The 144,179-nt window shown below is 42.4% G+C and overlaps 1 protein-coding gene across 1 annotated transcript; it reads left to right on the forward strand.

Moving 5' to 3' along the window:
* Positions 1-8,048: 8,048 nt before the first annotated feature.
* Positions 8,049-115,538, forward strand: LOC309371864 (uncharacterized protein). Its single transcript, XM_081914959.1, has 2 exons — positions 8,049-8,949; positions 115,314-115,538. Exon 1 carries the CDS (start codon positions 8,112-8,114, stop codon positions 8,835-8,837), a length of 726 nt encoding a protein of 241 aa, XP_081771085.1. The 5' UTR covers positions 8,049-8,111; the 3' UTR covers positions 8,838-8,949; positions 115,314-115,538.
* Positions 115,539-144,179: the final 28,641 nt, after the last annotated feature.

Genomic DNA, 144,179 nt, shown 5'->3' on the forward strand with positions numbered 1-144,179 from the left:
TGGACCACTTATAAACGCCATCTCCAACTCCTCAAAAGAGTCCACCAACAGTGTCTACAAAAAAAATTGCACATCACTTGGAAGACAGGTGAACTAATGCCAGTGTACTGGAAGAAGCAACGATCACCAGTGTTGAAACCACGATTCTTCAACATCTATTTTGTTGGACTGGTCATGTTGTGTGGGTGCCAGATCGTCTTCCAAAGCAACTACTCTATTCTGAAGTTAAAAATGGTAAGTGTAATGTTGGTGGTCAACAAAAGAGATTTAAAGACTCTCTCAAGGCAAATCTAAAAAAACATGTAGTATAAACACCGACAACTGGGAAACACTGGTCTGTGAGCACTCCAGTTGGAGAACAGCCTTTACCAAAGATGTCATGGGTTTTGAATACACTCGAACTCAGGATGAAAGGGAGAGACACGCTAAGAGGAAGGCATGCTTGGCAAACCCTCACCATAATCAACTCCCACTTGGAAACCTACGTCCCCACTGTGGAAGGATGTATGGATCCAGAATTGGCCTCCACAGTCACTTACGGACTCACTGTTAAGACTGTGTTTATGGAAGACAATCTTACTCAGCTACGAGGGATCGCCAAAGAAGAAGAAGATGACAAAGATTTGCAGCAGCCCTCAAAGTTTCCAGGGAGGGGAGTTTCTTAGCACTACTGGGAGATGCCAGGAATTGAATCTGGCAACCTTCTGCATGTTCTACCATCACCAGTCAGTTATAGCCCTTCCCCAATGGCAAGGACTACACCTCTATCACAATAAAAAAAGTAAATGACTAATACCCTAATTTGCAGTGTAGAAGTTAAAAAGCAAGAAAATAAAACATTCTGAAAGTATTTTTCTAAGGAGCTTCAAAATGGATGCTTTCAAAACTACCAAACTTAGGTCCTTTCGTTTCCTGACACCAATGTGTTTTTTTAAAAACAATCAGCATGGATATTCTTGGATCAAAGTATAAGCAATTCCATGTGCATTTGAGCTGCAGCCATGAATTCCTGTTTGTTTTGCCTCAGAAGGATGAATACAGAAGCAGTAGACAAAATGGGGATTCATTACCACAGTGAGGGAGAAATTATCTTCTTAAAGGATCTAATTGGCCTTCACAATGAGCCCTTTCTGAAGACTTTTTCCAGGAAGGGGGGGGGGCAGCAACAAGCAGCCAGAGGCACTTTTATTTTTAACCATTTATAGCTTTACTTGAATACATTCTCCACCCCATGTTTCAGCTTGAAGAAGCAACAGCAGCAGCCAAAATGCTTGGGATGAAGGCAGGAAAGCATTGCTTACCGTGTCCAGAAAATGGCCTTTTGATGAAGAGGAGACGAAAATGGAATAAATAAAGGGATTCTATGTACTCTGCAATGTTTCAAAGAGAGAAATAGGGCTGTGCTTGTGCAATTACAGTATTCCCCATCTCTCACAAAGGGTCCAGCTGTCTTTTTCCATCTCGCACATATACACATGCAAACAGAGGTGATATACACCCCATTCATTTAAAGCACGCCACCCCCCAATAGTCCTGGAAACTGTAGTTTTCCCTTTGCAGAGCTAAAATTCCCAGCACACTTCAACTGTGGGATTCTTGTTTGTTTGTGTTTTAAATGCAAGGTGTGTTTGCAACCATAGGCATGCATATATGTGGCACCTACACACATTATTACACATTGCTGAAGGTTCTTCTCCACTTGATGTATTTATCCTGAAATAGCCTTTACTGTACTGATATCAAAGCACAGTGCGTTGGCTAATTGACTACAACAAATTACTTTCTTTCTTTTTAGAAAACTTACACATGCTTAAAAGAAAGTGTGAAGGAAACATCATCATGGTTAGCGGCTCTGAACTCTTTTCAGGAAGCATTGCCCGTGGACAAAATGATAGACACATTTTGTGTACACAACAACTAAACCAGTGCCCTTTGCTGGCAAGTGATATATAATGGGCAAATTAATATGCACAACCTTCTGCAACTACTTGGAGACTAATTTATGTTTAACCTAATAAATTAGAATATGGAAAAGAGTAATAGTAGCCCATGGTTCACATTGATACACAACCCATGCTGACAATTCCCATTTACATCTTGTGGGTGATAAGGAAAGAGTAAATCTAGTAGGGTGTGCTTGGCATTTTTATGTAAACGCTAGTGCTGTGTTTACCCAATTTCTGAGAGCTGGCACATTCTTTTTTGTCAGTTAAAACTGAAGACATGCTTTACTCCCACTTCCAAAACAGTTTGCTTTTCGAATACACACACATCACCTGCCCTCTCTTGACTAGAGTGCCTCCATTTTCCAACGCAATTCCTAACACAATCCCAATACAATCCCAACACAATCCAGTGATCAGCCTGAGGGTCAGCATTGGTTATCCAGGGACTGAAGTTACCATATCCTTCAACCATCCCTATTTGAGCAGAACTTCCCGGAATTACAGAAGCCATCCCAGCTTCTGATTGGATCTTGGAATGTCCCATCTTTTGGTCCAGCACTCTGGCATGAGTCAGCGGGCTTGCGCCAGAGCACAGGGCCAAAAGATGCTTGTTGGTTTGTCTCACGCTCTTGCACAAATCAGCTAACTCACACCAGAGTGCCAGACGAAAAAACAAGCATCTTTTGGTCTTGCACACATCAGCTGGCTCCTGCAAGAGCTTGGGACCAAAAAAAGCATCCTAATTTTCATCAGTGGAATGTTGGAGGGTATGAGTTACTTCCCTGAAAAGGCTGTCTGCTGCAGTATAGTGACTTACCACATTGGGGGGAGAGTCTGTGCACAGGCACAGCAGCTCCTGAGAATCAGGGACTCATGCAGAGATTCAACAGTGTTGAGTCCTTTGACTGATTCTGCTGCATGTCTGTACGACTTAGTGCTGCAAACTCATTGAATGGGGGGGAAAATGCATAAATAATTATTTTTCCTACCCCTGGCAGAGGCATGAATTTTCCACAAGGAATTTAAATTTATTTTCTCAATGCATGCACGTATGATGACACCATGCTCAGAACAACATTTGGAAATTAGTTTTCTATGGGGAAGGAACATGGGAAGGTGCCTTGCTCCTAGTCAGACCGGTAGTCCATATATCTTAGTAAAGTTTGCATTGTGCCAGGGAATGCTCTGAATCAGAGGACTGGGGAATGCAATCTCAGGCAGATCAGCTCCTCTTTGAAGAGGAGTTGGAGGGGGAAGAATCACCTCGCCTTGGTCTCCAGCAGTTTCAGAAACAGGGAGAGACACAAGACACCGAGCAGCTTAGAGAGGAGTTGCCTAGCTATGAGATAATGGAAAGAGAAACAGAAGGGAGGTATAGCCAGCAGAGACATCATTATAGAGTGTGGGAAACCCTCCCTCCCCAAGAACTATGAGGTCTGACCGTATTAGAGAACAAAGAATGCAGAGAGGAGGAGGAGGAACTTCCTGTTTGCGCCCAGGATGTTGCGAGCGACAGAAGGGGATGGATTTAGAGTAGCCAACTGCTCTCCTTGTGGAGGAATGCGGATTGTTGCTTGCAACCTGATGACTGAATAAAAAGGTCTATAAAATATAAAGTGCTCGTTAATTCTGGTCTTTGAATTTCTGAAGGGAGGGGGAGAGTCTCCACACCTGACACCTGATTAGCAAGATGCCAGATTGTAAAAGCAGAATCTCTGCCATGGCCTGAAAGTCAATCCTTTGTAAATTGATAGACCATATAGAATCACAGAATTGTAGAGGTGGAAGGGACCGTGGTGGTCCTCTAGTCATCACCACCATCATCAAACCTTTTATTGGCATCACATACAAACATCCATAGCAAATCAATACAGAATTCCCACCTTCCCAGTGACACAAAACATTTGTCAAATGAAAGAGGCAAAATATTACATCTCTAGGTCTCCAGGGAGATCAGACATTTGCAATGTGTTTTGACATAAAAAAAACCAGATAAAGATATTTAGCCACTAACTTGATGAGCTCCTGATTATTTCCCAATAATAGAAAATGTATGACCTCTAACTCTGGTTTCCATTTGGGGATGCAGAGTAGATCTAAGAACTGCTGGCGGAGATCAACATATAGTTTACATTTAAGAACCATATGTGTAAGAGTTTCCACCTGATGGTCTTCACGTGGGCAAATTCTTTCTCCTTCTACCATTCCTGAGAACCTTCCCCATAGGAGGTTTGAAGGGTTTGAATTAAACAAGGCCAGCGAAAATGCCCTTCTTTCTTGAGGATTAAGCAAAAATTCAAGATAATTGTGGTTAATTTTGTTATGTAGTGTAGTTTCACCCTGGGCCAACAGGGGGATACTGTATATAGTTTTCACTCAGGTCTGTAGATAGTTTTCACTCAGGTCCGCAGCAGTTATTTTAGGCGGGAACTCTGGGCTGTGGTTGTTACAATGTTGACAGCCGGCTGCCTATAAAAGCAGGCCGGCTGAGCTGTTTGCAGTTAGTTCTATTCCAGCTTACAAAATAAAGAGCTACTTGAAGAAATCGCTGTGCCGGCTGCTATGTCAACCCACAACCTAATACTGGCGACGAGGATGGGATGGATGGACATCAGAGCACAGCCAGATGCGGCCAGCCTCTGAACTGAGCTGAATCACTGAGCTGAATCACAGAGCGAAATCACTGAGCGAAATCACTGGGCAGAACCAATTCAGAGCTGACTGTTCTGGCTAGAGCACTGTGTTCCATCCATCGCCCTTCACGCCGGCATCGGAATCATGGCTTCACTTGTGCCTCTACTGCCGTTTGTGCCAGCCTCTGAATCATGGGACTCCTACCTCGCTCGGTTCGACTGCTACCTCCAAGCCAACGAGCTGACAGCAGTATCAAAGGATCGGAAGCGGGGCCTATTCCTCAGCCTCTGTGGGCCTGAGGTGTTTGAGACGGCCCGAGCATTGGTTGCGCCTGAAGCAGTCCAGGCAACACCATGGGACACGATCCAAGAGAAGCTCCGCAACCACTATGCACCAAAGCCGTCCAAGATTGCTGCCCGCCATGCGTTCTACCACCGGAACCAGGCAGAGGGGGAGTCAATCAACAACTACACCACCGCCCTGCGACAGGCTGCAATGCACTGTGAGTTCCGAGACTTAGACGATGCCCTGATGGATCGAATCGTCTGTGGGGTCCGGGACATCCATCTGCAACGGCGTCTCCTAGCCAAGCCAGACCTCACACTACAGAAAGCCATTGAGGAGGCTGTGGCCTCAGAAGCTGCTGAACGCTCCGCCCAGGAGTTCCGCAAGTCCAGCAGCCCATGTCTTGCTAGGAAGACAGTTCCAGTGCATCATGAAGAGGCCAGCAGTGATGAGGCATCCTCCAGTGAAGACGATGACGTGCACCAGACAAAGCGGGAGCGCAGGAAGTTCCAACAGAAGTCCAAGGGCCAACCAGAATGTGCCGGCTGCAGAGGCAACCATTCCCGTGCCAAGTGTCGATTCAGAGACGCCATCTGTAGGAAGTGTTCCAGAAGGGGCCACATCGCTAAGGTCTGCCGATCGGCTCCGTCTGACACCCCCCCTTCATCGACTCGCAAGTCCAAGTCTTCACTCCAGTCTGCCAAGGAAAGTTGTTTCGCTCTCACCAACTGCCGCTGCCCGTCTGGAACCACAATTGGCCAAACCGACTCGCCTACGCGACGCAAGCTGAACGTCACGGTGCTCATTGAAGGAGCTCCATGTGACATGGAGATCGACACCGGGTCTGCCCTGTCCATCGTGTCATGGAGCACCATCAAAAGACTGGTACCCAGAGTGTCCAAGAGGCAACTCAACTCCCACCGCGTACACCTGAGAGGCTACCAGGGAAACGACATTCCCGTGGTAGGCGTTGGCCGGTTCCGGATCGCCTTCAAGGACTTTTCGGGCCTGCTCCGGTTGGTGGTGGTCGAAGGTCAGCGGCCAAGCCTCCTAGGGCTAGACTGGTTTGATGCCCTCGGCCTGGAAGTCACCGGCATCAACTGCATCTCTAACGCAGAGACTGAGGGTCTGGTCAAAGACTTTGCCGAGGTTTTTGACGGCACCTTGGGGCAATATACAGGTACGCCCATCTCCTTTAGCCTTGATCCACAAGTCGCCCCCATCAAGCTAAAGCCACGCCGGGTTCCCTTTGCTCTCAAGGCTAAGGTGGACGAACAACTGGACAAACTGATTGCCCAAGGAGTTTTGGAGCCGGTTGACCACGCCAAGTGGGAAACCCCCATCGTCACGCCTGTCAAGCCAGATGGGTCGGTGAGAATCTGCGCTGACTACAAGTGCACGATCAACAAGGCACTTCAGCAGCACGCTTATCCGGTTCCTGTTGTCCAACACCTGCTGCATTCCCTGGGTGAGGGTAAGGTCTTCGCTAAGCTGGACCTTGCCCAAGCATATCAACAACTGCCAGTTGATGATGCCACTGCTGAAGCACAGACGATCGTCACCCACCGGGGGGCATTCCGTTGCCGCCGGTTGCAGTTCGGGGTGAGTGTGGCTCCTGGAATCTTCCAAAGCCTTATGGAGCGTCTCCTGCAAGGGCTTCCGGGCGTGGTACCATATTTTGATGACGTCTTGGTGTCTGCAGACTCACACCAGCAGCTGTTCGAGCGCCTCCGTGCCGTGCTGACCAGGTTCCAAGAGGCCGGGCTCAAGGTAAAGAGGGAGAAGTGCCAGATCGCCGTTCCACAGGTAGAGTTCCTGGGCTATCTTATCGATGCCTCCGGCCTTCACCCAACCACATCCAAGATCCGCGCTATCCAGCAGGCCCCCACCCCAAAGAACAAAACGGAGTTGCAGGCATTCCTGGGGCTGCTGAACTTTTATAACATGTTCCTGCCCCACAAAGCCACAGTGGCTGAGCCTCTTCACCGACTCCTTAGCACTAAGACGCCTTGGGCCTGGGGTCATCGGGAGACGGCGGCCTTCAACGCGGTCAAGGGTCTCCTTTCTTCAGACAGTGTGCTGGTACAGTACAGTGAATCCAGGCCGCTGGTCCTTGCCTGCAACGCCTCACCTTTTGGCATCGGTGCTGTCCTTAGTCACCGTTTTCCAGATGGAAGAGAAGCACCGCTCGCCTACTTTTCCAGGACACTATCTCCGACGGAACGGAATTACAGCCAGCTCGACAAGGAGGCATTGGCACTTGTGGCTGGAGTGAAGAGGTTCCATGAATACCTCTATGGCAGGACTTTTGACCTCATCACTGACCACAAACCACTCCTGGGCCTCCTCGCCGGTGATCGTCCAACTCCACCGGTCCTCTCGCCACGCATGCTGCGATGGACTGTTTTCCTGGCTGCCTACCACTACCGGCTCATCCATCGCCCGGGGAAATCGATGGGCCATGCCGACGCCCTCAGCCGTTGCCCTCTTCCAGCATTTGTGGAAGACCCGGCTCCAGCTTCATCGCTCCTTCTGATTGAGGATCTTCCGGCAGCGCCTGTATCAGCTACCACTGTGGCCTCCGCGTCTGCCCAGGATCGCACCATCAGCCGGGTGCTCAACTGGGTGTGGAGGGGGTGGCCACAAGGGCCTTTTGCATCAGAGTTCCAGCCCTTCGCAACCAGACAACATGAACTCTCAGCTCATCGCGGCTGTCTGCTGTGGGGAGACCGTGTCGTGATTCCCCAGGGACTCCGTCAGCGCGTCCTGGAGGCTCTGCACGTTGGCCACCCAGGAATTGTCAAAATGAAGGCATTGGCTCGGTGTTACGTCTGGTGGCCTAATATGGACGATGCCATCACTGCCTGGGTGTCCGCCTGTCAAGCGTGCCAAGAGTCGAGGCCTGCACCACCGGCAGCTAAGGGACACACCTGGGAGACGCCAAAGACACCCTGGTCGAGGGTGCACATCGATCTGGCTGGCCCCTTTCACGGCCGGACCTTTATGGTAGTGGTGGACGCCTATTCCAAATGGCTGGAGGTCGCCCTGATGCCCTCCACCACTACCGAAGCTGTCATCCGGGTGCTGCGAGGCCTGTTTGCAACGCATGGGTGTCCTGATGTCCTTGTCTCTGACAACGGACCGCAGTTCACGTCAGGCACCTTGGAGCGGTATCTTTTGGGACTGGGCATCCGCCATGCCCTAACGGCACCCTTTCATCCATCCAGCAACGGGCAAGCGGAAAGAATGGTGCGCTCGGCAAAAGAGGCACTGGCGCGCCTGGACCGGGGAGACTGGCATGAGCGGGTTGCCGAATACTTGTTCGTGCAACACATCACCCCTCATGCGGCCACAGGGAGGAGTCCTGCTGAACTGCTTATGGGCCGCCGCCTCAGGTCACCGCTCGACCGGCTACACCCGGACTTTGCCGTGGCTGAACCCCCAGGCTGTGCCAACGCGCCACGGTCATTTGTCCCAGGAAACCAGGTCTTTGCCCGGAACTATGTGGGGGACATTCCTTGGGTGCCAGCCACAGTAGTGGGAGTCACTGGACCTCGCTCGTACCAGGTGGCACTCGAAGATGGACGCTTGTGGCGACGGCACATAGACCAGCTTAGGCGCAGGGTTGGGAACTTGGACACTACCGAGGTGCCCCCAACTGCGCTTGCAGCTCCAGAAGAGACACGTACAGATGGCGAGGCCCCACCTACACCTCCCTCGCAAACTGCCAGCGTGGAGCCGAACCAAGCCGCTTCAGAACAGACTCAGACCACTCCACTTGCGGAGGCTCCACCCACAGCAGCGGATCCAGGGGAGTTGGTTCCAACGCCACCTAGGGTCGCACCACAGCCTCAGCAAGAACTGTGTGGCCCTCCAGACTTGGCTACCAGTCCCCGGCGGTCTGGCAGAGTTTCCAAGCGCCCAACTTATTTAAAGGACTATGTTGTTGGACATGTATCACTGTTGGTCTAAGTATGGGAAATGTAACCGATATGCTTTTGTGCCTAATTGAACCATTACGCGTAGTGCTGTATATAAGGAAACCATTACGATTGTAACTAACACCTTATCTCGGTGGGGAGGGGTGTTATGTAGTGTAGTTTCACCCTGGGCCAACAGGGGGATACTGTATATAGTTTTCACTATATTATAAACAAACTATTAAATTTCATATGCCCAAGAAAGTTGAAAGTTAAGAGGGGAACATGTTTTCTCTGCTGCTGCTGTTAGTTCCTGGTGTTCAATGTCCCACAACAATGTCCCATAGTTTTTATTATAGCCTTGGCAGATGTTGACATTGATTGCAAAAATTCCACTGACAGCCCAAGTTGCTGTACCTCTAGTCCAACCACCTGCAATACAGGAATCTTTTGCCCAGTGTGGGGCTCAAACCCATGACCTTGAGATTAAGAGTCTCATGCTCTACCAGCTGAAAAGCATTTCTGGATTGCAGCACTTCAGACTGCAAGCAGGGAGAGCACGTGTTTAAGAGCAGATGTTCAAGTGGGGAGAGCACATGTGGAGGAGGGGAGCTGCAGGAAGTGGCACTGTGGTATAAACCACTGAACCTCTTGGGCTTGCTGATCAGAAGGTTGGCGGTTCTAATCCGTGTGATAGTGTGAGCTCTCATTGCTCTGTCCCAGCACCTGCCAACCTAGCAATTCGAAAGCATGCCAGTGCAAGTAGATAAATAGGTACTGCTGTAGCAGGAAGGTAAATGGCATTCCCATGTGCTCTGGTTTCTATCACGGTGTTCTGTTGCATCAGAAGTGGTTTAGTCCTGCATGCCACAGGACCTGGAAAGCTGTCTGTGGACAAACACAGGCTCCCTTGGCCTGAAAGCGAGATGAGCGCCACAACCGTATAGTCCTCTTTGACTGGACTTAACTGTCCAGGGGTCCTTTTTTATTTTTTACTTTTACTTTGCTAATCTAGAAACCTCCTGTAGTCCTTTGCTGCACACTGAAAATAGGCCTGTGGAGGAGTGGTGGCAATGCTCATTAATTTAGCATTCCTGAATTCCCTAGCCCTTTTTACATTGAACAAAGCTGTACACGCAGAATGTTCTGTGCAAGTGTTCTAAAGAAGGGGAAAAGATTGGTAGTAGAGCTTGCTACTCTCTGACCCATCATAGATGTCCATTCTGCATGCATCATCTGAACAAGTTTTGAGTTTTCTGTGTGTAAGTTTATGGTTTTGTTCTGTTAATGGGATGCATTCAAATCATGTAGCCTTCCACCTGTACTTTGAAGTACTCTCATCCAGGAACAGTTTTATCACATCATCCGGTATTAAATCAGTTTAGCATATTTTAAATTCCACTCCAGTCAACTGGCTTCAGTTTTTAAAAGGCCCTAACTCATGTCAGGTACCAGCTGAAACTATCACAAAATGAGTTTCTCCACATCAAACAGCCAGTTCATTTCTTTTTTGGAAAACAAAGTCATTTGCAAAAATTATCACCTGGCGAGAGTTCAGAGTTTCAGTTTATAGTCTAATACTTGTTTCCATCACTGCAACGGTGAAAGCTGGGTGTCTTTCTCTTATACTTACCAGTTCAAGCCATTTGTTACTTGGCAGCATCTCAAATGTAGATGGTCAACCTACAGACTGAGTGTCCCAAGTAGCAAAGGCCACAGAATTTTGTGGTGTTTCCTCTTCAGTGGCAGAAAGGCCCATTAGCATGGATGCTATGGCATGGAAGGAACACACACATGCACGTAACAGAGAAAATAACAGCAAAAATAAAGCACCTTCAAAACTAAATCTTGAACCCCCCCCCAAAAAAACAACCAACAACTCCTAAACAAATGATTGTCAAAAGGTGTGACACACCACGCTAGTATGGCAGGAAAAATGGAAATTGTGTTGGAAAGATTTGGGGACAATCAAATAAACATTTAAACATTTCACTGTCTGTGGTGTGGTGTGGTGTGTATCAGTTTGTTTATTTATTTACAGAATATGGAAAGATCTTTTCAAAATGAAATCAAGAACATCAAGTGATACTGAGGGCAAACCTAGTTGTCATCCAGAATCACCATTTGAACAGAGTACAGTGGAACCTTGGTTCTCAAACGGCTTAGTTATCAAACAAATAGGCTCCCAGATGCCTTAAGTGTTCCAGTTTTCCAATGTTTTTCGGAAGCCAAACATCCGACGCGGCTTCCGCTTGAGTGCAGGAAGATCCTGCAGCCAATTGGAAGCCGCACCTTGGTTGTTGAACATTTCGCACATTGAACAGACTTCCGGAACAGATTACATTCAAGATCCAAGGTACCACTGTACTAGAGAAGACTCATTTATAACTTTGGGAATGATCATGTTCCTATGTAGTTGCAAACTTTCTGGATGCCCCATGATCATTCTTTAAAGCAGTTGTGGTCTGTGTTATAAATCAAGCACTGCCGGGACTTGTTTCTTTTTTGTTTTCCAATGTATTTCTTATGAATAAATTATTTGGTATGGTGTGAGCAAATTTTTATTCTGAAAGTGTGGTCCAGGGGAAAAAGTTTGAGAACCACTGCCCCAAACAATACCCCACTCAATATGTGTACACACACACACACACACACACACACACAGTGTCCCCTTGAATTCATTCATCAGATATCCACAATTTCCACTGATTCCTAGGGGAACATTTCTAATCTGGGATTTTTCCAATCTCTCTTTTTCAATGGTTTCTTCCTGAAATAGGTGCAACCAGCCAGCTAAAGAGAGACAAAGGAAAAACTGGTTTGTCTGATCTCTCCTGCTCTCTGATTCATCCAGTCTCCCTCCTTCCCAGCATGGTTCCCCTTAAATGGCTGATGCTGACTAGAAAGCACAAAAACAAGCAAGGAAGTGGGCTGATTCTGCATGTTCAGATATCTGAATCTGCAGAATGTATAGTGAGGTTTGGGCAGAATTCTTTACATTTAGATAAGTGAATTTTCATATAGGGAGAGGGCAGATAGTGGGACCTGCCTATGGAAGTGCAGACTGTTGCTACTGTACATGAAATTAATTTCATATCCTCATGTGAAAAGAAGCAACGATCTTAAGTGCTAAAAAAAATGGGGGAAAAAACAAGCAAGCAAACATCCCAAATTAACTTTGGTCTACAAACAGATTTGGCAAAAGCCTTCCAGCTGAACTGGAACCAATCTATTGCTCTTAACAGTGGAATACACTTCTTTTAAACATCTTTCATCAGAAATAAATTGAAATGAACCATTTCAACCACCGTAAAAAGCCCTCCCAGGTGCTTGATTAGCAATTAAGGCCCAAGTATCAGCTGCCCATCATCACTAGGCAGCTGTGAACAATTACACTTTTAAAATAGTCTGAAGTGAAATCACATTGCAGGGCAAACACATTAGACAGCCATTAACACACTTGCTCCGTGTAAACATAATAAGGATGCCTCGATTAGCATATTTACAGGGTATTACAGCACTTCTTTCCATCAGTCAGATCCCTGGAGAATCTAATAGGTAGCCAAACACAATCAATCGTGCAACAGCATGGGCAAAATGGGGTTAATTTGATTCCCAAATCCTTGCCACCATGTTTTTAATGCTTGGAACTAACAAGGCTGAGCAATTTTCAGAAAAGAAACGAAATCCAATGGGAACAGATTCCTAGATGTGTAATTCCTCTTCTTATTCCTTAAGGCTTATTCTTATGACGCCACTTCATCCCGGTGTTTTAAGGTGCACAATCCCCATGTGCATTCGGCCCCAGACACACTGACCAGATGTCTGGAAGCTGTGGCTGGATGGTTACGTGGGAGCTGGTTGAAGTTAAATCCTTCGAAGACAGAGGTCCTCTGGCTGGGGCGGGACGATATGGGATTGAGGGGGCAACTCCCATCTCTTGCAGGGGTGCAATTAGTGCCAGCACCGTCCGTTAAGAGTTTGGGTGTAATCTTCGATACCTACCTCTCCATGGAGGCGCAGATTACAGCTATAACAAAGGCGGCATTTTTTCATCTCCGCCAAGCTAAGCAGTTGGCCCCTTATCTCTCTCGCCCTGACCTAGCCACTGTGATCCATGCAACGGTCACCTCCAGACTGGATTATTGTAACTCGCTCTACGTGGAGCTGCCCTTGAGATGGACCCAGAAACTCCAGCGGGTGCAGAATGCCGCGGCGAGACTCCTTATGGGGTCTTCGCTGCGAGATCACATTCATCCGGTACTATACCAGCTGCACTGGCTCCCGGTGGAGTACAGGATCAGATTTAAGGTGCTGGTTTTAACCTTTAAAGCCCTATACGGCCTAGGACCCTCGTACCTACGGGACCGCCTCTCCTGGTATACCCACAGAGAAACCTACGGTCTGCAAATAATAACATCCTCAAGGTCCCAGGCCTCAGAGAGGTTAGGCTGGCCTCAACTAGAGCCAGGGCCTTCTCGGCTGCGGCTCCAATCTGGTGGAATGCTCTGTCACAAGAGACTAGGGCCCTGCGGGACCTGACATCTTTCCGCAGGGCCTGTTCCACCAGGCCTTTGGTCAGGGTGCAGCCTGACTCCCTCCTCTGGCAACCTGCACAGAATTTTGCTTAATTGGTTGCCATCAATTTGATTTTAATTAATTTTTATAATGAAATATTTTTAGAATGTGTGATTATTTGACTGTTTGATTATTTGATTGTTGTTAGCCGCCCTGAGCCCGGCTTCGGCTGGGGAGGGCGGGATATAAATAAAATTATTATTATTATTATTATTATTATTATTATTATTATTATTATTAAGGTCGGGGTGGAGAAACTCTATCCCACGGGCCAAGCTGGACTGCCACATCTCCCCACTCAGCCCACAAAGACATTTTTTTCCTGAAAGTACACCCGCCTCATGTCATATGTGATTTCAGGTGTGGGCAGGAAGATACATAATTACAGAAAATTATGTGTGGGGAGGTCAAACCTGCTTGGCTTGGGTTCACCAGCTGGTTTCTGCTGGGAACTGGTTGATATGTCCCAGCCTTGCACAATGCAGCATTTAATCTGCCACATACACCTCAGCCAATATATAGGGAGTTCAATCTGGTTGGGTTCAGGTTCACTAGCCAGTTTTCAATGAGTTGCTTTTAGGGTATTTCCACTATTTTCTGTAAACTTTGCAGTTCCTCCCAGGTTTGCTGATGAGCGTGGATGGTCTCACTTGGGCTACACAAAGACCCACACTCACCTCTGAGCTTCGAGGGACTTCAGAGGTGTTTGCCTGTACTAATCTTATACCTGGGTCTTGCCTTGACATGTCTGCCTATGCTAATCTTGTACCAAGGACTTACCTCGGCATGTTTGCCAAGGTTGAACTAGTGTAACCCCTGTCTACCCCTCCCCTTTTGTGACATGTCAGTGATGTAGCAATGATGTGGCAATGATGCTGCACAAACTGTATTCTGGGATATGGTGGGAAAGTTTTAAAAGTCCTTGTCACCCCATCCTCAGGGTTCAAATTCCTCTTTGAACCTGTTGTGCAATATACTTTGGTCTACAGCTATTTGCTCCAGTTGGTGGCTGGACTCCTTTTATTCCGCAGGGACCTGCGGGCTTTGCCCAACAAGCTGGGTGACTGAGCAGCCTCACACCTAGATTTTTCCGTAACAGAATACATAAGAATATAATGTTCTATCTGTAATATTACTTTTGATCTATTCACTGTAAATTAAGCTGGCTACAACAGAGCATCTGCACCAATATAACAGAGCATCCACACTATTACGTGGAAGTCATGATCCAAAAATCTGCTTCCATGAATGTAAAGCTTTTCTATTTACATGTGAGATGCTTGCTTATCTGTGCTGATTTCCCTCTCTACACTGTATTGCCCATCACTCTTGACGGTCACCTGTTTCACAGGTCTATCTTTTGGGGGGGCTCAAGATGTTAGAGCAGAAAAGGATTCAGCATTCGCTGAACATTCTTCTTAGTTTCCTAGTCTTCTAGGAGCTGACCATGGTCCTGAAGTGATTGACTCCCAATGTGGCCCCCAATTAGCAAAGTACAGTGGTACCTCGGATTAAGAACTTAATTCGTTCTGGAGATCCATTCTTAATCTGAAACTGTTCTTAACCTGAGGTACCACTTTAGCTAATGGGGCTTCCTGCTGCTGCCATGCTGCCACTGTGGAATTTCTGTTCTCATCCTGAAGCAAAGTTCTTAACCCGAGGTAGTATTTCTGGGTTAGTGGAGTCTGTAACCTGAAGCGTTTGTAACCCGAGGTACCACTGTACTGTGGACTCCGTTTTTCAAAAGCCAAGCCATGGACCCCTTTCTTTTGAAAACTTTGATAGCTCTATGGTAGTTTTTGTTATGTGAATGGTGCCATGGACCCCCTGGATGGGTTACACAGACCCCCACAGGTCCATGGATCACCAATTGGGAACCACTGGACTGAAGAGGTCCTGATGCGTACAACCTTCTATTGCGATCAATTTGATTTTAAGGTATTGAGTTTGAGTTCATTGGGCAGCTGAATTCGATCAATATTTGTGTTTTGACCATAACTGACTTGCAACAATATTTGTAGATTGATCGAAAGTCATTTCTTCTCTGCACTGAAACAAAACATCAAATTTGTTAGTGTGAATCCATGCAGTTATGAGGAATTATCTGAGGAGGGAGAAGAACAAAACATATATGGCGAAGAAAGTATGCCTCTTGTATGATGGCATGCTGTCGCCTGGGCTCCTGGCAGTGGTATTATTGCCATGTACTGCAATGGAGGGGGGTGGAGAGTAGCAATAGTGAGGTCAAGGTAGTTTGCCCTGGTAGAGCTAATACTATGCTGATCATCCTAAAATGATCAACATAGTATTAGCTCTACATGAGAAAACTGCAAACTCTAAAGAACCATCACCAATAGACCTACAAGTTTTTAAATTAACAAATTAGCATATGTAATGTAGGACATATAGCAGCTGTCAATTGCTGTGTTAACATACGTGCTGAAAGGAAGTCTTGAAACGTCAAATAGATAGGTAGAAGGCCTTATCCATGTTACACAGATGTAGAGCATGTTCATGTTCTTCTTTGGCGATCATTTGTAGCGGAGTAAGATTGTCTTCAATGAAGATGGTTTTAACAGTGAGTCCGTAAGTGACTGTGGAGGCAAATTCTGGATCCACATGTCCTTCCACAGTGGGGATGTAGGTTTCCGGGCAGTTGTTGATCACGGTGAGGGTTTGCCAAATGTGCTTTCCTCTTAGCGCGTTTCTTCCTTTCAATCTGAGTTTGAGCATCTTCAAAGTCCATGACACCTTTGGTAAAGGCTGTTCTCCAACTGGAGAGTCTTTAAACCTCTTTTGTTGACCACCAGCATTATGCTTTCCGTTTTTAAGTTTGGAATAAAGTAGTCGCTTCACAAGATTATAATCAGGCATCCACACAACATGACCAGTCTGGTCCAACTAAGTGGATGTTGAAGAATACCAATGAAGAAGTCAATGTTGTACAGACCATAGCAAGGACCTATTTTAACCCTATCCTTGATGTTGGGTCTTCTGTTTCAACACACGTGCATTGAATTGTTGTATGGATGTCTGTTGACCCTAATTGTGAGCCTTAAATATTACTGGACAAAAGTTATGTGCCTTGTCTCTTTCCTTGGGTTGTAAAGTAAATTTTTAATAAAAACTATTTATAAATAAATAAACAAATAAATGATCAAATGTTACTGGACAGCAATTCCCATGACCACTGACCATTGACCATGCTGGCTAAGTAAGTTGGGAGCTGGAGTTCAGCTACTTCTGAAAGGCCCACAGATTTTCCATCTCTGATACTCAGGTAGAAATGGAAGGATCTGTCAGTTTCGGTTTTGTCAGTTTCTCATTTTTTTCAATCTTAAATTCAGTTCTCTACTTTTTAAGCATTGAATAAAAAAAACCTCATAAAAGTTCTTCAGCATTTTAGTGCAACTTTCTTGTAATGAACACATTTTGTTAAGTGGTTTTACACATTTTTGAATGCAATTTCTCCTAATTTAATGCATTTTTGCATATTTTCACCAATATAGTTATTTTATGAGCATTTACCTCTAATATACGTGTGTTTTTTTGTAAAAATCGGTTGGAAACCTGCATTGTGAAGTTCAGGTAAGTACAACTTTTTAAAGATAGCAGTGTTTCTGTTGTCATATTGCTCTGGAAAGTGTGAATTTGATAGGTGCAGCTATCAATGTGAACTGAATTGAATTCCTCCATCCCTACAGGAAAACAGCCATGTTCAACATACCATTGTTAAAAAGGGGGAAAGAAAAGAAGATCTGATGTCGGTGGTAAGTCTATAAAGGTGACCCTGCTCTGTTCTGTACTTGTATATGCCTCACACATGAGGAATGTGTACATGGGGCTAGAGAGGCAGATAGATAGATAGGTCTTCCTTTCCTTCACAAACAATCTTTTGACAGTTTTATGTTGGTCAAGTAATTGTGGGTTGAATTATGGGTTGCCTTTGTCAATGTATATTTGCATGCCTTGTTTCAACATGTGCTGAATGCGCGGAGCTCAGTCTAGATATATGTGCACACTATCAGCACAATCCTATGCATATTTATCAAGGAGTAAATCATACCGTGTTCAGTGAAGCTTCCTTCCAGATCAGTACACAGAATTTCAGCCAATGGCTGTTTAGCCGCGTGACTTGACCATTGTCCCCTGCCTTTATGGAAGTTGTACAAATATCCACCTGAAGTTTCTTGCACCTATCCTCTCTCTTCAAAGGACAGTGGTACCTTGGGTTAAGTACTTAATTCGTTCCAGAGGTCCGTTCGTTTATAACCTGAAGCTGTTCTTAACCTGAAGCACCACTTTAGCTAATGGGGCCTCCTGCTGCTGCCACGCCGCCAGAGCACGATTTCTGTTCTGATCCTGAAGCAAAGTTCTTAACCTGAAGCACTATTTCTGAGTTAGCGAAGTCTGTAACCTGAAGCGTATGTAACCTGAAGCGTATGTAACCCGAGGTACCACTGTATAATAATGATTGTACTGAATTGCTTTTTGGCTGTGAATTTGGAATACATACAAGGATTTTGCCATTACTAAGAAGCGCTGTGGTCTAAACCACTGAGCCTCTTGGGCTTGCCAATCGGAAGGTTGGTGGTTCGAATCCCCATAATGAAGTGAGCTCCCATTGCTCTGTCCCAGCTCCTAACAACCTAGCAGTTCGAAAGCATGCCAAAAAGTGCAAGTACATTAATAGGTACCGCTGTGGTGGAAAGGTAAACAGTGTTTCTGTGCGCTGCTCTGGTTTCGGTGTTCCATTGCACCAGAAGCGGCTTAGTCATGCTGGCCACATGTCTCAGGAAAACTGTCTGTGGACAAACGCCAGCTCCCTCAACCTGTAAAGTGAGATGAGCAACGGAACTTAGCTGTCAGGGGTCCTTTAGGTAAAGGTAAAGTGACCCCTGACCATTAGGTCCAGTCGTGACCGACTCTGGGGTTGCAACACTCATCTCGCTTTGTTGGCTGAGGGAGTTGGCGTACAGCTTCCAGGTCATGTGGCCAGCATGACTAAGCCACTTCTGGCAAACCAGATCAGCACATGGAAACGCCATTTACCTTCCCACCGGAGCGGTACCCTATTTATCTACTTGCACTTTGAAGTGCTTTTGAACTGCTAGGTTGGCATGAGCAGGGACCAAGCAACGGGAGCTCACCCCATCGCGGGGATTCGAACGACTGACCTTCTGATCATCAAGTCCTAGGCTCTGTGGTTTAACCCACAGCACCACCCTTACCTTTATGAAGCAAGCAACGTAATGGTATTAGAAAAACAGTACTAACAGATTCAAATGGCATGGTATCCAGACAACTTTTTAAAGAAACGTACAGCACTAAATCATAAGAAGTGTTTTATATGCAACTGGAAATATTTGGATACTGCTGAGAGTTGTTCTTAATTTAATATCAATAAAATACAGTACTTGTGACAGTAAGATTTCTGAAATCCCCAAGCTTCATTCTCTTGAATGTATTAAATCCTCATTAAACTACTTTGGCAGTGTAGGAAGGTCCTTAAAGTGGATGCAAATGAAATGGCATATGTAATTGCTGCAGGAGTGTTAAGGGGGCTTATGGCAAATGAGAAGCCCATGGTTTAAGCTAAATGTAAGAGTGGATTGCCGAGCTATCTTATAAAGAGCACCTGCTTCAGACCGAATCAAAGCTCTTTAAGTACAACTAAGTTTGCAGAGACTTGTCTTCCTTCCCCCCTGCTAATTAATGCAATTAATCTGACTTGCCAAAATAAGAAACACACCCATATTTCCAACCAACCACACATCCCCACTAGAAATGGAGTGTCAGATTTCATCCTGACACCTGCGGGGAGGGTCAAAACAATTCTGTTCCAAGGAAAGTGTTGTTTGTGACGATGGCTGACCTGCAACTTCTACAAAACCCCTGTCCAAAACTCAAGATCCTGCATATGAGAGGTGGAAAGCTAGGAGAGAACATTTCAAATGGCCTGCTTGGTCAGGCAACTTCTCTTTGACTCCAAGTTAAAACTACGGTCCTTTACTTTGCCTTGCCCCAACAGCTAATTAATTAATTAATTAATTAATTGCCTTCTATACAATTGTCACAAGGCAATACACAATAAAAACTGCAAATAAATAAATAAACTCCTTTAAAAGAACACCAGATACGTTAAAAATATGAGAAAGCAGATATGGCTGGGAAAGCTAGAGAAATGCCTTCAGTTGTAAAGTCCAGATTGTGGGCTCCCGTCATATATCGACGGGAAGGCTATTCTGCAATATTCTTAAATGCACTTAAATATGCATCATTATCTCCTGATGATGATGATGATAATAATAATAATAATAATAATACTTTTTTATTTGTACCTGCCCATGGGGGACCAGTGAGGCTGTGATAGTCCAAAGGTGCCTTCTGTCTCGCCTCCTCTTGAGTGCTCCCTGATCTCAAGAATCATCATGAAAAATTTGGTTATGTTTTCTTAAGAAGTGTCTCAATACATAGGGATCAGCAAGACTCTCTCTCTCTAATTGTCAGTTTGCATTTCTTAGTGCAGAAAGTATTGATCTGGTGTGTAGAGATCTTTCCTATTCTAATTAATTCAGGAGGGTTCGGGAAGCTTCTCTGTGTGAAAGAAACAAGCAGAAGGTTCCTGATGTTTGGGTTATTCCTTCAGAGAAGCTGAGACAGCTGGCTTAAACTGGCTCTGTTATCTCTTCTTCAGGGTCATGCTGACTATAATAAGAGGCCAGAAGGAGCCTAGGTTTCACTTTCACTTTCTGTCTCTCTTTCCTTCTGGTGTGGTGTCCTGTATGCTTAGTGTTAAGGTTTAGACTTATTATAGGTTATTGTAAGTTTAAGTTAAGTCTGCTGCAACTGGATTTCTTAAGGACAGTGCCAATCCTGAATGTACAGTGGTACCTCGGGTTAAGTACTTAATTCGTTCTGGAGGTCCATTCTTAAACTGAAACTGTTCTTAACTTGAGGTACCACTTTAGCTAATGGGGCCTCCTGCTGCTGCCATGCCGCCGGAGCACGATTTCTGTTCTTAACCTGAAGCAGTATTTCTGGCTTAGCGGAGTCTGTAACCTGAAGCGTATGTAACCTGAAGCGTATATAACCCGAGGTACCACTGTATTAGATTTGTGGCCATTATGCTTGTTATGTATTGAAGTTCTCACCCTGGGCCAGCAGGGGGATACTGTTGATAGTTATGCAAATAAGGGATCGAAAGTGACGCTCAGTGATTGGATAGTTTTAGAAAGTTGCTACAGTTACATTGTTCTGGAGCTCTATATAAGCAGGCTGACTGAGCTCCTCAGTTCAGTTCTGATCTGGCCTTTGAATAAACAAGAGCTGTTTGAAGAATCGCTGTGTCGTCTGATATGTTTGCCCACAACTTAACAATGCTCATTTGCCTTCAGTAGCAGTAAAGCTCTGCTGGGTGAGATATAATTGCCTCTGGTCTATTTTGGGGGGAATCCTGCAACATGTTTAAGTTTTTACTCTGCTAACTATACATTGGAGTTCTGCTCTGGATCAATGAGTAGAATTTCCACGACAATAATGCCAGTGCCTGCCGAGGCAGATTATTTTTTCTAGTGCTGTGAAATCCTTCTCTGGTGGCTCTGAGTGCTGTGGTGATGAAGAGGCAATTTTGGAGCCATACTGACAGCCCCCGATGGCTCGGCTGCATGAGCCCTTTGCCAAGGTCTTCTCTTTTTATCCCTCATGATATTCCATTCTTCGTTTTTCTCATACTAAGGAGTCGCAGGAACAAAGAATGAGCCTTGAAAAATCTGACGCCTCCAGCTGTTTCAGAAGGAAGGCTTAAGAAATGCCACGTCCTGACATTCCTTCTCCTTATACATATTATTAGACACTGTCCTTTTTATAATGTGTTGGGAAAATAATATCTTGGACAAATTTTAGGGGGAAATGGGGAAAGGTTTGACTGTGAGTTTTTAATTTAACTATAGGGTGGAGTCCACCCAGTGGATAACAGAAATATGCAACTGTGAAGACTGCAGGTTTTATATCTGCTGCAACAGATGAGAGGAGAAAATTATTGAGAGAGATTACAGTTGTGCTGTCAGGGAGATCCAGAATTTTCTGTTAGCTTTCTGCTTTTATTCATGTTGGATTTTTCCTGCTTTTATTCATTTAGATTTCACATAACTTTATTCAACTGACATAGCTTAATTTTAGCTAATTTATTTCATTTCATTTTAATATTTGTTTAAAAAGGGACAACGTTTCCATTTAATGTGGCATGCGATCTGTAGCGAAATCTGACATTTTACACTTGTGCGTGTTGTAGTTTTATTTGGGTGTGGGTTAAGCTCTCTTGATGTTTTAAACATTTGTTTTGGTGATGTCCTGATGACTAGATACACATATTTCATGCAGGTGGTGAGGAAGACAGCATCTTTCTCAACCAAATGTTATTTCATGAAGACTTTCCCACTCTAACTGGATGTAATTAATTTCCACACAATCATCCAAAAGTTAAAACCTACAACACTGTTTAGCTCTGAAGTTTACATCCTGTTAATCCAAAGTGTCCTGACACCATAATTATCTGGAGCTGTTGTAGCATATCCTGCTACAACATTTTACATGTCACCTAGTTTCAGGAAATTATCCTATTATTGTTTTTATATGTACAAAATATGTTTCATCCATGCACAAGAGATGTTCTTCATTTTTTAATCAACAGGAATACAATAAATTGATGATAATGCAATAATTAAAAAGATGTGAGTACAGGTTTAGAGTAACCTGAAACTAACAAAAGGATTCCCACCTCTATTTCATTCATAACAAAAAGATGTTCTCAGTTGTGATAAACATGCATAGTTTCAGTTTGAACAGCTAATGTTATCTGTCTCACTCACCTGTGTGACCTTGCTCTGAATAGATAGAAGAACATCATAATAACTATATTGTGAATGTTTCAAATCACACTTTATCTGCTAGGAAGTCACGCTTGAGAGCAAATTGCAAAATGGGCTCTGCGATCCAACAATGTAAAACTCTATCTTTTTCAGATCTGAATTCCAGACCTTCAATTTCTCGTTGACAAATATGACATGTCTTGACACTTGTTGGGACATGTGAGCAGCCTTCTGCTTGCCCTACCTTGAAAATGAATGGGGTCCTCTTGATCATCCCAAGTAAAAATCCAAACCCTTGAGGAGGGGTTTCAAAGTTCAAAAGACTGTCTTCAAAGTCTACTCTGATCTCCCTGCCTTCAAAGCCTACTCTGATAACCTATGCCTTCAAAGTCTGATGTTTCCTAGTTGCTCCAGGGGGTTGTGTGGATGAGAGTGGATCCAATGGTCAAAAACATGGTTTCTGCACATGCTGTAGAGGAAAGTGAGGGGCAGATGGGACTTGTCAAGGTAGGCCATCTAGGAGAAGGAAAACTGATCTTACACCTCCACTGTTTTCCAGGCTATCTTTGGGAAAAGAAAATGCTAAGGAGTAAACCTTATAAAAATTGAGAGTGGAGTTCCTAAGACAGTTGGACGATGCCTTGTATACCTCCTTCCAGAAGTTCCTACAGCCAAGCTGGTGCCAAACATATCTCTCTGCTTTCCTCTGGATCACATCAGCAAGGTTGAGAGAAAGGTATTGCTGTCTGGGCATCCCAGGACTTCCATACACACCGTCTAGGCTTGTGTCCTGAGCAAGTCACTTCTGTGCTGCTAACACAATGGTTTGACTTCACTGTCTCTCCAGACAAATGGATGCCAACACATAAGCTGATTATTTGCATTTTCTTCTGATCAGAGATGTGCAAATATATCCCATCCCTCTGAAAATCTGAATTGACTTTTAAAGATTCTTTTAATTCTCTCTGAAATATTTCCATATTTTTCCCCTGACCAGGACCCTCAAATCTCATATTGGCAAAATAGAGTTGCATCTTTACTTATGGGGTACAAATGTAGAGACCCTTAAGTGCTGGAACCCACTTTGAGCATAACCCAGCGAAAGCTGATTTTTCAGCCTGAGCATGTGTTTGTTAACTGCCCTTGAAGTTGTGTATGAATTCTTCCTATTGCATGCTGCAAGTCTATATTTTTACCCCCTTGTTTATTACTTTTTTGACCTGGCTTCCATACAACAATGTTATCTGGTCTACAGCAGTCTCACCAGAAGAGTTTCCTTTCCACTCGAGATGATCTTGATTTTGATTTATGTTACTCTCTTCCATTCCTAGTGATGGGGAAAATTAGCATAGCCAAGATGGATCTTTTCTCAGCATGAGCTACCTTGTTTCATACCCATACATTATCATCCTGTCTGTCATTATGAACTCTTTTTTTTAATTTGTCCTTGGCACAACATTTTGTAGGCATTGGAAACAACCTAGGGGGATGTATGTCTCAAATAAGAAAGGAACACAGTCCGATTGCATTTTAGTAGCATTTTAATAATTTGTTGTTGTTTAGTCGTTTAGTCATGTCCAGCTCTTCGTGACCCCATGGATCAGAGCACGCCAGGCACTCCTGTCTTCCACTGCCTCCTGCAGCTTGGTCAAACTCATGTTAGTAGCTTCGAGAACACTGTCCAGCCATCTCTTCCTCGGTCGTCCCCTTCTCCTTGTGCCCTCAATCTTTCCCAACATTTTCCAGGGAGTCTTTGCTTCTCATGAGGTGGCCAAAGTATTGGAGCCTCAGCTTCATGATCTGTCCATCCAGTGAGCACTCAGGGCTGATTTCCTTCAGAATGGATAGGTTTGATCTTCTTGCAGTCCATGGGACTCTCAAGAGTCTCCTCCAGCACCATAATTCAAAAGCATCAATTCTTCGGCGATCAGCCTTTTTTATGGTCCAGCTCTCACTTCCATACATCACTACTGGGAAAACCATAGCTTTAACTATACGGACCTTTGTCAGCAAGGTGATGTCTCCACTTTTTAAGATGCTGTCTAGGTTTGCCATCGCCTTTCTCCCAAGGAGCAGGTGTCTTTTAATTTCGTGACTGCTGTCACCATCTGCAGTGATCATGGAGCCTAAGAAAGTAAAATCTCTCACTGCCTCCATTTGTTTCCCTTCTATTTGCCAGGGGGTGATGGGACCAGTGGCCATGATCTTCGGTTTTTTGATGTTGAGCTTCAGACCATATTTTGTGTTCTCCTCTTCCACCATCATTAAGATGTTCTTTAATTCCTCCTCACTTTTTGCCATCAAAGTTTGGTATATGTTAGTATCATAGTTGGGTTATTAGATTTGTGGGTGGATTGTCATAACGCGAAACTGGTTCATGGGGGGGGGGAAGGTTGCTGATGTGTTCTCACCATCTGTTTGATGATTTAATGAACCAAGAATAGAATTGCTAAGTTCCATAGAAGCCATAGCTTCCATGATCTCAATGGTAATATAAAACAACATTCAAAACCCATGTTAATGCTGATCATGACAGAAATCTAGTATTTCATGCTACTAGACAAGAGATGGAAGGAAGGAGAAGTACCAACAAAAGAAGAATGGCAGATGAAACTGATGGCGTTATGCGGAGATGGCGAAACTGATGGGGAAGATCCGAAACCAGGAAGATCAAGTATTTTCTAAAGACTGGAGTAAATTTGTAATTTATCTAAAAGACTATTGTAAACAGTTAAAATCTTTGTCAGGGATGTAATGTCACTTGTAATGTGGAATTATTTATGATAATTAATCTAAATCAATTTAATCTTAAACATGGAACCTAGGGAGGGAGGGAGGTCCGATGGTTCAAAAGAACCTTGTATTTTAATGTTTGAAATGTTTTATATGTAAAAAAATATAAAAAATTCCATATTTAAAAAGAAATATAGCATTTTGTTTAGCATCACCATTGTGCTAAAAGTGGGACAGAGCTCAGATGAGGCATAGTCATTGCTCAGAAGTCATTCAAACTAAGTTCTGCTCTGCAGAAACAGTGAAATATGTGATTAAGCGAATTGCATATATGGATGCTCCTTCTTCCCATATATCCGGGGTGGGGAACTTCAGGCCCTGGGGTGAAATGTGGCCCTTCAGTTTTTGCTATCTTGTCCTCAGAACTCTCCCCAGCCCATAGCCCTCACCAGCCTTGTTCAGTCCTCCTGATGAGTGCTTTTGCCTGGCTGAAATGTGTCCTTGAATGCTGATAACACCTCTTGCCTTTCTGGATGGAGCAATATCGTTCTGGGTGTAGAAACCACTGGGTTTTGCATGACTGGAAAGCAGGGGCACCATCTGGGGGGCAGGGGGCTGAGGGGCCCCCCATTTTTCAAAGAAGGGTGCTGGACCCCCTCAATATTCTGTGGCAAATGTGCTCACACTACAGAAGCTTGTTCATAAGGGAATATAGCTCGTGGGCCCCACCCCTGCCATGTTAAAAAAATGCACCCTGGGAGAATTTTTTGGCAGCTTGAATTCTGCCTTCATGTTCCATGCTGTGTTAAAGTGGTATGCAAGCAGTACCACGGAGAGCAAAGAGTTAATATTTGGAGCAGGGACCTTCTGTCTCCCCAGGGAAGTATGGGCTGAAGAACCCTAGTTCTTATTGTTGCTGTTCAGATGATTATTTGTAGCAGGGGTCAGCAAACTTTTTCAGCAGGGGGCTAGTCTCATGTCCCTCAGACCTTGTGGGGGGGCAAGACTATATTTTTTTGGGGGGGAGAGAATGAATTCCTATGCCCCACAAATAACCCAGAGATGCATTTTAAATAAAAGTACACATTCTACTCATGTAAAAACACTCTAATTCTCAGGCCAGATTTAGGAGGCAATTGGGCTGGATCCGGCCCCCGGGCCTTAGTTTGCCTACCCATGATTTGTATGTACAGCTCACGCACAGAGCTAACGTGTTTTTCAGTGGCCTCATCAGTATGGATGTGGCATAATACAACGATCAGTAGCTGCTGTTTCCCTGTGTCAATGCGAGGGACAATTGTATCAGTTACGTAATATTCACATAACCCGAATAGGGACATGTGTGCTCTCTTCCTGAGACATTTGGATGGAAGCACTGCTGAAAATAAAATGAAATGAAAGCATTGCATCCAAAACTGGGAGGGAAGGTGAGGAAAGCTGCTTTGGACAAAAAAATGGCTGCTATTGGACAGCAACTACCTCAGAATGAAGAGGTCAAAGAATGATTTACAACCCTGACGCCTACCACTGTGTTCAAGTTGACACAGAAAAAAAAGTTGTGAGTAGTATTGTTTTGTGTAGGGTTGTGTGTGTGTGTGTGTGCTTTAATGCCCACGGGAAACCATGTCACTGTGTCACCACAGATCAACTATGTTGGGAATTTTTATAATGCCTCTGAGGCAAAGTGTTGTCTCCCGTATGATCTGAGTACTCCGAAAGATAAATTCTTGGCAGAGAAATATGACCTACATGCCTACAGGCTAGTTATATTCCAACCAAGTCCCATTTGAGATGGAGAACTGAAAAAATGAATTGACAAGCTCACCAACCAAGGCCTCTTGTCTGATTGCTACCAGCACTGCATTAATCTGCATGCTCAGTCAGGGAATGGATTTGGAGAATCACTTGGGAGAAAATTTTCAACCAAGTAGATTCAACACAATGTGAATAAGAGAGTTTCTGCTCCTCTCTTGTATATACCTTCCTGTCCAATAAGAGGGGGCAAAAGAGCCCTTCCTTCTGGTGAAGCAATTGTTGGAGAGACCTGTGGCTATACAACGGTACCTCAGGTTAAGTACTTAATTCGTTCTGGAGGTCCGTACTTAACCTGAAGCACCACTTTAGCTAATGGGGCCTCCTGCTGCTGCCGTGCCGCCGGAGCACGATTTCTGTTCTCAACCTGAAGCAAAGTTCTTAACCTGAAGCACTATTTCTGGGTTAGCAAAGTCTGTAACCTGAAGCGTATGTAACCCGAGGTACCACTGTACAGAGCAGGGCTTTCTCGCACACTGTCTATGCTACTCATTGCTTCAGAAGGCTAACCAGACAGCATCTATTCTTATTTTCTAACCACATTCGATTTTTGAAAAAAGTATTTCCCCCCATGAAATGGAGCAGTTTTATTATAATCTCTCATTTTTTTCTAACTGTCTGTATCTTCTGGGGTCCAGCACCTTTTACCTCGATGTGGTTTACAACTTACCTTTGCACTTTTATTTTTGAACCCGGTCCGTGTGTTTATTTGTTTTGAAGATTTATACCTTCCTTTTCAATCAAATGATCCCAAAACACACAATCTAAACTACATAGAACCCAGCAGCCCAAGAAACTTTATCCTTAATCCCTCATCCCCTTAATCTCTGCAGACTGCAGTCTTGTGGAAACTAGCAGTTCTTAGGAGGGGGTCGAAATCCACCTTCACCCTTCTGCCTATCCTTCAATAGATTATTTCTCCGACTTTACAGAGAACTGAAAACAAGACATTGCAGGTGGCATCCATAGAAGGCGGGATTCCCTTTGCGTGTGCAAAATATAATTCTGGATGGAGATGGCAGTGTAGGGAATGAAGTCTTTTTCTTTTGGGACTGCTAAAGTAAGATGGGATATTCATTTTATAGAGAGCTGTTGAGCTGGCATGACAACATTCCGTGTGCTCTGTCAGTGTCATGTGCTAACTGATTTATGCTTTATTGCTGAACATAGGGGAGAAAATGCACCATTGTATTATATAGGTTGATTTTATCTGTTGCTTACATTTTTATACTGCCTTTCTGCCAGTGTAACTTATAATGAAAAGTACTGGAATAAACAAATGCTACAAGAAATATTCTCAGACAAACTTCAATTGCTGATGGCATGAGCTCTCTCTCTTGACTGGTCTTAATAGTCAATAATAGTGAGCAAGATTTGGGATTCCCCACCCACCAATGTGCGTTTATATAAGTCCCCCCCCCCACTGCTGTCGCCATCCCCACATTCTTGGTTGAAAAATAAACCTGTTCAACTTTTGCTGGCAAAGAGCAAGGTAGCTAAGGAAAATCCAAACACATGGAAATGATACATCAGTTTTGGTAGTATGTCCATTTTCATACCCTCCAAAATTTCTCTGATGAAAATAGGTATGGTATGTCCTGTTCCATAACAACAATAATAGTAATAAGAATAAATTTTATTATTTATACCCTGCCCATCTAACTGGGTTGCCCCAGCTGCTTTGGGCAGCTTCCAACATAATAAAACATTAAACATTTTAAAAACTTGCCTACACTGGGCTGCCTTTAGATGTGTTCTAAAGGTTGTATGGTTACTTAACTCCTTGGCTCAGGGGTCACATAACTCCATACTCGCCAACATTTCTCCCATGAAAATTGGGGCATCCAACCAAACCCTCCAACATTTCTCCAACAGAAATAGAGACATCCTAAGGAAAAGTAGGACATTCTGGGATCAAATCAGAAACTGGGACAGCTTTGTGGGTCTGCATATTGGCTGGGGATATGGGCTGGGCTGCCTGCTATACTTACGTCTCACAGAGCACCCCCATATCCCATTTACCCTGATGTGCCCCAGTCCCCCCCCCCGGCTGAGGGACTGGGAGGGGTACACACCCAAGGCCTAAGCCAAGTTCTTCCTACATTCAGAAGTTTAATAAAGTTGTGGCCTAATTTTAATTCCACAACACATTCTTTATTCCTTCCTTATGATCCCTGGGGGCTGGGGCTGTCACGGCCTGGTCACGCAATGGAAATATTCATTTTATTCTAGCAGCAAACATCACTATTCATCAAGTTCCAAACTGGTGGGATGTTTCCATCCTCTGGTGAAAGATTGCATTGTACAAACCCCAGTCAACACTGCACATTTAATAAAACCCAAGCATATTAGAAGGAAGTGGAAGCTAGAGACCTTCTCCTTAACATCTAGTTTTCTGCGTGTGTGATTTTTTTGTGTGTGTGTGCTAGAGAGCTTGAGTCATGTATGTGGCCAAAGTGAGACTGAACCTTTTAGAATGTCATCAACAGGACTGCACTGAGACTCTTTAATATTATTTAAGGCTAGCTGTCTAAACTTGCTGCAAAAAACCCACAATCATTTTCTCCTGTTGTTTACAACTCATTTTACTGCAAATCAATATCATCTATTAAGATGTTAATAATCATGGATGTTTCCTCCCCCTTCTGTCTTTTTGCATATCTATCTATTTGAATGATAATTATCAAAAAATGTATAGTTAACAGAAGATGCCCGGGGGTGCATGATTTCTTCAGTGGTAATTTCTTTTCCTTTTTTCCCAGGACAAATGGGAATAGGATTTCCTAGGTCTGCATAAAATATAAATGAATTGCAATACTGTTATAAATAACAGAATTCTCAGAGGCCTCTCAACAAATTGCCTACAAAAAGCAATTCTTTGCAGCCAGTAAATTAGTAATATATGCTTATCTCCTGCTGTTTGTTTATTGGGCTACTAAGGTATTTTTAAAATGCCTTGGACAAGGGCATCTGAAAGCTCCCTTATTATTTGTGCAAAAAGTTTGGGAAGATATTGATAGAAAAAGGTTAAACTTACCTAGGCTTATGGCTTTTTTTTCCAGCTGGAAGTCAATGGAGCTCAGTTCCGGCTCCTCTCAGGTGGGTGCTATTGCCATTCTAAGAGAACAAGGGAGGCATTCATGTTGAGTTCGGGCGCCTCTTTTTCTAGAAAAATAGCACTGCCCAAGCTGTATTTGGATTTCACAATAAACCATGGTTTATACTAATGGTAATTAGCTTCAGGTTTGCATACATGCCCCTCCAGCACAGCTGCGAGGAGATTGGATACTTTTGCTTCCATTTTAGGTCACCCACATTTTTGTACCAAGTCTGAATCCTACACTGTGGTTACTTAACTTTAACCATGGTTGTTGAAACAAGCTGGCTTCATAAACCAAGTTTGGAATCTGGCATGTTTCTAACAAGCCATAGTTAAGATTAACAGCAGGTTTCGGCAATATAACAAGCTGCTAAAACTTATGAATTACTTGTGGCTATTCCAAAGGAGGAGTATGTGAGCTCAGGGGGAAATAGTTTATCTCATATCATCCAAACACAACTCCAGACACCATGTAATTTGATTGGGGTACAACAAAGGACAGACTTGCACACCTTGAATGTGTCTCATTCTTTTCTGACATTCATTCACACTTTCATCAGATATTTTTTCATTCCATTGCAATTGGTTTATACTGAAGAAGTTTTTCTTCCATTTCATCACCCACTGATATGAAAATATACACATTTTTATGTATATCATAGCACACAATAGACGCACATATCTCAGCCATCAACAGATACTTACAAATGAATTGCCTTACCTTTCAAAGTGTAATGAATTTCTAGTCTTTTGCAGCAAAAACAACCCAGTTTTGAGACACATTAAAGACAAAGATATCTGTGGTGAAATTTCTAACCATGTCTACTCAGAAATAAGTCCAGTTCTTTACCGCCAAGTAAGTAGGTTTAGGAGAAAAATTGCAGAAACATTGCAGAAGAAAACTAAAGGAGTTTGTGCAGCATTGACCCATCTTTCTCTATCCATATATTGACAGGGTCATTGCTGGAAGGTACCTGATGCAGGTTGCACTAGAGGCAAGAGCTATTTTGGAATGTCAGAAGCAGCACTGTTAGCAAGAGATCACATTCCCTAACTGTTTGGGCAGTATTAAGTGAGCTAACAAGCAGTTGCAAGGAATATGCCTCTACATTCTAATTGAAAAGCAGACTTTTTTTCCTGTGCAAGCGAAATGTTCCTCAAATTTTAATCCAGAAAAAAAAATCCAGGTATAAAAATTTATCATAATAAAGGCAAATATTTTGGCTTGCCTTATTCAGCTAGTTTCTCTGCAGAAGTGAATTGTCCTGGAAAACATATCCTGGGATGCAATCATATCAGTGTCCAAGGAGATCCTCAAAATGTGAGGCTTCATTGTGTGACCAGGCGGCGACTACTCCAGCCCCCAGGGATCATAAGGAAGGAATAAAGACTTTGACAACGTATTTGGAATTAAAATTAGGCCACGTCGCTATTAAACTTCCAAATGTAGGAAGACCTTGGCTTAGGGCCTTGGCCGTGTATCCCTCCCAGCCCCCCAGCTGGGGGGAACTGGGGCTCATCAGGGTAAATGTGATATGGGGTGCTCTGCGAGACATAAGTGTAGCAGGCAGCCCAGCCCATATCCCCACATGCAGGGTAGTTCACTGACAAGCTTTCCGTGTATGGCCAGTGACACCCATATATATAACCCCTTTAAGAGGGGACCCTGGAATCGCCGCCACGGGGGGGTGAGTCACCACTTCATGCCCCCCCCATATAGGGAAGAAAAGGATAAAGGATTCCACCCACGGCCCTAACCGCCAAAGTTATGATGAATTGCTACGGGGAAGACAAAACCTGCCAACGCAGGAAAATTTCTTCCCAGTCCTTCAAGAGCAACCAGTCAAAGACCATAGCAGCGCCTGCTAAACAGGAAGAAAAAGTTAACCTGCAAACAAGAAACATTTAACAAAGGGAGGGTATCGAGAGTGAATCTTCAGGGCCGACTGCCTGCCTATTGTCAGCTCCACCCCCCTATTTATAAATGGGGCTGGCCCCACCTCCCAGGAAGAAACTTGATTACATGAACCTCCAAATAATAACACTGAGAGGGAAGCCAGCCCCCTCTCTACTAGTAAGTTCCCTGGGAACTGTAGCACCGCACGCGATCCCGCAAAGGGCACCCACAATGTAAAGTGTGAGTGCTCATTACAGGAATAGGAACAAAAATTGAAATTCCAACTTCATTTCAGTCTGATCCTAACCCAGAAGTAAACATCACTAAATCCATAGGATCACACATTTTATTCTAGAGATAAACAGATATAAAAACCAAAACCACTGCCTACAATATGAGGAATAGAAAAATGTAACTGGGAAATGGATGATGTTGCAATTGTGTCAGGAATATCTAGGAAGATATAGATGGTGATTTATTTTGACATATGTCAGTACCATAAAAATCCTCAAGAAAGAGAGACGCTCATCATTCATGAAATGTCAAATTGCCAAAGGCAGTTTCTGGGAACTGAATTGCTCACGTGGAATAGGAATGAATGTTTACTTATGGCAGAATAAGACTTGAAAACTCCTCAGCACCAAAAAAAGTAGTAGTGGTATTGGTTTCAATAATAGATGCATCTAACTTCCTATCCAAACCAGTATTAAAAAATGAAATTCCAGTCAATGACATGTGTAGTTAATTAATTCAACAAAGCATTAACTAACAAATTGTGTTGCATAGCATAAAATTCAGTATAAAAAATACATTTCTCAAATACCTTAACAAATTCATTTAACGTATTTTATAACCACAATAATTGAAAGCAAGAAGCCTAACAGTGACTATTTAGAAATGAAATGCAAAAGCAACTAATCGTAAAACCCTTCATGCATGACCACCAACCAAATGTGTTTTGGCCATAATTGGTCTTCCTCTTTAATCATTCTTAATCATTAATAATTCTTTGTGGCTGTGATAATTTCTCTATAAAACATGGATGCCTGGTGGTGATGTTGCAGTCCATGACATTTTGGAAGATATTCCCTGTGTTAGAGGTGCTCTTTCAGTTCGTTGGTTCCTCACTGGTTATATTTGTTGGTGCTGCAGATGTGCTTGATTCTGAGAGATGATGTTCCTCTTGATATCTTTGGGATGGCAGGTTTTCTCGTTTATGTGCATCGGAGGGTTTGTTGCAAAGATCAGTAACTGTCTTATTTCAGACCCTCCAAGTGTCCCTATTTTCCAGGGATGTCCCTGCTTTAGAGAAGCCATCCTGATTTCTGATTTGATCCCAGAATGTCCTACTTTACCTTAGGATGTCCCTATTTTCATTGGAGAAATGTTGGAGGGTATGGAGTTATTCAACTCCTGAGCCATCTGAAAGCAATTCTGTATAGGGAAGGGTTTTTTATGTTTTATGTTTTTATATATGTTGGAAGCTGCCCAGAGTGGCGTAGCTCAAGTGATTGTAACCCTTAGTGAGATAATCAACAGGCATTCTGGTGTTAAGGAATTCATTTACAGCCTAGATCCCATCATTTGTGTTCTATTAGTATAAAGAGGTGTCATATCCAATGAAGCAAATATGGAATTGCAGTCGATGCTGCTACCATGTTGATAATGTGTATGCAACCCTCAGCTTCTTGTGGAGAAAAAAAATACCCGACACCACTGAGCTACAGAAAATACAACAGTTCTCAATATTTCCTCAGTGTTATCTAACCTTGGCTAGAGCATCCTTTGTTTCACATTGGAGCAAGTGAAGAAGGCAGAAACCAAAACATTTTTGCTTAGAACAATTAATCTCTGTTGTATAAGTAAGTACAATCTATAATTTTAGTGATTATCTGCATTAAGTGATCCAGAGCAAAATTGCCCAAGCAACAACCTTGCGTGGACAGGCGGAGTCCCCAGATCCCGTGCGGTCCCCCCCGTCGTGTGGAATAACGACTCAAGACAACATGCTATGGGATTAAATTGGCCACAGCTTTATTAAATTTCAAATGTGGGTAGACCTTGGCTCAGGCATTGGGCGTTCTCCCTCCCCAGCCCCCAACCGGGGACCTAGGGAGCATCAGGGTTATCCAGTGTGTGTGGGGGGGGATGGGCCGGCTCTGGAGAACATATGTTCAAGCAGAGATAGCCGCCCCCGTTACGCCACCGCCGCAAAGAGGAACCCTGGTATCGCCGTCGCAAAGAGGAAGATGGACAAAAGGATTCCGGCCAAGGCCTGATACCGCCAAAGTTGTGACGTTTTGCTACGGGAAAGGCGAAACCTGCCAATGCAGGGAAATTCCTTTCCGGCCCTTTAACAGCGACCTTAACGTAGCAGCGCCCGCATACCTGTGAAGAAAAGTTAACCTGCAAAATAAGACATTAACTGAGGGTGGGTAGGGTGGGACGCGCTCTGGAGCCAACTGAAGATTCCTAGGTAAGATCCCCCTCTATTGTGTGGGCAGGTAATCCCTCCCCTACCTGGCCTGGTCTCCTTGGCAACGCTTCCCACAGGTGGGATTGGACAACTGACTGAGGTAGGCGGAGACCTCCAGGTATCCCACCTGAGGGAAGGCAAAGCCAAGCTTATGCTGTTGGAGCCGCTCCAGATCTAGGGGTGCACGCGTCCACGCAAAGGGCGCCCCCCATTTTAAGCGGGGAGCGGTCATTTCTACATATTGCATACAAAATACAAAGAGGAGGTGTAACAATGGATGTGGAACCTATGGTCCTTGCAATTTGAAAACATTTTTGGTAGAGCAACCGCGCACCAGATAAAAAAAGCTGACCATTGCCCAGTCCTAATCCACTGTAAGGCTAGCCAGCATTTCAAGATAAACAAGAAGAAGCACACCTATCAGATAAGCTCCCACCGAAGGAGAGTTTCCATAAAGAAGCAATCCATCTGCAATGCTCTTCACTTCTCCCTCTGTCAATTCTGTAATCAAAATTATTAGGCACTTGAACACAAATCAGGCACAAATTACCCACTACACAAAATAATCTGAAATGAAGCAGTTACAAAGAACTAAAATAGTACCCTCTAACAATGCACTACAGCAGGAAACGAGAATGCTTTTTAATAAATAAATAAAAGTTTCGTTTACCAGGCGTCAAAAACAAAGTAAGGCGGTGGGGGGGTTGGGGACTGAGATCTCCTCTCAGTCATCTCTCCTTTTGAGACAACAGGTTGTCAGAGATCTAACTGGGATTGCACCTCAATTGAGTGTCTTCTTTCCAGTGCATGTTTATGTTTGTGGAAAGCTGTCATTGCGACAAACACAGAGCTGCTCCCCACCCTGCTGCTCTCCTCTTCTTTTTGACAGGTAACATAGAGCAAAATATATTCATAACCTGATACACAATGCTGACTGCCACTGATGTAAGCAGAGAAATGCTCAGAGGCAGTGTAGTGAATAAGAGGGCTGGACACAAAAATAGCTTAACTGTAAAGTGTGATGGTGCCATTTTACCCAGTCATAAAAGTAAAGGACCCCTGGCAGTTAAGTCCAGCCGCGAACGACTCTGGGGTTGCGGCACTCATCTCGCTTTACTGGCCGAGGGAGCCAGCGTTTGTCCACAGACAGTTTTTCTCGGTGATGTGGCCAGCATGACTAAGCCGCTTCTGCTGAAACCAGAGCAGTGTACGAAGGTGCAGGAAACACAAGAGAGGCTTAGTGTCATGGCACCTTCCAGAGAAGATTCCAGCTTATAGTTAGCAGAGTAAAAACTTAAACACATTGCAGGATTCCCCCCAAAATAGACCAGAGGCAATTAATATTTCACCCAGCAGAGCTTTACTGCTACTGAAGGCAAATGAGCATCATGGTCACAAATCCAATACATTCAGGACTGGCACCGTCCATAAGAAATCCAGTTGCAGCAGACTTAACCTAAACTTACAGTAACTTATAATAAGTCTAAACCTTAACACTAAGCATACAGGACACCACACCAGAAGGAGAGAGAGACAGAAAGTGAAAGTGAAACCTAGGCTCCTTCTGGCCTCTTATTATGATCAGCATGACCCTGAAGAAGAGATAACAGAGCCAGTTTAAGCCAGCTGTCTCAGCTTCTCTGAAGGAATAACCCAAACATCATGAACCTTCTGCTTGTTTCACACAGAGAAGCTTCCAGGACCCTCTTGAATTAATTAGAATAGGAAAGATCTCTACACAGTGTGGTGTAGTGGTTAAGAGCGGTAGTCTCATAATCTGGGGAACCGTGTTCGTGTCTCTGCTCCTCCACATACAGCTGCTGGGTGACCTTGGGCCAGTCACACTTCTTTGAAGTCTCTCAGCCCCACTCACCTCACAGAGTGTTTGTTGTGGGGGAGGAAGGGAAAGGAGAATGTTAGCCGCTTTGAGACTCCTTAAAGGGAGTGAAAGGCAGGATATCAAATCCAAACTCTTCTTCTCTTCTTCTACACATCAGATCAATACTTTCTGCACTAAGAAATGCAAACTGACACTTAGTCTATGAAGAAAGAGGGAAAACCATGGAAACCAGTCTTGGGCAGATGTTGCAAAATGGAGTTAGGAAATTAGGAGTTGCTGAGACTGCCTAGGAAGGAAGAGAGAAGGAGCATTCATTCAGAATCTGAACTTCAGGGATTCATTCATTTCACCCAATAAATCTTTTCTCTTAGCAACATCCCTTAAAAACAAAGGGGGTGGATGGGTTACTCTTAAATTGGTGTATCTCAATTCTCCCATGAGAGTTTTCAGTTTAATGGCACAACTGTAGACCATGGACAGAAACAAGCTCAGAGATAGCTTTGCGAAGGCAAAATTGCAACTGAAAATTAGCATGACCTGTGCAGAACTTCCCAACTTCTTAAAAAACCTGGGTCAGCTATTAGTAGCAAGAGGTTGGATCAAATACATATGTAAAAGGAAGGAAGCCAAGGACAAGCCAGACCAGCTTTGAGGTAAAAACATCACATTTAATTTCAGTATGAATGGGTCATGCTGGCCGTTTAGCTCAGGGGTCGGCAAGGTTTACCGGCCATGGGCCGGATAACTTCCACGGAGGTCGTCTGTGGGCCAGACTGGTGCAGCGCGATGCCAGAAATGGCGTCTGTGCATGTCCGCGGTGTCGGAAATCACTTCTGCGCATGCCCAGACGCCGAAAACTGTGACTGTGCAGAAGTGATTTTGAGTGTCTGGACATGTGCAGATGCAAATTCTGGTATCTGCGCATGCACAGACGCAATTTCTGGTGCTACTCAGCGAGTGGGCAGCTCAGTTTGGGGGTGGCTAGTGGGCCGGTAACACGGTCTTCGTGGGCCGCATTCGGCCCATGGGCTGCATGTTGCCAATCCCTGGTCTAGCTGCAGGAAGGGGGATACAAGCCTGGGGGTGGGGGGACAGAAATGGCCTTGGAGTGAGTGGTTGTTTGGGAAGACCCAACACTCTCTTCAGGGATCACATTTAAAGGTGAATTCAAGGGGTGGAAGTAGATCTGTGAATTCTAACCAGTCTCTAGAAAGGTAAAGCAACATGTGGAAATACACCCTATATCTTCAAAGCATATTTCCTCAAAGAATTCTGGGTACTGTAGTTTGCCACTTGCCGAGCTACAATTCACAGAAAATCTTAATGAACGACCATGCCCAGAATTCTTTGAGGGGGGACATGAGCTAAAGTTGTGTGTGTGCTGTAGCCCTGGTACTACAGTACCACCAAGTTAATGATTTGTTAAAAGAAGATAAAAGGAAACTGGGATTTGACGATAAGAAATCCAAATTTAATATAGATATTGTAGAAGGTAAAAATAAAACATTGTCTAAAATGTATGATCTATTACTGGATTGGTATACGAAAGACGAAGAGGTAAAGGAAGCCATGATTAAATCGGCTATCGACTTTGGACATCATATTTAATTAGAAGAATGGCAGTAACTATGGAATGTAAATATGAAATTCACGGCTTATACGGTACTAAAGGAAAACCTATGGAAAATGATTTATAGGTGGTATCTTACGCCGGTAAAACTGACAAAGATGTATAGAACGAGAAGCAAGAAATGTTGGAAATGTGGAGAGGTGGAGGGAGACCTCTACCACATGTGGTGGACCTGTGGCAAAGTGGAGGGCTTTGGGGAATTAATCTACAATGAACTTTAAAAAATCTTTAAATATACTTTCCCCAAAAAGCCTGAAGCTTTTCTACTGGGACTGATAGGAAAGGAAATTAAAAAAAAAGATAAAAACCTTTTTCTATATGCCACGTCAGCAGCAAGAACTATGCTAGCTCAGAATTGGAAAACAGATGTAATACCTACTATAATGGATTGGCAGGTTAAAATGATGAATTACGCAGAACTGGCCAGAATATCAGGAAAATTAAGAGATCAGGATGAACAGAAGTTTCAAGAAAACTGGAGTAAATATTTGATGTATATAAGAAATAACTGTAAAACTTTAAAGACACTGGCAGGGTTAAAGGTAAAGGTAAAGGGACCCCTGACCATTAGGTCCAGTAGTGGAAGACTCTGGGGTTGTGGCGCTCATCTCGCTTTACTGGCCGAGGGAGCCGGCGTACAGCTTTCAAGTCATGTGGCCAGCATGACTAAGCCGCTTTTGGCGAACCAGAGCAGCGCACGGAAACACCGTTTACCTTCCCGCCGGAGCGGTACCTATTTATCTACTTGTACTTGGATGTGCTTTCGAACTGCTAGGTAGGCAGGAGCTGGGACTGAGCAACAGGAGCTCACCCCATTGCGGGGATTCAAACCGCCGACCTTCTGATCGGCAAGCCCTAGGCTCTGTGGAACTCTAACAGCGTATGGCAGACAAAGTAAAGTAGATAAAATACGAGAGACAAGAATTTATTTGATACTTACAAAAGGAATGGAGGGGAGTCCAATGCTCAGCGGAGCTTAAGATAAATATGTAACTTATCTGTATAATATATGTATATATGTATGTTTAATGAAAAACCAATAAAAAATTATGTGCAAAAAATTAAAAAAAAATAAAGTTGTGTGTGTGCAGCCTTAATCTCAGTCTGAAAATGACTTCCAAGAACTCAGCCGGAGTGGGCAATCCTACTTAAACTAACACCTTTTCTTTCTTATGTGGAGCTACATAAGATATAGTGCACCTGCCTATTATATCAGCAAGGCTAAGTCTATAATGCTAAAACCAATTTGTTCTTTATACTTCTTTGAGTGCAGGCAATTTTCTGTTCTTTGTGTTTGTTAATAAACTTGAACTCCTTAGTTAAGTAAATCTATGAGTTCTGATCTGAAGTGATTCTGACTAATTCTATGTTACAGTACCTCTGTCCTTTAGGGCTTGGTTAGTACTGCTGATATGTACACCTTTAGCAGAGCTGGGTGGCTAGAGAGCACAAACTGGTGCAGTTTCACTTGGTACCCACAGCTGGAACTAAACATTTAGTTCCTCAAAACTTTTATTTATTTATTACATGTTTATCCCACCATTTCTTCAAGCAGTTCAAGGTTACATACATGGTTCTCCCTCTCCCCATTTTATCCCCATAGCAGTGCTGTGAGGTAGGTAAAAATAAGGAAAAGGACCCCTGGACGGTTAAGTTGACTATGGGATTGTGGCATTCACCTGCTTTCAGGCTGAGGGAACCAGTGTTTGTCTACAGACAGCTTTCTGGATCATATGGCCAGCATGACTAAACCCTTCTGGCCCAACAGGAAACCGTGATGGAAACCAGAGTGCACGGAAATGCCATTTACCCTCCCACCACAGTGGTACCAATTTTCTACTTGCACTGGTATGCTTTCAAACTGCTAGGTTGGCAGGAGCTGGGACAGAGCAATGGGAGCTCACCGTGGGGATTCGGACCACCAACCTTCTGATTGGCAAGTCCAAGAGGCTCAGTGGTTTAGCTGGGAGGTACATTAGGCTGAGAGACAGTGACTCATCCACAGTCACCCAGTGAACTTCATGGCTGAGGAGAACCCTGGTCTCCCAGGTCCAACATTCTAAATGCTTTGCCATGCTGGTCCTCCAATACATAAGAACTTCCCTGCCCTGACACAGTAGGTTGAAGCCATTGTTGATTCTCTGTGTCTTTAAGCCACAGCAACTGATATTCATCTGAACTGGCTTTCCATATTGTTTGCTAGGTGCCAGGATAAGGAAAGGGATTGGAGGAAAAGTGCCTTATTTGCTTGGATTCACAGGTGCACAGAGTGCTGTTACACTCATGTTCTTCTTGAGGGCTTTCCATGGACAACTACAGTAGCTGGATGCTGTGATAACAGGATACTAGACTAGCTGGGGCCTTTGGCCTAATCCACCAGGTCTCTTAATGTTTTTATCATGACTCCCCAAAAGGATGCCACAGTAGGACAGGGGTGGTCTATGTGGTACTGTCTTGCCAAAGGCAAGGTGGTTCTTTTAAAATGAGATCCAGAAGCAATACAAAATACACAAGTGAGTGAGAAGATCAAATATTTTATTCTAAAACAGCAAGCAATGTATACATACCAAGCAAGCACTTCAATCTGTCACTTGGAAGCCCTCAAGAAGTGGTGAAGCGACTCCCCCAGGTACCCTCAGTTTGCACGACCCTGCGGCAGATCAGTCCATGCACGAGCTTCAAAGAAACTCTGCCCAAACGGTCCAATTTTATAGATAGCCTGTGTGGCTTGCCAGACTGGCTACGTGCAGATCATCCATTAACCATCCTCTCTCATTGCCTTAGTTTCTCAAAACAATGTCCAGCATCAAAGAAGGTACCCAGCATTATCCGCCACAATTGATTAAGTCAGCTGTTGTGGGGTTTCACCTCCTCCCAAAGTTCTCAGGACGTTAAAGACTGTTCTCACACCATCAAAAAACTTAAGAGCGAGGGAGGGGGAAGGAACAGAGGCAGGAAGGGTAACCGTGTCAGATCACTAACTCCTCGATACATTTTGTCTTCCAGATGCACTATGTTGGTTACCTGTGGAATAGAACTTTTGTGGGGTTTATAGAGCAGTGTGTGTGTGTGGGAAGCATAGAATGGACCTGTCCCTGGCTCTTTACGGTTAGGACTTGCTCCTGTGGCTAAAAGGTAAAGGGAACCCCTGACCATTAGGTCCAGTCATGGCCAACTCTGGGGTTGCGGTGCTCATCTTGCTTTATTGGCTGAGGGAGCCGGCTTACAGCTTCCGGGTCATGTGGCCAGCATGACTAAGCCACTTCTGGCGAACCAGAGCAGCACACGGAAACGCCGTTTACCTTCCCGTCGGAGTGGTACCTATTTATCTATTTGCACCTTGATGTGATTTCGAACTGCTAGGTTGGCAGCAGCAGGGACCAAGCAACGGGAACTCACCCCATCACGGGGATTTGAACCGCCAACCTTCTGATCAGCAAGTCCTAGGCTCTGTGGTTTAACCCACAGCGCCACCCACGTCCCCTGCTCCTGTGGCTAGAGCTGATGTAATCCATAAACCAACTGAGCTTCCATAGGAGAGAAAGGGAGGGGGGAATGGCAGAAGTGAAAAAAGAACAAAAATGTATTATGGCAGGGAGCACCCTGCTTTGGTATTTTAAGAGGCTAGCCCGCAGGCCCTATTACAATGAAACAACTGAAGCTCAATTCCCAGCAACACTTTTGTTAGGTCAGATCTTCCAGTCACAGGAATTAGAACATGATATGCATAGCATAAAGTGTCAGGTAGAATGACTGGTTTTCTAACTGATTCCCCCTGTAGGGAGCAAACTTAACAACCAAGCAAAAAAAATACTTCTGCAGCCTCCTCTACCCAGCCTAGTGCAGGGTAGCAATGATGGCACTGAATCAAAAGGCATTTCTGCATGATGGCTACCAAGGCCTGACAAAGATGGGCTTGCTATAGGAAAGCAAGCCATAAATGTTTTTTTTTAAAAAAAAATTGTTTGCAAATGATCATTCTGCTATGGGCAAAGCTCACTGTAATCCTATCACAAGCTGATGGTGAAATGAAACCTTACAAGAAATGTAGGAGCCGCTGCCAAAAATGATAGTTTCATTTCAAGCTTCCCCTCACCTTTCTCTAATATGCGCTGTTAATTCATGGTGTTGTTTATTAAAAATCTTTCTAACCCAACTCTCATCATGGTAGATCCCAGGGCAGGGTTTAAAATACAAGCTACATAAAATAATGGAAACAGTTAAAGGTTATTTTGGATGTAACTTCTGAGAACAAAGGGGCAAGCATGGCTTCTTTGTTTCTCCGTGTATATAGCTAGGACTACAGAACACTTTCCTATCACCTATGTGCTTCCTTTACTAAACGAAAGCTTTCGTACTTTATACCAGATCTCAGTTTGAATACCTTTTGACTAAAGTTGTGCTCCAAGCAAGGATTCACTTAGCTAAAGTTAAGTTCTGCTGCAGCGTATAAAAGCTCTGTATGCTAAGATGTTGCTCTTAATAGTACTTTGCTGCTGCTGTGTATTTTAAGAGTTTGTGCTGAATGTGTCTCTTACAGGTTATTATGTTTTATGGTTCCAGGCATTCAATGATTGTTTTGATGGCTCTTTTACTGTTGTTTCCTGCCCAGAGGTCAAGTTAGAAATACTGGGTGGGCAATATCCAGCTCCCTTGTCCTGTTAGTGCAAGAATTTATACTTGTGCAATGAATGGTACGTTCCCCCTTATTCTTCCCCTGAATACATTGCACCCTTCACATATTTATTCCTGAGGCTTGGGAAACCCCCAGAACAGAATTAGGGGATGTGAAGGGGGAATACGATGGGGTAGGGGGGAGGCCCAATGAGCAAGCAGAAACCTTGCACTGATGGTATGGTTACTTATCACTACTTTGTCTACAAACCATTTTAATTAATCGATCAACTGTGTGCATTTTAAATGTTGGAAACATGGGGAAAGGGATATGCATTTATTTCTGACATCAACGAGACAGGCACTTTTCCACCTGGCTACGCGTAACTGTGTACAAAAACCAAAGGAAGAATTAGACTGATTTTTAAAAAAGCACCATCGTTACAAAGGTTAGATGCAAACCAGAATCATCATATTGGAAAGGAGAGAACTGGACTTTTCAAGGCTCAGCAGCTGTGATAAAAACTATCATCTAGATAATCCATTGTTAAACAGAGCAGCCTTTTTATGTTCTAATTGAGCATGGACGTGTCGTAAAAAATAAATGTACATTTCTAATGCTTTGACAAAGACACAGTTACCAGGGTTTTTGTGTGAAGAGCATGAAATCCCTTTAATGATAATATGTACGGTTTATATTATAGGTGCTTAACGGACGATTGTTTGGAAATCTGTTCATGATGAAGGGGCCCTTTATAAATTTATGGTGGATCTGTCTAGTTATTATTAATAATAATAATCATACTAATTAACATTATGCATCACTTTTCCTCTGAAGAGCTTGGAGTGGCTTACATGTAGCTCCCTGATGATCTCCAACCCAGGCAAGGCCACATCTGCTTAGTTTCAGGAATATTCAGGCCATGTTCTGAGTAGCATTAATACTGCTTAATCAACTCTTATTGGCCATGTGAGGGAGTCAAATATCTTGGAATTAGAATACCCTCATATTCCATTATAATTCTAGGATACCTGAAGGATTTGCACAAAGCCACAAAAACTGAATTAATAATTATATTATTGTCTCCTAGGTAAATACTGAAAGAGTGACAATGTTTGAGAATAATTGAATAAGGCATCATAGTCTGCTTTTAAAATTATCTATTGCGTTAGGAGAGAAGAGCAGTGTAGTTCTTGTAACAAATTAACTCAGGGGAAGAGTGCAGTTATGCTCATGTCCTCCTTGCAGGCATTTCCTTGACCATTGTGAGATTCAGATGCAGGGATTATTATGTTAAGTTTTCCCAATTATAATGTTAGCACTTCTATCCCAGATTCTGATGTACCTTTTGTACTGCATCACCTGTTGCATTGTGGAACTGTGACTTTATGATTGATACACTGTCATGTCGCACTAAATTTTAAATGGTGGGAAAGAACTGTATGCCAAAATACCAGTCCAAAGTTTCTCATTTGAAATTACAGCACAAAACTCCTTTGTGATTTTCCAGGTTAGCAGGGTTGCAAATTGGTAAGACCTTGAGTAGGCAAACTAAGGCCCGGGGGCCGGATCCAGCCCAATCGCCTTCTAAATCCAGCCCGCAGACAGTCCGGGAATCAGCGTGTTTTTCCATGAGTAGAATGTTTCCTTTTATTTAAAATGCATCTCTGGGTTATTTGTGGGGCCTGCCTGGTGTTTTTAAATGAGTAGAATGTGTGTTTTTATTTAAAATGCACCTCTGGGTAATTTGTGAGGCATAGGAATTCATTCACCCCTCCCCCCAAAAAAATATAGCCTGGCCCCCCACAAGGTCTGAGGGACAGTGGACCGGCCCCCTGCTGAAAAAGTTTGCTGACTCCTGGATAAGACACTGACCCTCTGGGGTTGCTTTTGACCTTGCAATCAATTATAACATAAAAAGCGTATCAATTCCCATTGAGTCCCGGGTCCCCACCTGAATGCGGACCTTGTTCATGCCCCCATGATGTTGTTGGTGATATGAACTGGTGTGCAGTAAGTTGCAATGGTGGTCTGCTGAACTTTAGGGCAGGTAAGCCACACACCCCAAGAGTCAATTGGCAGCTCCAGTGGGCTTTAGAGTCTGTGGCAAGCACTCTGGCTTGAGCCCACTATTGGTCATGTGACCATTGGTCATTGGCCATGGTCATGTGACATGCGCAAACAATGCGCACATGTTGTGGGGTGTGCTGACATGTCATGCACATGCCATGTGAATTGTGCAACTGATGTCTGCATGCCCCACAGCATGCATGAGTGAGGTGAGGCAATCAGGTGCTGTGCATGCATGGGTGCCATAGAATTTTGAGAGGGCCTGGCTCCCACCTTGAATATTTTGGGGTGGCCTTGGCCTCTCAGCCCCCCTAGATGGCACCCCATCAGGAGAAAATTCTCACTCTGGTCCACTCCAGAGCCTTAACCAGACTTAGTCTCATGTAGAGATGGGAAGACCTGAAAACCCCCCAGGAAAAATAAAAAAACCCCAACACCAGGGTTTTTCCCCATTTTTTTCCGAAGCCCCTTAGTCCAGAAAAATTGAAAAACACACACACCATTTTTCTCCATTTTTTTCTGGGGAAAAAAGGGGGGACCACTGGGGTCCACCCCCCTTTTCCAGTTTTTTTCTAGGCTTTTCCATCAGGGCCTTTTCAGCTTTTGCCCCAGCCTGGTGGAACACTCTACCGCAGGAGATCAGGGCCCTGTGGGATTTGGCATCTTTCCACAGGGCCTGCAAGACGGAGCTGTTCCGCCTGGTCTAACCCCCCCCCCTCATCTTTATTTTTTTGATGCTCCCTGCTCCTGCCAACCTAGCAGTTCGAAAGCACGTCAAAGTGCAAGTAGATAAATAGGTACCCCTCGGGCGGGAAGGTAAAGACCATTTCCGTGTGCTGCTTTGGTTTGCCAGAAGCGGCTTAGTCATGCTGGCCACATGACCTGGAAGCTGTACGCCGGCTCCCTCGTCCAATAAAGCGAGATGAGCGCTGCAACCCCAGAGTCGGTCACGACTGGACCTAATGGTCAGGGGTCCCTTTACCTTTTAACTTATATTTTAATCAACTGTTTGTTTGGGTTTTGTTTGTTTTTTGTTTTGTTTTGTTTTTAATGTTTTTACTGTATTATTTTCGGTGTTAGCCACCCTGAGCCCGGTCTTGGCTGGAGAGGGTGGGGTATAAATAAATAAATTATTATTATTATTACTATTATTATTACTAGTATCGTTTCCCCAGCAGTTCCATCACTGTCTTCCCTGCTCACCCTCTCTCCCTTCTGATTATTAACCACAGCCCCGATTGCTGTGGACAGAAGTTAGCTACCAGCTGGTGGGCTGTGAAGGGATTTTATCTACAGCCTCGATGGCGACCAGGGCTGTGAGATTTTCAGCTTCCTTGGAGCAGCATTTGTCTTGTGGTTGTTTATGTACATTGACATTTGTAACAACTTGTCACTGGAGAGGTTGGTTTGGATCCATAATATAAACAGGTTGGGGAAAACCCTTTTCCCACAGGAGGGGATCCCCTTAAGGGGGTCTTGGGATGTTGCTCCAAGGCCTAAGATCCATGTGATGTTGGCATAGTAAACATGGTCCCAGGTTGCTTGAGAAACCCTGGAACGGTGCTTCATGCAGTGGACCCCCCAGGGAACATGCAATTCCCTTTAATGTTATCCCAGCATTTGGTTTGAGATGATAGAATTAGCCAGCAAGGGGGCTACACAATCATTGGATCCCTGACCTATGCAAAAACCATTTGGAAAAGCCTATGCCACACCATTTTGGGCCTGTGCATATCTGCTCAATCCCATAGACACCTCACTATGCACTGAATGCATTAATTTCCTATAAATGATCACATAATCTCTGGGTAGTACAATACCTCCAGAGCAGTGTTTCATGAGAGCTCAGCAAGACAAATGATGTGATGCAAGATAGCACCTGTCTTTCAACAGATCCCTTAACTATTTTAAATACTTGCACTAAAATAAGAGGCTTCATAATTTATCACCTGCAATGTAAGCACCTTCACTTTAATGTTGGTTATAGCAGGAGGTAGTCAACTGAATCATTCATGTGTAAGTGTCATTATGAGCCTTATTACAGTGCTTAGTGTAATAAAGCTAGTCTGCAATTCATCTGTAAAATGTCTGTCCTTTGAATGCGCATAACATCTTTCTGTTTGCAAATACATCTGTGTGGCTACCTCTGTCGTCTCCAAAAGCACAAATCAATGAAAATTTGGAGAAACACCATTTTGCCAGGTGGGCACAATTACCCAATATTGTGCATTTTTGTAGGGGTGTTCAGCCTCATCCCACCCTGGGAACCATGCTATTCTTATTGAAACAATGGGCTTCTCTCAAAATTCATCAGTGCCCCCCCACCCAGGATCCCCATATTGGTTTCAAACCTTGCTGCTGGCTTTTCACATTATTGTCCTATAACCATGTTAGTTTCTCTCCCGTAGCCTTTGTATATGAACAAAATTGCGTCCTCTTATGACATGAGAGCAGTGCTGGAGACACAGACAGCTTGACTCAAAGTCCAGTGGAAGCTCCAGTGAATGTGTTGTTGTTTAGTCTTTTAGTCGTGTCCAACTCTTCGTGACCCCATGGACCAGAGCACGCCAGGCACTCCTGTCTTCCACTGCCTCCCGCAGTTTGGTCAAACTCATGCTGGTAGCTTCGAGAACACTGTCCCACCATCTTGTCCTCTGTCGTCCCCTTCTCCTTGTGCCCTCCATCTTTTCCAACATCAGGGTCTTTTCTAGGGAGTCTTCTCTTCTCATGATGTGGCCAAAGTATTGGAGTCTCAGCTGCAGGTTCTGTCCTTCCAGTCAGCACTCAGGGCTGATTTCCTTCAGAATGGAGAGGTTTGATCTTCTTGCAGTCCATGGGACTCTCAAGACTCTCCTCCAACACCATAATTAAAAAGCATCAATTCTTCGGCAATCAGCCTTGTTTATGGTCCAGCTCTCACTTCCTTACATCACTACTGGGAAAACCATAGCTTTAACTATACAGACCTTTGTTGGCAAGGTGATGTCTCTGCTCTCAGTGTCTCCCAGTGCATGTACAGATTTGTAATTTTAGCAACACTTACCCCCCTCATTGCCATATTTCCTCATTGCATTTCCCCATATTTCCTCATTGCATAGACACAGCTGTCATGGACTCAGAAATCAATAGAGAAGCTATTACTCATACCAGACTTCCATTGTTACGTGTGCTAATTGAAGTTGCTGAGGATGCATTTTTCTGTCTTAAAGGATGCTTTCCTGGACATTCTTGAATTTTGATATGTATTTCAAAACCAGCATAGGTGACATACATATGTAAAGAACTGGTATGGTTGGGGATGGGGACCCCTCACTGAGCATATTAATTCTTTTAATTATACGGCCTAGGACCCTCATACCTACGGGACCGCCTCTCCAGGTATGTCCCTCGGAGGACCTTGCGGTTTTCAAACAACAACATCTTGGAGGTCCCGGGCCACAGAGAGGTTAGACTGGCCTCAACCAGAGCCAGGGCTTTTTTGGCTGTGGCTCCGATCTGGTGGAACGCTCTATCACAAGAGACTAGGGCCCTGCAGGACTTGACATCTTTCTCCAGGGCCTGCAAGACAAAGCTATTCCACCAGGCCTTTGACTAGGGCACAGCCTGACCCCCTCCTGTGGTAATTCTTCACAGAATCTCTAGCCCAATGGTTGCCATCAATTTGATTTGAACTGATTTTATACTGAATTGATTTTAGAATGCTGTATTATTTTACTGTTGTTAGCCGCTCTGAGCCCAGCTTCAGCTGGGGAGGGCGGGATATAAATAAAATTATATTATTATTATTATTTATTTTGAGGCTGTTTTCTTGTCTCATTGACTGTTGCAACCTTCCCATGCTGTTGTCCTACTTTGCACACATGAAATGTAACAATAGGTTGGATATTTCGCTTCTACAAGTTTTGTGTTGTGGTTATAACCTCAAGAACTACATAATATATACATATTTAAATGCATCTACACTTTGGAATGCCCTGCCTATTGACATCAGGCAAGTGCCTTCATTGTGTTCTTTTTCTTTCTTTTTTCTTTTAACATATTTAGAAGTAACATATGGAAGTTACATGAGTTTTCTCTCTGCAGCCTTCGCAGGTGCCTGCACTTCAGTTAAAGCTCAGGAGGAGGCATCATAAGGTACTGTAATGCCTCCAATGTGGTTTTGTCAGTCTGAAAGTTCAGGCAGCTGGGAAGGCTGCAGAGTGCTAGAGAAAATGTTTAATGGAAAAAAATCACTTCACAAGAGCAAGGTAAGCTGAAACACCTGCACCCACTGAAATTCTTGCCCCCCACCCCATGCCCCCCATGCCCAACAGGATAATTATGTGCATTGAGTGCAAATGTCTGAAGACATGCAAAAACACTCAGAAGCTGTCTTCAAACCAGGGTGGTGTTTGCATGGTGAAACATTGAGCCAGGTGCATCTCACACTCTGTACATCTATACACACACGCACACTGCCAGAGTATTCTAATATGGCTTACACCTTTCTTCAATCAGTATGCTCCTCCAAATAGTCTATTTCTGTTCCTGTCTATTGGTTTTCGGTATCACAGCCTCTTCAGACAAATGACCTCAGCCACAGGGAACATCTGCTTTGGATTGCCTTTTCTATCTCTACTCTAACCTTAACTGCCAGGGCCTGACAGCTGCGTAAAGAGAATGAACAGAGAGAGACCAACTATAGGATCAACAACTGTCATGAATCTGCCCTACTCCTTATGGCCCAGCAGAAAGTATTCTTAAATGCTATATCCAGAGGACTGGAAGTAGACAGGAAAATAGTGTCTTGCTTCCATCCAATACATGCAGGCAGAAGCTCTTACTTCTACAAAATAAAGATACATTTATTTAGACTAGTAATGGTACAGGGCTCAGGAAACATGATTCAAGAGATCAAGAACAAGGCAGAAGTTCAGAACTGGGCAGAAGTGACTAAGATGTCCCAACAAGTTTTCACACCCTTCCCACCAAGCTCTTAAGCTGCAGGGCTTGTGGAAAACAGCTTGTTTCTATCTACTTGTGTGAAATTTCATCTACTGTTCTCACCCTCCAAATGGTTACAAGTTAGTATACTAGATGTGTGGAGTACAGCTTCCATCATGGTGAATGAAAGGAGCTGTAGCCCAGAATGTAGAGGGCATCACATTGCCCCCCCCATGTTAGTAAGCAGAAGACTGTAAGATGCCTGTGGACTGCAATATCCAAGCACTGGCCATTTGTGAAGCCTGTTGAAAAAAAGATATATTTGTCTCATCTGCTGCTTTGTAGTCCTGGAGCACTTAGCAATAGCATTCAGAAGAATTTGCAAGACCGGAAGGAACCTGAAACTCTAAAGGCACTCAAAGAGAAGCAAGATGGACTTGAAAGTGCCTTTCCTTAAACTTCTGTGATGTCTTCCACTTTTCCGGGGGAGTTGCCTCCTCCTACCCAGTCCTGCTCTCAGAAATAAACACCACCAGCTTGTGCGAAAACAGTGCAACACCTAATTAAATTAAGTGACAAACATAAGTTTTTGAGTTTAAATCCAGCTCTTCAAGTTAATTAATCAGAGATCGTCAGTGCCAGGTCCATAGGGACTTGCAGTTTCTTTCCATACCCACACGATTGCCAATTATTAGCCCACACTACAATTCCAATATAACCACAGTTAGAGTGGAATTATGACATTTCTCTTCTAATTAACAGAACTTTATCATTTGCAAAATGTCAGTTCTTCAGTGTTACTGCCTCTCCACGCTTAGCCTGTGCAAATACCCTTAGGATCCAACAGCTTCTGGAGGACTTTAGGCATGTTTCTTTGTCTATACCAGGAGAGGGTACTCTGCTGAGTGTTTCTTTGGTTCCTCTGCTGCTAGACTTCAGGCAAATTCTGAGTTTATTTTCAGTAGACAGGTGTACATTCTCAAGCATGGGATACACATGCCAGAGTTAGATTTAGCATGATGCAATGTGACCCTGCTGGTGGAAGGTTCAAGGTGAATATAAAGAGGAAAGCCATACCATCTGAGTAAACCAACAATCAACGCCAGGTGGATGCACATATACTCTTCAAATACATGAAGATCTGCCACATACAAGTGGGCAAAGACTTATTCTATGCCAATCCAGAGGGCATCCAGAGGGTGGCATATGATGAGCTTAAGTTACAAGATCGTAGAAATTAGATAATAAAATATAAACAATATATGCACCAACATTAGCACAAAAAAATATGATACTGAACTGAGCCTAATGCAAATATTTAAAACTGATAATCCTGACTAGAAAGCCAATTTGCAAAACTCATTGGTAAAAAGCAAACATGAAGGACACTCTTGTCTAGGAAAATGTATGCATCAATTCAAAAGAATACTATTAAAAAGAATAGTTAATTCAACTTCTCTGAGAAAATAAATCCAAAAATTCCATAAACTTGTAAATATTTAGTGTTGATTTATTACATTATCAGTGTGCCTTTCTTCCAAGGATGGCAGGTTTCCCCACTCTTCATATCTTATCCTCACAAATACCTTTTGAGGTTGAAAGATCATAGATGGCACAGGAGGTTTGGTAGTTGACTTTGGTTTTGAATCAAGTATCCCCTCGTCTAGACTGACCCTAATTTCTACACCACATGGCATCATGTGTTGCTAGGATTTTCACCAGTCAAGGGTCTTGTTATTGCAAGGTGAATCATCATCAAAGACCATTGGTCCTTGCTGCTGCTCTTCCTAAACACTACTATCGACTTGCTTGTTTGCTTGTTGTCTTTTCCCTTGGATCCATAGGAGCTGAGAGATGGAGCAACAGTAGTGAGAAAGAGGAACAGCAGCTGCCACGGCCAACTCACACTCCTGCCTGCCAGCCTTCTTCCTGGAAAGTGAACTTGGCAAAGCGTGTTCTCCTTCATGGAGAGCACGTGTTGCGGTGGGGTCTGCTGAGCCACCCCTCTGTTACCAGGCAGGGTCTCTAAAGATGGCCTGGGCAGTGATTGGTTCACTGGGTTGCTGGGATAAAAGTTATGTTGCAATTTTGGTGGGAGGGGTAAAATGCTTAAATACTCTGCACGCAGCCTGGAGCTTTCTCTTTGCTGCGTGCAACGGATCACCCGCCCACCCGCCCTTGAGTAAGGGGTTGTTGCATTGACCTTGCTATGCCTGTCATGGGGTCATCTGCCATTGGGGCAGGGGCTTGGTAGGAATTTTGTCTATCTGGCTGATTGGCTGGGCCATTTGGTTTTTGCCTACTGCGTAGCAAATCGTCACAACTTGTAAGGTTGCGGTTAGGCATTGGTTATAAATTGGTGGAGGAGGGGTTAGGATAGGCTGGGCCTGCCCCTCCATGGTTGCTGCGGAAAGGGAATTCCGTTAAAGGAATCCTGGGGCTTGCTATCTTTTCGTCCAATCCCTGGAATGGGAATAGGGCCGGCAAGCCTTCGGGGAGCATGCGGATGAGAATTGAGGGTCTGTGACTCAGCTCCATTTCTCCCCGACTTGCTTTCCCCCGCACTGTCTTTCAGTGGTGCCCGGAAGCCAGTTCTGTCCCCAGGCGGGGGGACAGATAGTCTTAACCAATGCCTAAACAACCACTCACAGTTTTGTATTTAAATAAAGTTGTGGCCAAAATTATGCCAAAAACCTTAAACAAAAATTAAGTGTGCGTTGTGAGTTATTTGGGGGGTGGCTTGGGGACCTCGACACGCAACACATCATCATCAGCAGACATTGGCATTGCCAAGCACTGAGGAGTTGGTCCCACCAAGGAAGGAGTCTCCCTCAAGAGGCTACACAATTTGGAGTTGTCACTGCCAACCAGCAAGAACTGCACCATATGGCTTGTGTTCATGTAGCTCAGCAGTTGCTATTAAGCCCTTGCAGGCATGTAAGGGCATCCATCCAAGAATGTGGCAAAACAGTGTTATTAAAGTCAATTTAGGCTGCAATTCTAACCCCAGTTCACTGGGAGCAAACCCCATTTACAGTGGTACCTTGGTTCTCAAACGCGTTGGTTCTCAAATGTCAAAAACCCGGAAGTGTTTTGGTTTTCGAACATTTTTTGGAAGCCGAATGTCTGATGCGGACATCAGCTATTGTTTTCACCTGCACCAATCAGAATCTGTGCCTTGGTTTTTGAACATTTCAGAAGTCAAACGGACTTCTGGAATGGATTAAGTCTGACGCTTTTGTTTTTGCTATTTATTTTGCGTTTTTGTTTTTGAGGCTTTTTCAGTTAATTTGTTTTTGTGACTGTGTGGAACCCAGTTCAGCTACTGATTGATTGCGGAAATGGATAAAAGCCCCCTGTCCAAACAATGACTATCATCAGTGCAGGTGAGGGGAAAAAATATTTCCATTTTTTATCATCTACAGTACTGTCTTATTTATTTTATCGTACTGTACATTGATTATTGCTTTCATTTTATGGATCAACGGTCCTGTTTGATAGTAAAATTCATGTTAAATTGCTGTTTTAGGGGTTGTTTTTATAAGTCTGGAATGGATTAATCTGTTTTGCATGACTTTCTATGGAAAAGCGCACCTTGGTTTTGGAATGCTTTGGTTTTGGAATGGATTAAGTTTGAGAACGAAGGTACCACTGTAATTCAACAGGATTTACTTACTTCTGAGTGGACATGGTTAGGATTGCCTTGTAAATCAAACTGTGTTTTGGATTGCCTTATTTAGTTTTGCTCTGGTTGTGCAATACCAGGCCATCGTCACTAATTTTGGATGACTCATATTGTAGATGTTTCATCCCAATATACAAGAAAGCAGGTACAGGCATTGCGACTGTACAGCTAAACAGACTATTGAAGGACAGCTGTCCAGAGTTAGAGTTTTAAAGCAGAGCAGGGGAGGGAAGCACACTGATTTAAGGATTTTTTTTACCCCCTGCGATGTTCTTGAACTGAAGCCCTGCAGAGAAAACCTGAGCGAAGAGAATCATTGCGTGAACTCATCCAATGAATTTTCTTCACTGGAGTTGTTCTCTCCATGAGTTCTGCATCCGAGCCAAACTAGAAGTGCTAAAATTTAGCAGACTTTCATCCACACACGCTCAGTCGCACAAACAAAATCCACACAGCGGGAAACTTGCATTAAAATCTTTAAAAGCTATTTCCTTTCTTTTCTCAAATCCTGGTTATTAGGAAATTAATTCCAGTCGAGTTTATAGGTTAGCTGAAGGGGAAAGAAAACTAAGAGTCCCCCAAAATATCTTTTATATATATATCTGAAACTTCTGTGGATGTCAAGCCATGGGGAACCACACAAAAATAAGATGAACTCTCTTTAGAAGAAAACAGTTCAGGCATTGTGCTTATAATGTGTTATGTGGAGTAACGCATTTTATAAATAGAATCAGGACACTGTTGTTCCTGAAAGGATTTACTATACATATAATATTATATCAGGAAATAGGTCTATGAAGCAGTAGAAAGCATTATTGTACCATCCTCACAAGCACTGATCCATCTGTGATGGAATAAACATTACGGAAAAGGCTAGGAGATCTGAGCATGAGGTGCTAATAGGCTGGATATTTACCAAAGCTCATTTTTCTGTCCTCTGGAGAAGCCAGCTGCTAAACAGAGATAAAGCTTGAAATTCCTCCATAATTGTTCAGACTCTGTGTCTGGTGACAGCTGTGAGTTTAGTGGATCCGTGCTACTAAGCCAAAACGAAACTGAGGAACATATTCTCCACTCTGATTTGAGAATTTTAGGCTGCGATCCTATACATGCCTTAGTGATGGGGGGCATTCTTCTGAGTAGACATGTATATGACTGCTCAGTTAATAGTGCTTGGCGCTGTTGGAAAACTGGCCCCTCTCCCCGGCTCCTGGGGCTTGTTTGCTGGTGATCTACTCTGGCTGGCATCTTCGCAGTCCAGGAAGATCTTGATAGGCGACATCTCCCTGCGTGGAAGATGCACACCCCCTTCCCCCTTGCATACCAGCAGGAGAAAGAAGAAAGTCAGAAAGTCTACATCTCTACGGTTTATTTCTGACTGCAGAAAACCATGTCCGTTCACTCAGTCTTCTCTCCGAGCAACTGCAAGAGACTTCCTTCATAAAAACAACAGGAAGGTCTCAAATCACACAAAGAACAAATCCCTGTGAATTCACTGGAGCTTCTGGTCCCACAGTCAGCTCCACCATGTGGTGTAAACATTGAGCTGTTAGTTTGTAGCTACGTAGTACTCATATCCCAACAGGCGCAAGATGCTTTCATGTTATGAAACATCACTTCAGCATCTTGTGTGCATGTGCCTTTAACTCCCATAAGCCCTAGACAGCAAAACCAGTGGTCAGGGTTGGTGGGAGTTGGGTCCCACAACATCTGGGGGTGGAACCACATTGGCAGTCCCTGCCTTGTGTGCACAGAAGCACTCTGCATCCCTACATCTTTGCATCTTTGGCTCCTGACCCAACATTTCTTCGTCTCTTCCATCATCATGTGCTGTTCGTCATGTCATTATGTCCAGGTTGTCAAACAAACACCGATGGATAGGCAGGCCAAAGTTTCAAAGAGCTACTTCTGTGCTGCCATTTAGCACAATGACATTGCTCTCCTAAAAATTGAAGTTTTCTGCCTTAAAAACAAAAGCTACAGAAAAAGAGGAATAATGGACCTACAAAAGAATGCATGCAAAACTGGCACAGAACAGGAAAAAGGATATCTTTTACCCCCCACAAAGCAGGAAAGGGCCTTGTCGCAGTGGAACACCTGTGGAACACCTTCCCATCAGATGTCAAGGAGATAAAGAACTACACAACTTTTAAAAGAAATCTGAAGGCAGCCCTGTATCGGGAAGTTTATAATGTTTGACATTTTATTATTTTTCATATTTTGCTGGAAACTGCCCAGAGTGGCTGGAGAAACTCAGCCAGATGGGTGGGGTATGTATGTGTGTGTGTGTATGTATGTATGTATGTATGTATGTATGTATGTGTTGTTGTTGTTGTTGTTGTTGTTGTTGTTGTTGTTATTTCTCCCTTGCTTTTGCACAGAACGGGATGTGGGTGGCACTGTGGTCTATAGCACTGAGCCTCTTGGGCTTGCCAATCAGAAGGTCGGCAGTTTGAATCCCTGTGACAGAGTGAGCTCCCGTTGCTCTATACCAGCTCCTGCCCACCTAACAGTTGGAAAGCACACCAGAGCAAGTAGATAAATAGGTACCGCTGCGGTGGGAAGGTAAGCAGTGTTTCCGTGTGCTCTGGTTTCCATCATGGTGCCCCTTTGTGCCAGAAGCGGTTTAGTCCTGCTGGCCACATGACCTGTAAAGCTGCCTGTGGACAAACACCGGCTCCCTTGGCCTGAAAGCAAGATGAGTCCCCAACCCCATAACTGCCTTTGCCTGGACTTAACCGTCCAGGGGTCCTTTACCTTTACCTTCCAATGGGCCATTTTACATGACCTTGCTGTGTGTGTGTGTGAGAGAGAGAGAGAGAGAGAGAGAGAGAGAGAGAGAGAGAGAGAGACGGAGTAATACCATTAAGAGAGAGGGTGTTTTACCTGCTCTCACCTCATCTTAATGTAAGCCCTGGGTCCCACCAAAAATTACTGGGAACTTACCCCCACCACACTGAAGGTAGGGAAAACCTTTGTCACCTACATCCCTCCCCCAAAGTGTCAAAGAAAAGAAAGGCAAATGATTAATCCCAGCTCTTTCCACACTGTAAGAAACAGCAGTATTAGTAATAATATGTAATGTCAGCAGCATGTGTTGTAAACATAAAAGACCAATTAATATCACCAGTTTTAGAAATCAAAAGTAATGTCAGCACCCCATTTTAAATGTAAAAGATATGGTTGTTGCTTTTAAAGAAAAACATCCATAGTACTTGCTTTCCACTTCATTCCCTAACCTACATCTCAAATATGAATAATTAAGTGTTTTAAAAAGGGATATCAAGTACATTTGAATGAACTCACAGAAAGCTGATCTACGAATTTTTATTGCTCAAATGTTTCCATAACAGAGAAGCATAAACATTATCGCAAAAGCCATTTTCTTATTGATTGACAGTAATTTCAGTGCCTGCCCGATTCTCCATTATGAAACATTAAACCTTGCAAAGTATTCATAATGAAATGATAACATTCCATCTGTCTGCAACGAGGATGTTAAGTGATAAAACGCAAGACTTTTATTGTTAGCTGCATTGTTAACACTGTGATTCACAAACCACTTACCTTCACCGAGTGTTGCAAGAAAGAGGCGATAAAGGATGCACAGAAAACTCCCACATTCCCTCTTCACATATCCAAGTATCACAAGGGGATGGGAGAAAAATATTGCTTGGGAGAGAGGTACAAGTTTACCAATCACATGACATCCCTTCAAATTTCTATACCCATACAGCTCTTGAGTACATGAACCGCTCTTATGCCATATTTTCCCCCAGTTCCCCTCTCAGACTTCCTCCAGTTCCTCTGGTTTCTGCCTTGTGTTCATTGCTTTCCCAGTTCTTGACTTCATCAACTCCCTTTGTTGTTACTGGTTTATTCCCTTGTTTATTTGCTTAAGAACGTAAGAAGAGTCTCCCTGCAAGATCAGGCCAAAGCCAACATCTAAGCCAGAGTGGTGAACCAGATACTTATGGGAAGCCCAAATCAGGACAGGATAGCAACAGCCCACCTCCCCACATGTGATCCCCAATTTCTGGCCTTCAAAGGCATACTGCCTTGTCCCCTATGAATTTGTCCAGTCCTCTTTTAAACCCATCCATGGTTTGGCATGAGATCAACTTCTGATCATTGGATTGGTATCCAAACTAAAGTAGCTGAAACATAGTTCCCAATTAAATCAGTGACTCATTAAGTCAGGGGTCAGCAAACTTTTTCAGCAGGGGGCCAGTCCACTGTCCCTCAGATCTTGTGGGGGGGGCAGATTATATTTTGGAAAAAAAAATGCACGAATTTCTATGCCCCCACAAATAACCCAGAGATGCATTTTAAATAAAAGGACATATTCTACTCATGTAAAAAGAACAGGCAGGCCCCACAAATAACCCAGAGAGGCATTTAAAATAAAAACACACATTCTAAAACACGCTGGACCGTCCGTGGGCCGGATTTAGAAGGGCTAGATCTGGCTCCCGGGCCTTAGTTTGCCTACCCATGGACTTTAAAAATTAAGAAGATTTGGCTGAAAACGGGAGAGGCAAAAATTAAGGAAGTCTGCCCCCCCGGAACTACATGATTGACTGAGCAACGAGAAGAGTAAGCTGTGCTTAAAGGGGACGTTTTTATGCTTTTTAACTTTGTTAAACTTGACATCGGAAGAGGACCTCCCCCCCCAACGAGCAGGAGAGGGGGGGAAGAAATTTGACTTAATTTTCTGCTCAAGAAAGGAGGTTTGGAACGGGAAACCTTCCACTGCCGATACCTCTGGCCAGGCTGCTGGGGCAGCGAGCGCCTGAAGAGAGCTGTCAAACTAGATTGAGGATACAAAGTAAGATTTATCTGATATAAAATAACGGGACTTTAGCGGACAGAAACTGTAACACTTTAAACTGCAACAAAGCAGGGTCTTTATTTGGACTTTCGCTTTTGGAACTTTGTATGGCTATTTCCTTCCCTGTTTCTTTGTCTTTGCATTGGACACAATGTACTCCCTCTAGAGGCTTAAAAGAGAGACTGCTGCATTGAGATATAAACAGTGGGATTTTCCAACTGCAACTGTTCCTGTGGGAACGACCTTGAGATATGAGCGGCCCACTGGATGAAATATCAACAAGATCCAAAGCAAAACAGGCTCAGGCTCAAAAGAAAAGAGGCTCCTTGACAGGAGCAACAGCAACACAGGAAAGAACAACAACGGTATCAATGGATTCCATGACACAGGCTCTACTCAGGATAAATGAATCTCTAGAATCACTTACTAGGCAAACCACAGAGAACTCCAAGAAACTGACTGAATTGACAACAAGATTGGATTTGAACACGACAATAATATCGACTAATACAGATTCTATAAACCGTTTAATTCAGGAAAGCACAGAGACGAGGAAAATAGCCAAAAGCGCGAGGACCACGGCTGAGGAAAACAAAGGGAAATTTCTTCCTATTGCAAAGAAAGTACATGAGCATGATGAAGCCTTGGCCCTTATGGAACTGGAGAGGAAAGGCAAGAACTTGAAATTGAGACTGGTACCTGAGGAGGAGGAGGACAAGCTCGGGGAATTTCTTACAGACAAGTTCCAAGAATTTTGGAGTGAAGAGTTGGGGGAAGAGGAAGAGGATTTCACAATAACTACAGCCTTCCGGATTGGCAGAAAGCAAGGCAAGAAGCCAAGGGATTGTTTAATAACCTTCAGATCCAAGGAAGAAAGAGACAAAATATTGAACCTACATTTCCAGAGGGCACTGGTTATCAAAAATTCCCAAATACAGATCTTCAAAGATATCCCTAGATACTTTTTGGAGGTGAGAACACAATTTAAAGACCTAGTCGACATATTAAAACAAAACAACATTCAATTCAGGTGGGAATTCCCACAAGGGCTGTCCTTCAACTTCAAAGGGAAGAAAACTAAAATAAAAACAATTCAAGATAAAGAACACTTTTTGGAGAGAAACTTTGAGGACTTTCAGAAAGGAACTGTAGAGGGGGGAACACTGGATATTACCAACCTATCGTTTGGATTGAACCAAGCACCGACTGACGAGGAACAAGAACTTGGAGCAGTGGGTGGGAAAAGTACCCAATAACAAAAATGTCTCTGCAACTTCTGAGTTGGAATTGTAATGGTCTAAACCATCCCCGAAAAAGAGATCAAGTTTTTCATATATTAAAGAAAGAACAGTTAGATATAATTTGCTTGCAAGAAACCCATATTGCCAGGATACACAGGAAACTTCTGATAAATAAGAGATTAGGATTGGAATTTGTTTCCTCGGACAAAGTTAAGAAAAGAGGGGTGGTGATTTATGTCAAGGAAAAATGGGAACCAAAAATGATCCTTAAAGATGATGAAGGAAGATACCTGGCAGTAGAAATTCAAATTCAAGGAGAAAAGATTTTAATTGTTGGAGTTTATGCACCTAACGAGGGGAAGGCAGAGTTCTTCAAGAAGTTGCATGAGACCTTAATGGACTTTATGGACTTTAAAATTATAATGATGGGAGATTTCAACGGAGTTGTCTCCACAAACATGGACAAGGCACAAAGGCAAGTAATATCCAAGGATGGGAGACTACCAAAGACTTTTTTCGAACTCACTGACACCATGGACTTGATCGACATCTGGAGAACTAGGAACCCTCTGGAAAGAGAGGGAACCTTTTTCTCGGAAGCAAAAATGACCTGGACTAGAATTGATCAAATTTGGATTTCTAGCAGCCTGGCACCAAGAGTGAAAAAAACAGAAATCTGCACAAAAACCTGCTCCGACCATAATGCAGTCAAGATGGAAATGAAATTAACAACGGCTGGAACCTTCAGATGGAGAATGAACGACACCCTATTTAGAGATGAAGGAATTTATCATAAGGCCCAAAAAATATTGAAGGATTACTTTGAGATAAATTTGAGAACGGAGGTGGAAAAAAGAATAGTATGGGACGCAAGTAAGGCTGTGATGCGTGGATTCCTAATTCAGCAAAATTCTATAAAAAGGAAGAAACAAAATGAGAGGAAGGAAAAGATTTTGAACCAGATAAAGGAAGGAGAAAAGAAACTGAGATCTAAGCCGAAGTCTCAAGAGATCTTAAGAGAAATAAAATACCACCAGACGCAATACATGGAATTGATGAATCAGGAAATAGAATGGAAGATAAAGCAAATGAGACAAAGGACATTCGAATCGGCAGATAAATGCGGGAAACTGCTGTCATGGCAACTGAAAAAGAGGCAAAAATTAAACACGGTGACATCCCTGGAAATAGATGGGAAAATCATCAACAAACCAAATGAAATAAGTAATTGTTTTCAAAGTTTCTTCAAAAAACTTTATGCACAAGGGCCTACAAATGAACAAGAATTAGAAGAATTTGTTAAAAAATATGGACTACCAAAGATCTCAGAACAAAATAAAAGGATTTTGAATGAAAAAATTACAGAACAAGAAATAGAGGGTGCCATTCAGAATACAAAATTGGGGAAATCACCAGGACCAGATGGTTTAACTGCAAAATACTATAAAGATCTTAAAGAATGGCTAATACAGCCATTGAAGGAAGTATGCAACCAGATACTAGAGGGGAAAAAGGCTCCCGAATCGTGGAAAGACGCATTCATCTCACTTATACCGAAGACAGAAACTGAGAAACATCAAGTTAAAAACTACCGCCCTATATCACTCTTGAATGTGGATTATAAAATTTTTGCAGACGTTTTAGCAAAAAGATTTAAGAGAGTTTTGATGGAGGAGATTCATAAGAACCAAACAGGCTTTCTCCCAGGGAGACATATGTCAGAGAATGTGAGGAACATTATAGACATTTTGGAGATGCTAGAGGTGGACATTAATAGGAAGGCTAATCTTTGTGGATGCGGAGAAGGCCTTTGACAACATTTCTTGGAAATTTATGAAGAAGAATCTTCATGGGATGGGGGTAGGTCAAGGGTTTGAAAATGGTATAGGTGCAATATATTTTGAACAAAGAGCGAAACTAATTGTGAACAATGTGGTAATGGATGAAATACCAATAGAGAAAGGTACACGACAGGGATGCCCTATATCCCCTTTACTGTTTATATCGGTCCTGGAGGTTTTGTTAAATATGATTAGGAGGGACCAGCTGGTAAAAGGAATACAGGTCGGATCTAAACAATATAAGTTAAGGGCATTTGCAGATGATTTAGTGCTAACTTTGCAACAGCCAGAAGCTAGTACCAAAAGAGTTTTAGAATTAATGGAGATATTCGGCCAGGTCGCAGGATTTAAATTGAACAAACAGAAAACAAAGGTGCTGGGAAAAAATCTAACAAAAGAGGAGAAAGATAGGTTTCAAAGTGAAACTGGGTTGGAAATAGAAAAAAAGGTTAAGTACCTGGGGGTGAATCTGACATCAAAAAATGTGAATCTATTTAAAGATAACTATGAAAAATGTTGGACAGAAGTTAAGAAAGATCTAGACATATGGTCCAGGCTGAAACTTTCCTTGTTAGGCCGAATTGCTGTTATCAAGATGAATGTATTGCCAAGAATGTTGTTTTTATTTCAGACGCTGCAGATTCTAGACAAAATGGACTGTTTCAAGAAGTGGCAGAAAGACATATCTAAATTTGTCTGGCAGGGCAAAAAGCCCAGAATTAAATTTAAGATTTTAACTGATGCAAAAGATAGAGGGGGCTTCGCCCTGCCAGACTTAAGACTTTATTATGAATCAGCAGCTTTTTGCTGGTTGAAGCAATGGCTACTTCTTGAAGACACAGACATTCTTGATCTGGAAGGATATGATAATAGTTTTGGTTGGCATGCATATCTGTGGTATGACAAGGTAAAGATTTACAAAAGTTTTAAAAACCATATTGTCAGGAAAGCATTGTACAATGTTTGGAATAGATATAAGGATTTATTGGAAAGTAAAACCCCTAGTTGGTTGTCACCAATGGAAGCGAAAGCAGTGAAAAAAATCAACATGGACTCTAATTGGCCTAAGTATTGTGAAATCTTAGAATATGATGGCGAGAAACTGAAGCTACAAAGTTTTAAGAAGCTAAAGCATAAAGTTCGAGATTGGTTACACTACCGTCAGATAAATGAGATGTTTAAGCAGGACAGGAAACTGGGTTTTCAGAAGGAGAGGTCAAAGTTAGAAACAGAATTGTTAGAATCCAATACTAAAAATCTATCTAAAATGTATAATTTGCTGCTGAAATGGAATACACAGGATGAAACAGTGAAATCAGCTATGATTAAATGGGCACAGGATATTGGTCATGACATTATGTTTGACGACTGGGAACAGTTATGGACCACCGGTGTTAAATTTACGGCATGTAATGTCCTGAAAGAGAATATAATGAAAATGATCTATAGGTGGTACATGACCCCAGTCAAACTTGCAAAGATCTACCATCTGCCCAATAACAAATGTTGGAAATGTAATGAGGCTGAAGGTACTTTTTATCACCTTTGGTGGACTTGCCCAAAGATTAAAGCCTACTGGGAAATGATCTATAATGAAATTAAGAAAGTCCTTAAGTGGACATTTGTAAAGAAACCGGAGGCTTTTCTCTTAGGCATGGTCGGCCAATTGGTACCAAAGAAGGATAAGACATTTTTTATGTATGCAACCACAGCAGCAAGAATCCTGTTGGCAAAGTATTGGAAGATGCAAGAATTACCTACTCTGGAAGAATGGCAATCGAAGGTGATGGAATATATGGGACTGGCAGAGATGACCGGCAGAATCCGTGACCAGAGGAAAGAGACAGTGGAAGAGGACTGGGGGAAATTTAAAATATATTTAAAAAATTATTGTAAAATTGTGGACTGATAAGATGACAAGGGGAAAGAAACAAAGAATTACAGCTGTAAATCTTAAACTACAAGAAAATGTAAAAGGGACTTGATTAAATACTGACTGATGAGTTGCTCGAAAAATGGCAAAATAAGGATGTGGCGAAGGGAAGGCATGGGGAAGTCAAATTTTTGTTGTATGTCTTTGATGTTTGTGTTTTGTTTTGTATTGTCTTTAATATATGTAAAAACTAATAAAAATATTATTTAAAAAAAAAATAGTTTGCCTACCCATGCTTTAAGTCATGAGCAACTTATCTCATTCATCTCCAGGGCTTTTATTCAGCTGGAACTTGCCATAACTCAGTTCTGGCACCTCTCAAGTGGGTACCATTGCCATTATAAGAGAAGCGAGGCATTGGGGTGATAGCACTGTTCATTTCAATGGGACCTATTTTCAACTAAGATCGCTTGGATCCAGCCCACCGCATTTTGATTATGCCAAAGCCCAATAATTAGCTGCTATTTTTTCCCTGTTTCCTTTGGTTGAGCAGTTTCCTTCCTACTTTACTTGTATGCAAGTTGGAAAAAAGAAAATTAACGACAAAAGTATGAATTATGGGTAAATATGCTATGCTGCAGAATTCAAATACAAGCTGAAGGCACTGAAGAGGTTTCTCAGGAAGGTAAAGGAAAAGAAAACAAAGTTTCTGTTTCAATTTTAACTGGTGATTTCTAGTGCTGCTTGAAGTTTTGAACTCTCTGGAAGATGCAAAGAAACTATTACATTTCTGCAATCATAAAACCAACACTGACAAGAGAAACAGCTGAGACATAAAAAGATGCTGTATAAGTCTGTTTTCCAGCAGACAATTTAATACCTCTTCAGCAACTTTTGGATACAATTAATGCACTCTGCCTAATGCATGAACCTTTTCAAAAGTCAAATGGTTATTTCAGTTTGAATGCACTCAAAAGCCTCTGTGCCGTAGCAAGATAAATTCAACTTTATAACTGGAAAGAAGGCTTTTCACTCTGCTATAGATTTGAAGATCATAGCGACATTTATAAGAGAGAGACAGAAATGCACATTTCCTGACAAGTTTCCTAAAGTAGCAATAAGCAAAACTTTTCTTCTTATTTCCATAGCTTATGCTATCTCACTGAAAATGCAGTTAACCCAGATTCCAGTCAGGGGTACAGTGGCAACCAATTCTTTCCCATCTTCCCTCCCACCAAGCATATTCCAGCTACCTCTCTGACACACAAAGCACGAAGACACTCCAGTTTCCACCGTGCCTGATGTCTGACAGTCTGCTAGACAGGGCTGGCGTGATCATTGGGCAGAGGAAAGCAACCGCCTCAGGCAGCAGTTGCTAAGGGACACCAGCAGCACTGCATCCTTGGCTGTTCCTCTCTGTTGGAGGAAAATGTCTTGGGCCAGCTCTGCTGCTACATAGGAATGCAGGAAACTGCCTTATATTGAGTCAATTCATTGATCCGTCTAGCTCAGTAATGCCTACACCAGTGATCAGCAACCTTTTTCAGCAGGGGGCCGGTCACAAACTATATTTTGGAAAAATATATATATGAATGAATTCCTATGCCTCACAAATAGCCCAGAGATGCATTTTAAATAAAAGGGTGCATTCTACTCATGTAAAAACAGGCTGATTCCCGGACCATCTGCGGGCCGGATTGAGAACATTTCTCCGATGAAAATAAGGATGTCCTATTCAATAATAATACAGTAGCACCTCGGCTTACATAACCCTCTGGTTACGTAAACTTCACATTACGAAAGTGGCAAACCCGGAAGTATCGGAATGGATTTCGCCACACGCGTATGCGCAGAAGCAGTCTACCACTGTGTGCATGCACAGAACAGTGATCCTCGGGTTGTGGAAAACTCGGGATCTGGCCAGACCTCCGGAACGGATCCAGTTCGCAACCAGAAGTACCACCGTATTTATTATTTATACCCCACCAACTCCATGCCCCACCCAGCCTGTGTTGCCCAAGCTACTCAGGGCATCTTCCAACATATATAAAAACACAGTAAAACATTAAATATTTTAAAAACTTACCTGTACAGGGCTGCCTTCAGGTGCTTGTCGCATAACTCCATACCCTCCAATAATTCTCTGGTGAAAATAGGGACGTCCTAAGGAAAAGCAGGACATTCTGGGATCATAAATGAAACTGGGGCAGCTTCTGTAAATACAGGACTGTCCCTCATAGGATTTCAGACAGGTCTCTCTCCAAGCCCTACTCAAGAATGCCAGCAATTGAACCTGTTGTATCACTGAGCTTTGTCCCATAGCATGTAGCAGCATTGGGGTTAGGTGTCAGAGGAAGAGAGAAAGGGAGAGATAGATAGAGTGTGTGTGTGTGTGTGTGTGTGTGTGTGTGTGTGTGAGAGAGAGAGAGAGAGAGAGAGAGAGAGAGAGCACCTTCTTTCCTGCTTCAGTGATTGGTCCCTGCCTTTCCTGTCTCAGCCAAAACTTGCTGCTGCTCCAGTTATGGGAAGAGCAAAGAAGAGATTTCCCCACCACAGAAGAACGAGGAAGGCGTGTAGATGGGTCCATGGGAGAGAGGTTTGGGGATACATGGGTAAGATGGAGTCAAGTGGGTGGGAAAGAGAGGAAGACCGGAGGGAAAAGGATGAAGGAGGACAGACTGATATTATTCTCCAGGTTTTAATCAAATCTGAGCTACAGAATAATTTGGGATATTTGTCACAATTCTTGCTTTTTATTTACAAGTGATCGTTGCTAGCAGAACGTCAGCCTACCTCACATAAGGCCAGTGGTTCATAATCTCACTGTGGCTGATTAGCAATTATTGGTATATTGGGTATGAAATCATTTGAACGTTCTGAAATGCTACAGGAATAGAAACGTTAAGCATTATAGATAAAGTGAACCGTAGGAAAGAAGCAAGCTTCTGGAAATGAGTTTGCATGTCGGGGGCGGAAGTATTTTAGTTCCCAATGGGACCATGCCTTAAAGGTCTTAGGAGCTGCCATAACTCCCACCACCATCGCTGCTTATGGTATCTTAATGAAAGGTGTCAATTCACCCAAATGTTATCTCTCTGCGATAAAGTCTATATTTACAAACTGGATTCCAGCAGGGAAGCATTTAGCACATATGTCTCTCAAAGACCCTGGTGGGTAGTAAATCTATTTCCTCTTTTGTAGAGCTCCAGCTACACCAAGCTAATAGTTGTTTTTAAAGAGAAACAAGGGAGGGCAAAAAAAAGGGGGAGATGGCACTGTTTATATAGGGTATATCAGAAGCATTTTGTTTTATACAGTGGTACCTCGGGTTCAGTACTTAATTTGTTCCAGAGGTCCGTACTTAACCTGAAACTGTTCTTAACCTGAAGCACCACTTTAGCTAATGGGGCCTCCCACTGCTGCCACGCCGCCAGAGAACGATTTCTGTCCTCAACCTGAAGCAAAGTTCTTAACCTGAAGCATTATTTCTGGGTTAGTGGAGTCTGTAACCTGAAGCGTATGTAACCTGAAGCGTATGTAACCCGAGGTACCACAGTATTATTATACCTCAGCCAATCACCCAATCCCACCTGGGGAGGCGTTGCCAGGGGATTGGCCAGGTAAGGGGAGGGACCGCCCTGCCCACACAACAGAAGGTGAATCTTATCTGCAAAGCATCAGTTGGCTCCAGAGCTTCTCCCACCCTGCCCTCCCTCAGTTAAGTCTTCTTCTCCACAGGTACGTGGGTGCTGCTATGTCAGGGTCGCTGTTGAAGGGCCAGAAAGGAATTTCCCTGTATTGGCAGGTTTTGCCTTTCCCATAGCAAAACGTCACAACTTTGGCAGTTTCAGACCTCGGGTGGAATCCTTTAGTCTATCTTTACTAAATGGGGGGGGGGGGCTGAAGCGGTGACCCACGCTCCCTTGCTGCAGTGATCTCAGGATTCCCCATTAAAGGGGTCTTGAGGGGGGAGGCATTGGCCATACGTTGAGAGGTTGTCATTGCTCTCCCCTGTGACGGCAGAGAAATGGGGGGCAGGCTCTCTGCTTGAACATATGTTCTCCTGAGCCAGCCCAATCCCCACACATTCTGGATAATCCTGATGTCTCCCAGATCCCCGGCTGGGGACTGGGAAGGATAAACGCCCAATGCCTGAGCCAAGGTCCCCCTACATCTGAAACTTAATAAAGTTGTGGCCAATTTTAATCCCATAGCACGTTGTCTTGAGTCATTATTCCTTTTGGGGGTCGCCTGGGGTTGGGGGGACTCCGCCTGTCCATGCAAAAAATAATCCAATCTTCACCCAGTTGAGGATGAAGATGGGGTGGAGTTAGAGAAATTATCTGTCCAGCAAACCACTAGTTGTAACCTTGAAAGCGGGAGGCTTTCGATGTTACATTACTTCGCACCCCACTCTCCCCATCATCTCTGAAATGGTGGCATTCACACAGTTTCAACAAATTACTGTATTTCCACTTCTTTCACTACAAATCAACACAAGGGTAACAAAAGAGCTCTCTTCCCCATTCAGTTTTTCCTGCATCTACTTTTTAAATAATAATAAAAAAATCACAGTAACAGGGTCATTTTCCAATGCTATAATTCTTACCTCCTTGAATGCTGAAGTGTTACTGACTTGTGAATCTTTTGTGAGAGGAAAAGTGTGTGTGTGTGTGTGTGTGTGTGTGTGTGTGTGTGACTACCCTTTCTTTTGCAATATGAATGAGCACAAAGCACTTATAGAGTCAATCCAGAAAAGTGAAGAATCACTTGGTTTTTGATACAAGATGCTGGAAAAAATACAATGGTCTTTCTACACCGTCCTCTATTCCCTATTGTACTGGCTCATATTCACGATGCTGCGAATATAGGATGCGCGGCATCAGATATAATTTCGCTGATGGAAGCAAGAAATAAAATGTAAGCAAAGAAAGCCAACAAGGTGATAAAAATGGGCCAGAAGAAGATTGTGTAGAAGGGAAGAAATAATGGAAAGGTTCTTTTTTACACCTGTCTTTAAAACTGGATACCCCTATTCTTCTCACAGAGCTGCTATTCTCAGAGTGGTTAAGAGTCAAACCCTCTTCCCATGGAACTCTTGGAACCGTAACAACTCTCAGCGCTCTTAGCTAACTATAATTCCCAAGATCCTTTGGGATGCCATGACTTAAAATATTATTTAAAATGTATACTGCAGATGGGGCTCTAGACATGACCAGTTCAAGACCTAAGACTGCAGGCCTGCAAAAACATCCCTGTGAGTAAGCCTCAGGAACTTACTAAACATACTTAGGATGGTGGTGTTATACTTGTACCCAAAGTACAGAACAAGTTGTAAGCAATTCTAGCTACCTTTAAAAGCCCTGAGCAACCTGAACTTGTCATATCTCCAAAGGTCTGCACTTTCAAGTGTACTTGGCTATGGAACTTAGCTTCTTGGGGCTAAACTAGGGCTAGATCTAGACACATCAAAGAAGTGTTTCAGTTATAGTTAAAGATTTCTGGGCGGGAGTTGATCATGGTGAGGGTTTGCCAAGCGTGCCTTCCTGTTAGCACGTTTCTCCCTTTCGTCCTGAGTTCGAGCATCTTCAAAGCCCATGACACCTTTGGTAAAGGCTGTTCTCCAATTGGAGCACTTGCAGGCCAGTGTTTCCCGGTTGCCAGTGTTTATACAACATTTTTTTAAGATTTGCCTTGAGAGAGTCTTTGAACCTCTTTTTGACCACCAGCATTACGCTTTCCATTTTTAAGTTTGGAATAGAGTAGTTGTTTTGGAAGATGATAATCGGGCATCACACAACATGACCAGTCCAATGAAGTGGATGTTGAAGAATCATGGCTTCAACACTGGTGATCTTTGCTTCTTCCAGTACACTGGCATTAGTTTGCCTGTCTTCCCAAGTGATGTGTAAAAATTTTCGGAGACACTGTTGATGGAATCTTTTGAGGAGTTGGAGATGGCGTTTCTAAGTGGTCCATGTTTCAGAAAATGGGCTTATCAAAAAACTCCACCACGCCATCGAGTGTCACAGTGTTAGAATGCATAAACAACACATATAAAGTGCTTTTTCTTTGCCAGTGTAGCTGAGTCCTAGATGTGATGTTAATTGTGCAAATGAAAGTAATTTTCACACTTCTTGCAATGTAAATACCCTCCAAGGAAGCTTGAGTTGCCCTGGAACTGTGGGAGGGCAAGAAGAGGAAGGTTGTCTTGACACAAATTTTCCTTTGCAAAGCTGCTACTTGTGTCTGGAGGCAAGCTCCCATTGGCACCAATGGAGGTTTCAGTTCAAATGGAAATAAAAGCTTCAGATGAGCAGTTTGGCAGGACTGTGACACCAAAGGAAAGATTCCAGCTTCATTTCCCCACACCCATAATCCAAAGGCTGCTTTGGAGTGCCTGGCGTGCTGTGGTCCATGGGGTCATGAAGAGTTGGACACAACTAAACAACTAAACAACAACAACAACAACAACACAGAAGAAAAACAGGATCTTCAGGGTTTTTTTTTCTTTTTTCTCTTTTTAGAGGCGGGGGAACAATCCATCAATCTTGAACCTTTTTCAATAAATTAGAGTGGGCAATAAGAGAAAAGATACAGAGGCCTGTGATACTTGGGTGAGATTACATCCAATTATAATTTCATTTTAAATTTCAGCGTGACATTTGTGAGAACTGGGTCCTTCAAGTGGAACTGTTGTTCTACAAACAAAGATACGGTTCAAGGACATCATCCAAAACAACAACAACAGAAGTATTGCACATTGTTCTTGTTTTATAATTGTTTGATGCCACAGGATTACTTTTTTGTACTCAGCACTTAGCAGAGAAAAATAAAAATAAAGAACAGGCTAATATTTGTCGGGAGATAATTAATTCTGAGGGACTCACACTGCAACTCATTAAAAGGGAGCAGATTGATGGCATCTGTTGTAACATTAAAGCAGATATCCCCAAAGCAAAGCTTTTATACTTTGATCCTTTTCTCCCCCAATCAACCACTGCAAGAGGGGGGAAATGAAGGATGGCACCTACACCAAAGAGATGCCATGAAAAATAAACACTTTGAGTCCAAAATATGAGCAGGTGGTTCATACACTCTTTGTATTCTCCCTTCATAATTTAAAAATGGTTTACCTTCCCTGGTAGCGTGAAGATGAGCAAGGAGAGCAATTTTTCATGTAAATGCTCCAATTAGGTCTCAGAATAATTCAGGAGTATAATCCATTGTGGATTATCATCATCTCTCTGTGCCCAATAATCTGTGCAAGGAGCTACTAGTGCAGGTTTCTGTTTTGCCAATAGGTTTGGGGGAGAAATTTGAACTGGGTCATATTTAAAAGGTAGGCCTAAGAAATCCAAAACTTTTGAAATGATATATGGACCATAATGTGGCCATCCTTTGAAATTCGCACTTCTCTGAATTTTGCAGTGCAGTCCACCAGCAAAGTAATGTGTATAAATAAGTGAAAGTAGGGCAAAGTGTACATAAACATGCATCTATTAGTGAAAATCAAATTCAAAATACGCATTACATTTGCTTTGCTCAAATGTGTGTTTGTGTGGCATACAAAACCTGTTTACTATGAGAAACTGCCTCGCCAGAGTGGTGCATGCTCTGGTTATATCCCGCTTGGACTACTGCAATGCACTCTACGTGGGGCTACCTTTGAAGGTGACTTGAAAACTACAACTAATATAGAATGTGGCAGCTAGACTGGTGACTGGCAGCAGCCGCCGAGACCATATAACACCGGTCTTGAAAGACCTACATTGGCTCCCAGTACAATTCAAGTACAATTTCCAAGCACAATTCAAAGTGTTGGTGCTGACCTTTTAAAGACCTAAACGGCCTCGGTCCAGTATATCTGAAGGAGCGTCTCCACCCCCATCGTTCTACCCGGACACTGAGGTCCAGCACCAAGGGCCTTCTGGTGGTTCCCTCACTGTGAGAAGCCAAGTTACAGGGAACCAGGCAGAGGGCCTTCTTGGTAGTGGTGCCCTCCCTGTGGAATGCCCTCCCACCAGATGTCAAAGAGAACAACAACTACCAGACTTTTAGAAGACATCTGAAGGAAGCCCTGTTTAGGGAAGCTTTTAATGTTTGATGTATTACAGTATTTTAATATTTTTTTTGGAAGTCACCCAGAGTGGCTGGGGAAGCCCAGCCAGATGGGCAGGGAATGAATGAATGAATGAATGAATAAATAAAAATAAATAAATCCTGATGAATACTTTTTTAAAGCGAATTCCTGCAGAAAAGTGGAGAACTGCATTTAATATTGGGAAACTGAGTAACTGACAGAACTGAAATTGCTGGTCCATCCATCCCTGTTTGCCGGTTTTAGTTTTGTTCCTCTAGGACAGTCTTCATTAAGCAGGTGCCCCTCAGATGTTTTAGACTACCATCCTCCACAGCTAGCATGGAATTGTAGACATCAGATTTTGGTTTACTTGGCTTACTGCAACTATTGAAAGCAAGGCATAGTGTGAACCTTTGTGGGGAAGAAACAGGTTGATGATCAAATCATTTGTTGTTGTTTAGTCATTTAGTCGTGTCCGATTCTTCGTGACCCCATGGACCAGAGCACGCCAGGCACTCCTGTCTTCCACTGCCTCCCGCAGTTTGGTCAAACTCATGCTGGTAGCTTCGAGAACACTATCCAACCATCTCGTCCTCTGTCGTCCCCTTCTCCTTGTGCCCCTTGTGTCTTTCCCAACATCAGGGTCTTTTCCAGGGAGTCTTCTCTTCTCATGAGGTGGCCAAAGTATTGGAGTTTCAGCTTCAGGATCTGTCCTTCCAGTGAGCACTCAGGGCTGATTTCCTTTGATCTTGAAGTCCATGGGACTCTCAAGAGTCTCCTCCAGCACCATAATTCAAAAGCATCAATTCTTCGGCGATCAGCCTTCTTTATGGTCCAGTTTTCACTTCCATACATCACTACTGAGAAAACCATAGCTTTAACTATACGGACCTTCGTTGGCAAGGTGATGTCTCTGATTTTTAAGATGCTGTCTACGTTTGTCATTGCTTTTCTCCCAAGAAGCAGGAGTCTTTTAATTTTGTGGCTGCTGCCACCATCTGCAGTAATCATGGAGCCCAAGAAAGTAAAATCTCTCACTGCCTCCATTTCTTCCCCTTCTATTTGCCAGGAGATGATGGGACCAGTGGCCATGATCTTCGTTTTTTTTGATGTTGCGCTTCAAATCATATTTTGTGCTCTCCTCTTTCACCCTCATTAAAAGGTTCTTTAATTCCTCCTTACTTTCTGCCATCAAGGTTGTAGCTTTTGCTAAATGCATAGCATGAAACTGTGCCTGTGTTTATCCTTATTTAATTACAGGCATGGAAAACAATTCCATCCATTTATCCTATGAGTGAAGAAGCTCTTGCCTTTCAGGTGCAATTGGAATCCATCTCCATGCCCAGTAGTCAGGCATGATGGGAATATAGTTTGGCAACAACTGGAGGGGGGGTTCAGAGGTTCCCCATTCCTGGTTTATCCCTTCCACAACAAGCTGTGACCATGATAAAGATTGCTTTCCATATAAATATATGTGAGGATTGTACAACGCTAGTGTGTTTTAAAGAAGCTTTGTGAAAATATAAGGAAATATTACCAAAAGTCAAATAAGAATAGAAATATAAAACTTAATGGAAATATTGAAATAAAGGAATGTGAAGATAGGATTTGAACTACGAATGATTATCAGAGAAGTTGAGGGAGGTCCAAATAAGATAAATTATGTGATATGTAAATGGATATGTTTGGTGTTCTTAATGGAAAATTTCAATAAAAATTTATTATAAAAAAAAAAGATTGCTTTCCATAGCCCGATGTGGCTAGGAGGCTTAGAAGAATAGGTGCTGTTGTGGGAATGGATTTTTTTTTTTAAAAAAAAGCCAAAGAATTTGCATGCTTTTCAGGGAAACAACAGAGTACCTTGTTTTTCTGGTTTGTTTTTGGAGCAAATTTAAAAGCATTTTACCCATCAAAGTTGAATAGCCCCCCCCCTCCCCGTTTTGGACAGCTTTGCTCATGAGTGACCTAGAAAGATAAACTAAGAACACTTCATTTTCCATTAGCTGAAACCCCAGCTTTTATTATGTGCTGCATGTTGCTGGTTTCTCTGTCAAGGTTATCAGCTCTTCGAAACAATGGCGTGGCAAACTGTTTAATTGCCTTTTCCCCACAACCTGCTCAAGTTGAAGAGTTTGAAGTGGGCTTTGTGCAGTTCCAGAGCTCCATTTAAATCCAGGTCTAATGAAAGCATTATGTGAATAAAATGCGGGTTGTCCTTGTCAAAGCTTGATTAAGGTGACCATAGAATGACCTTAAGTAACCAGTGATGTAAATGGATTCTAAAACTTCTGTCACAGTTGCCTGAAGGAGCTGGTCTGAGACTTCTAGAATAAGATGACAAAGCATTAGAGAAAAAATAGGTGAGACAAATCCAGAAAATGCCAAAATCAGGTCTGGCTCCAGGTTTTGGAGAGCCTGGGGTAAGATGCCAGTGATAGACTATACTCCTTAAGCAACAAAGACTGTGATCATGACATATATTTCATATATATTTATATAATATTGGTTTTTAAACAAATACAATAACCATTAAACACTTATCCAGCAGTACGTTTCCGAGCACAATTCAAAGTGTTGGTGCTGACCTTTAAAGCCCTAAATGACCTTGGCCCAGTATACCTGAAGGAGCATCTCCACCCCCATCACTCAGCCCAGACACCGAGGTCCAGCTCTGAGGGCCCTCTGGCGGTTCCCTTACTACAATAAATGAGGTTACAGGGAACCAGGCAGAGGTCTTTCTCAGAAGTGGCACCCACCCTGTGGAATATCCTCCCATGACATGTCAAGGAGACAAACAACTATCTGACTTTTAGAAGACATCTGAAGGCATCCCTGTTTAGGGAAGTTTTTAATGTTTTATCACATTTTTAATATTCTGTTAGGAGCACCCCAGAGTGGCTGGGGAAACCCAGCCAGATGGGCGGGGTAAAATAATGTTATTATTATTATTATTATTATTATTATTATTATTATTATTATTATTAAGGCAGAATTTAGAGAAAGGAGTTGGCCTTTAATTACAGATATAATGGAGAATACTTTATTCCAAAAAGTTTTTAACCTGGGGCCATTCCCTCCAAACATGAATAAATGAACCAAGCTTCCAACAGCTCTTCCAACATAAAGGGGGAAAAGGAGGGGTAATTTTTTGCCAGCCTGGTATCACCAGTGACACTCCATGCTCACTCAGGGAGCCAACAGGTTAAAAGGGGGGGTGGAATAGGAAGCAGTGAAGATGAGGAGGTAGAGCAGTCATCCTAGTTGCTGCCCAAAGGAAGAAGGCAGGTGACTGAACACTTCTTCATCTCAACTTTTCATTGCTGTTGCTGATTCTCCACTGAAGCATGTGGTAATGATGGTGAGAAGAAGCAACAGCACAGAACTGCGACTGATGGTGGGTCCTTGCAGCATGTTGAGTCCTGGCTGCTGCCCAAGGATGCTCTTGGCAGTCATGTCTATTCCCATGACTATAACATATTAGTGTGTCTCTGTGCAATGAATTCCTTTCAGCATTATTTCTGTCTCTTTGGCAGCTGATAATGTTGGGATCTAGGGATGCGGGTGGTGCTGTGGTCTAAACCACTGAGCCTAGGTCTTGCTGATCGGAAGGTCGCGGTTCGAATCCCTGCGATGGGGTGAACTCCAGTTGCTCGGTCCCAGCTCCTGCCAACCTAGCAGTTTGAAAACAAGCCAAAAGTGCAAGTAGATAAATACGTACCGCTCCGGTGGGAAGGTAAACAGCATTTCCGTGTGCTGCTCTGGTTTTCCCAGAAGCAGCTTAGTCATGTTGGCCACATGACCCGGAAAAACTGTCTGCGGACAAATGTCGGCTCTCTCTGCCAGTAAAGCGAGATGAGCGCCACAATCCCAGAGTCATTCGCGACTGAACTTAACTGTCAGGGGTCCTTTACCTTTTTAATGTTGGGATCTAGGCAAAATTCTGTAGCAAACCCAAAATTCTGTAGCAAACCCAAAGCCCACATAAAATAAGGAAATGATAGTGCGAACATGCACAAAGAAAATCTGTGCTCTAGTGGATAGGATTGTATTTAGTCCTCCCCATTCCATGCTGCTTCTCTCTAACTTTTTATAACTCCTCCAAGGTACTGGGCACCACCACCACACTGTTGCATCTGAGCCACATTGAGTTGTGCACTCATGCAATGATTAGGGCATTTCCTCACACCATATAACACTACAGCTCAGAGCAGTGTGGTGATCCATTGGCCCTTTGCAGAAAGGAAGAGCTGCTTTTGACATTGCTTCAGTCCCTCCATGGCAACGTATTGTACAGGAAATGGCCATAGCTCCAAAGTACAGCACAGGACTTTTATGTGAAAATCCGAGGTTCAATTGCTGGCCTTTTAAGGCAGGGCTGGGAAAGTGGCCTCTGTCTGAAACACAGGAGAGCTGCAGCCAGTGAGTGTAAGAAATACTGAACTAGATGGACCAATACTCTGATTTGGTTTAAGGCAACTCCCTATATTCCTAAAGAACCTAAGAGTGAGAACCAGTTATTCCATTCCAGTGATACTTCCCTGTGTTCTCAATTCAAGGCTTAAGGCCTCCATCCACAGCTGGAACACTTCTCTGGATCAATACAGAAGGATTTGCTCCATTTGTATCCCATATCCAATGCTTCCATGTGACAACACCATGTGATGCTTCTGTAGCTCAGCTGCATGAGGTGGCCAAAACCAGGGCCGGATTTAGGTTTGATGAGGCCCTAAGCTACTGAAGGGAATATGTCTAGCTGTCCTTTGTCAACAACAAATTGTCGCTGTTTCTTGTGTTGAATATATGCTATATGGTAATTTATGGACCTAATAGGTATCTAAAGCCATTTGCACATAACAAAATATGTATTTTATCAAAGTGATTGTTGAACTGAAATACAATTAAGAAGAAGCCTACACAACACAAAACACTGTTGCTGAATGTAGGTTTTATTTTATTTGGTTTTTTTATCTCATATATTGGAAATGTACATCCAGGTTTTTTTCTCCTTTAATTTTTTTTTTGAGGCCGCCAAGAGAGTGGGGCCCTAAGCTATAGCTTGTTTAGCTTATATGTCAATCCAGTACTGACCAAAACCCTGACCTATGGTAATCCATAAATCAGTTGCCTACATGTTTAGCACACAAATAATTTCTCTCATTCTCTCTCTCATTGAAAGGCAAGGGTTTAAAGCTATAAAAACAAAATGGTGACCTCAAATAACCATTCTTGTGCAAAACCTTCTTCATGGAAGGCCACCTGCTCCCCCCCCCCTTTTAAATGTCTCAAATACTAGAATAGAAATAGCACATAAAAACCGCAATAGCTTTTCAAAAATAGTCATTATGGAAAAGGTTGCCCATCCTACTGCAAAGCTTTCCATTCAAGGGAATGTACTAAGCTCAAGTGCCATACATAATTGCCTACCACACTGCCTGTATTTTAAGTGTAGGCTACTGATTGGGAGTACAAAGGAAGCCCATCAAAACAGAATTCAGCAGAACAACCATTATCTCACAGTGCTGTGGATGAACGCCTCTGCAGATCTTGGAGAGAAGGAAGATTAAAGGTTGGCAACCATAGTAAGGTGCTAGAATGAGAACCATTAAGAGACATCTAACACAGGCCCACAAAGAGAGGGAAGAATCAAGGACAACAAGTGTTCACCACTGATTAAACTGAAGTGGGACAGAAGATGCTAAGCAATCATCATCATAACAGCTACTGCTGGGGAACTGTTGAAAGCTCTTTGTGAATTAGGAAGCAGCCTCTTGTTCATTCTCAACTACTGATTCATTCAGGGGTGGTTCGAACCATAGAGTTGGAACCTGAGAGTCCAATCCCCTTCAATGCAGGAATCTCAACTCTTCTTCTCTTTCTCCTCTTCTTCTTCGGCAATCACTCGTAGCCAAGTAAGATTGTCTTCCATAAACACATTTTTGGGGTTTGGGATGGGTTTTTGGAAGACACCTGTGCATGAATTAATTTTGTTTGTGTGTGGAACAGTGCACAGACCTCCAGAACAAATTAAGGTCATAACCAGAAGTACCACTGTATATTTTTAAAGTGCATTTACTCAGAAATAAACCAGTCTGACTGCAAGGGAGGGAGGATGTCCTGTTTTAAGATTTAAATGCCCTACAGTGGTACCTCGGGTTAAGAACTTAATTCATTCCGGAGGTCCATTCTTCACCTGAACTGTTCTTAACCTGAGGTACCACTTTAGCTAATAGGGCCTCCTGCTGCCACCACCGCGTGATTTCTTTTCTCATCCTGAAGCAAAGTTCTTCCCCCGAGGTACTATTTCTGGGTTAGTGAAGTCTGTAACCCGAAGCATATGTAACCCGTGGTACCACTGTATATGAAATTGCTGTTTTTTATTTTGTTTCTGGTCTGTGGGTGCTTGGATGGTTTGTGTGTGTGCTTGGTCCCATTGAAATGACCAAAGTGTTTATTTATTCCCAGATTAGCATTGGAATGCCCCGTTTTTCTTCTAGGACCCAGGAACGCTCCCATTACTTCTTACCAATGGAGTGTGTGATTTCTAGTTTAGGTGAGAACAGCACCATAGAAAGGGTTGCCTTTTGGGGAGCACTGCAGTAGCGTCAACAACCCTCCACCACTTCACCTCATGTGCCTGCTCCCCCCCTTTTTTACAGCTTTTACATCACTGTTCATCGGCTGATCTTTGTCCTCTGATTAGCTTTCTCTGAGACCAAGACTTGTTAGGTAAATGTTGAATTTCCTAGCCAGGTTAAATGGCGGTGGTAGCGGGCGCCATTTTGTGGTGCACCTCATGTGCCAAAATGTCTTGGGCTGGTCCTGCTTTGGTACATTAGCTTATGATCTGGGTGGGGGGCAAAGATTAGTGAGCATTATTTCCTCAGGACACCCTTTCTCCATGCTCAATCTGAGGAGGGGAAAAGAAGGGGAAGAAATTAAAACTAACTCCCATGTCCTACTGTTATAAGGGAGAGAATAAAGTTTGGCAATCATCAGGGTTTTTCTTCTTCTTTTCCCTCGGAGAGAACAAAGTGAGAAGCAATTATGTTGCTTGGGCTACAACATTAACTTAAATTAACAGGGAAAACATTTAAAAAGCTAATCTAAGTTCCATAAATGCTTTGCCATCTTGCAAATATAAAACTGAAGTGGGTGGGTGGGGGAAATAAAGTACTCCCCCCTGCACTTAGTGTAATAATGCACTTCAGTTAAAGACAGATAAAAGGGGTGTGGGAGAATGTACAACGGTGCCACCAAGAGGATTCAAAACATGGCTGTGTAGCATTTTAATCACACATGTGCACACTCACATACTCACCAGGAGGAGGATAGCTTACAGTTTTCTCTGAACTAAGAATTGCATGGATTATTCAATGGATACACTTCAGTCCTATTAGAAGCTGAAAGGGACTTCAAGGGTCATCAAGTCCAACCCCCTGCATGGACCCATGACCCTGAGATTAAGTGTCTCGTGTTCAGCCAATATACCAGAGCATGTACCACTCTGCTGAGACAATGCATGGACAGGTAAGAAGGTAAAAGGTAAAGGACCCCAAGATGGTTAAGTCCAGTCAAAGGCAACTATGGGGTTGCGGCACTCATCTTGCTTTCAGGCCGAGGGAGATTGGGTCCTCCCTTAAAGAGGGCCCGTGTTGCGGTGAGACCTTGCAACCAAACCCTGTGTTGTGGGTGGGTGTGATTGGATAGCCACAACACCCAATTGGTAGGTCCCTCGATGCTGGGTTTAATTAGGCCAATGGGATGCTAAACAGATCAAGGGACCTATATATACCCATGCACGTGACCCAGAGTTTCTTCTTTCAGTGCGTGCATCAGAACACCTGTCCACCTCTCCCTACTTTTAGGACTGTGCATTTGACCTTGCTATGCCATCGTGTGTCGTCTGTCGTTGGGACAGGGGCACGGCAGGAATTTTCCCCACTTGGCTGATTGGCTGGTGCCATTTGGATGTTGCCTGCCACATAGCAAACTGTCACAACTCGTAAGGTTTCGGATAGGCTCTGGTTCAGGTGATAGGGATGGGGGAACGCTATTGCCATCCCTATGTGAAGGGTATTCTGTTAAAGGAATGCAAGGACTTAATTGTTTGGTCAACCTGTGAGGGGGTTGTGCCTGTGGCTGAGTCTGGGGGACATCTGGGTGGTGGACATAGCCTGTTCCTGGCTTTCTGGCTATCCAGGTGTTCACCCTTGGCTGACCTATGCTGGTGCCCTGGGTCAGCACTACCTGCAATAGTGCAGGGAGCTAGTCGAACCAGAGCCTAGACAACCACTCACTTGCTGTAATCAATAAAGTTGTGGCCTAAATTCTGCCAAAAAACAAACCAAAATTTGAGTCTTGTATGAATTTATTTAAGGGGGAGGTTGAAAGGTCTGAATATGCAACTGGCGTTTGTCCACAGACAGCTTTCCAGGTCATGTGGCCAGCAGGACTAAACCACTTCTGGTGCAACGGAACACCATGATGGAAGCCAGAGCACATGGAAATGCCGTTTACCTTCCCACCACAGTGGTACCTATTTATCTACTTGCACTGGTGTGCTTTGGAACTGCTACGTTGGCAGAAGCTGGGACCGAGCAACGTGAGCTCACCCCGTCATGGGGATTCAAACAGCCGACCTTCTGATTGGCAAGCCCAAGGGGCTCAGTGGTTTAGACCACAGTGCCACCTGCACCCTATGGGCAGGTAGGGTCTCAGTGAGAATAGGATGCTCAACTAAATGCAGCTCTAGCCTGATCCAGCAGGCTTTTCACATGCTTTTATTCACGTTAACTACAATGGGCAATGGGAAAGCCATAATTGTTTCTCTTTTGTAGCTGCACTGCAGAAGATCTAGCACACAAGTATACATTTGACTATGGAAATGTGTGATGTGGACATCAGCATAAGTCAAAATTGCTGCTTCTCTTTATTTATATAGCAGGGAAACAATGCAAGAGACATGAAGTCACATGGCTTCATTCACATGGAGAACTGTCACAACAGGCAAACCTGCAAAAATCCTCAACAACAAGCAATTTACTATCCCAGCAGTTGAGCTTCCCTCCCCTTTTTGTCTTGTTTATTACTGAAGCAATTTGCATCAGGATGAGTGCCTTTCCCATCAGCTCATATTTTTGCTTCTCCTGCTGCTTGATCCTGCCAGGAAAGCCTAATTTTCTCGCATTGATACCTGCCTGTTGCCATAGAAAAGAGATAATGTCTCAGATTTGACACTGCAACTTTATGACTGCATAGAAAAGGTATGTCTTTGTGCTGAGTAGCCTTGCTTTGAAACAGGAATCTGATAGTTTTGCTTTGAAACAATATCTGATAGTTAAGGGGGAAAGAAAAATCAGGGTGTTGTTTCAAAATTAAGCCAATTATCCATATAGGCAATAATACTCATACTCCAAAGTCGTCGTCTTCTTCTTGCATACCATAGAAGCACAGTGCAAACACATGCAGGCTTACTCAGAAGTAGGTTTGGGGGAGAACATTGAGTCTGTTTGCATTTTAATGAGAAACCACCTAATTCACACTTCTCAATCCAATATGCTGTGTGTGCGCCTCTCTAAATAACTGTAGCATAATGAATAAATAACTTGCTGATAGCCCTTATTCAGCCCATTTCCATGGCTACAAAAAATTCTTACGTCCTTTTCTATGACTCCTGTGCTTGTCCATCCTTCAGCTTCCAGATAATGGGACCACTGCTGTCTAAGCATGCCATGGACCAGAGTATGGAAACCCTATAGGGGGAAATTTCTTAATGCAAACGAGGGAATGAGCTGCAACTATCAGGACACAACACTTCCTGGCACCTCTTTGCACTCTTGCAGTTGGTCTAAAACTGCTTGCTTATTTGTTTCCCCTGATTATTTTGAGTCTCCAGTGAAAGTGGTTTGATTACCTAGCACTTGTGAATATGTTTGAAAAGGGTACAGTTCTGTTCCAAGACTTCAGGCTATGCAGTTGACATACACGCTGTCTCACCAACACAACAATTAGAGATCCAATTGACTAATTTTTTTCCCTGTGCCAACTTTCCCCTGCAAGTTAATTGTGTGGTGCTTTTTTTTTTTTGTAACATTGCAATAATTTAATAATTGCTTTCAAAGCAATTATCTTTCCTAAGAGGAAAACAAAGCACAGCAAAAAAGAAAGAAATCACAGATTCTAAACTGCAGCTTGGCTTTTTACAATGGTCTGCTTGAGGATTCACATGGCCAATTTGCAAGGAGGTTGTCACTTGATTAGTTTGCAATCTTCCCATCTTAGTCAATACGTAGATACTTATTAGGCCTCTTCAGTCACATAAGGGGTAGAGCAGGAATGATCATGCTGCCCCTGCCCCTTCTACCATGCCAGTTGCTGTTTCCCTCAATGAAATGAGGGCTATTGTTTGCAGCAGGGAGGCTGCCATCCTGACTGTGCCCTACTTGGGCAGAGAAGGCTCCCCACTACAGGCATTCCACCCCCATGCATGGAGGTTGGTGCAGACTGCAATGAGGCTGTGACAAAGGGGACAAGACCAGTGGACTCATCCAGCAGTAGTTGGCAGCTCAGGTCAGTGAGACTTGTTAGCTTCCTGTTGTCCACATGGCTGCAGCATACTGAGAGTGGCAGCGAGGGTGGTGCAGTGTGAACGTACTGGTGGACCTAATCCATCACTCCTATCAGTGTTTTCCATCATGGCAACTTTGCCACCATTTTGTCCTTCCACCAAGTAGGCTTCATCAAAGCAGGCAATGGGAGGTGAGGTTCCCTGCCCATCACTGGTGGCTCATCCCCATTAGGCGGGGCGAAGCCACAAAGTCAGGCAGCAGAAGCCCCCAGATAGCACCCCTATGGGTACCCTACCACCTTTGCCACCAGTGCAGAAGTGACACTGATTTCCAGTGAGATTTCGCGGAGGCAGAGGGGCAGCATGGCAGCACTTCCTGTTTCATCTCAAGTGTCAAAATGGGGCACACCACTCTGCCCTCTCGTCATTATCTTATGAAGGGGATAATGACTGGAAATGGCTACTGACATGGTTCAATCAGCGGCCATTGGGAAGGAAGTGCAAAACTGTGCTATCTTCACAGATATTTCTGCTTTCAAAGAAACTGACCATACACGTTTGGTACATTATAACTGTTCCATAACCTTTTAACTTGGAACTCACCCTTCTTTAGAAGAGGCCATCCATAAAACACAATAGCCAACATCGCATAACAGCAATACTCTGTAGATTTCTGACCTCAGCAGACAATATCACAACCTTCAATAGCCTATAAAAAGTTGAAAATCTTCAAGTGCCTAATATTGTACAAAGTTGATATCAGCCTTAATTAAAGATGAAGTGCTATCCCAAACTAGGTAGCTATTGCTGAGAAGGACCTCTGGTGGGTGACTGAGAAACCTTGTCAATATCATCAGAATAATTTGAAGTTTCTTTCAAAAATACTACATATATTTTGCAAATGAGAGTTTTTGCTAACATTATTCAGTACTTTTGGCTTCCCACAAACACCACCAGCATTCCAGCTGAGAGCTCCTTGGATTTTCTTCAGATTTGGAGGAGACAGGACAAAATTTCAGTAGCAATTCTTTCTAATTGGGCATCAGTGAGACCACTCATTGATCTTTGAGCTATCAAATATCAGATTTTAGAATGTTGTATTATTTTATTGTTGTTAGCCGCCCTGAACCTGGCTTCGGCTGGGGAGGGCGGGATATAAATAAAATTTTATTTTTTATCATTATTATTATTATTATTATTATTATTATTATTATTATTATTATCTTTGAATGAAACTTGTTGGCACCTTAGAAATGTGGGGGGGGGGGGAACCACTGGGAAGTTTTAACTCTCCCCTGCCCCCATCTGAATCCTAGGTAATGTTTTGGAGAAAGCTGGTGGAAATCTGAAGTTCAGCTTAGTGAGGAGACTGAAGTTGCCAAACTTCTTTTCTTGATCGTCAATCTCAGGGGGTTGTTAAACAAGAAGAAGCTTTAGGATTCAGACAGTGTTTTCTCCTCTACTGACTGCTGAAGATGGACCGGTGGAGCTTTGATTTATGTTCTCAGTGCTCAAGACAAATGCAGACAGCTCCAAAGTTGTACAGTCCTAGTTACGGTTGAAAGAAACTGGGAGGGGAAATGGCAAAAGTGTTTAAAGGCCGAATGCTTCCAGTAACAATGGACCCAAGGAATAAAATTTAACAAGGGGTCTCCCCCCCTTTTTTTGCTGACAGATTGTTTTCGTCTACAATAGATGTTTTCTTGGCACAGGTAGTGAGAGATGGAAAAATGCCGTGAGCCAAACAAGCTAAAGTGGTCAAGTCAATTACTGAGCTTTCCCATCCTCCAGCCATAATTCCTGTATCTCTTCTTCCAGTCAGCATCTGCCACTTAAAAATGAAGTGTTCCAATTTGACCTGGAAGAAGGATTTCGAATCCAAAAAGTCCCCATGCTTCAGGCTGTTGTGCTGCTATAGAGCAATTCCTCAGGGAATTAAGACACAGTCCCTGTCTCTACTGCACTCCCTTCTGGGACTCGGAATGGCTGGTAATGTTACTGTAGGGAACACATTGTTAGCTTTTCGCTGTCTTCCTGATGGTTTCCTCTTCGCCAGGATACACTGCACCCCAAAAATGGGACCTTGGGTGGGGTGAGAAACAGGAGGAAGGGATCCATGACTCTTGTGTAATAAATGATGCTAGTAATTTGGACATAGGTACTGATTCTTGCTATTGCAATTCAGTAGAAAGAAATGCAGATTTGAAATCTTATGGGACACTTCATGTTTTTGAAGCCACCATGTTAAGATTTGAAATCCAGAATCATGTGAGCAGAACTGGTCACTTGCCACTCTCTGTGGGAGTATGACTTTTTGAACCATGATGAGATGGGATGAAACCATGGAAAAAACTGTTGCAATTATTATATATAGCACTTCATGAGATACTCAGGATATGTTCTCCATATAATTCTTATTGCCATGTACAGTGGTACCTCGGTTTTCAAACTTAATCCATTCTGGAAGTCTATTCCGAAACCAAAGCGTTCCAAAACCAAGGCACACTTTCCCATAGAAAGTAATGCAAAATGGATTAATCCATTCCAGACTTTTAAAAACAACCCCTAAAATAGAATATAAACATGGATTTTACTACTTCTGTTGTTGTTCTGTTAATGGTTCTCTTGGCTTTGCAGCTTTTATTCATTTCCACAGTCACACAATCAACCAATCAATCAGTAGCTGAACTAGGTTCGACACAGTCACAAAAACAAATTAACTGAAAAAGCCACACAAACAAAAACACACAAAAAAGCAAAAGCACCAAATATAAGCTCCAAATATCTAATTGGAAGTTGGGGACTCAAATCAGAAATGGAACCCTCAAACAGGAAGAGGAACTCTCCAATCGGAAGTGGAGGACTAAAAACAGAGCACTTTCGGCTTCTGAAAAAAAGTTCGCAAACTGGAACAGTCACTTCTGGGTTTGCAGCATTCGGGTTCCAAGTTGTTCAAGAACTAAGCTGTTCGAAAACCAAGGTACCACTGTATATGTTTCCTAAATAAACCAATTTTGGAGGAAAGGTCTGCTAGTGTAAACTAAGCATGATCTGAGAGGATAGAGAGGGCTAGTGCATATGAAAAGATTGACTGTGTATTTTAGCTTCAAAATTATGAGTATTAAGACTTTGATCCTGCCACAAAACATTTCCTTGAAAACACTGTAAATAGATTCCAAATATTCAAATATGTGCATGCCATTGCAGAGATGGAAAATTGTGAATTAAGGCATTCAATTACACTTTGAATTCAACTGAAGGATCTCCCCTCTGGTATATTATGTGTGGGGAGCTAAACTCTCTCATTCCCACAGAGCTCTCAAAAGAGAAGGGACATCATTTTGCAACAGTTTGCATTGTGATGGGAATGCTTCCAATACCTGTTGACAAGCCAAGTCATTGTATCTCTTCAACCCCCCCTATTCATATTTCTTTAACTTGGATCATTACCTTCCCTACCCATAATACATTCTGCTTGCTTCATGCATCCTTAATAAGAAGCCTTCGTGTATTTTTGGGTATGGCTGGGGTCCCTTTTTAATTGTGCATTGTTTGTTTTTACAGTGAATAGGTTGAAGTAAATGAGGCTTGAAGTGAAGAAACAGCTTGAAAGGCATCTGCTAATTTATCATCTCAGGTGTTAGCAGCTACTATTAAGAGTCCAAATGAATGGTTAAAGTACCAGATGTACTCACCCAGAGTTTTAAAGTCAAATACCCTTCAAATTCTTCCACCATGAAAATCTAATCTAGGGAACAGTGTTTCTTCAGCAGAAATCCATGCACTCAAACAAACCATTAAGGCTGTGAGCAGCACCTGTTTATGCAGACTGCAAATTGCTCGAGCTAATAAAATGGGGGGGGGGAGGGTGTTCTCTGAAATACTCTAATCTCTTCTAAAAGGTCCAGGTATGATCTACAGTGGGAGTGGGCAACCCTATGGATGTTGCTTAATTATATCTCTCAATGCGCTCTATGTGGGGCTACCTTTGAAGGTGACCCGGAAACTACAACCAATCCAGAATGTAGCAGCTAGACTGGTGACTGGGAGCGGCTGCTGAGACCATATAACACCGGTCTTGAAAGGACTACACTGGCTCCCAGTATGTTTCCAAGCACAATTCAAAGTGTTGGTGCTGACCTTTAAAGCCCTAAACGGCCTTGGTCCAGTATACCTGAAGGAGCGTCTCCACCTCCATCGTTCTGCCCGGACACTGAGGTCCAGCACCGAGGGTCTTCGGGCAGTTCCCTCGCTGCAAGAAGCCAAGTTACAGGGAACCGGGCAGAGGGCCTTCTCGGTAGTGGCACCCGCCCTGTGTAACACCCTCCCACCAGATGCCAAAGAGAAAAATAACTACCAAACTTTTAGAAGACATCTGAAGGCAGCCTTGTTTAGGGAAGCTTTTAATGTTTAATAGGTTATTGTATTTTAGTGTTTTATTGGAAGCTGCCCAGAGTGGCTGGGGAAACCCAGCCAGATGGGCGGGGTATAAATTATTATTATTATTATTATTATTATTAGCCCTAACTGGCATGGCTGATGGTCAATACTGAGAATGAGTTGCAGTCTGACATCCAGAAGGGCAAAAGCTCCCCATTCTTGCTTCACAGTGTATAAACAAGAAATGGCAATGCATAGTCCAGTTCACATATGGGATAATCATAAACTCCTTCAGAAATGTCAGTAGTCATCAAAACTCTTTTTGCTTAAAAAAGATTCACCTCAGCAAGAACCCAATGTCAGGGCCTGGGTGGGCCTTGAGAAACCATGCAACATTTAGGTCTGGAGCCACAGTCCTTGCAATATGAAGCTGGGAGAAGTTTCTGCACTGCTGACATAGCAAGGACAGAAGAATAGGCCTCTAATGTTTATACTAGGTCTGACCAATCAAGAGGCTTAATATTGTCTACCAATCACAAGAGGGTATGTCGCATACCGCTCTTTCAATTGTTGCATGAAGAGGACTCTGATGCTAAACACACTGTGCACAAACAGTCCTTGGATAAGTCCCTGATGCCTCCTAATTCAAAATTTCACACTAGGCAACCATTTGTGACAATTTAGGACCACCATAGGAAATCCCACCATTATTCTTATTGTACTGTTTCTTTTCTGCCACTGGATATTCTGCTTGACACAGTGACTTCTTGATAATGATGTGAGAACCAATTTAGTGTAGTATTTCAGAAATTGGATGGGAAGAAAGAAGAATTTTCAATCTCCTCACTGAGTAACCTCGACAAGCTTGTGAAGGATCTCAGAGTTCCCCCCTCAAAAAAGTTTGAAAATATTTGCCCTAGAATAAGAAATCTGCAAGCAAAAAAACAAAGAACAAAAAAAAATTAATTCCTATAAAAGAATTCCTGCTGTTGGAAACAAACATAAATCTTCCCATATGCTCTGACTCTGTCTCTAGCTTTGCTGCCTTTAACAGCCTGCAACCTTTTTTTCCTTCTAGGTCATATCATAACTAGCTCTCCTTGAAACTCTCCCTTTGTCTTGTGGGGTGGCGGTTCCCATTTGCCATATGGCATGGAGCCCCCTCTCTTTGACTTTCCTAATGGTTCATCATTTTCTTTTTGTTATCCTAATGGGCCATCACCCTATGCAATTTCCTCCTCATGAAATTGGTCTGGCTTGTATTTTAACATTAGCTGGATTCGGGGTTCAATTTCTGGCACCCAGATACTCATCACATGGGGGGGGGGTCTGTCACCCAAAAACTCATAACACTATTATGTCAGTGTGCTTTCCAGTCTCACCACCACCGCCGCAATTGTGGAAGCCCTTCAAATGCCAATCATGTACAGATGCCCATATATTTATTGTAAGTTAGATACATAATATATGCTTTATAATTTATATTTTCAACCTCTCCGTAGTTAGTGAGATTCTCCTTTGTTTTCCTCCAGTTGTCTCACAAGCATATCCACAATCAACTAAAGATTGCAACCAGCATGTTTTTTGATAGTCCAATGCATATCCACTCAGTACCCGTGAGTTTAACTGGACTTTGGACAGGCAATCCTAACTCCCAGGTGGGAGCATCAAAGCTGAATTGACCACAAGACAGGTGGTAGTTAAATTGCCAGCTTTTAATATTTGTTGTTGTTGTGGGAGCACAGAGGACCAGATTGGTCTCATAGATGGTAGTCGAGCCAATGTAAGATCTAGTGAATCTGAATGTTGGAAGATTTAGGAAAGATGGAAGAAAGTACTTATTCACACAGCAAATAGTCAAGCTATGGAACATAGCTTGCCCAGAAGTCAGTGATGGCCAACAATTTGGATGACTTTAAAAGAGGATCAGACCGATTCATGGAGACCTGGTTGGCCGCTCTGAGAATAAGTTGCCATTGGACTAGTCAAGCAGAATATTCTTATGTTCTTGGTCATCCCCCTTCAGGGGTTTATGCAGGCTACCACAGGCAGGGATACTGCTGGTGGTAGTTTCAACCCATCAGCACTCTGAGTAAACACAGTGGAGATTTCTGCAGAAGATGGAGGCCCTGTGCTAGTGGAATCTGGCAGAGCTGACCAATTCCCAAGTACAGGAAAATGCCTGCAGTATCATATTGTGCTATGGATTGCTCTGTTGCACTCATGTATAGGGTTACAGTCTTCATTATCTTCTTGTATTGCTATATGCATTCCTTTTTGTTGCCTGATTTGTTTCAACCTTAATTTAATTCAAAAATAAAATAAAATTCTGTAGAAAAGGGGAAGGGGGACAGATTTCATTTTGAGCAATCATTCCTTTAGGCTTAGAGTGTCCTTGAACAATTGGCTTATAAAGTTATGTATTTTATTTTATTTTTTTACCCTATCTTGCTTGAATAGGCTTCTCTGTTTAATCTGATAATCTGAGCTGGTTTTGCAATGATGTATTTGTTCATACAAGCCAATTTTTGCTCCGGTCCTTAGTTTTTCTTCCCTTTCCTGAAGTTGAAAGCAAGCTTTGTTCAACCCAGTGTTTCTAGAAATTTCTTTCTTTCTTTCTTTCTTTCTTCTTTCTTTCTTTCTTTCCTTATGGAAGGAGAATAATTTTCTGGCATATGATTTCAGAAAGGCAGAAGAGATGGCGAGAAATGATTGGAAGGAAAAATACACTTCAAATGAAAGTGTGAACAAAAAGAGGGTGGAAAAATCTTCACTGCCTAGATGTAGCTGACTGCTCAAATCCATTGTGTAGCATCTATTCAAGAAAGGTTCTTTAGCTAATACAACTGAAATTGTATCCTTCATTAAATCTGCATTTTCAGTGGGCTGGAATATTTCATCTGATCAGTAGTTACATAACGTCCCTGAGATCCCAAGACCAGCTGATTAGTCACTGGGTGATACTTCCCCTCATGCTAACATTACTCATAAATGATACCTTATTTCCTGACAACCATAAATACATTCCTGAATGCCATGTCTTGGACAATTGCAAATTTGAAATCAGAATGAAAATTTCCTTACTTCACTTTAGATTCTCCTCTGATACCCTGACTAAGGAACCAAGCAGACACCATGTGCATTGCATGAATTAAATGAATATGCACGATTTAAAAAGTATGAGTCACAGTTTATGAGAAGCATCCAAATGGAAAGGTTGGGATGGGGGTGTTTAATCTCAACCACCCAATGTAGCCCTCTCCCATAGCCCTCAAGCAATGATTTGTATCAGTGTCCATGAGCAGTGTTTTCCACCAAAGAAAAAAGCAGCTTACACAAGGTCAGAAAGGTCATTCAACCACCCAGTCATCCTAACAGAGAGTACACACAACGGCTGACATTTCTACTCATCTACCTAGAATTGATGCTTTTGAATTATGGTGCTGGAGGAGACTCTCGAGAGTCCCATGGACTGCAAGAAGATCAAACCTATCCATTCTTAAGGAAATCAGCCCTGAGTGCTCACTGGAAGGACAAATCCTGAAGCTGAGGCTCCAATACTTTGGCCACCTCATGAGAAGAGAAGACTCCTTGGAAAAGACCCTGATGTTGGGAAAGATGGAGGGCACAAGTAGAAGGGGACGACAGAGGACGAGACGGTTGGACAGTGTTCCCGAAGCTACCAGCATGAGTTTGACTAAACTGAGGGAGGCAGTGGAAGACAGAAGTGCCTGGCGTGCTCTGGTCCATGGGGTCACGAAGAGTCGGACACAGCTAAACGACTTAACAACACCAACACCTAGATGAGTACTACCCACATAATTACTGTTTTCTGGATTTCTCGACTGATGGACTGAGGAAGAGCAGAGATCCCATTATACTGCTCCCTCATGTTATGGACTCTTTGGGCAGTCATCACAAAAGACCAAATGACCAGCAAGCTCTGGTGGAGACAACATTTGTTGGGTTTCATCATACATCCATGTGTGCAGAGAGAGATACAAAAATGATTATTCAGGCTGAATTTAGCTTACAACCCATTAATAAATCACCTGTATTCTATATCATAGAATTAGTGCTTGCTGGTCAGGAGGGTCTGCCATCTACCCTAAGGAAAGGAGAAGAAGTTTATAGCTGTATGTTTCGGTTACCCTGAATCAACAGAGGTAAGAATTTTGTCCAACTGTGGTAGATAGCTGATGCTTCTAATGTAAAGTACACACATATATATAAACTAACCATTAGGATAAATCTCAAGAACCATGAGTAGAAGGGAAATAGTCAATTGCACTGTTCCATAAACATTTATATAGGTGCTAGGTGCTAACAAAACAGTTATGGGAATGATGTAATATTTAATTCCTTCCTATCTTCCACCTGCAGAAGAAATCTAGTATAAGGGTTAAAACCGCCCATTGTGACTGAAAGTTACCTTTGCATGCAGGAAAGTATCTCTAGATCCAACCAGATGTATTTGTGGAGTTGCTCTATTTATCCATTTCTGTGATTATCATCAAATATTTGTGTGCATGGTAATGTGTGCATGGGCATACTTTGGTAATATGTTGCCCTGAGCAAGGACAAAATCTCCCGTCCCTCCCAAAAAATCTTATTTTCACAATTATTCCTTTTGGCACAGTCACTTCTTAAATGGATCTTCTCCCTAGGGGTAGAAATATAGGTATTATTATTATTATTATTATTATTATTATTATTATTATTATTATTATTATTATTATTATTTTGTGCCCCCTTGGCTCGGCACCCTGTTTGGGGGAACCGCCCACACCACCCTAAATTGTGTGAGTCTGTGGTTACTGGCTGATTACATTGTCTGCTAGCTAAAAAATCTGTCCTTCTTTTTGCCCCCCCTGAAGCCACTTACACTCCCACAACCAATGTTTATAAGTGCTGAATTTGATGGTGTCTTTTGAGTGTTGAAAAGTGGGGTGAATTTTTTTCAGCCCCTTTACTGCTTCTTGATCACATTTTATGCATTCCTTTCTTGTGTTATTGAAAAGGCTAAAATAATCGTTCATCACACACTTTATTTACACTATCCTTCATTCCCCTCAATGCATTTGTCATAAACATACGGAATCATTATTTCTCAGTGGGGGGGGGCGGATACGCCCATCTTCATATTTACGTTCCATTAAGCTGTTTCAGATAAGTCAATTCAAACCAAGTGACAATACTATGACAAATTGCTATTTGATGAAGTGAATCAGAAGACTGAGTGAATAATAAGAGATTTCTCACCACCACCGATACCTCCGTTGACATTCTGTTACAACAGAGCAAACACAAAGCGGCACAGGAATCTAGAAAACTGCCTTCATACTGAGTCATACCACTGATCCAACTAGCTCAATGTGGGTGGTGCTGTGGTCTAAATCACTGAGCCTCTTGGGCTTGCCAATCAGAAGGCCGGCGGTTCAAATCCTTGTGATGGGGTGAGCTCCCGTTGCTCTGTCCCAGCTCCTGCCAACCTAGCAGTTCGAAAGCACACCAGTGCAAGTAGATAAATAGGTACAGCTGCAGTGGGAAGGTAAACGGCATTTGCGTGCGTTCTGGTTTCCATCACAGTGTCCCGTTGTGCCAGAAGCGGTTTAGTCATGATCCAGAAAGCTGTCTGTGGACAAATGCTGGCTCCCTCAGCCTAAAAGCGAGATGAGCACCACAACCCCATAGTTACCTTTGACTGGACTTAACCATCCAAGGGTCCTTTAACTTTTGCTTTACCTTTTTAATACAGGCTCTCTCTCCCAGCCAACATGAATGTGGCAAAGGCTGAACCTGGGATCTTCGGCAAGCAAGGCAGAAACTCTACCACTAAGCTACAGTTCTTCCCCATTTAGATTGCACATCAAACTGCAGAAACAGGAGGCCTGCCATCATAGAACTGTAGAGTTGGATGAGGCCCCAAGTGTCCTCTAGTCCAGTGTTTCCCAACCTTGTGCCTCCAGCTGTTTTTGGACTACAATTCCCATCATCCCTTGCCACTGGTCTTGCTAGTCAGGGATGATGGGAGTTGTAGTTCAAAAACAGCTGGAGGCACAAGGTTGGGAAACACTGCTCTAGTCTAACCCCCTGCAATGCAATGTGGGGCTCAAACCCATGACCCTGAGGTTAATAGTCTCATGCTCTACCAACTGAGCTATCCCATGCATAACCACACTAATCTGAAATGGCAGCTATCAGCCCAATGGACTTGTCGGATTTCTAGCATCCCTTTAAATTCCTCCGCTCAAAACCTGAAAATGCCCCTTTGTAGCTGATGTGTCTCAAATGTGTGTCTCTGTGTTGTCATTTCTTTATATTTTTGCAGCCCTAAAAACACCATGGTTGCACTTTTTCAGATGTGTGCATTTCTCGCTTGAAGACTTGGAAAAATTTGAAGATGAAGTTCATCCATCAATGAGTGCACTAGGTAGTGATCACTTGCATGTATGGATAAGACACCTCAGCTTGATACCTGAAGAAAAGCTTTCAGGTAATATCAAATGCAATGCCTTCAAATGGAGGCAGATCTCCTTATTCAGCTGAACTGGCAGCTAATTTGCATGCTTTGGAAAAGTAGATGAGCTGCGTATTAGAAGCCAGGGTGAAGCTTGAGGCGCTTGCAGAGGGAGTTTAACATCCCATAAACACAGACGGGATTGGATGTTAGCTCTGAGATACTTTTCTTGCATGTTAAGCATGGTGAATACCATTTCAAATGCGGTCAGTGGAAACAAATGAGCTCTCTTAATTTACAGGGCAGTAGCAATGCCCGAAAATACCGTGGTACCTTGGTTCTCAAACTTAATCCATTCCGCAAGTCCGTTCCAAAACCAAAGCGTTCCAAAACCAAGGTACACTTTACCATAGAAAGTAAGACAAAATGGATTAATCTGTTCCAGACTCTTAACAACAACCCCTAAAACAGCAATTTAATGTGAATTTTACTATCTAACGAGACCATTGATCCATAAAATGAAAGCAATAAACAATGTACTGCAGTCACACAATCAATTAATCAGTAGCTGAACTGGGTTCCACACAGTCACAAAAACAAACAAAAAAGTGCCACAAAAACAAAAATGCAAAATAAATAGCAAAAACAGACAGAGCTCATCATAACACTCAAAATAGAAGTGTCGCACTCAAATTGAAAGCGTAACACTCAAAATGGAGCACGTCCGGCTTCCGAAAACAGTTCGCAAACTGGAACACCTACTTCCGGGTTTGCAGTGTTTGGGTTCCAAGTTGTTTGAGTACCAAGGCATTTAAGAACCAAGGTACCACTGTAAAGTAATTCTTGAAGTGTACATCCCATGTAGAGACCTTTCCTAACTGGTAGAACAGGCTTCCTCAACCTCGGCCCTCCAGATGTTTTGAGACTACAGTTCCCATTATCCCTGACCACTGGTCCTGCTAGCTAGGGATCATGGGACTTGTATGCCAAAATACATCTGGAGGGCCAAGACTGAGGAAGCCTGTGGTAGAATCTAATTCACTTTGTTGTGAGAAAAAGAAAAAGATGTATTGGCTGCTGATGGGCTACTTGTGATGCACCTGCAGAAGGAAAGAGCAGAACATCCCACATTGTTTTAGACAGTTTCGGCCCCATTGCTTTCATAATGTCAGGTAGAGGGGTAAGTGAAATATGACTGCTCCTCAACCACAGTTGAATGAGGACTTCTGCAATCAATGCACGGGGCCATTCACATCCATCAATGCGCCTTCTGGGTGCATTGTTAGAAGGCCAGTCATCCATGGCCCCAGTGGGCTTGTTGCCGGCATGCAAACATTGCACACGTAATGGACAATGTTTATGGTAAATGCATTTAGATGTGTTGAACTATGTTTGGAAGACTTACAAGGATAGGTTTATTGGCTTGCTTTTGCTTTTAGCTTATTGTGTATTTTGTGTTTTTAAAATTGTGATTTTATGTTGTAACTACCCTGAGCCCTGTGGGTATATGGTGGTATACAAATTTAATAATAATAAAATAATAAGGGCCCATATCTTGTGCCATGCAAATCAAGAGCTATGCTCGTGGCATTTTCCCGAAACAAATATTTTGCCGTCAAATATTAAAACGGACCAGAACCAAAATAAATCACCTGGATGTTGATGCCCACTTTTTATATGCATTTCAGTCAGTCAGTTTTATTGCATATAGCCAAAGGCCTTTACAATGGACAACAGAGTATAAAAGGAAAAGTTTCATCTAAAATCATATACTCTAACCTGTAGCAATTTACAGTATAAAATAAATTTACAACATTAAGATGTAAGATTGGAGTTCATTCACATAGCTGGAACAGAGCTTATTGGCAGCCAGCGCAAATTTGGCTACCAGGTACGTAATGTATACAATGCTTTTTTCGGGGTACGCATACCCCTAAACATTTTGTGAATCTAAGTCTGGCCTCATTGAGGGGCAGTATTTCAGCAGATAGTGTGTAATGTCCTCTACCTGATTGCATCCATATAAAAATTTGTGATCCATATGGGGAATTCCACAATATCTCTCCTCTAAATATGCTGAGAGCATCTGTTGGAATCTTAGTTCTACAAAGGCCCTGCGTAGTTGTGGGAAAGTCAGAGTCTCAAGGTAACGGGGCCTTGAGTGATTGGTCTTAATTGGGGGGGGGTACCAAGTAGAGTAATGGGCAGCAATGATGGATGCTCTGTCTTGGTTGGCAACCTGATAAAAAATCCAGTTTCTAAGGTCACGTAAGCTAAGGCCTAAGTAGTTCTGCATATGAAGATTATAAACCCTAAGTTTGTCTTGGCCCCTTTGTGCCTAGGCCTCTGTCCTTAGTTGCTCTAACCAGCAGAGCTTAGTTAGGGTATGATCCTTGAAGGCATTGAGCCTGCGCCAGTATCTCAGATAGGCTAGATCAATTCTGGCTGCTAGCAAGGGAAGGCCCAACTTGGCTCTGAGGTGGGCTGCCCCACATGGAAGCCCCAAAATCTGCCTCATAAATTTATTTTGTAGGAGCTATATTTCAGATTTAACACCAGTTCCCCATATGTCAACCCCGTAGAGAAGGCATAGGCAAACTCGGCCCTCCAGATGTTTTGGGACTACAACTCCCATCATCCCTGACCACTGGTCCTGTTAGCTAGGGATCATGGGAGTTGTAGTCCCAAAACATCTGGAGGGCCGAGTTTGCCTACACCTGCCGTAGAGCATTTGGCCATTGATTTTAGAGACAAAAATCTTAATAGCTGGGTTGATTAATTGCCCTCCCTTTGAATGGAAGAAACTATATAGCCTGTGGAGCAGAATGGCCAGATATTAGCTTTAATTGCTTCTAGACAGAGTTTCCATAATGTCTTCCCATCGATAAGTAATCCTATTTATTTAAATCGGGGTACTTGCTCTAGGCTGTGACCATCTACAGTCCACTAGACTTGGTAGACCTCTTGCCAAGTAGAGTGACCTTGGTTTTTATCATAGTTAATTTGTAGAGGGAGGTATTTGTGGTGAGTTCCATCACCCCTATTACAATAAAAATAGCACTGGTTGCAGTCCAACAACACAGGGGAATGCACAGATTCCCCATATCTGCTTCAGATAGTATCCAAGAGTTCAAAATTCAATGCTAGTATCTTATCCTCAGACATTTAACTTTAAGTAAAATAATGTGACATTTTACTTCACAGATATTCTGCCATAGCTAGCCTAGCACTATTTGATGCTACTTCTGACTGAAGCAGAAAATGCATTAAAATTGCAATTGACTGGTGCAACTATTATGGCTGTTTGAATGCCTTCTTAAGAAAGACACTCTCATAAACAAACTCAATAGAAGTGAAAACACTTCTTGAAAGAAGGAGTATTATCTTTATAGTAAAAATAGCTGAGAGCTAGGGAACAATGCAACAAATCAATAACAGGATTCATGGGATGTTTAATGGACCTTATGTTATTCTGATTTTAAAAAATATGCTATAAATGTGTTTAATGGAGCTTTGCAACTCTCTGATGATTTATTCAAAGCTTCATTTTCCCCCTGTCTTTTTAAAAAGAAGGTTAAATACTAAGTGCAATAGTTAACACAAAGTCAACTGCAAAACTTTTGTGGCCTTACACGATTGGGAACAACCAAACTTCCATCTCTTCATGCACTTATGAAACAATTTGGAGAACAAAGGCATTTTGTCCTTTTCCCAAGTGCACTAACAATGCTGGAGACAGGAAGAGCCTTTTGGTCCAGAGAGTTCATATGTGCAGGCACATCACCTGCTTTCACTGAATTTAGGAGCCTAGGATGCTGCTCAAAGTCAGCATGGTTCAAAAATGACTGGCATCAGCTTTTCAGGGTTTCCAACAAATAGCTTCCTCAGCCCTTCTTGAGGATGCTGAGAAGTGAGTGAACTTGAGACACTTTGCACACAAAACATGAACTTGCATCATCAAGCTACAACCCTTCCTTGATCTCTGAATACAAGGGGTTCACTGTTATCATTTGATATTGATGCCGAAATCCAGCATCACCTGAGCTCTGTGAGTACAGCTTTCTCCCGATTGAAGTGCAGAGTGTTTGAGGACCGGGACATTCACAGGGAAACCAAAATACTTGTTTGCACAGCTATTGTACTACCAACCTTACAGTATGCTTGTGAAACATGGACCACTTATAAACGCCATCTCCAACTCTTCAAAAGATTCCATCAACGGTGTCTCTGAATTTTTTTTACACATCCCTTGGGAAGACAGGTGAACTAATACCAGTGTACTGGAAGAAGCAAAGATCACCAGTGTTGAAGCAATGATTCTTCAACATCAACTTTGTTGGACTGGTCATGTTATGCAGATGGCTGGTGACCATCTTCCAATGCAACTACTCTATTCTGAACTTAAAAATGGAAAGCGTAATGCTGGTGGTCAACAAAAGAGGTTTAATGACTGTCTCAAGGCAAATCTTTAAAAATGTAGTATAAATACCAACAATTGCCTGTGAGTGTTCCAATTGGAGAACAGCCTTTACCAAAGCTGTCTTGGACTTTGAAGACGCTTGAACTCAGGACGAAAGGAAGAAGCATGCTAAGAGGAAAGCACGTTTGGCAAACCCTCACCATCATCAACTCCTGCCCGGAAACCAGTGTCTTCACTGTGGAAGGACGTGTGGATCCAGAAATGGCCTCCACAGTCACTTACAGACTCATTGTTAAAACCGTGTTTATGGAAAACAATCTTATTTGGCTACGTGTGATCACAGAAGAAGAAGAAGAAGAAGAAGAAGAGAGCATTGTCTTCAGCACCATTCTCCATTGTCTTGGAACCAAATGGATTAGCAGCGTCTGATGAACTTCCCATCAACCCACTTTGGAGATGAATTATTTAGAATAAAGATGGGGAACAACTGGACCCTCCAGGTGACACTATACTACATATTGCACCATCCTTTTAAAAAATATGCTTTATTGAGATCAAAAAGAAGTAACCAACATCAAAGTTAATAAGAAAAAAGAAAAAAAAAAGAAAATTTGTTACATCATACCACTGTACATTCTTCTTGAGTTACTAACAACTTCCCATCACCTCATCGTGAATTTACCACTTAATCTATCTAGTGCACTAATAATTTTCATTTTCTTTTTGTTAATTTTCATCAGTGTTACTATGTCTCACAGTTGTTCATCCTACCACAGAAGTCATTCAATTCCACCACTGACATTATATTTTTGCAGTATTCAGTAAGATATTTTTTAAACATGTCCCATTTCCTAATAAATGCTTGGTCCGTATTACCTCTCAATTTGTCATTTTTGTCAACTCGGCGTACTCTAACATCTAGGTTTGCCACTCCAGCTTTGTTGGGATTTTATCTCCTTTCCAATTTGTGGCGATTTGTAGCATACAAGAATATTTCTCTTGCATTTTTAGGTATATCTGGGCCTAGTATCCCCAGGAGAAAAGCCTCTGGGTGTGTGTTTTCTTTTCTTTTTTTTAAGGATGATACCTTAATCATTCTTTTTAGTACATTATAGATTACATTCCAGAATTCCAGAATTTTGTTACACATGCACCATATTGCATTATCACTGACCATTGACCACGCTGGCTAGAATTGATGGTAGTTGCAATTTATAAGATGAATAGCAGTGGGACCAGAATGATAACAATATGAGCTATTTGTGTTTGGTCCTGGATGCCATGTCATAATGCTCGGACTCCACAACCTTTGCAGTGCTGCCATTTCTTATAAAATTTTCCAACTTAGGTAGTAGTGCTTTAGAAATCCAGATATGTACAAAATGGTGACCTATTTAAACCAGCTGAGCATTTGTCCCATAGATATCATGTTTGCTAGAACAGAGATGAGTAAATCTTTTCCCAAAGAGGATATATTATCTCAGCTCAGGCACTGCCTTGGTGGTTTTTTAAAAATCCCCAGTTATAAGTGCTGGTCTTATAAATACTGCATATTCTAGTTCATGAGGGAGGGAGTCAAGAGAAATATATAACTATTTTACCAGAATGTCAGGTAAAACTTAATCTATCCTGCAAGCAAAAAAGTAATATATGTTATCTAACTCTCACAGACCTAAAATCTATAGTTTTGGTATTTCTCTAACTGCAAATGGATATTGCATCAGCTTCTTGGCACAAAATTAAATCAGGTTTTTAAGTACTTAGAAGTTATTGATATTTATCTGGTGGGTTTTAGCACAATAATTTATCCAGTAATATAAGGAAGATGAAATTCAAATGAAATAGGATTGTGTCAAATTTACACAAGATTTAAAAAAAATATATATGAGAGAAGTTAAACATTAGGAGTGGGAGAAAGTATTCTTCAAAAAAAGCAGCATTCGCTGCCCCCTTAATAAAATTGAATTTTATCATAAAATGGTTGTCTTCCAATTTACCTGTTTTTGGTTCTGGCGAAGATTGACGAGGTTTTAGAACTTTCCCACAGTGCTCTAGGTTCTTCTTTGGCAACTGTTTTTGTCATGAGAGTTCTACACAAAAGCATATTATATTTACCTGATGTTGGACGTGTGAGATTTTTTGTAATTTACCTTTCTATTAATTATTAATTTACCTTTTTATTATATTTCACAATAATCTTCATATCAAACAGTTGCATAGTTTCATAAATTGACTTCCCACCCCTACTTCTGCAGTTTTTTTTACTCAGACCTTTTCTATTGCCTTATATAGCCATGTGAGTTTTAAGCTCTGCAGATAAACATCCTTTGTTTGACTCTTTTAGCAAAAATGTAACAAAACTTTATCATGCCTTCTTTTTACATTTATGGGAAGTGGAACAAATTCAGCCTAAACCAATAATACGGTAAATTCCAAGTGAATTAATCTGGGTATTTTTTTAGTTTCTGCAGGTCTAGAGAGGTGGGAAGACCATTTTTTCCCCATTCTGCCCTGTATTGATTGCATGCAATGTTCTCTCCCACTGCAGTTCAAAAGGTCTCCCTGTTCGCTGTGGTGAAATTGTGTAACTTGCATTGTTTACGTTACTAATTCAACGGTATTCATTTCAATGCAATGGAAGCACAATGCAAATGGGGGTGGGGACATAATAAATTATGTGTCATTTGTAGATTGAAATCAACAGAAACAGCGAATTCCGATCATTCTGGGTGTGGGATGGGAAACATTGGCAATTTCTGATTCAAAAACTTCACTCTTGTGGTTTATCACCACAACAGCTACTCACTTTGGGTTTTAGTAAAGCAAACAGTCTAATTTGTCAGCACCTAAATGATATCGAGCGTCAGAACAACTTGGCCACAATAAGGACATTTTGCCCATGGTATGACTGTTTTCCACCTTCCCATTTCGACTCTCTAGCACCCTATCTGCATAACCTAGCAATTCTAAAATATAGACGTGCTCTTACACTCGCAAGATTGTATGTCTAGCCCTTTGCTGTACTTGAGGGACGATTCCAGCAGATCCCACACGAAAAACGCTTCTGTCCCTGTGGAGATGGCAGTACTGATTCTGTGGCGCATGCCCATCTGGCTCACGCTCTTTATAAAGACTTGAGGAATGAGATTATCACCCCTCTTTTATTGTCCATTCCGGGTCGCCCAACCACTGCTTCAGTGTCCTTTCTCTTGGCAGATCAAGATGTGCAGGTGACAGCAAAGGTTGCAAGGTTTTTAGCTGGGGCAATCGGAATAAGATCCACTACAGTGGTACCTCGGGTTACATACGCTTCAGGTTACATGCACTTCAGGTTACAGACTCCGCTAACTTCAGGTTAAGAACTTTGCTTCAGGATAAGAACAGAAATCGTGCTCCGGCGGCAGCAGGAGTCCCCATTAGCTAAAGTGGTGCTTCAGGTTAAGAACAGTTTCAGGTTAAGAACGGACCTCCGGAACGAATTAAGTATTTAACCTGAGGTACCACTGTATTTGACAATTGATTCAAAACCCTAAAACGTATTTGTTATGTACTGAAGTTCTCACCCTGGGCCAGCAGGGGGATACTGTAGATAGTTTTTACTCAGGTCCACATATGCAAATAAAGGATCGAAAGTGACGTTCATTGATTGGATAGTTACAGAAAGTTGTTACAGTTACGTTGTACTGGAGCTCTATATAAGCAGGCTGACTGAACCCTCATGTTCTGGCCTGTGAATAAACAAGAGCTGTTTGAAGAATTGCTGTGTTGTCTGATATGTTCACCCACAACTTAACTGTATTTTATATCACTGACTTTTTATTCCTATTCTTTGTATATCATATTGTTGTTTTATTGCTACAGCTGATGACTGATGCAAATAAAGATTCATTCATTCATTCATTCATTCATTCATTCAGTGGCAGTTTCTGATTCAGTGTCTGTTATTGCTGGAATTCTCCAGCAGTTTTGCACGATGGTCGAGCAGACTTGGGAGACCAGGTTTAAATCCTTATAAGAGAGAAATGAGAGGCAGGTTTATTTACATGTGCATACCTGCTGTTGTCTTGGCTTTTTCTTTCACCCCCTCTGGGCAGATTTGCTTTCCCCACTTGCCTGTTCCGGCCATCATGTATGCTGACATTTATGCAACCCAATCTGTGGCATGGCGGGACACATTAAACTATTGCGCTATTCGTGTAAGTAGTACTCCAGTCATGGACATCAGGATTGCAAATTGGAGAGCATGCAGGTATAGCCGGAATGCAATTATGTGTTGACATTACACGTCTCCTAGGAGAAAAACAAACCAGGGTCCACAAGAAAGCTGAGAGGATGCTGCATTTTAGAAATGGCAAACAGATTCATGGAATTTCCACTCCACTGTAGACACAGTTTGGAGATTTGCAAAACAACAAATGCCCCATGGGAGGAAAATGCGAAACGTACAAGAAAAAGCTCCCCTTTCCCTCCATTGATTATGCCTATAGACTTGGTAGTTATTAACAATATAATGTATTTTTCCCCCTTTGCGTTTCTTTTGCAAACATACATAATGTGAGAGCTTTGGTTAAGTGCTGGAGGCAATCGGCAGCATAATTTAAATGGTTATTGTAAATTTCCCTATCTGGATATTGAAAGGATATGAATAATTGCAGAAGTTCTCATTTCTGTCATTTCAGCTCATTCACATTTGCCTCCCCCCCCCCCATGGAATAATTTCTGGTCTAAGTTTAAAGCCTTTTCTTTCTCTTTTTCATAAAGTCATCTGAGAATGTAGTTCTATGCTCATGTCCACCATGTAGCTTCCTTGCTGCGGAAGTTTATTGAAATCATAATCAATTAATTCCATGTTTGCTCTCCTAAGTTTTCCTGTATGTTAGTGTTTGTCTTGAGGAGGGATGATCTGAAACTGCTCACTTTCCAAGATGGCTGAAAAACAACTTATTCTTCTTCTTTGACAGTTTTATCAGCAACCCCTTGTGTATTTACATTGCCCTCATACTCCACGGCCACCGTTTTTCCTCAGTGGTGCCATACCGCCAAATCTGGTAGGCTACAATATTTATTGATTTCTTTGGAAGATTGGTCGACTGCCCAATCAACAAAACTCCTCTAGGCAGTTCACGCACAGTTCAATCAATTAAAGCACGAAACAAAATAAAACATTAATTAAAACATTAAAAGTAATCGGTTCAATTTCCTGTCTAATAGCCACCACAAGCAGTACAGCAGCATTTAAAACTCAGCAGAAACAATCTGTTTAAAAGGGCAAAAAATGTTTTTAAAATGTTATAGCATGATTTCAGGAATGGGGGAACCTTTTGTGAACTGCCCTGAGACCTGGGGGTATAGGGTGGCATACAGATTTATTTATTATTATATATATATATATATATATATATATATATATATATATATATATGCAGGTTTTGGTGTCCTCGGGTGTCTTCCCGTGTAAAAGTTGGGGTGTCTAGGCCTAGACACCCCAACTTTTACACGGGAAGACACCCGAGGACACCAAAACCTGCATTCCTGTACCCGTGAAAATCTACGAAAGCATATATATATATATATATATATATATATATATATATATATATATATAATATTATTTATTTCAGCCCCAGAGACATATTCCTTTCTGGGGTGGGTAGGGCAGAGGCAATAGCAGGTACAGAAATGAATGCCATTCTTACATTTGTACAGCAGGCTAGATTCTATTATTATTATTATTATTATTATTATTATTATTATTATTATTATTATTATAATACTGGGGTACTGAGCCACATAGGGCTTTACAAGACATAATCTGCACTATGAATTCAGCCCAGACCCTAATTCATGCCAGTGCAGTCATGCCAGAATGGGTGTTATTTTTTCAGACTGTCCTGCCCCACTAATATGACAACTGAAGTCTGCAAAAGTTGCAGTTCCCAAAGGTAGCCAAGACTAGAGCAGGCACACCAAATTGGTCCCAACATTGGGGCAGAGCGTGTTCTCCTTCATGGAGAGCACGTGTTGCGGTGGGGGCCACCAGGACACTCCAAAGTTGGGGGCGGGCTAACTGATCGTTGGCCACTGATGCGATTGGGGCTTCCCTTGTTGTTGGGAAGAAATTAATGTTGCCATTTATTGATTGACAGCCAGAAATGCTAAAACTCCTTGCACGAGGCTAGGGCTTCCTCTTTTCGCCCGTGCAGCGGATTGCCCGTCCCTCCCTCCCTAGAATAGGGTTGTTCACTTTGACCTTGCTATGCCTGTCATGGGGTCGTCTGCTTTGGAGCGGGGGCCTGGTAGGAATTTTGTCCATCTGGCTGATTGGCTGGGGCCATTTGGTTTTTGCCTACTGCGTAGCAAATCGTCACAACTTGTAAGGTTGCGGTTAGGCATTGGTTTATGGTTTGGTTGGTTGAGGGGCATGGATTGGCTGTGCCTGCCCCTCTAATGCTGCTGCTGCAAGGGATTCCGTTAAAGGAATTGGGGGCTAACTATTGCTTGTCCACTCTGTCAAGGGGGCTCGGGCCACTGCAAGAGCTCCTGGTTGCATTTGGGGTGAGGGCAGGTTCCCTGCTCCGCGTAACCCCCAAGTGTATTCCCCCATTCTGACTTTCGCATCGTGCGGAATGTCAGTCTGTCCCCCATGGTGGGGGCAGATAGTCGCAACCAATGCCTAAGCAACCACTCACAAATTTGTATTTTAATAAAGTTGTGGCCAAAATTATGCCAAAAACCTTAAACAAAAATTCTGTGTGATGTGTGAGTTATTGGGGTGGACCTGGGGACCTCGACACGCAACTGTCGCACATGCATGGCGTCACCCTTGCAACAACCGCTGCCCTCCTTTGGGCCCCACCTGCCAGGATGCTTGGACAACCACCGGGACACTCTGGCAGTCGGGGAGCAGCGCAGATGGCAAAAACCACTCTCCAAGCCTCTCATCCCCACCCAGCACACCTGGGGGTGGCAGGGGATAGTGGCCCCCTTGATATGGGGGGCGGCTAAGTCCCCTGCTTCAAAGTATTGAGGGGGCTGAAGCCCCTTGCGTCCCATATATCTGGCGCCCCCGGCCTAGAGGATATCAGAGCATAAACAAAAACAAAATACACTGTCCCTGTCGAGACTGGGGTACATCGTGGCCACCATTAGGAGCTGATAGAATTCACTCCATGCCACCGTGACCATTTGAGCCTCAATTGACAGTAATGGATCAATACGTACCCCTAAGCTTGGTATCTGTTCCTTCATATGAAGTGTAACCCCACCCAGGGCTGGCTACATCCCATTCAGCTGGTCTTGGGAACCATCTTGTAACGGTGTCTCAGTCTTGTCTGGGTTAAGCTTCAGTTTATTGTCTTTCATCCAGTCCATTAATGAGCCCAGACACCTGTTTAGCCCATCCACTGTCACACCTGCAGATGCAAAGAGAATAGTCAACAGCACATTGTCCTCAGCATCTATGTTCTCCCTTCCCCACTCAACATGTGGCACAGACTCTGAACAGCATCTAGTTGTAGCTGTATGCATGGAGTCCCAGCTGTTGCATGTGCATAGGTTTGCCCTAGATAAGTTTTTATTCGGACATTTCTCCACTGTCACTCCTCTCACTACTTCTTGGAAATTCTGGGCATAATTACCCCTCACCTCAATCTTTCGCGATCTTCTGTTTCTCAAAGTAAATGGTGCTTCCTGCTTGCCACATAGATGGAAACCATTAAAACTGGACCAGCAAGCTTCTCCCTGCTGGGCCATTGTCAAAAATTTTCTGAAAGGGTTTCTCTGATTGGCCTCAAAACTCAGCTACATCTCCCTGACAATCCTTAAGAAAGTGGAAGGCAAGCTTTCCAAGAAGATTACAAGATGAGACAAAATGTTTGTTCACTATGTTTCTGACCCAGCAGCACTTCCCAGCATGAGAAAGAAAGTCTCCATATTATTTGACATAAGTATAAGCCTCTCATTATTTTGCTCCCTGTTCTGTGTTGCAGGTTCCATATTCTTCAAAAAAAGAGCAAATGTCTTTTCATTATCACTTTTTCTGGATATTTTTTCCTTTAGCTGGATACTTTCCTTAAAAAGAGAGAGACCCAACCCAAAGTATGGTTTTTACTTTCAATAGCAAGTTGTGTCATGACTTTTGAGACCCATACTGTTGTTGTTTAATTGTCCTGCTAGGTTTGTCTTCGTCTTCACTGACATTTAGGGGGGGAAAGTGCAGAAGTCTCTCTCGCTCAGAAAAGCAGGACCTTGAAGCCACACAGCCAACCCTCAGTAGCTAGCTTAGAAGACAATGGAGGATTCTCTGTCTTGAAAAATAATTGCTAGGATTTTATTTTAGAGAGAGAGAGAGAGAGAGAGAGAGAGAGAGAGAGAGAGAGAGAGAGAGATGTGGAAGAAAAGCTACTAACTGAAGAATGTAAGGCAGGCAGAAATATTTGTTAAATACTAGAAGTACAACTGAGTCAAAACTACTCATCCATTTTCATGTTTGTTGTTGCCAAAGATGAAAATCAAGCAACAAAGTAGGTAATAAAGTCAGTACTTTTGCACATCTTTAAGGAGAAAGCATTTTTAGAGAGCTCTCTCACGTTAGCATGAGATACTACAATGCTGTTGACAGATAAACCTCAAGCACCATGGGAACTGAAGTGCCCAAAGAAAGAAAAAAGAAACTATGGAGGGAGCTTGTAACTATTTCTATAAGAACAACCATTTTCAAAAGTAATATCAATATTTCAAAAGAAGCACTGGCCATTTGCCAGAAAGTTTGGTTGATTTGAAAAAGGGTGGTTTTTCATATACTTAATATTGAACACTGCAACAATTCCATTCAGCCCCAGTGAAAACCCCTGTCTAGGAAATTGTTTCAGTGGTTCTTGCAGTTGGCTTAAAAAGCTGAACCTCAATAGGAGGGAGTGACTACTTTTCTCAAGCCAACTAACTTTATTTTGTACTCTTGAAACTTTTGATACCAAGTTCTGGGGTGGTTTTTTTTGTCTGTGTTTTGTTGCACTATAGTGCAAGAGTGCCCCTACAGACAATAATAATGCAACAGCATTGGGAAAGCAATTATGGAATGAAAGGTTAAAATTCACGGCCTGTACTGCGCTAAAAGAAAATGTTATGAAAATGGTATATAGGTGGTATATTACTCCAGTAAAGTTAGCAAGAATGTATAAAGTGTGTAATAAATGTTGGAAATGTAAAGAAAAAGAAGGAACATTTTATCATATGTGGTGGGAATGTAAAAAGGTAAAAGGCTTCTGGGAAATGATATATAAGGAATTGAAAAAAAAAATGTTGAAATATACATTTGTTAAGAAACCAGAGGCATTTCTGTTAGGAATGGTAGGAAATGAAATAAATAGAAAAGATTATAAACTTTTTCTATATTTGCAGTAATAGCGGCAAGTATACTACTGGCTCAAAAATGGAAACAAGAAGAATTACCAAGGGTGGAAGAATGGAGAATGAAATTAATGGACTATGCAGAACTTGATAAATTAACAGGAAAGATCCGAAATCTACGGGACCATAAGTTCACCGAGGATTGGAGTAAATTTGTAGATTATCTGAAAAGTATATGCGATGAACAAACAACGTTCGTGGGTTTGCAAGAAGCTCTGTGAAGGAATAATATTAGAAGTATTGTAAAAAAGGGAGTAGGGAGGAGGAAGGTTTTCTAAAAGGCAATATTAAATTAGGCAATGCATAAGAAAGAATTAAAACGGAGGATTCGCAGAAGAAAGTCCAAAAGAATATATTTGTGAAAAATTTTATTATGTGTTTTTATAATTTTGTATTACAAAATGTATAAAAATATTATTTAAAAAAAGGGAAAGCGCCACAAAACAAACAATGAAGTGGACTGATGTTTGTACAATCCAAAATAAAGGTAAAGTTAAGGTACCCCGGATCATTAGGTCCAGTATAAACCCACCACTAATGTACTATTATTTTGTCAAGGAGTGGCTGGGGAAAACCAGCCAGATGGGTGGGGTATAGATTGTCAGGAGTTCAGTCTACACTCGAGTAGGACCCTGGCAGAGACACATGCCCGACTGGCATGTTCTCTCCCTCCTGGTCAATCGTTCGGGAGCCCAAACATCACAGCGACTGATGCCAACCGACACCGGCACACTTAGGGATCCGCAGAGTTTTCACATCATGCGTGACATACCTCAGCAACTCAGCATTTTGGCTAAACTACCTTATTTACATATAAACACACACGGAGCACTGCAACATGGCTCCCTCTCACTCTAGCATCAGACAGCAAAGAGAAAAAGAATAAAGGATAATAGTCCCACTTCACAGAACACAGTAACACAAACATCCTGTCTCCGTCACTTCCCACTCTGTGGAGTCAGAACATATGCCATCATGTGAAAGACAACAATCCTAGGACTGCAATCATGGAACAGGAATTCTAACATAAATAAGACACAAGATCTACCCACTCTGGAAGAATGGCAGATGAAGGTGACGTACATGGAACTGGCGGAAATGACTGGCAGAATCCGAGACCAGGGAGAAGAGTTGGTAGAAGAAGATTGGAAGAAATTTAAAGACTATTTACAGAAATATTGTAAAATTAAGGAATGTTAGAAGGATGCTGCAATGAAGTTATGTGGTTTTAGCAGTAATCTTATAAAGGATTAAGTAAAAATGGATTATTAAATAGGTGAGAATGTAAAGTCATAATACATTAAGATAAATTATTAAGATAAAAGTAAAGATGGAAAGGATTTGCTGAAATAACTAATTGAACTAGAATACAAAAAAGGGAGGTGTGAGGAGGTCAAGGAAACAAGTAAATGAAAGACATTGACTTGTTTTTAACTGTTTTTATTTTTCTGTACTTTGTATTTTCTGTTTTCTTTTTTCTTTTTTTCCTTTCTTTATTATTGTAATTTTTTGAAACGTCAATAAACATTATTTAAATAAAAAAAGGAATTCTAACATAAATAACTTCTTCTTCTCTTCAATCTTGCAGAAACCAGCCACAAAAACAATAGGCTGGAGAGGGCCTTGCTTTTGGAAGGCTACAGGGGAAATGATTTAATAATAATAATTTTAACAATTTTAATAATTTAACCTAACCCATTTTGTGGGTTTCCCCAGTCACTCACCTCATTTGGGTAAAATCGGATAAGGAAGTTTCATTCAAGGCTCCTTTACTATCCTCTCTATAATTCTTAAGCTAATGGACACCTGTATTGTGAGTGTGTCTCTTACTGAACTCCATAAACAACTTGCACACTGAGTGAAAGAGTATGATCTTTTGTCAGTCGCAAACCCACTGCTACCCAGCTTCTTTGGGTGACCTCAAATTCTAGTATTTTTCTTTGCCTCTCTCATATAATATTAGAGCTCAAGATTATCTCAGGAAGCTTAGGGATTCCATTGTATCTATCTGCTGAAATTCAAAGTGATATGCCTATTTTTCACCCAGTGCTATTGATCTGTTCATCAAGCAGCTCTCTCTGTCCACCCCAAAACCATAATGAAATCAAGCTACAAAACTGCACAGTATATATCAGGAAGGTATCTACCAGCTGTGTTTTTGGCTAGGATGCTTACAATTATTAGTGGGAGATCATCCAGACAATTTCAGCAGCGACTAGTATTGAAATACTCTGCCACACTGTATTATGAAAAATCAGACTTCTACAGTAACACTTCTTCCCTGGCAACAGAAGAGCTTGTGGTCTTTAGTTGCCATCTCTGCCAATGCAATCTAAATCTCTATCCCCAAAAGGGCTACATTTAGCAGCCATGTATCACATCCACATAGGGACGCGGGTGGCGCTGTGGGTTAAACCACTGAGCCTAGGGCTTGCCGATCAGAAGGTCGGCAGTTCGAATCCCTGCAACGGGGTGAACTCCCATTGCTCGGTCCCTGCTCCTGCCAACCTAGCAGTTCAAAAGCATGAAGTGCAAGTATATAAAAAGGTACTGCTCCAGCAGGAAGGTAAATGGCGTTTCCATGGGCTGCTCTGATTCGCCACAAGTGGCTTAGTCATGCTGGCCATATGACCTGGAAGCTGTACGCCGGCTCCCACAGCCAGTAAAGTGAGATGAGCGCTGCAACCCCAGAGTCGTCCGCGACTGGACCTAACAGTCAGGGGGCCCTTTACCTTTACTTTATGACATCCACACACTCCCACAGATCTTGCTGCATTCAGTAGGACTTGTATTGCAGCTTAATTCATTTAGCATGCTGCCAGGATTCAAGCTTGTAACTGATTTCAATTGGATTTTTTTTTAAAGAAAAAATTGGATGGTGGTGGAATAGGTCTTCATATAGGAATGGAAGGAGGAAAGGTATAGAACAGAAATGCTTGGGGCTTGGACTGCAGTTCCCATTATCCTGACCATTGGTTGTGACAGCTTCTGGGGTTGAAAGATGGGAGTCCAACAACATCTTAAGGACCAGAGGTTCCCTGTTCCTAGAACAAAAGTGGGGATGAATATAGCAGGCAGTAAAAGTTTGCCACCACAGAAGGATAGAGCCATGAATTGGAGTCCTCAGCTGTATTGTGCTTTTAATATTTGGTTGGGAGCTGCCCAGAGTGGCTAGGGAAACCCAACCAGATGCACAGGGTATAAATAAGTTGTTGTTGTTGTTGTTGTTGTTGTTGTTGTTGTTGTTGTTGTTGTTGTTGTTGTTTAAAAATGTCCCTTGTACCTACAGGCATGCTTAAAACATGGTACCTTTTTTTCACGCTCCCTCAATAAATGGTTGGGAAAGGGTTTTTTTTTTGTTTTTTTCTGGCTCAGCTCCTGATAAAATACTACTTCTTTTTTAAAAAAGAAAATTAAGTGCACCTATCAGAAGTTTTTGTTTGTCAGAATGACAAACGTTCAGCAGAGCAACTATAAGCTGTCACTTTCCCTCCTCTTGGTTAACAGAAGAGAGAAAAGACAGGAAAATGGTTTGACGATAAGCAAGCATAACTTATTTCCATTTTATAACATTAGAAAAAAGCTGTTGATGCAGTTGTTTATGTCAGACTAAGCTGTATTGCACGTGTAACTATTTGACTAAGATTTCTTTTCTTATGCTTCTTTACACAGCTGTGCTTTGAACACCCAACTACAGAGACCCCCCCCCAAAAAAAACCACCTTGCACATCTAAGATGAAAAGAACAGTAAGAAACTCCCTGAAGGAAAAGTGGGAGAGACATGAAATAAATAAAGCAATAACCTACAATGTAATTGAGATTTTGAGATTTTAAAGATATGAGGCCACCTTAACAACATATATGAGGGGGGGGGGGAGAAAGTTTGGTTTGTTTGTTTGTTAATGTATAAAACCTTTCCATAAAATGTTAATATTTTTTTTAAAAAAACCTCTTTGTATTTCCTTGCCGTCATACTGCAGCCCACTCTTCTTCGCCAATTCCTGAGGTGCCAAAAGATGACAAAATTAATTTAACTGTGGGCATATATTAGAAGGTTTGCACCGCCTGCAGAGAAGCAAAATAATTTTGCCATGCTGCAGATTTAAATATATGTATTTTACTTAGTCAGCATCAAAGGCAGCAAATATATTCTGGTCACTTCCAGAACCTGTCTGGGTGATGAAACGAGAAAAGAATTATTTCTGTGTTTGGAACAGCTGATCCACAACCATGTCAGAAGTTCATGGCCGAGGGAGAGCAAAACATTACACAGGGCGTTCTTTCAAACAAAGCAGTAAATCAATAGGCATTTTCTACAGCATTTTTTTTAAAAAAAGGCATTAATATGTTTTCCTTTAGATTTGCAATCATTATGATAATCTCATTGTTACTATTGCAGCGACACAGCTTGTTCTGCATTAACTCCTGATGCTCAGAAATGTAATGCTTGGCTTTTAAGTACAAGTTAAGACATTAAAAATCGCTGTCAGCATCATTGTGATGGAAAGGAAAGAGAGTCAGGAAGCAGGCTCTAACTTCTCCCCCAAGTCAGACCTTCTATGACATTTTGGTACCCAATGCTTCCCTTTCCTTCCTGCCTTATGCCCTGCCCCCAGAGAGCTATGGATCGCTCAGGAAATACAACCAAACTTGTAGCCATTTGTGGGTGTCTGTGTCCGACTCGTCCAATGCTAAAGTCCCTCTGCATATGCTTGATTGGTCTCAGGCTTTGGAAAATCTGATACACAGATGTACCAATCGTCTCCTGCACTGTAAAGCTACAGACCGTTACTGTGTTTTGGGGTATGCACATATTGTGTCCTCCCTAAAAGAGGGCATGTGTTGCGGTGAGACCTGGAGACTGACCTCCTGGTTGTGGGTGGGTCTATTGGATAGCCACAATGCCCTATTGGTAGGTCCCTCATTGCTGGATTTTATCTGACCAATGGGGTGCAGTCTAAATGGATCGAGGGACCTATATAAACCCATGCACGTGTCCCAGAGCTTCCTCTTTCAGTTCATGCATCGGAATACCTGCCCTCTCTCCCTATATTTAGGGTATTTTTGCGATTGACCTTGCTATGCCATCGCGTGTTGTCTTTCGTTGGGACAGGGACATGGCAGGAATTTCCCCCAATTGGCTGATTGGCTGTAACCATTTGTGTTTCGCCTGGCGCATAGCAGTTCGTCACAACTTGTAAGGTTGCAGATAGGCTCTGGTTCATGTGATAGGGATGGGAGTACGGTCTCACCATCCCTATGTGAAGGGTATTCCATTAAAGGAATCCAGGGACTCAGCTTGGTTTGGTCAACCCCTGAGGGGGTGGTGCCCATGCCTGAGTCCAGGGGAGCATCTGGGGAGTGAACAGAGTTTGTTCCCAGGCTTTTCACCTGCCTCAGGTGTTCACCCTTGGCTGACCTATGATAGAGCTCTGGGTCAGGACTACCTGCAGGGAGCTAGTCGAACCAGAACCTATGCAACCACTCACTTTTCTGTAATCAGTGAAGTTGTGGCCTAAATTCTGCCAAAAACCAAAACTATAATTTGAGTCAAATGTATCTTTATTTAAGGGGGAGGTCTCTGGGTTTGAACACGCAAATACCTGTACACACGTCAACACTCCATACTGACCTTTTAACTCAATGCATGGCTCTTGTTAAGTTGTGGGCGAACATATCAGATGACACAGCGATTCTTCCAAAGCAGCTCTTTATTCGTAAGCTGGAACAGAACTGAGCTGAGGAGCTCAGTCAGCCTGCTTATAAAGAGCTCCAGAACAATTGTAACTGTTGCAAATTTCTAAAACTATCCAATCACTGAACGTCACTTTTCAATCCTTCATTTGCATACAAAATATCCAATCACTGAATGTCACTTTCGATCCTTCATTTGCATAACTATCTACAGTACCCCCTGCTGGCCCAGGGTGAGAACATCAGTACATAACAGCTCTCAGGGCATGGTTTTGGGATTAGCACAACTGCTGGAGGACACAGCTGGCAGGCAGCATCTCCTTGGCACTGTGGCAGTACACATGGAAGAGACACTTGTGAAGACCTCTTGTGTGCATCCTCAAACAGGCCTAGAATCCCACCCCCAAGTAGTCGGGTATTCTCTGGAAGATAAAATGAGATTCCGCAGCAGACGTCAATGCGGAACAGGTTTTTTTTAAGGAATGAAAGCTTGAAAACCACTGATATAATGAAAAAAATGCTAAGAGTTACTTAACAATAAGTAACAAAAGTAATGCATGTTTTCCCTTTGAATACATCAAATCAGTACATCACTTCTTGAGTGGCTCTACACATCAAGTGCATGATTTTCATTTCAGGGACACCTGAAATCTGTTATTTAAAGAAAAGAAGTAATAAATTGCAGAACAGGCTTGAATTTAATGCACAGGGCTGAGAAGCTCTCAACTTCATAGTTCAACAGTACCTATCTAAAATATACTGCTCTGAAGATAAGTGTGCTTATGCAAGTTACTCATATGAGTTCATGGGTAATATGCTTTTATGGGAACAAACAAAATAATGAGATAATGGACTGGGGTTCTCTTTATGTCTGCACTGATAAAACTATTGCTTGTACTGAACACAACCTTGTCAATGCTTTGGGAAAGAAACTGTGGGTTGTATCAAATTGACCCGCCTTGAGTGGTATCTGAGCTTTTTGTTGTGTCTCCTTATATAGCGTGGGACTGCATACATGCAAAAGTTTTTGTTGCTACTTTGCTTACCCTTGTTATGGGCATGGGAATCATTTTTAAAGTCACTTTCATATCAGTGTTGTTGTTGTTATCCAGCAGTATAAATCAGCTACCTTTCCAATATTGTGGAAAGCAAGAGGAAGAAGGGCAAGGTGGAGGAGAGGTTGGCACAGTGGCAGGAAGAGCAGAATAGCTCTGTTGCTGTTCCTGCACTGCACCAACCTCTCCACTGTATCAATACTCCACCTCTTAATTACCAGTAGCACCCCAGCAGCGAGAATACTACTGGCCCAAAAATGGAAACAGGAACAATTGCCGATGCTCAAAGAATGGAGAATGAAATTGATGGATTATGTAGAACTGGATAAACTAACAGGAAAGATCAGATATATACGAGATCAAAAGTTCATCGAAGACTGGGGAAAATTTACAGATGTGTATGTGATGAGCAAATAATGCTAGTGAGATTTCAAGAAGTTCTGTGAATGTTAGAGGGCTATTGTATTGATGAAAACTAAGAGGTGAAGGTTTATAAAATGCAATATAAAATTAGGAAATGCGTTTTTTAAAATTTGAATAATGGATGATTGTCAGAGAGGTTGAAGGAAGTCAAAAAGGGAAAATATGTGACAAATTTAGATTGGATATTATAAATGTATGTTGGAAATTTTAATATTATTTTTTTTAAAAAGCGTTAAAATCGAGATGTGGAAAATATGGAAACAACGAGGCAACATTGAGATTTGGAGATAGTCTTCAAGGCCCGACTATGGGAAGTCCCGAAAAATTAATAATTATAACGTTAATTTGGTGTTTTTTATTTTAATTGGATTATGATTTGATATGTTAATTGGATGTCTTTTATTGGAAAATTAATAAAAATGATTTAACAAAAAAGAAAAGAAAAAAAGAACTGGGAAGCCAAATGTTGAGCAATGCTATCCCACTCTACTCTGCCCCACTGGCTTCTACCCATGGATGGAAAGGCCCAGGGATAGAAAGAAGAAAGAGTCCCTACCAGGGAGGAATGGCAAGCTAAGCTGGTGGACTACGCAGAAATGGCAAAGCTCAGGAACCAAGAGGACAAAAACTTTAAAAAAGAATGGGGGAAATTTATAATCTATTTAAGAGACCATTGCAAGCAGATGAAGACATTGGCAGGATTTTAATCTCACTTGTAATGTAACAAATATTATGGACAATATGCAGGGCCGGATTTAGGTTTGATGAGGCCCTAAGCTACTGAAGGTAATGGGGTCCTTTATATGTTCAGCTGTGCTTTGTCAACAACACATTGTCACTGTTTTTTGTGTTGAATATATGCTATATGGTGATTTATGGACCTAATAGGTATCTAAAGCCATTTGTACATGTTGCCATGCAACGAGTCCATGCAGAATGTAGGCACCCTAAATATAGAAATGAGCAAACCAGTGATATTTTAGGGAGTAGGCTAGCAGGTACGGCCCATTACTTACATCACAGGAGCCTACACAACACAAAGCACTGTTGCTGTATGTGGGTTTTATTTTATTTGTTTTTTATCTTATATTTTGGAAATGTACATCCAGGTTTTTTTCCCTTTAATTTTTTGCCTTGTTTAGATTATACGTAAATCTGGCACTGACAATATGGATTGATATAAATATAGATTATAGAATAATATGCAGTTGTAAATGCTGACAATAGGACCAATGAAGGGGGTGGCGGGAAGTCTGGAGACTCAGAGTAATCTCTATATATGGATAAGCATTTGGATTGCTGTAATTTTATATTTGTAAAATCAAATAAAAATTATTTCATTAAAAACAAAATACTCTGTCCCACTGGCTTCTTAGGTGGCCTTGGCAAAGGCCATCATCCTCAGGTCATAATTTAAGAGGACGAGAGACTTAAGAGGACCAGAGACTGTGACAAGAGCTGGCCCCAACCATTGTGAGAAACTGGACTCAGACAACACTTCTACGGTAGCTGATTTGTTTTAGGGTTCTATCCTTGCTAACAGATATATACAATAGCCCCCCTCTCACATCTACCAACTGTAAATCCTGGGGTGTACAAATCTTTGCATAACCAGTAGCATTATTGAATCTTGGCCTGGATCAAAACATGGATACCTCATAAACATTACTCTGATCTTCACCTGTCTAAACCTATATACTCTTGTCACTCAGTGACACTGATTCTTTGTGAAGAGCCTATGCAGTCCAACAGGAAGACAGAATAAAATGTTTATTGGCACACAATCATAATGGGGCTGAATGGCAAGGAACTGACAGTCAGCTGATGCCTGGCAACTTACCAGAGACACAACAAAAATCAATGGACATATGTGGCGATCTTGCACTGTGATAGTATTTTCTGCAGCTGAAATGTCCTGCACATTTGCTTTGTTCACAGGCATTATTTCATTTGTTGGCTTTTTGCAGACTTTTAATGCTTTCTTTGTGTTTGAATGAGATGGAACCATTTGCAAAGGCTCAAGCTGTTATGTACTGAAGTTCTCACCCTGGGCCAGCAGGGGGATACTGTAGATAGTTATGCAAATGAAGGATCGAAAGTGACGTTCAGTGATTGGATAGTTTTAGAAAGTTGTTAAAGTAACGAGGTACTGGAGCTCTATATAAGCAGGCTGACTGAGCCCTTCCGTTCAGTTCTGTTGTGGCCTCTGAATAAAGAAGAGCTGTTTGAAGAATTGCTGTGTCGTCTGATATGTTCACCCACAACTTAACACAAGCCTCCATATCTGCTGCCAGGCATCCACCACAACATTCAAACAGAACTGTCTGCAAAAGCAGGGATAAACCACTGGTTCCCATTTATTCTGCCTGAGGAAAGGCTGAGAAGTCAACAATATTCACCACTGGAGGTTCTTCTCTGTGTTCTGCCACTAAGGGGGGCAAAGCTAGTGGTGACCGGAGACAGAAGCTTCATGGTTACCACCACAGCTATGGAATGCTCTCCCAGGAGAAGTTTGACTTTACAATCACTGAGGCCTTAAACATAGGAAGACAATACAGTTAATGAGTTTTACCTGTATGTTAACAGAGCTGCTTTTGGGAAAACTTCGTTTTATCATGGTTTGTTCTCATTTTAAAAATTCTATTAAGGCTGTGTTTTTATCCCTAGGGGCCTTTGGGCCAGGGCCCTCCAGGATGTTTCTGGACTGAAACTCTCTCCATCCCATGTTGGCTTGGGGTGATGGGGGTGTTAAGTGTAGTAATTTAATTCACTGAAAATGTGAATGTTTGTATGCATTACTATGTGATTGGTTGGTAGCTGAACTCTAGAGAGTTTTCTAGCAGTTCTCATGTGATTGGCTAACGTTGGTCACATGGGAGGTATCTAGTGAAGGAAAGACTCCAATTTATGTGAGGCAAGATGACTGCGCTTTAGAATCCACTGTGAACACTGCTGAGTTGAATAGAGTGTTAGAGTGCCTCACCTCTTCTCTGCTGGAAAGAAAAAGAGCAAAGCTATAGGAGAAGGTCAAAGTCTCGCCTAGGAGCTACAAGGCATGGCCTAATTGAGATACAGAAGGCTGAGCTCTAGAAAGAAAGGATAATACATTTCTTTGGAAATTAGAAGAATAGACAGTAAGCCCATGCTTGGAGAAGCGTGTAACTGTAAAAATTACAAATATCTATAAGTTTCTGCAATGAAGTTTTTGAATGTAAAGTCTGGGCATTGGTTTAATTTCCAAAGAAGGATGTCAGTCATAGATATTATTTGAGCTTCTTAGCTTACTTCAACAGGGAGTTGGAATCCTGACTTATGGGAACAGAAAGCTAGCATATGCTTATTTCTCTAAATAAAATAAATGAGGAGTAGCCTCACATGATTTATTTCTAGACTGCAAGTGTGGAGATCAAAGGTTTGAAATCTCATATGAAAGACCTGCTTAAGGGGCACATGCCAGATGTTTCTGCTCTCTCCAGGTCACCTTACATTCTCTACTAGGGTCCAGTAGTCCATGTCAACCTGTAGCAATGGACTGGCAGTAATTTCCCAAACTAAGTATTATGAGGATTGCAACAATATCAAACCCAAGTAAAGTGGCCTGTGTGGGATAAAATCCTTATCTAAGACAAATGGCTTTCTAAATTAACAGGAATGGCAAGGGAAATTAACAGGAAACACAAAAGACGCTTATATTCGAGCCTGATGTATTAGAAACTTCTTATCCATGGAGGACAAATCTTTTAAAAAATGTGCTAATGCTATTAAACTTAAGTTAGGGTGAACTGTTCTCTATTATGACAACAGTGATAGGAGCAAAATGTTATCTTCTGACCTCAAAAGTATTGGCTTGTTACCAAAAGCCACTCGCCAGAATCGTAGGGAATTAGGTGGAAATACATCACATTCAGTTCTATGGACTTACAGTGCTAAGTACAGTACGCTGTAGCATTTGTGCAAGCTATGTCTCCGTGGTTCTCTTTAATTTACAGAGGCTTATTCCCAGATAAGCGCGGGTAAAACCTCAGCGCCTAGGACTTGCCGATTGCATGGTCGGCGGTTCGAATCCCCGCGGCGGGGTGCGCTCCCGTCGTTCGGTCCCAGCGCCTGCCAACCTAGCAGTTCGAAAGCACCCCCGGGTGCAAGTAGATAAATAGGGACTGCTTACCAGCGGGAAGGTAAACGGCGTTCCGTGTGCTGCACTGGCTCGCCAGATGCAGCTTGTCACGCTGGCCATGTGACCCGGAAGTGTCTGCGGACAGCGCTGGAGTGAGATGTGAGATGAGCGCACAACCCTAGAGTCTGGCAAGACTGGCCCGTATGGGCAGGGGTACCTTTACCTTTACCTTCATTCCCAGATAAACGAGTTAGATTAGCAGCCTTAGATATACAGAGACCCACTGATTTTACTAGCTGGGCATAGAATCCGCTGCATTTTAAGGCTGTAATCCAGACACACTTGCCTGCTTGGAGCATGTCCCTTTCAGCTCAATGGTACTTACTGATGGGTAGGTGGGAGTAGGATTGCCCTGCAAATCACTTTTGATATGTCCTTGAATTATTTCAGTTTCCACCCTGGAATTTCTCTCCCCAGGGAGATACGTCTGACACCTTCGTTACGCACTAGACAAAAACGTTCCTCTTTAACCAGGCTTTGGGCTGATTTACATCTTATACCCTCCTTCTAGGAGGGGGGGAGGGGGTTATTACTTTTTCATTCTTGTTTTTGCGTGTTCAGACCCAGAGACCTCCCCTCTAAAGAAAGACACATTTGACTCAAATTGTAGTTTTGGTTTTTGGCAGAATTTAGGCCACAACTTTATTGATTGCAGAAAAGTGAGTGGCTGCATAGGCTCTGGTTCGACTAGCTCCCTGCACCCTTGCAGGTAGCGCTGACCCAGAGCTCTATCATAGGTCAGCCAAGAATGAACACCTGAGGCAGGCGAAAAGCCTGGGAGCAGACTCTATTCACTCCCTAGATGCTCCCCTGGACTCAGGCCTGGGCACTACCCCCTCTCGGGGGTTGACCAAACCAAGTTGAGTCCCTGGATTCCTTTAACGGAATACCCTTCACATAGGGATGGTGAGACATCTTCCCGAAAACTGGCTGATCACTGTGCTAGATTTCAACTCCTACTTCACACATTAAACACTCACTTCCATTTGAGACTCAGGAAACACCGTAACAGGAAATGAGGCTGCCATCAGGGGTTGCAACGGAACTGATGATTCACCGTGCTAGAGAAGAAACTATTTTTTTTAAGTTTCTTCTCCCGTTAGATTCACAAAATGTTTAGGGGTATGCCTACCCCTGCGTTGTCCCCCACCCCAGAAAAAAGCACTGTACACTGTTGAGTACTGAATTCACTGTACTCAATCTGCATTCAGTTCACTTGACAAACACGAGAACTATTTTCAAGTGTGGTTCAAAGTGTTATGAACTAATTCAGTGAACTTTGTTAAACCAAGCTAGTTCATTACAAGCACTGATCTCCAAAATCTCTTAAGTAACCTTTAATATTTAAGTGTGTGTGTGTGTGTGTATTCCATTCATGCCTAATTGTTTCAGTCAGAATCCACCACCTATGTGCCCTCAATATATAATTTCCTTCTTAGTTTATAATGTCCACAGACAGTTAATTTTATGCTCAGACTCCACTTCTCAATAACATATTGTTTCTGGGTAAATGAGGCTATTTTATTTAAATGTCTGCTTAAGGGGAGGGCACTTTTGGTTAAGTTGGAAGCAAAAAAATATCCTCATTAAGAGAAAGCAGTAAGTAACTAACATCTTGCCACAGGGGGGAAAAAATCTGGCAAAGTATATTTCTCAACAGCTAGAGATAACCCCAATTCCACAATCACATATGGTAGTTTCTCTTCTTTCTTAATATTGTACCAGACGCAATAGCACCTAGGAGTCATTTAATACAAATAACTGAATCTCAGTTAATTCTCCATCTGCTGTTCCAGATTGGCTACTTTTGCTGATATTAAGCTCACTTAGACTGCCGATACATTCCACTCGCTGCTCAAGAAACATAGTGGCAGAATGTAGCGAATCTTTAATACGTTAAGCTTTGTCTATAAAGTTTGCGAACAAAAAACACCTTATAATGCAGGAGTGGAAAACCGGCTGCCCTCCAGATTTTGTACAACTCCCGTCAGCCCCAAACAGCACAGGCAATGGTTAGAAATGATGGTAGTTGGTGTTCAAAGACAACTGGAGGGCCACCAGAACTCATTCTCTGTAATAATGCTTCAGTGCTACAGCAAAATGGTTACACCTTTAGAATTAATTCCAACTGTAGATCCTCTTTGCTGACTGCATCCCTGCAACTTATTTACTTTCAGCACAACTGGAATAATCCAGGGCTCCCCCCCATTGGAATGTTAATTGGTTGAGATACAAGGCAGAGGTTTAATTAGTTCTTTCCCAAATGAGTTTTTGTGAATAATTATTCTACGAATCACGGTGGACGCTCGGGTTGTGAACGTGATCCATGCAGGATGCACGTTCACAGCTCACAGTTTTCGAAACCCGCGTCGGCGCACTCGCGGGATGCGATTCGGCGCTTCTGCACATGCGTGACCGCCGAAACCCAGAAGTAACCCGTTATGGTACTTCTGGGTTTGGGGGATCTGCAACCCGAAAAACACACAACCTGAAGCGTCTGTAACCCGAGGTATGACTGTAATAGGAAAGCATTCTGCGGGGTAGATTCCTGATTTCCTAGACATCAAGTGTGTATCCAGTTTTCTTAAGTGACGTCCAGATCCTTCTTGCTAGAATGTTGTTGTTTAGTTCTTTAGTCGTGTCTGACTCTTCATGACCCCATGGACCAGAGCATGCCAGGCACTGTCTTCCACTGCCTCCCGCAGTTTGGTCAAACTCATGCTGGTAGCTTTGAGAACACTGTCCAACCATATCATCCTCTGTCGTCCCCTTCTCCTTGTGCCCTCAATCTTTCCCAACATCAGGGTCTTTTCCAGGGAGTCTTCTTTTCTCATGAGGTGGCCAAAGTATTGGAGCCTTAGCTTCAGGAGCTGTCCTTACAGTGAGCACTCAGGGCTGATTTCCTTAAGAATGGAGAGGTTTGATCTTCTTGCAGTCTATGGGACTCTCAAGAGTCTCCTCCAGCACCATAATTCAAAAGCATCAATTCTTCAGTGATCAGCCTTCTTTATGGTCCAGCTCTCACTTCCATATATCACTACTGGGAAAACCATAGCTTTAACTATACAGGCCTTTGTTGGCAAGGTGATGTCTCTACTTTTTAAGATGCTGTCTAGGTTTGTCAATGCTTTTCTCCCATGAAGCAAGTGTCTTTTAATTTCGTGACTGCTGTCACCATCTGCAGTGATCATGGAGCACAAGAAAGTAAAATCTCTCGTTGCCTCCATTTCTTCCCCTTCTTTTTTCCAGGAGGTGATGGGACCAGTGGCCATGATCTTAGTTTTTTTGATGTTGAGCTTCAGACCATATTTTGCGCTATCCTCTTTCACCCTCATTAAAAGGTTCTTTAATCCCTCCTCACTTTTTGCCATCAAGGTTGTGTCATCTGCATATCTGAGGTTGTTGATATTTCTTCCGGCGATCTTAATTCCGGCTTGGGATTCATCCAGCCCAGCCTTTCGCATGAAGAATTCTTCATATAAGTTAAATAAGCAGGGAGACAATATATAGCCATGTCATACTCCTTTCCCAATTTTGAAATGGGAGTGCCTGATCACCTGAGAAATCTCTTGCTATAATACACACTGGCTATTTTATGTGCATGCGCACAAGGACAAATACAGCATCCTTGCTTTTCTCATCTTCTTTCTTCTTGACACAGCTTGGCTCAAAAAAAATAAAAAAAGAAATAAGAAGAAACAAACAAAAGAAAATTAGTAGATTTGGATTACAGCCATTCTCGAATGTTGGAGTCTCATCTTAGATCCTTGAAGAAGAAAAAGTGTTAATTACATAAACCAGATGTACAAGTTAATTTTTACATGTTTACAAGAATTTTGCAAATCGAAATTTCCAAGGCATCAGCCAGAGTTCTCTTAAATACACATTCTGCAAGGTATGGATGGTTAATTTCAGTCTAAAACATTAAACAGCATTTTGGCAAGAGAATTGGCAATTAGCTAGGAAAACTGAAGCCTATGAGCTTCTGAGTTACTTGACATTCAGAGAACAAAATCAAAGCACCTTTAGCTTATTTTCTAATAATCAACTAATGGGAAGCAGTGTCTAATCAATTCTGTTTGAATTTGTGAAAGGAGAAACCATTGTGATATTTCTCTCGGTGCTTTCAAATGTTATCATTAGTAATTGGGTGAGCAGAGCATCTCTCAAAATTGACATTACATCATGGTCATCATCCTTACTAAGATTTTACAAATGGTTATTTGGCATGCTATGTTGCATATTTATTCAGATCCCAGTCTTCTCTCAGTACAGCCTATTTCAAGGTATTAAAATAAATTGGGTTATACCCTTACCTGCCCCAAAGGACAGAATAATAATAAAAAATTGCCTGCTATGTACATTGCAGTCTTTTGAGTGCAATTTGAAGATGTTTTTCTTTCCCAGGTTCTTCCATCTTTAAATCTTAGATATTTTTAGATCCTTTATATTAATAATAATAACAACAGCAGCAGCAGCAGCAGCATCAACAACAACAATTTATTATTTATACCCTGCCCATCTGACTGGGTTTCCCCAGCCACTCTGGGCTGCTTCCAACAAAAGATTAAAAATACATTAAAACATCAGTCATTAAAAACATCCCCAAACAGTGCTGCCTTCAGATGTCTTCTAAATGTGAGATAGTTGTTTATTTCTTTGACATTTGATGGGAGGGCATTCTACAGGGCGGGCGCCACCACCGGGAAGGCCCTCTGCCTGGTTCCCTGTAACTTCGCTTCTCGCAGCGAGGGAACTGCCAGTAGGACCTGGGTGCTGGACATAATACAAATACCATAGTTGATAGATGAATGGATAGATAGATAACTTGTGGATCAAACCAAAGGCCAATTTTGTCCAGCACCCCAGTTCTTACAGTAGCCAGCCAAATGCCTCCAGGAAGCCTACAAGGCTCCTAGAAGCAGGACATGACCACAGAGGTTTCGTGGAATTATTATGGTTAACAGAAAATGACACACATATCATCCTCCATGATTTCGTCTAACTCTATCTACAGCCAACTAACTGATGATCCGCTATCTGTTGCGGAATGTGTTCCCATACATTACAATGCAACATGGATGGATAAAGAGTAATCTATTGGTGTGAGGTCTATGGGAGTGGAAGGGACACAGAGCAATTAGCTGCCTTGGACATACTGTAAGAACATCTGTGTTAATGACAAGAGAGACCCTGACTCACATTTAAATGTAGACATCTAAGTACATAGACAATAACTAGTTCTGCACTGGATCCAGGAAACCATGTCGTGACATTACTAATATCTCCAATGCCGTTACTATTATTTAATTCTATGCATAATCAAATTTTTAGCCGGGATTTCATAACCACAAGCATTGATTAGGAAAGACAGTATATAATGAGTTCATACCAGAACAAATATACACCTTAATTGCAAATGGTCTTTTATTAAAAGTCCATTAAAAAGTTAATTAAAGTAACAAGTGAGGGAAAGATGATCATGTCATTAGAGTAACAAATCTGTTGGTCTGTGTCATAATTTTTGCCAGAGTGTATCACCCTAACATTTCCACTTATTTATTTTCAGGATCTAGAAGCATGATGAAGTCTACCAATCTGGAATGTAAATTGAAATGTTGGACACTTCTACACTTCAAGATGGAAGAAAAAAGGGTTCATCTTACAATATAAAAACCACAGAAACACACAACGTACATCACAAACAAAACAATTACCCTCTCCCCCCAGTTTCAAATGCCATAGATGGTTTAATTAGCCAAAGACCTGGGAGAAGGATAATGTTTCCCCTGGCACCTAAAGATATGTATCAAAGGGGCCAGGTGAGCCTTCCTCGTATTGCCACCCTCTGGACCTTTTGAAGAAGGGTATCAGATGGTGGTTGCTGGGTCAGTTCACTTGGGGAGACAGTCCTTGAGGTATTGCAGTCCTGAGTTGTTTCTTGTTCTGGAAGCGATTTTGGGTGGCTAATTTCACTTTCTGAAAAATACTTTTTTAGTGAAGTATCTACAAGTCTGACATTTTAAAACGCTCTTCTGAAAAGCATAACCCACAGTATGTTTCAGAGTGCAAATGCATTGAAAGAAATAACTTTATATCAACCAGTACTGTTCAGGTCTTGTGTAAAACAAAACAAAACAAAACAAAAAACAACCCACAAATATATATATCCATGAATTAGCTTGAGGTGATGGGTGGAAGTTATGGCTTGTATTTCTGGAGAGGAAAGATGCTATGTTGTTATGCCTGAGGATTATGTGGTTTCTGGAGGTTTTTCAGATGCTATGTTAAGGGGGTCAAGTCAATATTTGGTAGGTTAAGGATGACACCTGATGGAATTTGTTAGTTACGAAGAATTGACTTTTCTGGAACAGAGGCGGCCTCAGAGCAGAACTAACAAATGCAGATCTCCATCCAAATAATGTTTTGTATTGGTGAAAATAGCTTTGCAAAAAAGTGTGCATATAAGAGAAGATTGCATATTGGTCAAATTTTGCAGTACAATGCTGATGAATTTTCATTAGGATTTCAGATCAGAAAAATGAGAAACTTCCATTGACAGATTTGCTCATCCTTGCACCATAGACAGGACTGATTTCAAATGTAGATTTCACCCCCTTCAGCTCCATTGAGTCCCTGTCTTTGGCTTGTCAAAAAACACACACCAAGGAAACCTTATCTGGATATATTGAAAGTCAAAGTGATTTGCCTGAACGCATTACCAATCTTGATATAGAATAAGGTTCTATACATTGCATACTAGGATAACATAATGGAAAAGGCTTTAAGCCTTAATAATTCAGCTAAAATGGCTGTTACAAAAAGTCTGCTCTGACCGTTTTTCAGACATGAAGGTTTCAGTTAATGCTGTGTCAGAATGAACAAAGAATGAAACCCCTTTAGTTAATCATGCCTTGTGCAGACTATTCTGTATTAGCTATCCCTCGTGAATTGCTGGCTCAGTGTCACTAACAATTCACTAAGAAGAAGCGTATTTGTTCCCCTAAATAGAACTGTCCATGGACCCATATCTCTTTTTGACACCTGGCGAAAATAGAGCAAAGATGTAATTCTAATCAAGTAATGGCTTCAGACCGTTTATAAATATGATTATTTTAGAACTATATTTTACATCTCTTAGTCCTTCACAAGAATGTCCTCTCAATAAACTCTCATTTGTCTGAGTAATGTACCTGTTCCTGAATGAGCCTTCTCTGCTTGCCTCTTCATATGTTCCTGAGCAACTTAGGGTGCCTACCAGTTGTCACTGTTTTACATAGGCATCCCCAAACTCAGCCCTCCAGATGTTTTGGGACTACAACTCCCATCATCCCTAGCTAACAGGACCAGTGGTCAGGGATGATGGGAATTGTAGTCCCCAAACATCTGGAGGGCTGAGTTTGGGGATGCATGGTTTTACAGGAGGAATTCAGGTGCATGCCAGCTTTGTGCAATTGGAGTAATCTGTTTCCCCAGTACAAAAAAATTAATTAAATGCACACAAACATACACATGGAGAATGGGGTTATGGAACTAATGAAGAAATAGATTGTCACTCTTTGATGAACAAATGGGTAACAGGAAGATGTATGAACACCCTGCAAGTGAATCAGGACGAATGCTCATTACTGTATAACTGCCCCACAAAGAAATCAGAATGAATGCTCAATAAAAACCGGACAGAGTCGAAGGTCCACATAAGCATTTTGCAAGCAAATTGGGATGAATGTGCAATAAAGTGCAATAAACAGCTTGCAGAGGCTTTGGTTAGGAGCTTCTAACATGTTGGAACAATATCAGGACACAAGGAAAATCTGAATGTTGCCATTTTAGCCTTGTAATTTCTGTGTGTGTTTGTGTGTGTGTGCGCGCGCGTTTAGTCGTTTAGTCGTGTCCGACTCTTCGTGACCCCATGGACCAGAGCACGCCAGGCACTTCTGTCTTCCACTGCCTCCCGCAGTTTGGTCAAACTCATGTTGGTAGCTTCGAGAACACTATCCAACCACCTCATCCTCTGTCGTCCCCTTCTCCTTGTGCCCTCCATCTTTCCCAACATCAGGGTCTTTTCCAAGGATTGCTTTTTCCGCTGCCACCACCTTGCATTCTCACTGGCCAATCACATCACACCTATTTTAACCCTTTCCTTATGACCCATCCTAGGAGGCAAACACCACACCCGGTTCCCCAGATTATGAGTCTACAGCTCTTAACCACTACACCACACAAGGTACTGAGGCATAGGGAAGGATCACAGCTCAGTGGCAGAGCAACTGTTTTGCATGAAGTAAGTCCCATTTCAATGCCTGGCATCTTCAGGTGGGGCTGCTAAAAACACCTGTGTGACCAGGCTAGATAGTCCAATGGAATGATTTAGCAGAAGGCAGCTTTCTGTCCTTCTGTTCTGAATGCAAGGATATATGTCACCCATTTGAGGGATGGGTACCTGTAAGTGACTTGCCCACACAATAAGCTTGCAGTATGCATTGCAACAGACGGACACAGTTATTAGACTTTTCCAACTCTGCTTAAACTCGCTGCCTTGGGTTGCTATGGCAACACCGTTAACAGCACCAGGAAAGGGAAAGCAACAGGCGTGTCTTGATAACGATTTTGATCAGCACTTTGTGCTGCAAATTAATATTAAATTGGAAGTCAATAACAAGCGAAAATACTTTTGTAAGCAGCAAGCAGGATGGGGCACATAGCAGGAAATATTAAGCATTTTAGCGGTTATGCACTTCTAATGAAGAATGGACCATAAAAAAGAAAAGAAAAAGAAAAAGTGGGGGGGGAGTGGGGGGGTTAAGAGAAGCCCTCTTGCTTTTCATAAACACTACAAGAAAATAGGTTCCAGAAGAAATTTTCAATGCAGAGTGAGTCATCTACGCAGCAGGCCAAATTATATGCCGTCTCTCTCCATATTTAGGCCATCGTTCATGGTGCTTAATTAGATGTTGTTTAACGCTTCGCTTGTCAAAGGAGCCGCAGACTAGACATGACATATTAAGAGGGGGGGGGATCTTTTGTCATCGTTTATTGAAGGGGGCGGGAATGTGCACAGAATATTTAAAAGAAAATATGAAGAAAGAAAGATTGGAAAAGGGGTGTTTCCATCTGCCTGGGACCACCGGCTGCAACACCTTAATTTTGACCAGTGGTTTCCAAATCCCGCCATCACCACAATGGACCATTTGAAGAATGAAAAGGGTCTTAGTGGATCATTTCAGGATTTTTCTGTCTGTTGCAGCTATTGCAATGTGCTGTGCTAGATGCTGTGTGATGTGTGTGTGTATTTTATCATATTACAATTTGAATGTCATAGAATGGAGTGTTGGAATGTTGGAATGTACTAAATTTCAAGAAATGCCTATGTTGGTAATTGGTGATCTAAGGCTGCTGCTTCTTCCTCTTCCTCTTCCTCTTCTTCCTCTTCCTCTTCCTCTTCCTCTTCTTCTTCCTCCTCCTCCTCCTCCTCCTCCTCCTCCTCCTCAAGTTTCTCTGCCCGATTACCTTTCGGTGGGAATTACAAGCATTCACACCATACCTTTAAAGCATACAGTGGTACCTCAGGTTAGGTACTTAATTCGTACCGGAGGTCCGTACTTAACCTGAAACTGTTCTTAACCTGAAGCACCACTTTAGCTAATGGAGCCTCCTGCTGCCACCGCATTGCCAGAGCACGATTTCTGTTCTCATCCTGAAGCAAAGTTCTTAACCTGAAGCACTATTTCTGGGTTAGCGGAGTCTGTAACCTGAAGCATCTGTAACCTGAGGTACTACTATATTTGAAGCACATCCCCACCCCATATATTTCTGGGCATCCATGTTTACTTCTCACAGACTTACAATTCCCAGAAACCCTTAATAAACTACAGTGTCCAGAATTCTCAGAGGGGAAAATGTGCCTCGAATGTGCTTCAAAGGTATTGTGCATGTGAAGCCAAGGTCAGTACAGCTGCCATGCTGAAGTTTCTTGAAAAGAGACAGCTTACCAGCTGATGGAGGGGGTGTGGTGGTTGCAGTTCAGCATGTCCACGGCAGGACTTCCAACATCAGTGCACAACACGGGAGGATGGTACTTCCTCTACTGGCTGTGCTGGGTTGTTGCAATCGCCGGCAAGCTGGTGGGGGGATGACTCTGGGAATGGACCAGAGGGAAAACTTATTCCCTCTGGTCCATTCCCTGGCATTATAGACCAACTACACCCTGTACCTGGCCTCAGTTGGTGTTGATCTGCCTGCAGGTAACTGGGTGTGCCTTGTTTAAGATCTATCTATGGGAATTCTCTCTCTCTCTCTCTCTCTCTCTCTCTCTCACACACACACACACACACACACACACAGAGAGAGAGAGACTTTTCAAGTTTATACATTTCACCAATTTTATACATTTCACCAATTTCACTAATTTCACAATCATTTTGACATTTCAAAACTTGACTTCCTTCCCCCTCTTTCTGCGGTTCCTTAAATTTATTTTTAATATCTTCTGCATATCCAAGTTAACTTAATTTGCTCATTTATTCATCTTCTTTAAATATATACTCTTATGAAGCTGCAGGTTATTACAATAATCCTGCCAATGTTTTTATCTGTTTACAATTTATCTGTAAATATTCAATAAACCATATCCATTCTTTTATTTTAAAAAAATGTTACCTTGATTTCTTATTCTTCCGGTTAGTTTCTCCATTTCTGCATAGTCCATAAGCTTCTTTCCATTTGGGGGCAAGTAACATTCCTGCTACTGTAGTAGCATACATGGATAAGTTTCCATACAGATTAGGTAGTTCTGTCCCTATAATTCCCAAAAGTTAAGCTTCTGGTTTGTTAGTTTTACAAAGGTTATTTTAAACATCCTTTCCATTTCATTATATATCATTTCCCAGTAAGCTTTAACCTTTCTAGAAGACTACCACATATAATAAAAGAAACTTCTTTCTCTTTACATTTCCAACACTTAATGGCATTTAAGGCATTGGGTTGGATCCTTATTCATGGTGGGCATAGGGGGTTCAGGAGCCTCACCCCCACCTGGTTCAAGGAAGTAGAGTATCATAGCACTCCCAAAATGGTGGTCTTGGAGGTTCAGCCTGATTTGATGTATATCAAAGGGCAATTCATAGCCTTGGTTAACCGTGCCAAATAATCAACCAGCAATGGGGTGGTTAATACTGGATACACACCCATTACCTGTGCCCAAACCTGCTGACATCTAAAGTTTTAATCCCAAAATAATTGTTCATTGCAATTTTACCATGCCTGAGCTCCACTACCCATGGGTTCACTGGGCCTGGATCCACAACCAGTACTTTGTTAGTGCTACAGAACCCTGCTTTGGTCTGACTAGACAATATATTCATGTGCTTTCAATTTTAGCCTCCTTAAAATATGCAAAGTATATTCCCCGACCCAATACACACACACAAAAAGTAGGTAGAGCAGGCTTGACAACAGTTGGGAACTCTGATCACTTATGATTCATATTAACCCATCTTTCCTAAAATTAATTAGTGAATATCTCAGTGTTCTAATGCAGCTGTAATTTGTTTTCAAAAGTTGTCTTGGTTAATGACTCACAGAAAGCTGCTCTTCCATTTTAATGTCAGATTCTCTCTCTCTCGAGAAGTCTGCTCAGTATTATGATTTTAAAGTGCTGTCATTTCAATGCTGCAATCAAAATACTTTTAAAAATGGAGGGATGGCGGGTTGGGATATTTTAACTGCATTAGTTAGATATGTGTGGGGCGCTTAATGTTCGCTGCTGCACAGCCGCCAATGGAAACAAAATATCTGTTTAGTATTCCTTGGAAATAAATAAGAACGAAGAATTACTGCTGCTGGGAACCATGCTGTCATATACAAAGTGGAGATATGGTCCTCTCTTTAGGCTTCTTTAGAAAGGACAATGGACACTAATGAGAAATTCACAGCAGCAAGAAACCCTTTTTTCTAAGCACAGAAATGTAGTTTGAGTCACATCCACCTGCTAAGCTTGCAGCTGAGTTGAGATTTGCCTGGGGACAGATTTGACTATGGGAGTTGAAGGAACAGCAGAGTTCTGGGGAATTTTTTCTCAGCTAAGATCTGTTGTGGACTTTTGGAGTTGCTCTGAATTTTGTACTGGCAAATCGCTTGTTTCTGCACCCCCATAATAACCACTCAGTGGAATAACAACAACAACAACAACAACAACATTTATACCCTGCCTATCTGGCTGGGTTTCCCCAGCAACTCTGGGCGGCTCCCAACAGAATATTAAAAACACAATAAAACATCAAACATTAAAAACTTCCCCATACAGGGCTGCCTTCAGATGACTTCTAAAAGTCAGATAGTGGTTTATTTCCTTGACATCTGATGGGACCAAGAAGGCCCTCTGCCTGGTTCCCTGTAACCTCACTTCTCACAGCAAGGGAACCGCCAGAAGGCCCTTGGCGCTAGACCTCAGTGTCTGAGCTGGACGATGGGGGTGGAGACGCTCCTTCAGGTATACTGGGACTTTAGGACTTCAAAGGTCAGCACCAACACTTTGAATTGTGCTCGGAAACATACTGGGAGCCAATGTAGGTCTTTCAGGACCAGTGTTATATGGAACGCCCTCCTATCAGTCAGCTGTCAAGGAGATGAGCATATACAGTTGTAGACATGAAGGGTTCCATGCAATCTAGAACTCTATGTGGTTGGCGTTCTAGGTCATGTGGAAGCCTTATCATATACAGCAGTATGCATGGAGGGTCTACCAGTACAGAGAGTAACACAGGTTGTAGAGACACTTGGAGCAGGGCACCCCTGTTTCCATGTTCAGCAACACAAGAGCAAGAACACCTGAAGGGGGCTACAGTGTTGCCTTGACTGAATTAGGAAGTAGGGGACAATTAGGCAAACTGAGTTCAAGAAGTTTTGGTCCAAAGCATAGAATGTGGGACCCTCCTCTTTCTGTTTCAACAGTAGATGTCAGCAGAAACTGCAAATGTTTTTATTCCCTAACTTGCTAGGCCAGCAGGATAGCATTTCCAAATTAACTGTGAAGATTTTTGAGCCATTCATAGACTTAAACTGGAGGTGAACTGCTGCTCACTAGCAACACCACATCCCCATGTGATGGTTTTCTTCAGTATATATCTGTACGACAACATTTTCCCAGGTATCTTTGCCTAATGTCCTAAGAGTCATTGAATCCAATTAATTGAAGAATAGTAATAAAGAATTTGGTTTAAAGCAGCTTCAAGAGAACAGCGATTACATCTCCATTGGGCAGCTCTTTTATTCCCTTTGCACTTGTAGCACAGCTGGTAAATCTCTCTCTCTCTTTTTACCGTCCAGCTGTCTTTTGTGGCTTGCTTTGTAAAGCTTTTTGGCTAGTAGCACACTGCATGAGGGAAGGAGAGGCCACTCAAGGACGGAGTGTACTTTACTTGCTCTAATCACAAGGCACTTTCAAATGCGGAGTAGGGAATGATGCACAAGATCATCACTATGGATACAGGACAGGCCTGCAGAATTTGTAACCCATCTAGCTAAATGCCGCCAACTGCCTAGGTTTTGAGGCCTACCAGCTGCTTGACAAACCCCCCTGAACTGCCTCCATCTCACAGAAAGAGGGGGTAGATTTTATTACCAAAAGGAACATGCTTGAGAGGAACGCAGGGCCCTCCCCTCATTTGTTGCATATTCATTTGTGTGAAAGGCTTCAGGGGTAAAATCCATGCCTGCTACCTTGCAGGGCCAAAAACCCCTTGGCCCCTAGGAGTTGGCTCCTATGGCCTTCTTCCAGCAACTCCTGAAGCCAAGTTGTGCTGTGGTGTGTGTGGGTGTGGAAGAGACAGAGAATGAATGCAATAATTCCTTTATTGTTCTGGCAGTTGCATGTTGAGACCTTTAAACCCTTATATAAATATAAGGGTATATAAACCCTTATATAAATATAAGGGTATATAAACCCTTATATAAACCCCTTATATAAATTCACACAAGAATTTATATAATTATATATAATTTATATAATTCTCACAAGATTCAAATTTTGGTTTGGTTTTTGGCAGAATTTAGGCCACAACTTTATTTATTACAGCAAGTGAGTGGTTGCATAGGCTCTGGTTCGACTAGCTCCCTGCACCGTTGCAGGTAGCGCTGACCCAGGGCACCAGCATAGGTCAGCCTAGGTTGAACACCTGGATAAGCGGAAAGTTGGGAGCAGGCTATGCCCACCACCCAAATGCCCCTCTGGATTCAGTTATGGGCACAACCCTCTCACAGGGTTGACCAAACCATAGGTGCATAGGTGATCCATTTAGCCTGCATCCCATTGGCCTGATTGAACCCTGCATTAAGGGACCTACCAATTGGGTGTTGTGGCTAATGTACCCACCCACAACACAAGGTTAGGTTGCCAGGTCTCACCACAACATGTGCCCTCTTTAAGGGAGGACCCGATTTGCCAAATTCAGTTCACAAAAGGCATTATCTTCCACTTGCAACAATATGCACAATTCCTATTTACTTGAGAGTTTGGGTGAATGACAAGGAATCACTTCCAGGTGCCTATTAAGAGTCTGACATGATTAAAAAAGAAGAAGAATTGATTTCTGCCATTATATAGACAAAAGCCACACACTGGAAAGTCAGTGGATAATGATAGCTATTGCACTAGGGCTATGCAGGCAATTAAGAACACATCTTTCCACGATGGTTATTTGATGCCTGTTTTTAACTTTTTAAAATGTGGGTTTTAAGTATAGTTTTATGCAGTGCTTTTCTTCTAGAAAAAAAAGGTGCTGGTGCTGTGTACCTTTGAGAACCCCCAAGAAAAAGCACTGGTTTCATTTATTTTTAATATAAATGGTTTTAATTTTTTTATGAAAAAAATGTAGTGGCATATAAATAAATATTTTAAATATTTATAAACAAGTAAGAGGGAGGGAACATCAAGGGTTGGGGGAACATCAAGGTTTGAAAAGAACAAACTTAGGAAATCCTTAAGGGGACAAAACAAACTCAAGAACACCCTATGATAATTGAGCTTAAGAAAATGTTTAAATGCTCTTTCCCTAAAAAAAGCCTGAAGCCTTCCTGCTAGGAATTATGGGTAACAAAATTTGTAAAAAAAATTCAGGAGAGTCTTTATGTATGCTACAGTCGCTGCCAGAATTTTAATCACAAAAGGTTGTAAGGGAGAGGCCATCCCATCTAAATCAGACTGGCAAAATAAATTAAGAGAGTATGTTGAATTAGTGAGACTTTCAGCAAGGTTACGGGACGTTACAGACGCAAAATTTATCAGAGTGGGATATATACAGAGTCTATGCAAAAGAACATTGTCAAAATATCAATCCGTTGGTAGGTTTCGATTGAGTTTCTCTGTGTAAATTGGATAATCTTATAAAAATTAAAGTAAGTTGAACAACATGGAGAAAATAAAGTTAAGTGTGTATTCAAGGAATCCATCTTAGGAACATAATGGGAAGATTGGAGGTCCTGTTAAATTCAGCTATAAAATGATGTACAAAACAAATATCAATTAAGGAAAGCATGACTGCTTTTTTATTTTGACTTTAAACTCTTTTGATTATTTCTGTTACACAGTTTCAAACTAATAAAGCATTAAAAAGAGAAAATTGAGCATGCCAAGTGCTAGTTGAAAAGGGGGTGGGGGCTGGGGATTATTATGGGAAGTGGAATGTCCTGTTTGACCTCCTTACACCTTATATTATCCTAGAAGAAGCCATGGCATTCGGCTAAGAACCCTGAACAAGAAGATTCCTGCTAGGAAGTAAAGACATTGCCTTCTCAGTTGCAAGGGCAATAATATTGACCTCTCTTAGAGATTTAAGATTTGCTGAGATAAGGTTTATATATTTTAAAAGTGATCTGAATACGCTAAAGCACTTTGGAAGTACTTCGTGTTTTATAGCAAGCCCATTTGTTTCAACTCCATTGAACTTTGGACTTTATGTCTAATTTATCCTCAGCCACAAGGTAAAAAAAACCTATAATATATTTTATGAAGAATGAGGTGGAAGCAGACAGACTCAACTGCACCACTTCAGTCTGAAGAAAGAGGGCCGTATTTTTGATTGCTCCTTGCATACATCAAACTGGTGTGTCAGGGGAGGGGTCCACAAAATATTGTTCTCTGAAGGGAGTTTAAAAGCAACGACATAGGAAAGTTTCACAAAACATGGCTTCCACCAGCAGTCTGAGGGGGTGGAGCCCAGAATTCTGTCACCTCATTTGTCTTAATGTGATGCAGTGTTCCCCCAAATTCCTGTCCTGACAACCATTCTTTATCAATTAATGAAAGAAGTAATTGTATTAAAAATTACAAAAGTTGAGAGAAAATTGCACAGAGCTTTTCACAGGCAATGAAAAGTTTTTGTCGCATAGCCATTCAGGCAGCATGTTATGCCAGAAACCTAAAAATCACATATTAAGAGAGAATAAAATAACCCGCCATATTCTATGCCCTTCTTTTTGGACTTAACCACTGCTAGGAAGTTATTTGCTCATTTATATACTCAGGGCTTTTTTTTTCTTTTTCTTTTTTTAAAAAAATGTTTTTTATTAACCAACCAATCACATCAAATCAAACCAAATTACATAAATTCCAAATTACAAAGCCGAATTTTAAATTTTTGTTGGGGGTACCCATATTTCAAGTTCCGAAGGGGATCCAATCATCTTCTTGCTACTGCTTTAATGTCCACAAATCTGTCCATATGATGTTCACAATACTGTCCAGTCCTTTCTTGTTGTTTTCCACATCTCCTCTTGTTATTCTAATATATTTTTCCTTTCTCTTTGTGACCTCTGATGCTCTCCAAAGCAGGTTAAAACAAGTTGTAATCTTGTGTGGATATTTTTATTCATCCAAGAATCATATTCAGACAGTTTCTGTATATCATCACTTCCATAAATAAAAACAGTCTTACCGTCGTTAATCTTCACAAGTCTGTCGCCTTTATCCAACCTCTGAGGAGGTTCGCCAGGAATGCAGTCCAAAAACAAATCCATTCCTCCTCCCGGTTGTAAATCCTTTGACAAAGCCTGGCAAGATGGCGGCTGTTTTTATTGCTGCGTCACTTCAAAAGCTCTTATTCTTTACTCAATCTCCATAAAAACATACTTTTGGTTAAAGTTCATTTCCATACAGTCCTTAAACATCCTGCTTAGGTCAGTTAGCCGACGGATCCAGAATGAGGAGGGGTTCTTGGTTAATCACATAGAAGAAAAGAAAAAAAGCTTTCCCCCCCATCCAGTCCCGCTGCCGACATACCCAGCCTTTGATGTGTCTTCTCCATGAAATATTCCTGTTGCTCCGACCCGTCACTCTTCTTTCACAGAGGTCCCTTCAGTTAGCAGTCTTCACTCCCCTTCTTCACTTGAAATATGTGCATTTGCTTCTTCCAAATTAATTATTACAAATTGCTGCAACTAGTGGCGCGATCAGGGACAGCATCCAGGAGAACCGGAGTCCACACAAGGGCATTCTGCCTAGTGCCCTAGTCACCCCCTTCTTTCGGATCTGGGGGTGATTTATGGGCACAGCAGGCAAGGGCAGTGTTCCCCATATCCTTGGAGCAACAAGGGAGGCTGCATACTCCCATAACAGCCTCTTAATTACCTCGTGTGGGCCGGAGAGAGGTTATTGTCAGCCATCTTCCAATGCGCCCCTAGTGGCCCCCCCCTCAGGGCTTTTTCTGGGGGGGGCGCAGGGGTACGCATACCCCTAAACATTATGTGAATCTTTGTACTTTTGTTCATTTACTGTATCTTTCCCACCCAATTTGAACTATAAAATTGTGATTTTCTTGAGTCAAAATGAGAGTACCCCTAAACATTTTTTTTTAGAAAAAAAGCACTGTTTATACCACTTAATAGTGATTTACAAAATATAAAAACCAATTACACAAACATCAGTATCCATAATTAAAATACACTACAAAGCAAGCCCAGGAAAAGGTTAGAATGCAAACATCCATAATTAAAACATGCAATGAAACAATTCTGTTACAGCAATACAGCAACTAAAGGGGGGAGACTCAAGTCGAGAGATGAAGGGGTTGCTGGAGTAAACAGGTTCAACTGCAAAGGCAGTAGAATGCGATCACAGATGGTGCCTTTTATATTTCAGCAGGAACTGCGTTCTGTAACACCAATGAAAAAGTCCATCTTCAAATCACTACAAGCTGATAACCATCAGGCTGTGGCAAGAGGATTAATCAAGCGACTGGGAGCGGCCGCCGAGACCATATAACACCGGTCTTGAAAGACCTACATTGGCTCCCAGTACGTTTCCGAGCACAATTCAAAGTGTTGGTGCTGACCTTTAAAGCCCTAAACGGCCTCGGTCCAGTATATCTGAAGGAGCGTCTCCTCCCCCATCGTTCTGCCCGAACACTGAGGTCCAGCTCCGAGGGCCTTCTGGCGGTTCCCTCACTGTGAGAGGCCAAGTTACAGGGAACCAGGCAGAGGGCCTTCTCGGTAGTGGCGCCCACCCTGTGGAACGCCCTCCCATCAGATGTCAAAGCGATAAACATCTACCTGACATTCAGAAGACATCTGAAGGCAGCCCTGTTCAGGGAAGTTTTTAATATGTGACATTTCAGTGTATCTTTTATCTTTGTTGGAAGCCGCCCAGAGTGGCTGGGGAAACCCAACCAGATGGGCAGGGTACAAATAATAAATTATTATTATTATTATTATTATTATTATTATTATTATTATCAAACACACACCTACATTGCAATCAAATATGCTGCCAGACACTGTGCATATTTTCTTAGAAGTAATGGGGTTTACTTTTGAGTCTGTTGCATGGGAAATGCACACTGAAATATCTATAATTTGTAGACCCTCTGTTGGTCAATATCCAATAATGGATAACAAGAACTTCATACAGTATTAAATAATAATAATAATAATGAAATTTCGCTTGTGCGAATCTAGCAATGCATTTTAAGCTTTGGAATCCCTCTGGTGAATTAACAAATGCTAAGCTAAAGTTGTCATGTGCATCACCATCAATACCAGATTCAGAGGTAGAACAGAAGGGGAAAGGAGCAGGAAGATGGAAATTTACTGCTGAGCATATATAATAATCTTTAAAGGCAAATGAAAAAGGAAATACCGGTACCCCTTTCCTGGCTATGGAAGTTGATGGAAGCAAAGTATCAGCAATAAAATGATGAAATGGGCCTAGTAAACTTTAACCACTATGGCCATTACTTAAAGACAAATAATTGAGATGGATGAGGATCATAGATTTTATTTCTGCACAAAGATTAAACAATGTGGGGCTACATTATGCATCTTAAACATAACTGAAATGCTCTTATTTAAAGTGGCCACTTAAGGTTGACGCTGACTCACTGAAGAGCTTTTTTTTAAATAAAAAACTACCACATATTTTGCTTTGATTTCATAAAAATGGTGATATATATATATATATATATATATATATATATATATATATATATATATATATATGTGCTCAGGAGGAGGTCAAAATTGGAAGCCAAATCACAGTTTGTATCTGAACTTTGAGGGCAGAGGTGGACAACTTGTTCAGCATTGAAAATTACATCAGAAATTTTTTGCCACTGAAAATTATTTCTGCAACCAGGAAGGCCAGAAAGTCTATTTCTGGATGCAGACATAGCTGGGATCAAGAAGAGAGGCAAGTTAGGAACAAAGTTTTATATAATATAATATAAGAGCTTTGGGAATCTGATGGTGCGGTTTCTGACTGCAATTACTGATTACATTTGGAAAACTGGGGAACCTCAAAATGCGTAAGGCAGCAGCAGTCAGTGAGGAGAGGCATCACCACAAACCTAACCTCCCAGTAGCAGAGTTGTGTTTACCAGGAATGGAAGGGGTGAGGTAAGGGGGTAGTCATAGTGGTCCTGTGCAGATCACAGAATTGCTGTTGGAAAGGTCAAGGGTCATCTAATCCAACCCCCTGCAATATCAACTAAATCATCCATGAAAGAGAGCCATCCTACCTCCACCTTCAAACCTCCAAGGTCCACCACCTTCCAAGGGAGTTGTCAGGTTTAGCGCTTCTCCCACACAAGACACAGAGTGCTGGTAGTTTAAGTTGTTGTTTAGTCATTTAGTCGTGTCCGACTCTTCGTGACCCCACAGACCAGAACACACCAGACATTCCTGTCTTTCACTGCCTCCCACAGTTTGGCCAAACTCATGCTGGTAGCTTCAAGAACACTGTCCAACCATTTCATCCTCTGTCGTCCCCTTCTCCTTGTGCCCTCCATCTTTCCCAACATCAGGGTTTTTTCCAGGGAGTCTTCTCTTCTCATGAGGTGGCCAAAGCATTGGAACCTCAGCTTCAGGATCTGTCCTTCCAGTGAGCACGCAGGGCTGATTTCCTTCAGAATGGATAGGTTTGATCTTCTTGCAGTCCATGGGACTCTCAAGAGTCTCCTCCAACACCATAATCCAAAAGCATCAATTCTTCGGCCATCAGCCTGAGGTTTATTTCTCAAAAACAGGCTTACAGCAGTCCAAGCTTCCACAACTCATTCTTCAGTGTCGGAGTCTATTGACTCAACTGGCTTCTGACCCCTCCCAGGGCCAGATATACACCACTTCCTCCCCTGCCTCCTGCTGGCCCGCCTCTGCTCTAATCGCTTGCTCCGCCTCCTACTTCTTGGAGACTCAGGTGCAGCCAATTCCTACTCCTCTGGAGATTCCTCTCTGCTAGGCGTGTCCCTGACAGGAGTCCATTCCACTGTCAATCCGTTCTTATCATCAGAAATGTTTGTTTAGTCGGAACCTTGTTTCTTGTAACTTGAATCCATTGATTCGAATTCTACTCTCCAGAGCAGGAGGAAACAAGCTTGCTCCATCTTCCATGTAACAGCCCTTTAGATATTTGAAGTCTCCTCTTAAACATACCCAATTTCCTCAACCACTCCTCATTTGGCTTGGTTCCCAGACCCTTGATCATCTTGGTCACCCTCCTCTGCACATGTTCCAGCTTGTCAATATTATTGTTTAATTATTGTTTTCAACCTCTCTTGCAAGCTTGAGCTAATTTGGAGCTTTGGCTGCCTGAAACTGTTGGCTACTCATGTATACTCTTCCGTCGTGATTTCCCCTTTCTTCCATTTCTTATACATGATCATTTGCAGAATTGCCAGATTGATTCTGCTAGTCACTTCCTGCATGCCACCTCCCCTCTCTCAGCAAATGGCAGCAACTTCTTTGCCAGGAGGCCAGGTGTACACCCACCACCACAGCTCACCAACAGCTCCTGGCATAAGGGTTCTGTGTTGAATACTCATGAGGCAGATCTCTGGCCTATAATAAACAAGGAACTGAGAAAGATTGCACCTCTTATTTATAAAATAATAACAATAATTTAATCATCCAAGGATCATAAAGCGATTTTACAAGGGTGACAATGGTGATCTTCAAGCAATTCCCCCCGCCCACTTGTTCATCTTCTCTTTTATCTATGCTTCCACCAATGGACCATGACATGCTAAACGAATACTGAAGATAAGCAAACTTTCAGAAAAGTGAGGCAGCCGTTGTCTTCCATTGCCAAGTCCTCCTTTCTCTCCTCCAGGAGCAAAAGACGATGGTAATGAATAAAGATTAAATGTACTGAAGCCCTTTTTTATGAGCCCAATTCATTAAAAAGCAACCTCATTCCCGCAGCAGCAACAAAATGTAAGAAAACTGCCATGTTAGACACATTTCAACTGCCCCACATCTCATTTCTCAAACTGAACTCTTTATTAGCGCATTTCTTCCTCCCTCTTCAAACTGTCAGTACCAGCCTCCAAAAAGTGGAAGTATTTGATGTCCTTGGTAGCCTGGAACACGAAAGAAACCTTTACATGGTCTATCAATAATCACAATGGCCAAATAAACCCTTGCAAAGCCTAAACACAACAACAATAAGCATTCCCTTTGAAGACCGTTTCAAAAAGAGGTTCAGCACTGCATGCTTGACATGTATGATGGGGAGGACATAACCATGGTAACCATTATGGAAAATATTGGTGGGGCACAATGGATGAAGAATTTGTTGATGGGGCCACACGAGGCTACAGGAAGTCATGCTATGACTGAAGTATGTGCATGCAGTCTGGTGGCACCAGTTCTCTGAAATTCCTTTCACTTAGAAATGATGCAATCCTCTTTATTCTTCAGTCTGTAATGTTTGTCGAAACCTTTTCTTTCCTCCCAAGCCTTCCTGAATTAGTCAAAACTATTTCTGATTGATTTCTTCTGGATAAGCATTGTAAAAATCCAAATGAAAATTTATGCTTTTATTCACAGTATATATGTTTTTGTTTGCTTGTTTTTAAACACATATGTAATCTCAATGTATGCATTTACAGTGGTACCTCGGGTTAAGTACTTAATTTGTTCCCGAGGTCCATTCTTAACCTTAAACTGTTCTTAACCTGAAGCACCACTTTAGCTAATGGGGCCTCCCACTGCTGCCACACCACCAGAGCACGATTTTTGTTCTCATCCTGAAGCAAAGTTCTTAACGCAAGGTACTGTTTCTGGGTTAGCAGAGTCTGTAACCTGAAGCATATGTAACCTGAAGCATATGTAACCCGAGGTACCACTGTATAAGTATTTTACTCATATGCATGCCCTTTGACATTTTTTGGTACAGTGATACCTGTGGTTACAAGCTTAATTCATTCCAGATGTCCGTTCTTAAGCTGAAACCACTCTTAATCTGAGGCACGCTTTCGCTAATGGAGCCTCCCGCTGCTGCCACACCACCGATGCATGATTTCTGTTCACATCCTGGGGCAAAGTTCGCAACCAGGAGCAGCTACTTCTGGGTTTGTGGAGCTCATAACCTGAAGCTTTTGTAACCAGAGGTACCACTGTACATTATTCCAGCCAAGAACTACATTGAAAAATTCAGTGCAAAAGCGGAAGGATAATTACATTCCGGTTTGGATATTAGTCGGAGAGTTGCAAATTGGGTGAAATTACGGTCACTTAGAAAGGTAAGCCAAATGAAATTCTCCTCTATCTCTACATGTGACAAATCCTATGTAGAGGCCACAATCCAACACATAACTAGGTGTATTTCACTTAACGCTTCAGCACAGATCTAAACATCATGACAAACGGTATCAATTTTGTAATAAAGAAGGAAGCATGCTATAAAAATGTCTAGACTGGAAGATTAGATGTGTTTGCTACCCTAATCAAAGTGTTTATAGAAAACTATGGATCTTAAAATTGTGTTAGTAAATGCTGTGCTGAAAATTTCTCCTGCAATTTGTTTTTTAACATTCTCCATTGATTAATGAGAAAAGAAATTGCAGTAGAAAATTGTGAAAGGGGATGTGAAATCCTCATGGGTGTGGTACAGGACTTTACCCATGCTTTTCCTTACTTTTGTGGTAGTCGAGGAAATTTTTGGAGCAACCTTTCTTTTATTTTACAAACAATAGCAATAGTGGTCTGTATTCTGTAGCCTTCCTAGGTTCACATGCTTCATTTAAAGCCCAGAGGAAAACATCATGTGGCTTCTTCAAATCATGAAGAACAAGCAACCAGAAAAGTTCTAGTGTATTGGAGAAACATATGCTGCAGAAAGATTTACTGGGGGGGAAACCACACACATTCATGCACCACCCACGGCCACCTCAAAACTCAAAATTTCTAAAGAAATTCTCATGTCTCTTGAGAATGAGGCAGAAAAAAAGCAAGCCTATTTCATAGGGGAATAAAGTTTTTGAGAATATAGAGGGAGCATTAGCTATTTATGCCTAAGGACTACACCTAACATTGTGTGCCGGCAGGTAGGCATCTTTCACCATCTCTGTTTTTTTAACCAGTCTTTCTATCATGATTTAACTGAGTTTTAAGAGGTGACTGTTTCAAAAGGCATTGCCTCTAAGCAGGCATACAATAACCTGAAGTGCACCATTGGGTGGAAAATCTCTGAAGAACATGGGATGGAAAATAATGATTTTTTTCCCAACAGTCTTTCATGTAGTCACAATAAAGCAATATCCCAAGGACTCAAAATTACACCTATTCAAAGTGATGCATATATATTTCGATTCAAATCAGGAAAGGAATAACAGACCCTGAATTCACAATACCTTTATTAACAGCTCTTTGGCCTCTTTATCATGCCAAAGAACTAATGTGTGGAAATAAAGTCCCAAATACTGGGGTTTTTTTTTTTTTTTACAAACGTATCAGGAAAGCTGTATATTGATCCATCTTTTAAAAAGTTCACAACACAAGGTTTGATTTATAGGGTCACTAGCTGCAACGTTTTGAGGTTTGGAAGGTATTGCACAGTTTTGTTTTATTTATTATTTACTTTATGCATTCGGTGTGTATCCTTCCTTCCTCCCAAAGGAGCCCAAAGCGGCAAAAACCTCAGTAACAAAAAGATAATTTGTCGATTTTTCTCCAGTCTGAAACTGTAAGTTCAGGGATATTGAGTATCATGTGAGGGATCAGATGGCTATTGAGAGTGCAGATTCCACATTTTGAATTCCACATTTTAAATTGTGCTGGTCCTGGGGGGCTAACCAAGGGGCGAGGTTGAGTCCAATCCAAGGTCGATGGTGCGGTATGGAGGCTGTCCGTCAAAGTTGTAGCTGGGTCCAAGGCAGGGAGTCCGGTGAGATCAGGAACTCTGGCAGAAGAGCAGGACAAGGTGCAGGCAGTAACAGGCTAGCAACAACGTTGCTCCTGCAACCTGGGACTGGGGCTGACTGGATTTTATCTACCCTGAGGCATAGGGCAGCCCCAGTCCACAGGTGACTTGCCTCTCCTGGCCTGGAGGCGAGCACTCCTCCTGCAGGAACTTAGTTCCCTCTGTCTCTCTGCCCTGAGCCTCTGCAGCTCGGGTGAGGCTGGAGGGTTACTGGACCCAGAGGCAACCTCCTCTTCCCCTGACAGGGCTGAGAGTGAAGCACCTGCAGGCAATGGGTCCTCTATCACCTCAGGGGCCAGAGCAAATTCAGCTGGTGCCTGCACCTGAGGATCCAGCACAGGTGAGGACCCTTCAGGCTCAGGCCCCAGCCCCGGCTCAGCTGGTTCTGGAGGCGGGGACTCCTGTGCAGGTTGGGATCCCTCAGATTCAGCATCCGAGTCTGAATCCCAGGCCATCACAAAAATTGAGGTGACCTGAACACAGAAAATGCTACTCATGTTTATTTCTTCCTCATAATGCAGCATTTCACTTAACCACACAGCAGCAGCCAATGATGTGAAGCAGAGGTGGAGAAATGTACAGCACAAGGGTATCATGATATCAGAGAAATGATTCTACAGTACTATTTGGGGTGAATAATTTAGCATGGGGGTCCTCTCTTCTGTTACAGCCCCATCTCATGCATCAGGAGCAGTACCATTGTAAAAATAAACTCTATTGAAATACTGTAAGCACGAGGACTAGGTAAAGGTAAAGGGACCCCTGACCATTAGGTCCAGTCATGGCCAACTCTGGGGTTGCGGCGCTCATTTCACTTTATTGGCCAATGGAGCTGGCATACAGCTTCTGGGCCATGTGGCCAGCATGACTAAACCACTTCTGGTGAAACAGAGCAACACACGGAAATGCCATTTACCTTTCCGCTGGAATGGTACCTATTTATCTACTTGCACTTTGACATGCTTTCAAACTGCTAGGTTGGCAGGAGCAGGGACCGAGCAACGGGCGCTCACCCCGTCATGGAGATTCGAACCACCAACCTTCTGATCGGCAAGTCCTAGGCTCTGTGGTTTAATTCACAGCGCCACCTGTGTCCCTAAACATGCTTTTAAAAAAGTGCATTGCATTCTATCACATAAGACAGGCATAGGTAAACTAGGCCCTCCAGATGTTTTGGGACTACAACTCCCATCATTCCTAGCTAACAGGACTAGTGGTCAGGGATGATGGGAATTGTAGTTGCAAAACATCTGGAGGGCCGAGTTTGCCTATGCCTAACTTAAGCCTTGCTTTGCACCTTGCAGCACACTTTTGGACAGGCAACATTCTAAACCCCATGGGTTTAATAAAGTTCACCACAATATTTTGTTTTTTTTCTAGATTCTGCCCTATAAGGATGTAAACCTTATTGCAGAGGGCATGAAGGCATGAGGGAAATAACTGCAGCCACCAGAAAAAGACTAGTTGCTTCTGTGCTGCTGAAAAGCATAATTACAAATATAGCTTGGTGTGCAAATCTCTCTTTGTCTTTTCCCTACATGGAAAATTCCCATAGTTTCCACACTGCCTTAAGGTTATCCACATTTTTAAATGCTGAATTATGCTAAAATATTTTATTAATTTGGTAATAGTTATGCAAGGCTTTCAAAATGCAAACAGAATTCTCCTCTGGGAAATAGGGCTTATGCCTGCCTGACTCGAGGCTAAAACACACAGCTTTATAATGTCAAAAGGGGGCATGAGGGTGAGTTTCTGAGAAGCAATGCATAATAGGATCTTACCTAGAGCAGCAATTTTAATGATACTTTATTGTTACTGAGAAGGGGAAAAAGAGGTCGGTTCTGAGGTCGCATCCGTTACTCTTTTACGCCTCCATTCAGTTACCGTGGAGCGTGTAGAGATGAAAAATGGGGCATCGTACATTTTCAGGGTTGCTAGGAGCAACTAATACTTCCCAATTGGTATTCATGTTTTATTACATGTTAAATTTCTACACCTTAAAAACAATAAAGGAGATTGCATTTCCA

The sequence above is a fragment of the Podarcis melisellensis genome, assembly GCF_964234715.1.
Source record: "Podarcis melisellensis genome assembly, chromosome: 6".
NCBI lineage: Eukaryota > Metazoa > Chordata > Lepidosauria > Squamata > Lacertidae > Podarcis > Podarcis melisellensis.

Bases quoted from the DNA above. Each gene is read 5' to 3' on its own strand.
- LOC309371864 (XM_081914959.1), top strand. From the start codon at position 8,112: ATGGTGCGCTCGGCAAAAGAGGCACTGGCGCGCCTGGACCGGGGAGAC.